Genomic DNA, 144179 nt, shown 5'->3' with positions numbered 1-144179 from the left:
TGAAAATGCATAGCTACATGGCGTAGCTTAGAGGACTCCGTGAAGCCCTCACCTCTATACGCCGCATTGGATTTTTTGGATGAAAGCCAAGACTTTGTTCGTAGCACCAAAGGTGCCATCATAGGTAAGGAAAGAGATGTTATTTCCTCCCTCTTTGAACTTCTTGAGCTTGGACAACCTCTTCCATGCGGCATAGGATTTCCTATGGCCTCTTCTTTTTGGTGGTTCAAAGTTACACCATCACTTTCTTCAGAAGGTGAAGAATTTGAGGAAGATGGAGAAGAGGGTGACCTCTTTCTCGCCTTTTTCTTGCCTTATTTCATCACTTTCTTCATAAGAGGAAGAGGATGAAGAAGATGGAGAAGAGGATGACCTCTTTCCGCCTTTTTCTTCTCTTGTTTTCTGGCATCCCTCTTTGAATTATGGTGTGGAGAAGTGTGTGATGGTCTTCTCCGTTTAGGAGGTGATGGAGAGCGTTTTGCCCGCCGTCTTCATGGAGCCATCTCCGCTGAGGTGATAGGAGACTCACTTCTTTCTCGTTCTTTTAGTCGGGGCTCTTGAGTTCTCCTTTGGGAAGGAGATGCGTCATCAAGAAGTAAATTTTTGAGCCCTTTATACGGATCCTCTTCTTCTTCCCGAACCGGAGAGAGGCCTCTTTTGGAAGTCTCACAAGGAGGCTTCCTAGGTACTCTCTCTTCTTGGTGGGGAGTTTGGAGAATCCCATGAGCACGAAGCTGCTGTTGCACTTCACTTTGGAGGGATGGATTGCCCATGGCTTGTTGAAGCCTAGAAACAAGGTAGGTAACAAGCATAGGGGCATCATTAGTAGCCTGCTCATTAGCAAAATCAAAGCTATCAATATTAATTTCGCTCTCTTTACTATTGTCAGCCATTCTAACAACTTTTAAGTGTACTTTGGCACTTCAAGCCCTAGTTGCTTCTCCTCTTTACCCCTTTAGAAAAGCACTCAAGCTCCTATACCCGTGGCTTGAATATCATTAATTGCAAGGAATAAAAGAGAGGGTCTTTCAACACCAAAACAGTACCGGCTCCTATCAAGCTTCTAATATCTCAATAGTGGTTAAGCCGTAGGCAAGCCCCGTAGGACTCCACTATTAAGACCATAGCTCTTGACGGTGATGACCCATTATCTGCACGAAGCAGGCGCATTGCAAGGATGAAAAATCCCTATTATACTTACTCAATTGCAATTAATAGTACGAACCATTTATAGCTAGCTTGAGGACCTCCCTTCTTGAGCAAGAAAAGAGAAACCTTGTGCTCTGATACCAATGTAACATTTACTGGCCTAGTAACTTGTGTGTAGTGGAAAATAGCATAAACATAGTGAGCATTTCATTAGGATAGATTTCTAATGAGCATAGCAAGAGTGCTTGGATGGAGAGAGCAACAAAAAGCATAACATCTAGTTAGATAGGCATGAACAATAGTTCAAAAGAGAGAGAAACTTAGCTATTGACAATAGTTGAGGACCGGATTTACATGGAGCCGGTCCCCTCTCCAAAAGGATTTGTATTATAAGTTTCCCCCATCAAGAAAGACATTTTACAATACAATTCTTTGCGTTCCTTCAATAACTAGCTAGTGCAATGAAGATGGAAGCTTCAAGCACTAAGCAAACACTTTAAAACAAAACATCAATCCTCGTTGTTCTCAGACCCAAGACCTCACACACCTTCAAAGATGGTGAGAGCTAGCGGGGTATGAGAGTAGATTGAGAGGAAGAAGGAGTAATCTTATGAGAAAGAAGTACATCTCCTTACATAATCACTCATAAAATCTTAGCATAGCTTAGTAATTAGCATGGTAGAGGAGATGAGCATGCATTTAAGCTTGTCTCTTGGTTGGATTTGCATCACAAGGCAAGAGTGTGTCGATGTAGGCCTACCTTCTCACAAGCTTGGAGTGTGTGTGTGGAATAATGCCTCACAAATCATCCCCCTCTCTCATCTTGCTCGACCCCTCTTGCTAATTCCTCTTGCTGGCTTCCCATTGGACCTCTCCAAGCTTAGCCAATAGGGATTAAGTGGTCAAATGAAGAGCCTTGTGACATGTGTCCCTCTTTCCCCTTTAGTGGGAGCTTAATTAATTAGATTAATTCTATTAAATTCCCATTGGACCTTTTCCCCTTTTGGCCAACAAGAGTTAAGCAAGCCATTGGGCTACTTAATTTTTATTGGACCCCTTGGCAGGTTGTCCAATAATCATCCAGGAGACCAAGTAAAATTTGTCACTCTACTTTGAAAGAATGAAATGGACTCAAGGGCAGACATGCTTGCAGCAGCTAAGTTTCCCAAGTGCGAAATGGATTAGTCATCCATCTTGGAATGATGTTGTAGGGTAAAAAGGGATCCTCTACCCGCTAAGAAACATAAACTAATGACTAAGGCTTTATCTCCTCTACCTCATAGTCGAGGACACCTATAATTTCAAGAGATAGGTAATGTCATAAAATCTAATATCTAACTAACCCAAATGATTTAGCTTGAGGTGCTTGCTGACTAAGGTGCTTGAGGTGCTTAATGACTAAGGTGCTAAGGTGCTCCATAACTAAGGTGCTTGAGGGGATTAAGGTGTTCCAAAAGTCAACAAGGATCCCTACACATGGGGGGGCTGTTGGGGTATAAAGCCCAATGTGGTCGCCCAGGTAAGTGGGCGGGCCGCCAGGTATGTACACATATTCTTTTGAAAAACCCTAATAAGAACTCACTATGCTCTACACATTACAGTAGAGCGAGTTCACCATATCGTTGTGCTCTTCTTCTCGCACTCTCTCTCGCGTCGCACTTTCGCTCGTACTCCTTCAACTGGTATCAGAGCTCAAATCGAGGCTCGGGGCAGCACTGCAGGAGGCTAGAGTCACCAACTCAGATTGGAGTGAAATTCGACAGGCGAAGACATGGCCCCAAATCTCGTGGGAAAACCCAAAGGGCTTGGTGTTGTCAGAATTTCATTCTGAGGTCATCTCGGCCACCGTTCGGCTTCGACAAAGGTCTGCGCAGGCCATTTTCGACTACGTGGTCTCAGCGGGTGCAGATCCGACTCTGCAAATTTGGGGTTTTGGGCCTACGACTGCAGGTGCTGAGGATATCGACACTCCCAGAGTGTTGATTTGTGGCTGTCTACACATCGAAGGACGGCTCACAGTTCTTGGAGGCGTGTCACATACGACACGGGCGCATCTACACACATACTATAGGCAACATCCACTAGTTCATCAGGTAGCTTGTGTTTGCTGCTTGATATTCCAGATTTCATCCTGACATTGCAGGTACTTCCACATGGGATGTATTGTCAGAGATGATGTATGTCTGTTGAGGGTTTGCTAGCTGTGAGTCACGCAGCAAACAACCGCCGCAGCGGTTACAACATACAGTGGGAAATTTGTGGATGTATGACTTTGTGGGAAGTCTATGTACTGTCAGATTTACTGCAGCCTTTGTTGAGGGTCGAGTGAGGTTTTATTGAGCTGGGGGATTCTCGAATGTTGAGATCCTTTCGGTGATACAGGTCTTGGAGCGATCCCTCGAGCACCCTTAGATAGGCAGCTAGGATGTATTGATTGTGAGTTAGACAGTTAGGATTGCATCTTTGCTTTACTGCCGTTGAGGCATTGTCGCAGTCTATGCTTACAGGACAGTGACAGGACAGTCAGTGTTGGGGTATAGGCGCCTGTGCCTTGCCCGGCCGCCCAGAGTCTAGGCGCTCACTGACTTGTATACCTTATACATAGCATAAGTGTATAGGGGGCTGCTCACTCTTTGAGTCTCCCCACCCACATTGTGTGTGTGTCTCCTTCTCTCTCTTTCACTCTCCGTCTGTGGTGCTCCCCGATCCCCTTCAATTGGTATCAGAGCTTTGGCTTCGCGACAGATGGAGTGCTACAGAGAAGTGAACTTTCGGCTATGGTGAGCTCGCTTTCGGTGGAATCTTGAGATCGGTGAGCAACCACCAGATCTGTGCTCATGGAAGCTTGAGGGGCATTCCCAAGCTTGAGGGAAGAGTGTATTGCAAGTGTGTATGGTTATTTGCAGCCATACTTGCAGGAAAAATACAGATTTTCATTTCCGCAGGTCATTTTTCGGGTCCCAAAAACAGTGTTTTTTGCATAACTTTTGCATACGAAATGCGATTTATGCAAGGTTAAGGTGTAACCTGGGGTTTTGGCACGCTTCGGACACAATGGTGATGTCTATTTGAGTTGATTTTGACCTCTGAAATTTCTGCAGCAGCAGCAAGTTTTTACTGCGTTTTTGGACCGAAAACATCGTTTTTTGGCATAGCTTTCACACCCAGACTCGGATACATGTGATCCAGGAGTCTACCTTGGGGTTTTGGCACGCTCCGGACACGCTCGTCATATCAGAATTTTAAAATTCTGAATGCTGAATTTTCTGCTGCAGCAGTTGTTTATTGTGTGTCGAGGATTCCACACATGGTTTGCTCTCAAATGTGAGAGTGATATTTGCTGCAAGTTTCCTCACAGGTGGGAGGATACGATGTATGCCTTATGTGGTTTGATGCTCAGGGAGACTAATGTGATTGCATTTTGAGCTTGGCAATGTATGCCTCGAGCATGTTTTTTGGCAGTCATAGGTAGAGAAGATATTTGTGTACTAGATTTGCAGGTGTTTGCAATGATGTATGCAAAGTGTGGAGATTGGTGCATGCATTTGGAGTGCGGTTTGATGCGCTTTGGTTGCTCATGGTTTTGAGCGTGCAGTCAGTTTGGTTACTGGTTTTGTGGCCGTTTTACTGACGAAACTCTTGCGAAATTTTCCCAGGAGTTTTATGCGTATCATTTATGCGATCTAGGTAGAGATTGCGGGTTGCACGCAGCATTTGCGTGCGGTGTTCTCTGCAGGTGGGATATTTGTGCGTATGTATGCATCGATACCGCACAATGTGGGCTTGGTGATTAGCTCACAGATGTATGCTTTATGACGGCGTGTGTGCAGGTGATCTTCAGAACGAACAAGTCATAACTTCTTGGAGAAGTTTTGGGCTGATTCTTTATGCGCTACGGTTGGTAGTGTGGGGCTGAATTACGGACTGTTTTTGGCCATGCAAGAGGGCTGAGAATTTTGTAATTTTGGGCTGAATTTCAGGGCTGATTCGGTGAAGATTATGCACAAGGTTATGGTCGTCATGAATGCGTCTTGTAATTAGTGCGTTTGATTGCAGTGTGATACTAGAGCAGGCGAGGCTTGTATTGACATTGCGGGAGCTCTATTTTGGAGTGTGTCTCACAGGTTTTACATTGTGTTTCTGGCCATATTGGTAGACAGTTTCCAGGTGTTGTTGGTGAGGTGGTTTTGCTATCTAGCTTGCTACTTGTGCTCATGGCAGAGACAGGTGATCGATCAGATTGTGACCTCTCACAGATGCGCGTGTTTGATGGGTCGGACTTTGCGGCATGGAGAGAGTGTATGCTTGACGCATTGACACAGCGAGGGTTGCATGGACCATTGAGTGGTGATGCAGGTAGACCTTCAAACATGTCTGACGATCAGTGGCAGGAGCTAGAGGAGATGGCACTATCTACACTCTCTTTGCACCTTGCAGAATCTGTATATGCTCTTGTTATGTATGAGAGTACTACGAGAGCACTTTGGCGCAGATTACATGATATGTATGATAGATCTGAGTCATCACGGACTTGTGTGAGACATGTACATTCACGAGCACGCCGACAGGTGACATGTTGGTATTGTGGTCATTCTGGACACGTTAGACGGCGTTGTTTTCGTCGTATGCGACATCGTAGGAGACATGGCAGTCTCAGAGATGTATGTAGTGATGCCATGGACTCAGTTGCTTTGACAGTTGAGGCAGATGTAGTGTCGGAGTATACTAGTGACGGGGATGTCACTTTTACCTCGAGCTATGCACGAGATGCTATACATGTGGATAGTGCACTCCCTTCGCAGTGGTTGCTAGATGCAGATGCTATGTTTCATGTGACGCCGCATCGTGAATGGTTTTGTAGCTATTCTAGCGGGATGCTTGGCAGTGTAAATTTGGCCGATGGATCGGTGCATGCGATAGCAGGTGCAGGAGATGTGAGACTGTCATTACCGAGTGGTGCATCTTACCTGTTACGACATGTGCGCTATATACCAGATTTGACAATGAGTTTGATCTCGATTGGTCAGCTTAGAGATTGTGGATGTCAGATTTCGCTACGAGAGCGAGATTTTGTGATGCATTTGGGTTCGCTAGTGATTGCGAGAGGTGCCAGGAGTGGTACAGGTTACCCATTGCATGTGGATCACGGGAGAGACGGTGTTGTCTCTGTGATCACGCAGCCAAGTAGAGAGAGAGAGAGCAGGCGAGTCTCTTTTGCTCATGGGTTGCAAGATGCTTTGCATGGAGTGCAGAGTAGTGAGCTCGTTGTGCACACAGTTGGGGCACGACTTGAGCAGTCACACAGAGAGGTGACAGAGTCAGACATGCATGCTTTGTTAGTGACTGAGCAAAGCAGAGAGTCAGTTGTGCGAGATACTTCTATGCAGGATAGACAGGTAGAGAGGTCTTGCTCTAGTGAGTCACGACAGGAGGACGTTGTGCAAGAGTCTATGCATACGGAGTTAGAGCATGAGAGCTCTAGTGAGTCAGAACAGATTGAGTGGTCATGTTTGCAGTGGATGATTGCAGAGGAGGCTGAGATGTCAGCGATTATGCAGTCATTCCTTTCTATGCTCGACAGTGAGCATGGGGATATAGTTGTGCAGGATATGTCTTCCAGCAGACACCTAGAGCAGCTGGTTTGCTCTGAGGTTGCACGACAGGTTGATGCGTCTTTTGCGGACAGTCAGGAGATGCATGTGGCTGACACGCCTTGTCAGTCAGAGATGCCTATTGCCAGGGATATATATGTTGATGCATGCTCCGTAGAGCTAGCAGGGCCCGCTAGCATTGCATCGGCATTCGGTGGTCTCATGTATGAGATGTTGATCTTGAGACCGGATATCGCAGCTGCAGTGAGAGCATTTGCAGTTGGGGTGGTTGTCAGTCGTTTGTTGACTGATGATGGCATAGTGCACGAGGGAGATATGCAGGTATTGCGTACATACTTGCAGTACGTGTGTGGTACGTCTGGTGGTGTATGGACTTACACTGGAGCAGGACAGCAGGATGCACACGATCACAGCCAACCAGTGGGCATCGGTTGAGAGCGGTTTTCTCTCACCTTTTGTAGTCTTTAGACTAGGTTCTCTTGCTTAAAGGCACAGTCGCCTTTAAGTGGGAGGTTGTTGGGGTATAGGCGCCTGTGCCTTGCCCGGCCGCCCAGAGTCTAGGCGCCCACTGACTTGTATACCTTATACATAGCATAAGTGTATAGGGGGCTGCTCACTCTTTGAGTCTCCCCACCCACATCGTGTGTGTGTCTCCTTCTCTCTCTCTCACTCTCCGTCTGTGGTGCTCCCCGATCCCCTTCAGTCAGAGACAGTACATGTGCAGGACAGGTTTACCCGCAGCTTACAGTGTCAGAGAGATAGTGTTTTTGAGCTGTTTTTTGGTCTGTTTTTTAGTACACCATAGCCATTTTACAAAGGAGACTCTGCCGAAATTTATGCAGAATCTGAAGCTTTCTTGGTTCATTTGACAGGTTGATATTGGTTCAGAGGTCAGTTTACAGGGGAAACTTTGCCGAATTTTTCCCAGGAAAGTAAACCACTGTAAAGCGTAGCTATGGCTGGATCACAGGACACTGCTCTTTACAATATCAAGAAGCTGGATGGAACCAATTTCCCATTGTGTAAGAAGCAGATTTGGCACGTGTTGGTACAAAAGAAGCAGATAAAACCTATAAAGCTCAAGGGGATAAAACCAGAAGATATGGACGAAGATGAATGGAGCGAAATGGATGAGTTGGCACTTTCTACCATTATGCTGACTTTGGCAGAAAGCGTTTACTTCAATGTAGCAGACGAGATGTCGGCTTATCAAGCATGGTTAAAGCTGAGTGATCTTTATGAGAAGCAGAGTGCAGCTTCATAGGTATACTGGCTTAAGAAGCTTGTTGACTTGAAGATGAAAGAAGGGACACCTATGTCCAATCATCTGAATGAATTCAACACAATCTATAGTCAGTTGTCAGCTCAAGGTGTCAAGTTTGATGAACCTGTTAGAGCTATGTTCCTGTTGAACACATTGCCGGAAAGTTGGGACACTTTTCGCACAGCTTTGAGTAATTCTGCACCTCCAGATGGTTTGAACATAGCAGGTGTAGAAGGAAGTATACTTACTGAAGAAACCAATAGAAAGACAATGGACAAAGGCAAAGGAACAGCCTTAGTTGTCAGGGGAAGGACCAAAGAAAAGTACAAAGGTGGAAAGAGGAATCAGTCTCGTAGCAAGTCCCGCAGTGCTAAAGGCAAGAGTGACATAGAATGCTACCATTGTGGCAAGAAGGGTCACATGAAAAGAGACTGCAGAGAATGGAAAGCAGAAAAAGGCAAAGAGAAAGCTGAAGACCATGGTGAGAAGAACAAGTCCTCAGTGAAGATTCAAGAAATAAATGTGACAAACACTGTTGTAGAGGATGACAGTCTAGTGTCAGGAGACATCTACTTCTTGAAGAATACAATGGACTCAGCTCTTCTTACAGCATCTAATGGAAATGCACTGAGTGACTGGATTATAGACTCAGGGGCATCACTTCATGTGTCTCCAAACAAGGAGTGGTTTACCTCTTATGTGACCACTAAAGATCATGTTCGGCTAGGCAATGGGCAGACATGTGAGATCTTAGGTGTTGGAGATGTTCAATTGAAGTTTCAGAATGGCTCTTCTTTCACGCTGAAGAATGTGAGACATGTTCCCGCAATTACAAAGAGCTTGATCAGCACAGGTTTAATTGATGATGCTGGCTACGTCACCACTTTTGGACAGAACATGTGGAAGATATCCAAGGGTTCTATGACAGTAACACATGGAGTAAAGTCTGGAGGACTTTACATGATTTATGTATCAAATGTCTCTAAAAATGTAATCAATGTAACCAAGCAGCCGAACGTTTCTTTGTGGCATTGCCGGTTAGGACATATGTCCAAGAAGGGAGTGGAAATCTTGTCTCGTTCTGGTTATTTGCCTGGCTTTTCATTTAATGATTTTGAATTCTGTGAACATTGTCTGTATGGTAAGCAAACACAGCAACCACATAAGCATAGAAGCAGTAGAAGAGATACATAGTTGGCACTTGTTCATAGTGATTTGTGTGGACCTATGCCTAACCTATCTCTAGGGGGAGCTTCTTACTTTATGACATTTATAGATGATTACTCAAGGAAAGTATGGGTTTACTTTCTCAAGCACAAGGATGAAGCATTTAGTGTTTTCAAAACGTTTGTGACACTTGTGGAGAATCAGTGTGGCAAGAAGCTTAAATGCTTACGCACTGACAATGGTGGAGAGTATGTTTCAAAGGCCTTTCAGGACTTTTGTGAGTCAAAAGGTATAAAACGTGAACTTACTGCTCCTTACAATCCTCCTCAAAATGGTGTTGCTGAGAGGATGAATAGGACCATACAAGAGAAGGTCAGAAGTATGTTGTCTAATGCACAACTGCCAAATGTGTTTTGGGCTGAAGCTGTATCAACAGCTGTTCATCTTGTAAATAGATCTCCTAGCAAGGTTTTGCAGAAGGATTCAGTGCCAGAGATGGTATGGTCAGGCAAAATGCCCTCATACAAGCATCTCAGAGTCTTTGGCTGTGAGGCATATACTCATGTTCCAAAGGAATTTAGGAACAAACTTGAGCCAAAGAGTAGAAAGTGAATCTTTCTAGGCTATGGTAATTCTGGTGAGATGGGGTACAGACTTTGGGATCCCGAATCCAGAAAGGTTGTCCACAGCAATGATGTTCACTTTAATGAATCCAAATATCGTTCTAAACCAGAGAGGGTTAAGGAGATTAGAAGAGTTGTCTTCCAAGAAGATGGACCTGCACGTGCAAGACAAAATGTCAGGGCTCAAGAGGAGTAAGGACAGGATATAGTGGAACCACAGGTTGTGGCTGAGCCTGAGCCACCTATTGTGAGTAGATCTGGACGTATCACGTGACCTCCTAATAGGTTTGTTCCATCTATGAACTATGTCATGTTGACTGATTGCAATGAGCCTTCATGTTACAAGGAAGCAGTGCAAATGAAGGACTCCGGGAATTGGCAATTGGCCATGCAGTCAGAGATGACATCTCTGCATAAAAACAAGACATGGAAGCTAGTTAAATTACCACAGGGCAAAAAGGCTCTACCTTGTAAATGGGTTTACAGGTATAAGATCACCGCTCATGATAGTCAACCAAAGTACAAAGCAAGGCTTGTTGCCAAGGGCTTTAAGCAAGAACAAGGCATTGACTTTGATGAAGTTTTCTCTCCGGTGGTCAAGATGACGACATTGAGATGCTTTCTTGCATTGTTTGCCATATTAGATTTGGTGTTGCACCAAATGGATGTCAAGACAGCGTTCTTGCATGGTGATTTAGATGTCGAAATTTACATGCAGCAGCCAGAAGGGTTTGTTGAGAAAGGCAAGGAAGATTGGGTATGCCCGTTGTTAAAGAGTCTTTATGGCTTAAAACAATCACCGAGGGCATGGTACCATAAATTCCACAAGTTTATGCTTTCTCAAGGCTACAAACGTAGTGAGTTCGATCACTGTCTATATACAAAGAAGGCTAAGGATGGTAGTTGGATGATCCTTATTTTGTATGTGGATGACATGTTGATTGCTGGCAAGCACTTGGAAGAAATTTCAGCTTTGAAGTCAAAGATGGCAAAATCGTTTGACATGAAAGACATGGGTGAGGCAAGTCATATACTTGGTATGCGCATTGAGAGAGACAGATCAAAGAAGTTGATTTGGTTATCTCAAACAAAGTATATTGACAAGGTTTTGCAACGTTTCAATATGGAGAAGGGAAAGGCACTGAGTGTTCCATTGCCACCATATGTGAAACTTAGCAAACAAGATTTTCCTGTGTCTGAGGAAGAACGGGTTGAAATGGATAAGATTCCATATGCGTTTGCAGTGGGTAGTTTGATGTATGCAATGATTGCTACTCACCCAGACATTGCATTTGCAGTGGGAGTAGTAAGTCGATACATGTCAAACCCAGGCAAGAAACATTGGGAGGCACTGAAAGGAATATTGAGATACCTGAAAGCTACAAAGAGTATGCGTATATGCTATGGGAGTCAGGAGCTAAGTGTAAAGGGTTTTACAGACTCAGATTATGCAGGTGACTTAGACAACCGAAGGTCTATGTCAGGGTATGTCTTTACATTGGCTAGTGGAGCAGTATCATGGCTTTCTAGATTACAAGATTGTGTTACTCAGTCTACTACAGAGGCTAAATATGTTGCAGCATCAGAGGCATGCAAAGAATCAATTTGGCTTAATCGACTAGTAACAGATTTGGGAATCAAAGAAGAGATGCCCGTGTTATATTGTGATAGTCAAAGTGCTATACAATTGGCTCGCAATCCAGTCTATCACTCAAAGACAAAGCATGTGGATGTGAAGTATCATTTCATCAGGGAAATGCTCGAGGATAAGCAACTTCAGCTTGTCAAAGTTCACACCACAGAAAATCCTGCTGATCTACTTACAAAAGGACTTCCCTCAGAGAGCTTTGCGCATTTTCGCAAGCAGTTAGGTGTAGGGTAGTACATCACTTCTCTACATCTCTTGTATATTAGCTTGTATAGTAGCTTCTCTCACACTTAAAGTACCAAATTGGACTTTAAGTGGGAGGTTGTTGGGGTATAAAGCCCAATGTGGTCGCCCAGGTAAGTGGGCGGGCCGCCAGGTATGTACACATATTCTTTTGAAAAAACCTAATAAGAACTCACTATGCTCTACACATTACAATAGAGAGAGTTCACCATATCGTCGTGCTCTTCTTCTCGCACTCTCTCTTGCGTCGCACTTCCGCTCGTACTCCTTTAGGGGCGAGCCCTACTTGTAGGAGCATGAGAGAGAATACACACACCCTCACTCAAGGCAAGCCTAGTCTAAAGAGGCAACAAGGGTACATGTGAAGCTCCTCTCCATGTTGCCCTCATAAGGTGCCTTAAGCCTATTGGTTGACCTCTAAAGGGATCCAATGATAATTTAGCTAATTAAATTAATTGTTTAAGCATTTATCAAGTCCTCTCTCTCAAAGGGGAAAGGAGAACACTTGTCCAAAGGCTACCTCTATTGCTAGTTGTGAACAGGGCTTGTGATTGGCTAGGCTTGAGATAGCCAATGAGCCACAAGAATGAGCTAGAAGAGGGGGTCGACCATGCAAGTAGAAGGCTAGCTTGGGGGGTATACCCCCCCCCCCCCCCCCAACTCTCTCTCTCTCTCTCTCTCTCTCTCTCTCATTGTGTGAAGTGCCAAGTGCAAGAACTCCATATCCCTCTCCAAGCTTGTTGAGAAGTTGAGAGCCTACACCAACACTCTTGGCTATGGAATGCAAATCTAACCAAGAGCCATGCTTCAATGCTTAAGCTTGCCATCTTCTCCATCTTCATTACTATGCTATTATGCTATGCTAAGCAAGAAGAGTGATGATAAGTGAGGAACTATTTCTTTCTCATATGAATGTTTCTTCTTCCTCTTCCCTACCCTCATTCCCCGCTAGCTCTCTCCACCTTCGAAGGTGTTTGAGGCCTTGGATCTGAGGCCGGGGATGGTTAATGCTTTACAAAGGTTCTGTTATGCTTGTGATGCATGAAGTTTTCCATCTTCATTGCATCACCTAGGTCTCAAGGAAACCAAAGATTGTATTGTACCAAGTCTCTCTTTATGGGAGAATCTATAATACAAAAGCCTATTGGAGGGGCGACCGGCTCCACATAAATCTGGCCCTCAATTGTTGTCAAGGCTCTCTTGCAAAAGTATTTTTCATGCCAAGTTAATTAAGTATAATGGTTACGTTGGTACTGCTAATTAAGTTTACCCTCTATGTTCTCAAAGTAGTCTCATAAAAATGCTCACTTTAATTCTCTTAATTCCGCTATTGTTAAAGTTCATAGGCCATTTCCATTACAATATTAATAGGAGATGAACAATAGATATTGTCATTCTCAGATTTCAAGGAATCCTCAAAGAGAGATGGGAAGCATAAAGCGATAATTTGCCACATGAAACAATCACCTATACTTGCAACTAGAAGGCATGGCATTATGTAGAACTTGAATATAAACAAGTAATTCTTCTTTACATTTAACTTGAAAGATGTTTAATATTTATTTTGTTTTGTAGTGCTCTATGTATGTCAAGTTTGAAAGCCCAAAAAAAATATTTACTCAACAAACATTGCATACGTTATCTTCTATTAACGTCTCTTCTTCCATCCCGTCTGGAACACGAGTTTACGCACTAGAATATATTGCAGCCCAACATTCTCCACTGCATAACCGTTCTGTAGCATGAAGACAACCCTTTATCCCAACGTTTTCCTCCTCATATACATTTTACACTGGGCTATGTAAACGATATCCAAGACTCCTTGCTCCCTCCGATTGGTCCAACTAATGAACTGCGCTCCAAAATCTATCAGAACATGTACGACAAAGAGCAACGCCCACCCTCGTCACTATCTCACACAGGGTCACACAGGTTTGATCTCAATAGTTCGATTACTCGATGAATTAGGGGTAAACTCGGGGCAAAAATGGCGACTCAAGTTCACCCCTAGTTCACCTGCCTCGCGAGGCCTCATTACTATCTCAACGAGATCAGCCAACGGGGATCTATGGTCCAAATTTGGGGGCGGGAAGCGGCTTTGATCTCAGTCATCTGGTCGCACGGTGAACTCGGGGCAAAAGTGGTGCCCGTGTTCACCCCTAGGTTCACCCGCCTTGCAGGGCTGTGGGTTGAATCCAAGACCTTTCGATTGCCACATGAATGCCCTACCACCACGCTAGCACGCATCTTTGCCCGTGTTGACATGGGACACGATCACACCCTAGTTTACTTGTCCCTAGTTCACCCTAGTTCACTGAATGATCCGATGATTGAGATTAAAGTATGTCACTGTCCATGTTGGCATGGCACATGATCACACCCTAATTTACCCGCCCTTAGTTCACCCCAGTTCACCCATCCCTAATTCACTGCATGATCCGACAATTGAGATTAAGCTGCCTCACCCCCCCAAATTTGAGCTCTAGATCCCCTCTGAACCATTTGGCCGTGCCATCCAGTGACGATGCCCACCCCAAATTTAGGCCATAGATCCCCTCGGAGCCCTACGTCCGAGGAACGCCCACCAAGCAAGACTAGCCTAGTGTTTCAGGACATGTTGGATTTTGTTTTTGCCGGGGCGTTTGCACAGGGAGACGCCCACCAATTAGATCCAAGCATGAAGAAAAAGGTGGGCGATGTTGGAAGTGGGATGGCATCCATGGCTGTGGCGGCAGCAGCAGCAGAGCAGCCCAGCGTGTCGGAGCAAGACGCCACGCCTTCTCTCTCCACTCACACACACCCGGCCGCTCCCGTCTCCTCAGAGTCTTCCCTCCCGAAGGCATAATCCACCCTCTTACGTCTCTATTCCTCTGGTTCAAAGTTGCCCACGTCACCTTTTCTATGTTTTTTGCATCAGAGCCTCCAACAAGTGGAGCTGGAGCTCCGCCTTCTCGAAGCTCTGGAAATGTATCATCCTGCCAAACTACAAGGTCCTCCCTCTCTACCATATACTACTCTTATGTCATGTTTGTGTGCATTTGCATGCATTGCATATGACTGATGTGCCCATCATGGCATCATCATCCATGTTTAGGGTGCACGATGCACTAGCTCTGTGAAAAATGTAAAAGCCAATTGTGCACTAGCTCTGTGAAAAATTCAAAAGCAACTTATTTAGTGTGGAGGTTGTTTTGTTAGAACAACACGTATGCTTATCCGCTCAACTACCATTGCTGCTAATGCCTTGTGCCCTATTAAGCTCTGTACTCTTTTGGAAACAAGAGACCAAACCTCAACTTTCTTTGTGAGCATATGTACTGAATCACACACAATGTTGGTTTCATGTTCTAATACACGCTCCATAGCACTGTTGGGCGAAGCATTGCGCCACTGGGATACTCTCCTTGCGTCTTTTCTCTCAGGGCATCTATGAAGGAAGGTGATCATCGAGATGTAGAGCACCACATGAGGTGTAGGCACGGAGTGAAGGTGTTCCATAGCCTCTAGATGGCACCCATGCCATGGGGCCCCTCCCGATCAATATTTTTGTTTATCGTCTCACGTTTTCTTTTAGTCACATAGTGCTAGCACAACCGTGGCATATGACATAAGTGATTATGTCACTTGTAAGATTCTCATTGCTTGGGTAAGTAATGATATCATCCCACCCCGCCTCTAAAATGAGTTGGCTTAATATGTCGGGATATTGGTGGTCAAAATCTACATTGGCATAGGTCCAACGATTTCTCCTTGTGATTTCTTTTTTTGGGGCTAGAAATGTAGTTCTTTTAGCTTGATAGGGATTTGCTTAGATTTGATTTGCAGCTTCATTTTGGATGGCTACATGGGTTATATTGAATTCTTATATATATACATTTGGCCATTCATGTGAAGTAACAATATATAGAATTTGACGTAGGATAGGGGCACTCAGATTGTTATAGACTTAGACACTCCAAGCAAGAAATCAATAGCAACGCGAAGAGAAACTGCAAAATCACTGAACTTGATGCGAGAGAGAGAGAGAGAGAGAAAGAAAGAAAGAAAGAAAGATTTTTAACGTCTATGTCAGGCCGAAATCGGCCTATGAGACAAATCAAATGTACATGGTGTGTATGTCATCCGTCTATCGGAAAGACAAATGAAACAAAACTGATACAAAACTGAACTGAATGTAGGTAATGGAGTATCTGAGGAGGGATGGAGCTCTATCTCTAGGGGTATATGCATGTCTATATGCTCAAGGTAGTACAATCATGAGAGAGAGAGAGAGAGAGAGAGAGAGAGAGAGAGTCAACACGGCCCGACGGAGTTTCGAGCCAAGATGCACTGGCCCCAAAGACTGGCGCCCTTGCTGGTATGCTCGCAAAGTACAACTCGCGAGGGTCCCTTGTTAGAGTTCAGGCATCTCTCTTGGTTCATCCAGTCGGTCCGAGTTTCTCGCAGGGACAGGTGCTAGGGAGTGAGGGCTGTTTTGTGGCTGTGCCCAGCTAGTGTGAGGTAGGTATCATGTCGGGTTGTGTCTAGCCATGTTCAACTCAGGTTTTGGTTCAGTTCCATAGCCATGCAAGCTCCTTGTGCCTTGGGGCCGGCTGCCCACTTTTGTCCGGGTGTCCACAGATATTTCCATATATCATTTTTTTGTTAGGTCGTTGGGATTTTTATCGGGCCTTGCCCTACCTCCCCTTGGGCACCTGTTTATGGGGCCATTGGGTACCCACTTTCACATCTCATCTCACAGAGATCACACATCTGATTGTATTGGGTCTTCTGCTTTGGTAGTCAGTGGGGGGCTGATCGTCCCCCCCCCCCTCTCTCTCTCTCTCTCTCTCTCTCTCTCTCTCTCTCTCTCTCACGCTTCCGCACACGCGCACTCACACTTGCGAGGGTCCCTTGCTAGAGTTCAGGCACCTCTCTTGGTTCATCCAGTCGGTCTGAGTTTCTCGTAGGGACAGGTGCTAGGGAGTGAGGGCTATTTTGTGGCTGTGTCGGGCTAGTGTGAGGTAGGTGATACGTCTCATGTCGGGTTGTGTCTAGCCATGTTTAGCTCGGGTTTTGGTTCAGTTCCATAGCCATGCAGGCTCCTTGTGCCATAGGGTACATTTCCCCCTTGCAGTCTAGTGACTTCCCAGGGCCGTAGTGGCAGTAGCCACTTTCTCCCTTTGTTTTTCATTTAGGGGATTTATGCAAGGTTGTGGAGTGTCATGGCTGGGTCGGGCAGATTTGTGTGCCAGGGGGTCACTTCCAGAGTTATGTGTGTAGCCCAGGTGGGCGCCCCTGAGGGTAGCCCCTTCCCATGTGCAGCCGGCTAGGAGGCGGCTCATGTGCTAGCATTTTCAGCACGTGCAGCCTAGCGTTTTTTGCAGGCAACAGGTCAGTGTCTTTGGCATTTGTGATGGTCACCACGTGCCAATAGAAAAGAATAGACTGAACAACTTTAAGCACTTAAAATAACAACTGAATTGAAAAAGATGCACGACACAAGATGGGGAGTGGCGAAGTTCCACCCCAAAGAGAGCACTGGCCCAAATGCTGGCGCCTCTTTCGGTATTTCTTTATTATTGTTGATTCGCAAAGTACAACAGCCGAGGAGCACCTCCTCTGCAATCTACAGGTTGAAGAGTGTAAGAGAGGGCCCCCAAGGCTCATATATAAAGGCCCAAAGCCTAAAAGCATCAAATATGAAAAGCTTAACCCAAAAAAACACTTTACTAAAATTTCGGGATTTTCCTAAAAATCCGCCGCGAATTACAAAACATCAATACAGGTGCCACGTCATCATATTTTGTTGCGCAAAGTTTTTAAAGTATGTTTTGCTTTATTTTTAATGCCTTTATGTCACTTGGGCCCCATCGGACGGGGTCCCGTAAGTTGGTGGGAACTCTTCTTTAAAAATAGGCCACTCGTCAAGACTTTGTAAGTCTGTAAAACTTCTTCTTCTTTTGTTGTTGCTTCTTCTTAGGGTTTTGGCCCCCTTGGCCAAGATGTGAAGGTTGGCTCCGTTCTTCAATGGCTTGACACGTCAACGGTTTGTGACATGCATCGCCTGACGATCACCGCTACTGTGCAGTGCTCTCTCATGGCGGCCTCCCGCATGCCTTGTGATCATGCAGTGGCAGGGATTCTTATCCAAGATCCAGATCATTATCTAGATCTTGCCAGAGGAGGGGCACCAGATCTATGCTCTTAGAGCATGTTGGAGGTGATGCACATGTCGAGACCGTGTCACTGGTCTCTGGTCTCGTGTGCTGGAGCAGTTGGCAATGTCAGTAGCAGTCGCAGTTGTGTGTACCTCGGGTCTATCCATTGGGCATGTCAGTTCTATGCCATACCACCCTTGGTCACTGGTATGAGCAGATTGTTATCAACATGGAGAGCCTTTCCCATGGGTGGGGTACCATAACTTATAAGTTGTACCTACCATAAGCTTGAGACTCTTAATTTTAGGCCCCTCGGAAGGTTGTGCAAATTAGTAAAAATTCATCTGCATCTTTCTCTAGGGGTTGGACCTCCTATTGTCCGGAGTCCGTCCATATGGTCATGCCACATCATCACTTTGTGACAAAAACCTTCTCTACTTGTTGCGCTATGGTGCTCTTTGTACTGTAATAGCAATGACAATTCTTTTAGCTTTTTTCATTATCATAATGAACTCTGACAGGGTATTCTAGATTTGAAACGGTTTTATACTTTTCATAAGAATATTGAATGGAAGAGAACACCTTTTCTTCATGAGTGAGAAAGGGTAGGTCTTTTTCAGGAATACCGTCGATACCGATTGCTAGAGATCTCGTCGCTCTTTTTCACTTATTTCTCTTAGTGTTATTGAGACACAATTTTTTGCTTGAGCCTTTTTACCTTTACTGTTTGAAGACTATGAGTGGCCAGTCCGGAGACATACTAGCCGTACAAGTATGCCCTAGACCTGTGAAGCAGCAAAGTGGTGTAAGTCTAACACCCCCTCTTAGTACCTGATGCTGAACTAACCGCATGAAGCTGAATATGTGAGAGCGCGTGTGTGCAGAAGCGTGAGAGAGGAGAGTGAGAGACGATAGACACAAATGCCAGAGATGGTGAAGAGGGGGTGATCAGCCCCCCATGACTACCATGAGCAGAAGATCCTATCTATACAATCAGATGTGTGTAGAAGTGGGTACCCCCCTTGCCCCATAAATAGGTGCCCAAGGGGAGGTAGGGCAAGGCATGATAAAAATCCCCACGACCCAACAGAGAAATGATATATGAAAATATATGAGGGCGCCCGGACAAGGTGGGCGGCCGGCCCCAAACTCGGCCGGCCGGCGGTTCAGGTGGTTTCCATTTGTTGAATAGGTTTCTCCTTTCTTCTCTATCTGAATCTTTGAGGCTAAACCCAAGAAACCTTCTTGCCTTCACTCCGCCTATCCATGCTTTCCTCAGTACCTTGTATCGACTTTGAGACATCTTAGGGTCCTCTTCAATTTTGACATTGCCTCCATGCAAACCAATGTCTGAGAGCACTCCCTCTAATGCTTTGATCACTCTTTTCGACTCACTCTCTGGCTTCAACTTTAACTTCTGTTGCATATCCAAATTCTAAACTGTTGAAGAGATTTTTAGAGGCCTCTGTAACATAGAAAAGCGTCAAAAAGCTTGTTTTTAGAGCTTTTAAGGGCAAAAACGAACTCTTCTCCTTCTCTTGTTGTTTCTTCTTCATCCAACCCCATATCTCCTATGTGTGGGCTCATGTGGGTCCAGTTTTCTCTCGAGAAACGGGTTTTTTTTTTGTTTGGCAAAATTTGGAAGCGCTGTCTTCTCTTGGAGGACCTGTATGCTGTCAGAAAAGCACACGAGTGAAGCTTTGATACCACTATAACGGGAGGACACCACGTGCTAAGGGAAAAGACAGACTTAGACGCTTCAAAAGAATTGAACTAAAAAAGTTACACTTCACATGAGACACGGAGTGGCGGAGTTCTATCCCAAGAGAGCATTGGCCGTCCCAAACTGTGTCGCCCCTTTTGGTATTTCTTTATATTGCTTCAACGACATGGTGGCATTGCTTTGCATCTCCCGCGGGAAGGATGCTAGAGAGTAAGCCCTTGGTTCATATATAAAGGCCTTGGCTATCAAAAGCAATTTACATGAAAAGCTTCAAGTCTAAAAGCATCTTGTCCCAAAAGCGTGCGACCTATGGGTTGTCCGTACAAAGCGCCATGTCAGCACCTGTCAACGCAATTTGGAGAATCGTCCGTATAGTCTGCCACATCAGTGCATATGGGGATAATCTGTACTGCAGCAACGTCTTTAGCTTTTACATAAGTTATTTTGTGGGAGTGTGTGCGCTTGACTTTCAGGCCCATCGGACGAGGGTCCCATAAGTTGTTGGGGGTTAGGATTTTAATCCTAACCCATAGGCCACTCAGCGAGGATCTGTAAGTTGGTGAGGACTTTTTCTTCTTCTACATTCGCTAGGGTTTAAGCCCCTTGGCCGTGATCGCTAGAGTCTTCAGTTACTTGACGCGTCAATTGTTTGTGACACTCTCTCACTCTTAGGGACCAAAAAGCCAGCGCCAGAGTTCAGCCCATGCTGTTGCAGAAGTCAGCAAGGACGAGAAGGTGGTTGGAGCAAGAAAAACAAGGCGCCAGAGCTTCTACCGTGCTGCTGCAGATTTCAGCCACTGCAAGGAACTTGCTGAGGACCCCTATGGCTGCCCCGAGTGCACCAATTGATGCCACGACCCTATAGACAAGTTCCATCGCAAAGAACCTTCGGAGATTGTTTCCATCACAAGAAGCTGCTGTTTTTCTCAGTTTTCAGCCCATAAACATCGTAGATAGGGCTGATTTACAAGAAGGAACCCTAGAACACACCTCTTTTGCGTGTAGGATTGGAAGAGAGGGTTCTTTTCATAAAGATCTCTTCCGAAGAGTTGCTTTTTGAGAACTGAGTTGCAATCCGAGTTTCGAGTCTTTGCAAGTGATGCTTTTCATGTTTTGATCTATGAGTGTTTGTTTGTAGGTGCACTCCTCTTCATGAGGAAGCATGTTACAAGCTTGGACAATCCAAGTGAATAATCAATAGCAACACGAACAAAATTTGCAAATAAGTGAACTTGAATAGAGAGAGAGAGAGAAGGGGAGAGTCGAAACGGCACGGTGAAGTTCCGAGCCAAGGCGCACTGGCCCCAAAGACTGACACCCCTTTTGGTATTTCTTTATTATTGCTTTGCAAAGGTACAACTCTGGAGGGTCCAACTTGCTCAGAGACACTGCGTCCATATGCTCTCTGAGAATGAGACCCCAAGGGTCCTTATAAACAGTACAAGGGATGCCAAAAAGCAGAACCCCAAAAACAGCTGATCCAAAAGCATTCACACGCAAAAGCTCTTGACCCAATAGCCCACGTGAAAATTGTTAAGAATTGCAACTCAAAACACGAAAATCCTTAAAGCCTGCCACGTCATCATGTCAGCGCGGTTTAGTTCCTCTTGTCCACTCGGCCGGTTCTTTCCAGTTGGGCATGCCACATCATCACTTTGTGACATTCCCCCTCTTGAAAGAATTGTAATTGCCCTCGATTACGCGTGCAAAACAGCCAAATGACAGAAACTTTCTCTAGTAGACTCTGGCTCTATGTGCTCAGGCACCAAACTCCACAAATCCAGCACTTTCACAAAGACATCATTCAATTCAATCACAATATTTATCGAGGGTCTCAGATACAAATCATGATCATTGTAACCTATTTAGCAATCACATCTAGACCGCGTTGATCTTTTCACGGATGTCTTGATCTACTAAATCTTGTTATTACCAGATTCATATCCTTTCTTTTCACATTTCAATCAAGCAAACCATGCCTATGACAATCCCTGCAAGACAGTACATCCACATAGCATGTTATTTACAAAAATCACACACTTACTTCATACTGAACACCGTTTTTGAATCATTCAATCTTGCCATCTCATCCCGTCCAGAACTCTTGATGCACCTGGATCACTGTGCAGTCATCTCATCCTTCTTGAACTCTTGATGCACTCACGACATTATCCAGTCATCTCATCCAGATAGAGTTCTTGATGCGCTAGAAACACATTCAGTTCTCATTCGCTATCACAACTAGATCTCGTTGATCTCTAATAGATATCTAGATGCACTAAGTTCAAAACATTCATCAGACAAAATGCTGCAGACATTTCATCTTTCTCTACATGTCTCTAACAATACACGCATGAAAGAGCACACGATTCCATGTACATATGTTCATAAAGTCATTCCGCAAAATACTGTCAACCTGTCTGTATCCCTAAAATCTCAAAGAGAAATTAGTGGCTATATTCAATCTAGGCAATCTGTGATAAAGGAGTGGAGTCGCTCCCCTCTTGTGCAGTCCGCACTGCACTAGATTCAACTTGTTGATTCATCGGTAACTTTTGGCATAGACACTGCTAATAATTCAAAGCTTCAAGGTACAACTCAAAACTGAAGATAATTTGCGATGTTCTCCTCCTTCGTCCACTTATCGAGGGCCAAAAAGTTCCCTTGACCAAAGTATCGGGTGGACCTAGCTTACCTTTCTGTTCTTTTCTTGTACCTTGGGACATGTAGGTTGCCTTGTTGGCTTCCCGTGTCCAGTGGCACCTCAATCTGGATTGTCGGAATTCTTTGGTGAACCATTAGTAGATTCCCTTGCTTCTTTATGACCCTATGCGCTATCAGCTGATTCCCTTACTTCTTCGAAATTCGCTGATGAACTTTCATCCAGTCAATTGTTTCTTTCTCTTCCCTGGAAGACTCTTGTTCTCATGAGGTGGAAATTGGCTTGTCTATAGGATAGGTCAGTGAGCCGGCATGCATACCAAAACCTTGCTTGGCATGTCCCAAGGTTATTAGGCCATAGGTAGGGCAACTGTCCACCAACTTACCCAACAAATCAATCAATAAATTGATTTATTAAAATTGAGCCAAGGGTTGTCAGTTTGGGTGAAACGGTCGCACATCTGCCACCCGGGAATTCGATTGACACGAGGAATGGCTCGTTGGATTCCTCTAACCTAGAACTACATGCATGTCATGCCAGATGTCCACCATAGTATAATAACGTCTGTCAAAACGCGTGTACAAACCATTTATGCAAGTTCCAAAACTGGAAAACCTAATCTAATGGACTTGTTCGGACATGTAGGTCCTGCGAACAGGCTCACAAAATTGCCGGTACTAATCCTCCTAGGATTCTAGACATCCCTATCTAGAAAGAAGGGGAAAACTGGCTCTGGAAGTCGATGAAGCATGTTCACGTGGCACACAGAGCCAGTGCACGTGACATTGCAAGCCATACCAAGTACTCAAGAACCCCAAGTACTCATCCCCATCTATGCCATGGATTGCACCAAGCCCTATGGAGATTTTGGTCAAGTCTATGATGAAGATGATGCTATGACAAGAGGCTCAACATGCCGCCATGGATAGAGACCGTGAAGAACGAAGGGTAGCTATGGAGCTCGAGCGAGAGTAAGCACACGAAGCTCAACGCATAGCGGTTGAAGAAAGAAGCGCAGCTATGGAGCTCGAGCGTGAGGGGGCACGCGAGGCTCAACGCATAGCGGCCGAAGAAAAGCGAGACCAACACGTAGAGGAGTTGATCATACAGGTACTCTCCTCGAAGACCGAGCCACCCAAGGAGGCCGGCGAGTCATCCTGTAGCACAGGTAGAACGACGACTCCAACAATCCCGTCACTGAGAAGTTAACGTTGATTAAGTGTGATGGTAAGATGGATGCTTCTGTGATTCATTCTTGTTTGCATCAATTTAATGCTTACTTTGCGACTAACAAGAAAACTAGCAACAATAAAGTTTTGAATGCTGCCATGTATCTAGCGGGTGATGCCATTAATTTGTATGAAGCTTGGCAAGAATCATAGTTGTTTGAGCATCTTGAGCATGCCGCGGATGGCGTATCCCTCTCTCTCAGTTGGGTCGGCTTCCAAGACAAGCTCAAGGCTCGTTTTATGCCACCACAGTACCTTGATCGGTTAAAAGAAGATTGGCGCGGCCTTTCGCCGTAAGTTTGTTGTTTCTCCTCTCACAGGGCGTGATATGATTTTCGGCAATAAATGGTTTCGTGAGCACGATCCACAAATTAGTTGGAAAGAAAACACGCTCACTCTCTCATCGACAGGTGCCTCTCCCGTGGTTATTCGCGGTGAGCAGGGCCTCCATTCTTTACCTCTCATTTCTCATGTGCAGGCTAAGCGTGAGTTACGACGAGGAGCTCAAGCAGTGTTCATTTATGCCACTCAAGTGACACAGGATCTCAAGACTCTTGAACGGTTGCAGGATGATCTTCCACCCTATCTCCCTCCCAAGCGCCCATGCCTTGCATCCACTATGGCGCCCATGGCAAGCATTCACTATGGGCGCTAGGCTGAGCCTGTGCACACTATATCTCCCAAGGTGCCCTTGCCCTACATAAGTAGCCCTTGAGGTGCTGGTTGGGTAGCTGTCCATCAGCCCCATGACCTCATAAATGGGGAAAAATAGAAAAGAAAGCACCAAAAGCCCTATGGGCTATAGGGGGGAAAATGGCAAGGTTGGGAAAAATACTCCCTAATGGCCATGGAACCAAGCCAAAACCCTGAGCTAAACATGGCTAAACACATCCGACATGAGAGAACATCCTCATGCTTATCGGGCACAGCCACAAAAGAGCCCTCACTCCCTAACATGTGTCCCTGGAAGAACGATTGGACAAATCCTGAGAGATGCCATAACTTTGACATATATAAAGGAGGCCATGTCTCATTGTAAATCATCTCATGCGCAAGCTTGTAAATTTTATGTTCGAGCTCGAATCTCGTTAGTTTACATCTTCAATGTGTGTATCTCTCTAGTGAGTGAGCCTTAGTTTACCTCTCAAAGAGTATAGCTTCTCTCTCAAGCATAGCCTTGCCTCTTGTATACAACTCTATAGGGATCCCCTGCACACTTTTGTATTACATATGTCTATAACATCATAATACATATCTTCCGCTTATCTCTAGTTGTGTGTGCGTACTTTACATATATATGTATATGTAGATATAGATATATATGCTAGCCACTGAGACCATGGAAGATGTGACATGCTAGGTCACCCAAGCGAGAAATCAATAGAAACACACGAGAAACTGCAAAGAGAGAGAGAGAGAGAGAGAGAGAGAGAGAGAGAGAGAGATGAAGCGGTGGAGTTCCTCTCCCAGATGCACTGGCCCCAAAGGCTGACATCCCTTTTGATATTTCTGTCTTTATTGTTGCTTCACAAATTACAACGGCCCAGGGACTCACTTCCGCACACGTTAGAATGTTAGAGTGAGCCCCCAAGGCTCATACTCAAATGCCCTTGGCCCAAAAGCATCTTATGTGAAAAGCTATGCTCACCAAAATCCCTCACACCAAAAGCTAGCCAACTTCCATGTTTTGCGCTGACCATCCGTACGGTGCCACATCAAGAAGACCTTCCGCAATTTGCGGCATGATTTTGTATAGTCGCTACATGCCATTAGTTTTTAGGGATTTTGGTTCCTTGGCCAGTTATTCCAAAGTTGGGGTCTTTTACTCTCTAACCCCTAGAGGGCCTTGCCATGTCACTAACTTGTGACATACCCCCCTCTTGAAAGGAGTTATCTCTCTCGATTACACGCCTACATAGGACAAAAACTAGCTCAGTAGACACTAACTCTATGTACCCATGCACGAGACTTGCACACATTCAACACGTGCACAAAGACGACAATCATTGAACATCACAACAATATCCTTGTCGAGATCTTAGATGAGAATCATGATCATTGTAATCTATCAGACCGTGTTGATCTTTTTACGGATGTCTTGATCTACTAAATCTCGTACTATGACATTCACATTACCCGTTAGGTGAAAGAGAGAAAATGCTGCAGTAATTTCATCTTTTCGACAAGTACTCAAACAACACACACATGAGAGAGCACAAGTAACAAGCTCATTTGTGGATTTCCATTTCAATGCGTTGTTAAGAGTTATGGCATCTCTCTGTATTCATCCAGTCATTGGTTAGTCCCAATTTCTCCAAGGGACAGGAGTGAGGGCTTTTTTGTGGTTGTGTCCAGCTAGAGTGAGGTTGTTCTCTCGTGTGCGGATGTGTCTAGTCATGTTTAGCTCAGGGTTTTGTCTCGGTTCCATGGCCATGTAGGCTCCTGTTGCCTTAGGGTGTTTCCCCCCAGTTGTTCCCCCGCTTTGCTAGGGCCCTATGGGCTAGTAGGCCCTATTTCTAGCCTTTCCCCTATTTATTGGGCCTTTTTCTAGTCGTGAGGGCTGGGAGCTTGGGTTTGGCAGCCTCCATCTAGAGGTGTATATGTGAGCAGCGGGGGACTCTTACGGCATGTAGATCAGCCCCAAAGGGGGGTGCCCTCCTTTGGGTGCGCCAGTAGGGAGCATGCAGAGGGGGCAGCCCTAGCGTCTTTGGGCAGCCTCCCAGATCTGCGTTTTTGGGTAGCCAACCACCAGCAGCAGACAGAGAAGCCCAACAGCAAGAGGTCTTCCAGTCAAATACCTTGAAGTTCTTCCACCTGTGCTGCAGCCTTTTCTAGAGCAGCAGTACTATATTCGATGATCATCAGGGCATGTCTTCTCTTTGCCAGGAGGTGATCTAGATTTGATGTTCCCATGCTTGCTCGGTTGGTTTCCAGATGTTTCCAGAGGTCCAAGGTTGATGTGCACGATGTGTGGTATGTTGTTCCGCTTTGAAAAAATTGTTATGTATGCAAATATATGTACCATTGGGAAAAAACCTAACTATATTGGGCATGTTGAAACAATTTCAAAAGACATTTAGAGAGGGTACTGTTAGAACATCAAACAATTCAAGTAGATTCCAAAAGCCTTACTTTTGCACAACATATCAGACATCTATTATCATGTCTACAAATGAGAGCTACCAATATCACAACAACACTTAAAGCTCAAAATGAAAGTAGCACAGTTTGTCACCTCTAGAAGGCTCATCATAGTGCCTACAAAAAAGAAACATCCAACTGAAGAGCCGTTTGGTATGGTATGATTCAGAATTCACAAAGGAGAAGCTTGAGCACTTTGCATCGGAAGATTCTTTTTGTGACATTCAACTGTAGAGGAAAAAGTTTTGAAACTCAAGGTTGGACACTCATGTATCCCAAAAAACTCACTAGGCCAAATTGCCCATGCACAAATATACATTTTTTAAATTTTCTTTAAAAACCAAAAAAGGTGACGTACATATTGATATGTACATACAGTTCTTGTTCTGTACACTGTTGGGTACAGTATGGATCAGTATGCTGAATATAACCAACCTTGTAGAGGTCTCTTGTGCAGGAGCAATTGGCAATGTCAATAGCAGTATTGTGTGCCAAAAAGATTTCCATGGAGGGCATGTAGCATTTATTCCAAATTTCCCTAGAGCACTTGTATTTGCAGCTCTGTGATCAACATGGAGAGCCCTTCCCAGATTGATCTCTCTCTTTCTCTCTCTTTTATTCTCAGATGTGCTGTCTGTTTCGACCTCAGTGATCTCTCTGCTCCACTGCGCCTTGTTCATTCATGTGGCGTTGCAGGTTTTTCCTTGTGTGAGAGGATCTTATCGGAGTAGAGCGAGATCAAAGTCGAGGTGTTCACCAGATTGGATGCTAGTTCTTGTCTTCATTGCCTCTTCTGCAGCTCATAGTCACAAGGGATGCCCATTTTTGGGCTTCCCGTCTCCACTTGCCGCCCCGCCCTCTTTTTTACACTAAAAATCCATTTGAGCCCTGTCCCCCATTCCCCGTCCCCTGACGTGTCCCTTGTGACTATGCTTCTGCTGCCTATTCTTACATGTTCATCTTTTCATAGTCATTCAATAGAATACTATCAACCTGTCCATATCCCTAAAATCTCATGGAGAAATTAGTGATTTTATTCCATTCTAGGCAATCTGTGACAAAGGAGTGGGGTGGCTCCCTCTTGTGCAGCATGCACTGCATCGGATTCAACCCGTCAATTCGTCGTGCACTTTCGGAATAGTCGATGTTAAACCAAAAGCCTCAAGGTACAACTCTAGTATCCAAGGAGAATCTGCTAAGTCCTACTCCATCCACTTTGCGGACCGGCTCTAGCCAGATAATTTCTGAACTAGACCAAATATTAGCGGACTAGCTTACCCTTCTCTTTCCTTGTGCGCTAGGACCTGTTTTGGAACAAACATTTCTCTCATCTCTTCCACGTCTTGTTGCTCCTTTGGTTCCCTGTTCTTTGGCACATCACCTTTGTCTCAAGGGACCAACATGGAAGTCATTGTGATTCTTCCAAGTATGTGGAAAGTTTAGTCAATAGAAAGGCCCATAGTATCGCATACTAAGCTTTGAGAAAAGCTTCTCCTTACCCTCCCCTCCCTTTTTTGTAGACGTGCTTTCTCAAACCGAAGTAGCACCCACTCATTCTTGTTCAACTGCAAGTTGCGACGGTGCTTGCCTACTGCCTTCTTATGCCGCGCTTAGACTTCTGCAAAGCCTTTTTTACCTTAGCGAGAGCAGTCTCCAAATCGTGTGCGTTATTATCTCCTTAAAGAATCTTGTCCTTGGTGCTCAAAATCGAAAGAACCTTTCTGACACCCCTCAAAAATCTCAAATGGCCCCCTCCCGTAGATGTGTGACAATGTTGTTGTAAGCAAACTCCAACAAAGGCAAATACTTTTTCCATTAATTCTTGTTGTCAAAGATACAAGACTTCAACTAGTCCGAAGCCATTGATGTCACAAAGTGATGATGTGGCATAACCTAAAGGACAGAGGCCAGACATAAAGGGCCAACCCTAGTGAAAGAAGTAGCAAAAGAAGTTTGTCCAACTTATGGAACCTAGGCGAGTGGCCTAAGCTTAAAAGAAATTGACTTAATAAGTTGTTCCAACTTAATGGTACCACGACGGAGGGCCCAAACCCTTAAAAATAAAGTTAGAACCAAAAATTGCGAATCATGTGCATGGTTTGCAGCGAGATTCGTGGAAGCCTGTTGACATTGCAGCTGCGTACAGACAATTCCTAGGGCGCTAGCTTTTGGACATCAGAAGCTTTTGGGTCTGGAGCTTTTCATTGTAACTGCTTTTGAGTTTGGCCAAGGGCCTTTATAGATGTGCCCCTTTGGCAAATTTGCTTGGGAGCACTGCAAAGAGAGAGGACCCTTGTACTTGTTGAAGCATAATAATAAAGAAATACCGAGAAGGGATGCCGGTCTTTGGGGCCGGTACTTCTAGGCGTGGAACTCCGCCGTGTCATGTCCTCTCTCTCTCTCTCTCTCTCTCTCTCTCTCTCTCTCTCTCTCTCAGCTTTGTTCAATTCTTTCAGTTTCTCTCGCGCGTGTTGCATTAGATCTTTGGCTTAGGGGTGCCCAATGCCCAAGTCTATTACAGTCTAGGCGATTCTTCTTCTGCGGAGGATCCAATCCCTTTATTTGTAGCGGTTTTGTAGGAGGAAGATTCCAATGAGATTAACGATTACAACAACAACCCATCTACAAAGGACGAGTTTGATGATTGTCTTGACAATTTTCTTGAGGAGGATCAGCAATCTACAAATCTGCACCGGTAATTGCAAGTGAGCACTTGTACGAAGAGGTTGATGAGGTTTGCACGGGATCCGGTCTATACTCAATATATGAAGAACCAACCAATCCTTGAATCATGTGAAATATGGTGGAAGACTACCTGACAACCTCTCAAGTCGGCCATTGAAACCAAGGCAAGGACCAAGGCCGAAGGCAGATAGGACATAGTTACTCAGAAAGGAAACAGGGAACGGCAACGGGCACGAAATACCATTCCTTGTTACGGTTACTCATGTTTGAAACACGGAACAGGGATTCGGAACGGGGAGCGGAGATTTTAAAATGGCCATTCCATGTAACTAAGAGATAAGAAGCACTGCTTGTGACAAAAGAGGATATTGAATGCTCTATGGAACAAAAAATCAGTGAGATGATGAAGTATTAGAAGCAATCGAGAAAGGGATGGAAGTCCGAGTCTTTTCCAGGATACTTAGGCAGACAATCTACTTTTGAAGAACTCGCAGAGAAGGCTCGACGTTGCTGAGTGTTCAAGTATGACACTAGCCCTTCTTCTTCCTCTTCTTCCTCTCCTACCAACGAAGATTGATGGGAGTCAAGAAACATAAATATGAGAAGAGCAGATCCTAACAAGGCAGAAAGAGCTATCGAAGCTCGATTTTGACATTACCTCTGCTGATGATTCGGACTCCAAACGAGGGAGAAAAAGCTATGACGCTCATGGCTTTTCCATATCACATGTCGTTGTGCAATTCCACATTTATGCCCTATTTTAGTTATCGAAGATTAAACTCCACTTGTGGTAGCCTTTTATTGAGGATATTTTCCATTATGCAACCCCACCACAACTAGTGCGCATAGTTGCATGCATTATATTTCATGTGACACAATGTATCAGTATCCAATTCACTACATTTGCGTTTCCTCTTTGTTGATAGATGGCACGCTCTTACATCTATTAATTTGTTACATCTATTAATTTGAAACATGCAGGGATGCACAGGCATTTTGTGTTGTTTGGCCTTATGGAGTATCTTGAGAAAAGGTGCTATTAATAAACCTTTGTACTCGCATGTTGGATGACTTGTATGTGCTAATGGACTTTTTAATGAGCAGGCTACACCAGCATTTCACCGCCGATGAGATCTTGCAGCATTTGGATCGATTTTACAACATTGAAATGCTTGTAAGTTAGTGTATGATATCTTGTTTTCTTGATAGTTGATGTAGAGCTGTTATGATTTTTAAAGCAGAGCGATCTTGTTCAGAAGCCCGATGAAGAAGAAGAAATCCAAAATCAGGAGGAAGAATTCAGCTTGCCATCCAGTTTTTTCAGCCAAAAAGAGGAGACGAGGGATGCTTGATTAAGTCAGATAACTCATACCTAACACCCTTCTTGCTGAGTAGTGTACATACACAACGTGTGCCAATATGTAGAAATTCAAGAGTCGATAACATGATTGATTTATGTACTTCTCACCATCTCATTCCTGAGTGGTTGTATTAGGCCTCATGCATTAACATGTATACCATTACCAATTAGGATATTGATTCAGATAGTTTAGGTCCAATCATACTTGTATTTCATGAGAAAGCTTTGTATACAAGGAGTTGCTCAAAGATGTGCTAATTCAATACTGTAATATTTCACCTGAAGTGGGTTATAAAGTTGGAGCCTGGTTATTTTGGATTGATCTAATTAGTGGCTCGAAGATGTGCTAATTTTAATGCTCTAATATTTACTTGGGAGCGGATGGGCATGGTTCTATCTATAACTATTTGTTGTTTTGAATCCTTTGAACACTTTGTTTAATGGTTGAGATCATGGGCTCTTTAAAGGAGCCAACACCTATGGAGGAAGCGCTAGTTCATCCAAAGTGGAAAGAAGCAGTGCAGTTTGAATATGACAACATCATGAAGGACCATATTCTATCTTGTGAAGACTTGTATTTATAGATGTGTCTCGTACAATATTCTTCTGCAACCCTTGGAAGTTGTTTATAATTTGTTGCAAACACACTACACAAGCCTACTGTATAAGATGTGTGCATGCACAAAATGAACATCCAAACCTATGTAAGTTTTAAATATCTTTTTCTCTAGAAGTGTATAAAAAGCACTATGTACATGCAGAGAAGATAAACATGGCAACTTGTCATCCCTTTGCTTCATAACCAATGCTACCACAAGAAATTATCACAGTGTTATAAGGAGCATGGGATTAAGCTTCAACTTAACTCGTACACCTTGCACCACAAGAAAACATTGAATAAAAAAATTCTAGACATCGCCGAGTTGTTATGATGGATGCAAAAGTAAAAACGTCTACTAGATAGCAGGAGGGTTCAAGGAATTTTGTGTACATCTTGAATCTTTGCTACCCAAAGCTTGTGTGGTAAGTGGCTACTTTCTAGCAAGTGAACTTCTTTTTCTCTCTTCACAATTTGTGGTTGATTGTTGTGTAAGTGGTATGGAAATGGTTTGTTAGTTGACTCATGATGCCTTATAGGGTGTGTAACCTTTATACCTTCATTATACCCATATTATTCGATCATTCTATTTGATGACACATCAGGTTTTTTTGTTAATCTTCATATATTTACTTATATTAATCGATACAAAAATAGTATGAAAGTGAGTTTTTGCTTTCGGAGTACAACTCACCTTCACACAAACTGCAAGGCTAATCCTAAGCAATGCAAGATAGAGAAAAAAGAACAAAAAATGTCTTTATTTAATCTACTTTTGGTTCCTTGAAAATATCAAGAGTAGTAATTAAATGCTTGGCTTTAACACCAGTTTGGTAACCTAACACGACATAAAATGGCCTTTTTAGGTTTTGGAAAAAAAATCAAACATATCATAGTATGTGTTTGTAGAAGTCCTTACTTTGACTCAAAAGCTACCACCACATTTTATGTGGGAAAAATAAGAAACACTCAACTCCTAATTGTATGGTCATGAGGAGCTCTCAAATCCACAAGAGTGCTCAATCTGACCAAAAACAACATGTTTGCTCGATGAACCCCACTTTATATAAGGTTAAAAAAATTCTAGACAACAAGCCTATGTTTTTTGTATATATCAATGAGTCCTTGGCCAAAGTCTATGGTTGTTGCAAGTCCAAAAAAAATCTTTTGAACATAGAGTTTAGTACAAAAAAGATGTATTTTTAGCATTTTGTTGATTTGTCATCAATATTTCTATGTGTACACCAATCATTGCCTTTATAAATGCTTCCACTTTACCCACATTGGTTCTTTAATTTCATGTTCAAGCATAGAAAGCATCCAAAGCATCAAAACATGTCTTTTTAAGACAATTTGGGACACACAAAATTTTTAGCTTCAAAGTAGCCAAAGGACCAATCTATGTTGGGGTATAGGCGTATGTGCCTTGCCCGGCCGCCCAGAGTCTGCGCGCCCACTGACTTGTATACCTTATACATAGCATAAGTGTATAGGGGGCTGCTCACTCTTTGAGTCTCCCCACCCACATCGTGTTGTGTGTCTCCTTATCTCTCTCTCTCACTCTTCGTCTGTGGTGCTCCCTGATCCCCTTCAATTGGTATCAGAGCTATGGTGACCACGGAGAGCACGACGGCTTTGACAGCTTCGAGACGATAGCTCGCTCGCTCTCGACGGTGGAGTTCGATCGTGGAGTTTCACGGAGAGAGATTTTAGCTTGAGGAGCATTGTCTTTGGAGCAATAGGAGCTTGGTGTGGTCAAGCTTGGTCGAGGAGGCGGTTGCGGCTTCCTTGGTGAGAGGAGCTTTTGAGCTCAGTGGAGCTCGTTAGAGAAGTGCTCGGCGGAGGAGAGCTTGACATTCGAGTACTTGGATGCTGTTGTGGCAGAGCTCTTGCATTGGAGCTTGCATTGAGAGGACATTGCATCACGCAGAGTGGAGCAGGAGCAGGAGCAGGTTCAAGACTCGTTTTTGCCATTTTCGTGCTCTAAAACGCAGTTTTTTGCGTAGCTCCGTCATACAGAGTCAAATCTACATGATCCAGGAGTCTAGGTTAGGGTTTTGGCACGCTCCGGACGCGATGGTGATGTCTATTTGCTGAAATTATTCTTTGAATTACAACAGGTACAGCAACAGGTTTATTTGTGCACTTTCGGATCCCAAAAATACTGTTTTTGGTATATCTCACACACACGAAGTATTTTCTGCAGCAACCAGCAAATTCATAGGTGTACACAGGTTTTTGGATATGCATTTGTCCAGAGAGCCACTCATGCGAGAGTGAGTTATGTTGCCATGGTCTTGGCGGTTTATGTATGCCATATATGGATTTGTGTATTTGTTTGTGGCTGAGATTATTTGAGATTTGACTCAATTTACGTATTGCCTCTACGTATCCGTAGGTTGCTCTTTGACAGTTTAGTGATTGAGTTTACTCCCACTTTGACAGGTGATTTTCAGTCATCATTTGGTTGGAGTTTGGAGTCACTTGTGTATACCCTTGTGTGCTGTATTTCGCATTGCGCATAGCGACAGATCTTGCAAGGTTTTGCGAAATGTTGCTATAGTTATCTGGCAGACATTTGGTCATCGATTGAAAGTTATTTTGGCAGCAATCATCACTCACATGTATGTCATTTGCGGTGTCGTTGAGTGGTACTCCGGCAAGAGCGGGTATGCTCATATGTATGACTTTGTGAGGTGATTCCGGTCAAGTTTATTCCCGGATTGGCCATCGTGGCATATATTATTGTCTCTTTGAGGTTTACTGTTGAGATTTTGCTCCAGTTACAAAGAAGACTCTGCCAAAATTTTGTCAGATATTTATGCGCGATTGAGTCATATTGACATGTGATTTTGTGCAAGGCTTTGCACGGTTATTGGTGCAACTTTGCATCAGACTTTACAGCCATATTTGCAAACTTTTGTTGATGCGATTCGAGTCAGTTTAGGGCTGAGAATTTTGTAATTTTGGGCTGAATTTCAGGGCTGATTCGGTGAAGATTATGCACAAGGTTATGGTCGTCATGAATGCATCTTGTAAGTAGTGCGTTTGATTGTAGTGTGATACTAGAGCAGGCGAGGCTTGTATTGACATTGCGGGAGCTCTATTTTGGAGTGTGTCTCACAGGTTTTACATTGTGTTTCTGGCCATAGTGGTAGACAGTTTCAAGGTGCTGTTGGTCAGGTGGTTTTGCTTTCTAGTTTGCTACATTGTGCTCATGGCAGAGACAGGTGATCGATCAGATTGTGACCTCTCACAGATGCGCGTGTTTGATGGGGACAGACTTTGCGGCATGGAGAGAGTGTATGCTTGACGCATTGACACAGCGAGGGTTGCATGGACCATTGAGTGGTGATGCAAGTAGACCTTCATGCTTGTCTGACGATCAGTGGCAGGAGCTAGAGGAGATGGCACTATCTACACTCTCTTTGCACCTTGCGGAATCTGTATATGCTCTTGTTATGTATGAGACTACTTCGAGAGCACTTTGGCGCAGATTACATGATATGTATGATAGATCTGAGTCATCAAGGACTCGTGTGAGACATGTACATTCACGAGTACGCTGACAGGTGACATGTTGGTATTGTGATCATTCTGGACACGTTAGACGACAATGTTTTCGTCGTATGCGACATCGTAGGAGACACGGCAGTCTCAGAGATGTATGTACTGATGCAATGGACTCAGTTGCTTTGACAGTTGAGGCAGATGTAGTGTCGGAGTATACTAGTGACGGGGATGTCACTTTTACCTCGAGCTATGCACGAGATGCTATACATGTGGATAGTGCACTCCCTTCGCAGTGGTTGGTAGACGCAGATTCTATGTTTCATGTCACGCCGCATCGTGAATGGTTTTGTAGCTATTCTAGCGGGATGCTTGGCAATGTACATTTGACCGATGGATCGGTGCATGTGATAGCAGGTGCAGGAGATGTGAGACTGTCATTACCGAGTGGTGCATCTTACTTGTTACGACATGTGCGCTATGTACCAGATTTGACAGTGAGTTTGATCTTGATTGGTCAGCTTAGAGATTGTGGATGTCAGATTTTGCTACGAGAGCGAGATTTTGTGATGCATTTGGGTTCCCTAGAGATTGCGAGAGGTGCCAGGAGTGGTACAGGTTACCCATTGCATGTGGATCACGGGAGAGACGGTGTTGTCTCTGTGATCATGCAGACAGGTAGACAGCGAGAGAGCACGCGAGTCTCTTTTGCTTGTGGGTTGCAGGATGCTTTGCATGGAGTACAGAGTAGTGAGCTCGTTGTGCACACAGTTGGGGCACGACTTGAGCAGTCACACAGAGAGGTGACAAAGTCTGACATGCATGCTTTGCTAGTGACTGAGCAAAGCAGAGAGTCAGTTGTGCGAGATACTTCTATGCAGGATAGACAGGTAGAGCGGTCTGGCTCTAGTGAGTCACGACAGGAGGACGTTGTGCAAGAGTCTATGCATACGGAGTTAGAGCATGAGAGCTCTAGTGAGTCACAGCAGATTGAGTGGTCATGTTTGCAGTGGATGATTGCAGAGGAGACTGAGATGTCAGCGATTATGCAGTCATTCCTTTCTATGCTCGACACTGAGCATGGGGATATAGTTGTGCAGAATATGTCTTCCAGCAGACACCTAGAGCAACTAGTTTGCTCTGAGGTTGCACGACAGGTTGATGCATCTTTTGCGGACAGTCAGGAGATGCATGTGGCTGACACGCCTTGTCAGTCAGAGATACCTATTGCCAGGGATATATATGTTGATGCATGCTCCGTAGAGCTAGCAGGGCCCGCTAGCATTGCATCGGCATTCGGTGGTCTCATGTATGAGATGTTGATCTTGAGACCGGATATCGCAGCTGCAGTGGGAGCATTTGCAATTGGGGTTGTCAGTCGTTTGTTGACTGATGATGGCATAGTGCACGAGGGAGATATGCAGGTATTGCGTGCATACTTGCAGTACGTGTGCGGTACGTTTGGTGGTGTATGGACTTACACGGGAGCAGGACAGCCGGATGCACACGATCACAGCCAACCAGTGGGCATCGGTTGAGAGCGGTTTTCTCTCACCTTTTGTAGTCTTTAGACTAGGTTCCCTTGCTTAAAGGCACAGTCGCCTTTAAGTGGGAGGTTGTTGGGGTATAGGCGTCTGGGCACCCACTGACTTGTATACCTTATACATAGCATAAGTGTATAGGGGGCTACTCACTCTTTGAATCTCCCCACCCACATCGTGTTGTGTGTCTCCTTCTCTCTCTCTCTCTCTCTCTCTCTCTCTCTCACTCTTCGTCTGTGGTGCTCCCCGATCCCCTTCAATCTACAACCTTCAATTCCGAAAACCTCAATTTCAAGTAACAATAGTCTCCAAATGACTTCATTCCAAAATTGGAAAAACACTATCGCTAACATCTTCTTCTTTCACATAAGGTATTTGCCACTTGAAAAGCTGGACACATGTATACAAAGATGCAAAAGACATCGTAACCAATTCCTCATTGTGCCAGCCTACCCCGAAACTCACTAACGGCCAATCAAGATGTTTGTAGATAAACGGATAGAGCCCAACCATATGCTAAATCACTATTTTTGTGTAGTGGCTATACTAACGTACTAAGTATCTTTATCACATGGTGATTAAAGATATATTTTAGTACATAAGAGTTAATTTTTAAATGGTAGATTTTTTTAAAAAAGTACGTATGCTCTTACTTTTGGAGTTAGAGTTATTTGATTGTTTAGTGCATAGAGTTTGTTAAAAAAAAAAAACACTTCTTAATAGACAAAATTGTATCGATCAATATACACTAATATTATTCAAAAATTTGTGAATAATTTGAGTAGTGAATAATACCATATTATTTTCATTATTCAAAATATTTTATGCAACACGGTCTATATACTTTTAGATAGAAAGCAACCACGAATTATTCGTAATGTACATAGATAACCTAGTCAATCCAAGAGAGGAGAGAAGCCAAGGTGGCTCAACACACGAGTTAAATATATCACATTATGGAGATTTTAAAAGTGCAAGAGCATGGTAGAATTGAAGAGGAAAAAGAGAGCCCAAAATGGATGGACCCATGCAAACAAACTAGGATACTATCATGAGTAAACATCCTTGGGACCTTGTGATCATCCAAACAAGCACAAGGTTATTGGCACCGAGAGGTTATATTGGACAAGCACAAGCCAATAATTGGCTTTTACCGTAGATTTTTCACAAGAAAGTACAAAACTAATGGATCATATGGGGATAATTACAAAGATTGACTTGTCGCAAGGGCCTGTGTATAGAAAGAAGACTTGATTACAAAGATACTTTGCTCCCAAGGTTTGGTTGACCGTTGTCGAGGAGAGTCTTGACGAAGGGGATACATTGTCGAAGAGGCACCGAGCCTCGTTCACTATGGATATGCAACGATACAGAAATAAATGGGAATATAAAATATGTAAAAATTTTGCCTTGCACTTAGAGATTTTGGCTCTCAAAGCTCGATCATTTGATACTTCTTACAGGATGTTTTGTGTAAAGTCGTGATACCCGTTGCACAAGACTTGAAGCTTGATGTTCAAAGCTTTGTAGACAATATGAAACCTTCCTAATCATTGGATGAAACACCACCCTGGAAGCTTGGCTCTCGCTTTTTGAACCCATGAACTCGCTTCTCAAACCTTGAACCCTTGGATTCTTGCACCCTTGTAATTGATGGTTGCAAAATAAGCAACAATTACTTGTAAGCACCAATTACTTGCTTTTATAGCCTCCAAACCCTCCTAATTTTGTTGAGTTGATGCCCTATTTTTAATGCCATTTCCTCTAAATGAGCTTTTTTTTTTAAATAATTTGTTCGTGCGGGGTCCTCCTCACTAATTGACACCCTCATTCTTTTAGAGGGGATCTACGACTGAAAATCCACGTTGCTTTTAGGCGAAGATCATAGTCGTTCATCCCGAATGTGAACTTGATGTAAACTCGAACAAATGTGAACTCGTTGTGAATTTGCATGTAAACTAGATGTAAACTCAAAGTAAACTTAGTGTGAACTAAGATCGTGACGGGCATCTAGGACTACACAATATAATGCTATCATTCTCCATGCCTTTCAAAACGCGCACAATAGTGTAGTGGTAAAGCAATGGCATTAGGAGGGGGAGGTTCCTAGGTCGAATCCCATCACCACCTACCCTTGTTTTTTCCTCCATATGAATCGAACGGCCCACAATAAACAATCATCTGGGATCGTAGATCCCCTCTTAAAAATGAGGGTGTCAAATAGAGACGTGGGGGATACGTGGCAGTCGTGCGGACCCGAAATCCTTGTCGGAAGGCTACATCTAGGCATGCTTTCTTCTTATCATTTCTTCAATCGCGCAAGCCAAAATCACGTGCTCTTCGTGCGCTTTTGCTGCTCACGCTGCTTGTTATTTTTTTTCATTGCTTTGTTCTCAATAGCTATATCCCATGGGCAACAATTTTAAAGGCCCAAGTGCACATTTGAAATTCCTAAACGTTTTGAAATGCGCAAGCCTTGGTGTGGCCATAGGGGTGCCCAAATGCTCGGTCGTTTTTAATCATTCTTGTTTCCACACTACCTCAAGGTGGGCAACCAATAAGATATCATTGAAACGAAGCTTATAGTAATGTGCTATGCTCTCAAAAGAACTTTTGTTATGCCCTCCAAGAAATAACATGCTATGAACAGGAAGCAATTGAACATACAATGTAATTGGCATACATACTAACCAATGTGCTCCCTGATCATGAACCCACACTCTACATTCATCAAATGCATCTTTCTTGTCGTGCCTTATCACATGTGGAGCACATGATGTCCTAAGCCCAATGACCAAGTTTGAACAAATTTGGAGCTCAACATCTTAAAATTCCCTTATATCTATTGTTTCAAAGACGGAAAGCCTAAATCTGGCACCATTCTCACCTTGTGCACTTAAATGAGCCTACACTTCACTCAGAGTATCTAATTGATATATATTTACCAAAGCAGTAATATGATCATGGATATTTTCATAAAGCATGAAAAATTAGATAGGGGCCCTCCCTCTGCATCAACCCATAGGCTCTTTCAATCTTCCACTTTTGCAGCAGCAAATATGTGTTGATGGTCGATCTCTGACATGTTTGAGAAAATTGAAGCTCTACCCGCATATTTTGTAAGAGTTTGGCAATCTTGAATGGTAGCTAATGAAACCAAGGATCATACACAGATGGTGATGCATGGGAGAATTCTTCAGCTTGAGGATTCCTACTCTAACCTAGCCTCTCCCCCTCATAAACTCATTGACATTAGAGAGACTCACATAGGAAGAAATGCTACCTCCAATAGTGCCCTTGTTTGTACTAGAGATTTTTGGGCAAGCAAGATAGAGGACAGTAAGAATATGGTTGACTGGTCAAGAAAAAGAAAAGTAATGGTTTTGTGCTCTCCGTTAGAAATAAAGATGGCACTGAAGAGTTAAATCATCTGATTTTTTTGAAGATATCAATTAGACAAGAATGTCCAATTGCTCCAATGTTATTTTGTATAACCTCTTACTCTTTGGATTGGCTTGTCAAAGCATGTAAGTAGGCAAGCTCTAGATCTTTTACTTCAGCTCTATTAGGACGTTCTAGATCCTTTACTTCACAAGTCATTCTGTTTGGCATAAGATGTACTACTCACACTTTGTCCCTAATGTCTTATGTCTTTGAAGGGTGTCTTTCCTTGATTCAAAAAACTGAAAGATAGCAAAAGTCGTCTGCCATTGTGTCTAGGTGCTATTGTAAGCGTCGGCTCGGAATGCGAGAAGATTGTACGCTTCTTTGAATCCCCCCCCCTAGAGGCCTAAGTTGTATTTCCTTTTTCTCTATTTCTCAAAAAAAAAAAAGTTCAGTTGTGTGTGTGTGTGTGTGTGTGAGTCAGAGAGAGAGAGAGAGAGAGAGAGAGAGAGAATTTGACAAGCACTGGTTATCACATCATCAGATCGTCACCAACATTGGGCACTCATTCATAACATGCAAAGGTGCTAGAGGTTGGCACGATTTGGTTGATCCATGAATCCTTCCAAAATGACAAGATATTGATAGCTTCCTACAATTTAAATGGTACTTGAAATGTTCGGTCGTGCGGTTTATCTCATCTCATTAGGATTACTTGGTCAAAACAGGGCTGATGTAACTACTCCGTGTCAGAAGGTTGCCTCCGTTGAACTCCTTCCTCAAAAATAATTCGACAACCTCCTAATGCCAATGCAAATAACTCATTGGCAAATAACTCGAGTGTTGGAAGGTATATTTGGGAGCTGTAATTTGCAATGGCATTTTGCAGCAATCACATCATAAACCAAAACCAGTTCAAGTGCTTGATAACACCAAGATCATAATCACGAAGAATACAGTATCGCTGTCTGAAACTTCCTTCTTTAAAACAATGATGCACAAGGGTTACATCCAATGGATCACTGACAGCCTCTTTTTTTCCTCTTCCAACAGAAAAACAATAAAGTCAAGAAAAGCGCAGGGGCCTTGGGTTTCAGCCTTCCAAGAAGGTGCAAAAGTTATACACTCGTGTTAATCATCCCCAAGACAATCTAACCATTAATCACACCATGCACTGTAATGCCTGTACATCATACGCCTAGCTATTCAACATCCCAACTAACATCATCAAAATGCCCCACAGAGTTTAAAGCAGTTCGTACACCGGAGTAAGGCATGGGTCAAGAGCTGCAAATGCCTACCACTAACTGATGCATATAAAATATACACTAATGTATACTCATCCACAAAAAAAACATAACCATGAACTCCCATCATTCACAATAGTGAGCTTTACACATTCACACCAACTTCATGAATACCCAATACAGCATGCACTTAATTAATCAAGGCTGCCAAGAGCAAATGCAAACAGACTGCAAATATTCATTATATTATTTTTTATTTTTTGGGGGGGGGGGGGGGGGGGGGGGGGGGGGGGGTTTGGGGATCGTGCACACCATCTACATTTTTTTAAACCTGCTTTCAACCACACCCTGTTCACGTTCAACCATATTCTTACTGTCCTCTATCTTGCTTGCCCAAAAATCTCTAATACAAACAAGGGCACTATTGGAGGTAGCATTTCTTCCTATGTGAGTCTCTCTAATGTCAATGAGTTTATGAGGGGGAGAGGCTAGGTTAGAGTAGGAATCCTCAAGCTGAAGAATTCTCCCATGCATCACCATCTGTGTATGATCCTTGGTTTCATTAGCTACCATTCAAGATTGCCAACTCCACCTCATAAAAGCCTACCACTAACTGATGCATATAAAATATAAGGAACAAAGACTGCAGTAGATGTCGATATGGTATATGCACCACCAAAACAGAACGAAATAACACTATCAAATGGATGTGACTTGAAGGAAAACATCACAATTTGAATAAGATGTCTGTACTCTACTCGACAACATTGAGCGCGATGAATGTTGGAGAAGTCAAGATTCAGCAAGTTATACACTAATGTATACTCATCCACAAAAAAACATCGAGCGCGATGAATGTTGGAGATGTCAAGATTCAGCAAGTTATACACTTATGTATACTCATCCACAAAAAAAACATAACCATGAACTCCCATCGTTCACAATAGTGAGCTTTACACATTCACACCAACTTCATGAATACCCAATACAGCATGCACTTAATTAATCAAGGCTGCCAAGAGCAAATGCAAACAGACTGCAAATATTCATTATATTATTTTTTATTTTTTCGGGGGCGGGGGGGGGGGGGGGGGGGGGGGTTTGGGGATCGTGCACACCATCTACATTTTTTTAAACCTGCTTTCAACCACACCCTGTTCACGTTCAGAAAGAACGCACGGTGTCTATTTATTTAGGCCTTATACGCTTGTTCGAAGATGCTAAATGTTAGTAGCAAGAATCAGGTCAAAGTGTACAACGTAAGCTTTAATACAATAGTCTTCACTATTCTTTTTATGTAAGCTGTCACCATATCTTTAGGATGACAGACATTGTTGAACAGGGGTGTATCCTTGGAAGAGGGGCTTCCAAGCATAAAAGAATTGCTAAAAAAATAGTTTCCAATTGTGGATACTGGAATGAATGACTTGTTTTTACAGGCCAGTTTGTAGTCGTCAGGCCCCTCTTGTATATTAATGAGGCAAAATGCCTAAAATATTCCTTCCCCAGTGGCATATACCCACCCACTCTGCGAGGCATTTTTCAAGGTCCATAGCCAGCCTGTTTTCAACTATATACCACCTCAGTGGCTTTGGCTTTCCAAAGCATAGGACCTGAACCTTAAGAATATTGAAGATTTTCCCATTTGTTGGACGAAAGCTACCTTGCAGTCCGAACCAGCCCAAATGAAGTAAAGCCCCACAAAGAGGCCTGTCACATGTTGTTGCCCAAAGCTTCATCCAGGCAAAAGAATTCTTAATAAGCTTGGCTCGCCCCATTTGAAGCTGCCGCAATTTTGTGGCCAACGCCAATACCAGCAAATTGCGTCTTCGGTTGCATCACCCCCTCCACCGACAAGAGTTCTCTCTTTTCTTTCTTCTCAGGCACCCCTGTCACATTCCTGCTTGGATAGGAATACATGGGAAGCCATTTTTGAGCAGAATTTGATGAGATTCCATTCCGAGCAAACCTTTGAGGATCATACCCATTGTCAACAGGTAAACCCGGACCAACAACTTTACCTGGCTTTGCTGGATGACCTGCAAAGAAAACAGCCATGTCAAGGGGCTGTGCATGATTCTCATAAAAACACCAAGGCATACATCAGAATTCGAAATGTACCTGACAGCACCCTTGAGCTAGCATGTGATGAAGACTTGTAATAACCTGTGGGTAAGTTCCCTGTTTGCAACTTCTCAGCCTCACGTACATGCTTTACACTTTCGTCACGTATGTCAAGCACGTGATCTTTTGCCTCTGCTCGTTCCTGTGTCTTGTCAGAATAATACAAGCAAGGCCTGCAACCAAGATGACACGACTCTCTCTCTCTCTCTCTCTCTCTCTCTCTCTCTCTCTCTCTCTCTCTCTCTCTCTCTGCTCATGCATGGTGGCTCATGCATGGCACATCCAAAGCAGGTGGACACTTGTAGAAGCATGCACGTCAGGTGGCAGTTCTTGCATGGCAAGTACCAGGTGAACCCAATCAGTACCAATTCTTGCATGGCAGGTGCATGGCGACCCCAAAGCTGCCATTTTCAGCCAAGGCCACCACACCCAGGCATCTGCAGTTAAGTAACTAGCCACTTGTCCAAAACAGCCCATTACAAGCTCAATTAGAAAGAGAAGATGTGCACAAGTGGCACATCTGCCAATTGGAACACACACACAAACTCATTTAAAGGGCTGAATAACCAATTGTACAGGGCTTCTGGCACACTCTCTCCCTCTCAGTCTGCCCTCACAGAAGCAGGGTGCCATCTCTCTCATGAGCATTGTACTATAATAAAACAATAAAACAAATACTGGAAGGGGCGCCTACTAAGGGGCCAGTACCGTGCCAGCATAGGGAAGGAACTCTGCATCTCCACTTCTCTTGATCCCATCTCTACCTCTCAGCCCCTCTCTCTCTCTCTCTTACTCTGTCTTATAATTCCATCATCAAAGTGCTGAATTTCTAGTTTTTATGAGCTGAAAATTCCCCACCCCATAGGTAGTAGGCCAGCCAGTTACACATCTACATTGATCTAATGATATCCATTTTTTAGATCAATTTTGCTATAAGGAAGTAGAACCTTGTAAAATCTCAAGTATATCATCTATCCTGAGTATGGGATACCTGTTCTTGATGATGATCTTATTGATCCATGATCAGTCTTTCTTCTGAACTAGCAAAACCAGAGAACAAAAAGGTAACGTACTGTGCTAGATCAATCACTCCTCTCATTTTGTTCAGTTCTTTCAGTTTTCTCGCGTGTGTTGAACTAGATCTTCGGCTTGGAGTGTCCAAGTCTATTACAGTGGTATCGGAGCTCAGACGATTCTTCTTCTACAAAGGATCCGATCCCTTTACTTGCAACACACATGGACTCAGTTGACGAATCCCACCATGAGGGAACTGTGGCACCTGATCACTTAAGTTCGGGAGAGAACAAAGGGAGTTTGAAAACACAACCACCCTCTGAAGATTCGGAAGGAGAGTATGTTGCGTCTCCAATACGCGAAATTTTCGATCAGGCACCCAACTTTACGAGATGCATCCTCGATGGCGTACAGCCATCCGTTTACCTCCTAAGCCAGCTTTCAAGGACAACACTACAATACCAAAGCAGAGGGTGTACTCAAGAGAATGAATTTGATGAGGCGGTAGCGCGACAAGTCAGCAGACTCATGAAGACAAAGAGGCAACCATGAAAGAAGAGTCAAGCATCAGACTATCCCGCCTACTTGGGTCGGAAATCTACTTTTGAGAATGACCAAAAGACAAAGAAACGTGTGCAATTCGAGGGTGTTTCCAGTTCATCCTCGTCCTCTTCTGACAGTTCAAAGAGTTCTTCTTCCTCGGATTCTAGTGACGAGGATAGAAAGAACAAGAAGAGGAGAAAGACTCAGAGACAAAGTAAAGGTAAGAAGAAGGCAAAGAAGAGTAGATTCCGCAGAAGATCTTCACAGTTCCGGATGAGGACTCTTCGTCCTCCAAGAGCTCCGATTCTAATGAGCCGATGTATGCAACGCAAAGAAAGTACCTATACAGAGCCAACAGTTCAAAGAGTTCTTCTTCCTCGGATTCTAGTGACGAGGATAGAAAGAACAAGAAGAGGAGAAAGACTCAGAGACAAAGTAAAGGTAAGAAGAAGGCAAAGAAGAGTAGATTCCGCAGAAGATCTTCACAGTTCCGGATGAGGACTCTTCGTCCTCCAAGAGCTCCGATTCTGATGAGCCGATGTATGCAACGCAAAGAAAGTACCTATACAGAGCCAACAGTTCAAAGAGTTCTTCTTCCTCGGATTCTAGTGACGAGGATAGAAAGAACAAGAAGAGGAGAAAGACTCAGAGACAAAGTAAAGGTAAGAAGAAGGCAAAGAAGAGTAGATTCCGCAGAAGATCTTCACAGTTCCGGATGAGGACTCTTCGTCCTCCAAGAGCTCCGATTCTGATGAGCCGATGTATGCAACACAAAGAAAGTACCTATACAGAGCCAACAGTTCAAAGAGTTCTTCTTCCTCGGATTCTAGTGACGAGGATAGACAGAACAAGAAGAGGAGAAAGACTCAGAGACAAAGTAAAGGTAAGAAGAAGGCAAAGAAGAGTAGATTCCGCAGAAGATCTTCACAGTTCCGGATGAGGACTCTTCGTCCTCCAAGAGCTCCGATTCTGATGAGCCGATGTATGCAACGCAAAGAAAGTACCTATACAGAGCCAACTAGTACGACCACCTCGAGGATAGGGGCAAGAAGCTCAAGGATTTCGAGGGTGGAGGGTGGGCAAGCATTAAAGTTTGATAGGTTTTCCGGATTTAGGGATACCCACAAGGCCCTCACTTTTATCCAACACTTTGACATCGCTTACTCTAGAGGATGCTACTGAGAGCATTGCAAGGTAGGCATCCTACCTTAAGGGAAACGCACACACCTGGTGGTCTACCCTACTTCTACGGAGGGAAGCACCAACAAAGTGGCTACAGTTCATGGCTCACCCAAGAATACAAACGCAATGTAATCACAACTTGGAATCATCTAAGGATGACCAAGGAGGACACACTGGATGTCTATTGTCAGAGATTTTGGGATACTTTTCTACCGGTCTCTTCTTTCAACCTTCAAGCAAAATATTGAGCGATTCTGTTGTGGGCTACCTAAAGAGATACAGGATTATCGTCTGCAGCAGAAGTCCAAGTCCATGCAACGACTAATGGGCATGCCAAACAAGGGTTTGCAATGCACAAGGGCACTCTTATGTACCCTACAGACAAGCTTGTAGCAGTTCAGACCGGACAAGAACACACAACGGTAACAAGAGAAATGGAAAGCAACAGAAAAAGAAACCTTCAAGCCCTCGATTGTCAGCAAAGCAGCGCGCCGAATACTACAAAGGGGGTGAATGTTACGGATGCGGGGAACAAGGGCATGTGCTTGCCAAGTGCCCCGCTAAATCAGTCACAAGACAAGCCAGAGAGTTTCGAAGCAACAGAGGAGCGAACAAAGAAGGAAAGACAAAAGCATGACTGGTAGCAAATTTTGTGGGGATTGACCTTGAACAAATGGACGAAAGTACGGAGCTCTGCATAGCACGGGGCAAAGTACCAGATCAAGAAGCCCTCATCTTCTTCGACGAAGGAGCCAAGGCCAACTTCATCTCGACTAAATTGGCGGCTTGACTTGGAATTACGCCAGAGGAAATTGGACCACCAACTGAGGCAATTCTAGCGGCACCCAGACAGGATGCTGCTATTATACTTGTCATAGGCAAACTTCGGTAGCACTATCGGGGGTATTTAGGTCACGAGGACTTTTAAATCATGCCTTTAGAGGGGTGTAAAATCCTTTTGGGAATCCCCTGGTTCCATAAGAACAGTGCAGTGATCGACTACAAAGCAACTTTGAAGAATGAAAAGGGTAGAGATCTATTACTTGATGTAAAACTAAAGGGCAAGTTCGTCCCACTTGTATCGGCTTCAGCCATTTCAAAATTAATGAAATCCAATCAATTTGTTTACTCGATCTACTTACATGAGTTAGATGACAAGAAAACGTAAAATTTGTATGACCTTGAGAAGGAACGACAAGAATTTTTGCAAGCTCAAGCTAATTGTTTCTCTGAAGGCTTACCAGGAGAGTTACCTCCTCAACATTCTGAAGATCACACCATTGATTTGATTCACGCCACCAAACCGGCCACCTTACCGAGTTAGCAGAGCCCAAAACGAGGAAATTATGCACCAAGTGAAAGAGCTTCTAGAGAAGGGTCTCCTTCAGCCCAATACATCACCTTCCTGTTTGCCAATGTTGTTAGTCGTGAAGAAAGATGGCTCTTGGAGAATGTGCATTGACTACAGAGCTCTCAACAAAATTACCATCAAGAAAAGGTTTCCAATACCCAAGAGCGATGATATAGTCGACAAGATACAAGATTCTAAATGTTTCATTAGAATTGACTTGAAAAAAGACTATCATCAAATCAAGATCGCTCCTGGAGATATATACAAGACCGCATTCAAGACGTCCTTTGGATTGTACAAGTATTTGATGATGCCTACAATGACTAGCATGGCCCCAAACGACTGTGCTTTCCTTGAAAAGATGAAGGAAAAAATTTGTAATGACCCATATGCTCGGGAGTCGCGACATCAATCTCAAACTCCAACAAGGAGAAAGAAGCACTTTACGGGACTTTGAAGAAGTTAATGGGTTGTTGTACTATAGGGAACTTTTGTATATACCATCACCAGAGCTAAGATTGCAGATACTTCAAGAGAGACATGATTCCCCAATAGCAGGCCCTTTTGGAGTAAACAAGCTTATCACACTGGATTTTTGGTGGCCTCAAACGTGGAAGCACACACACATGTGACGATTGCAATAGGGCCAAGGCTCCACGGCATGCCCAAATGGATCACTTCAACCCTTACCCATCCCTAGCAAATTGTGGTTTTCTCTTTCCATGGATTTCATTACAACTCTATCCCCTCTAAGGGCTATAATTCAATTCTGGTGGTTGTCAATAGGCTCACAATGATGGTAAATTTCATTCCAGCAACCAAGTCAATCGCCAGAGAAGAAACGGCAAAGCTCTTCCTTGAGAATATCTATCGCTATCATAGACTTCCATATGACATTGTCTCATATCGACGGCCACAATTCATATCAAGCTTTTAGAGAAGATTGTTCAAATTTCTAAGAGTAAAGATTGACCTCCCTTCAGCCAACCATCCACACAGTGATGGACAAACACACAGGGTGAATCAAGTTCTAGAGAAATATCTCCAATGCACAATCAACTACCATCAAGACAATTGGGTAGAATTGCTAGCCCTATCTGAGTTTGCCTACAACAACACCATTCATGCTTCCAATCGACACATCCCATTCTTTGCTAATTATGATCAGCCCCAAGGATGAATGTCCACATGAACTATCGAGTTAAGAATCCGGCTGCCACAAATTTAGCCACACATCTACAAAACATTTATAAAGAATTAATGACGAATATAAGAAAAGCTCAACAAAGCCAACACGGACGAACACCGAATGCAACATCTACCATACGAGATTGGGGATTGAGTGTGGCTTCTCCGTCACGACCTACGTTCATCTCGCCCTTCGCAAAAGCTGGACTATCAAAGACTTGGGTCATTCAAGATAATGGCCATGTGAATCCAATCACATACCGTCTCCAGTTACCACATTCTATGAAAATTCATCTAGTCTTCCATGTTTCATTGTTAGAGCCTTGTCATCAATGCGAGATCCTTGGCAGATGCTCACACCCACCACCGCCCTTAGAGCTTGATGGTCATGCAGAATATGAAGTCAAGCAAATCCTTGACTCTAGAATCTCTCGTGGAAGACTTCAATACCTTGTACATTGGAAACGTTATGATGTGAGTGAATGAACATGGGAGCCTGCAATTAACCTCCATCGCGCTCCAGCCAAGTTCGTGAGTTTCATCAACAATATCCATCAAAGCTTGCCCCTACATCAAGAAGAACAACCGCTCCTCGTGGAACTCGTCGCTAGAGAAGGGGGTACTGTCACAGATGCAAGCTCTTAGAAGAGTTCTAGTTAGTTCTAGAAGAATGTAGAAGGTTCTAAAAAGTTCTAGAAGCTTGAAGAGGCCCTAGAAAGTTCTAGAAGCTAGAAGAAGAACCTAGAAGGTTCTTAATCTCCTTAAGCTTGAGTAAGAACCTAAACCTCCTTAAGCTTCAGGAAGAACGAAGGTTCTTAACCTCCTTAAGCTTCAGGAAGAACCTAGAAGGTTCCTAACCTCCTTAAGCTCTAGTATAAATAGAGGTCTTGGGCTACAAGCCCCTAAGTCTTACCAATGAGTGAGGTCATTGCACGCATTGTGTAATGGATATATGATTGATATACATGTAAAAATGTAGAATTTATGTTTTTTTAAAGAAGGTACATATTGTTACGTACCTTAGAATTTTATCAGTATAAAGGCATGTACCTTGCGTATTGAATTCGAACCGTATCTTACCTATTGATTTGGATCCTAGCTTTATTTTAAAAGGGTTTGGGCCCCTTGGCCGGGTTAAGTAAGTTGGGTAGGGTTAGGTTTTTAACCCTAAACCCCTATGGACCTCTCGGCCATAATCTGCAAGTTGTTTGGGGCTAGGTTTTTAATCCTAACCCCCAAGTGTCCTCTCGGCCAATATCTGCAAGTTTGGGTGTACCACGTCATCAGTTTGTGACAAAACCCCAAATTCACAAGCTTGTTTTGGAGAACCGTGTGGGAGAATATAGGCACTGGGCTTAAATTCTCGTCCTCGTTTCATCCACATACAAATGGGCAATCAAAGATATCCAACTCGTTGGTTTTATCAATGGGAGAAGTATTTGCCTCTGGGGAGTTTGCTTACAACAACACTATTCACACATCTAGGCACCAATTGAGATTGACAATCGACGCCAATATGACATGAAATGTTTCGTGGTTTTGACCATTTCGGGGGTTTCAAGGTTTTGAAATGTTTCGTTTCAGAGCAAGAAAAAAGCGAAATGGGTTTCATAATAATATATATTTATTTATAATTATTAATTATATATGCACACATATACCTATATACGTGTGTGTACATATGTGCACACTTCACTGACATCTATATCTGTAAGCACAGACATATTAGGTGTGTCATAGTTAAGGGAATGGCCATTTTTAGGTCTTTGTTCCACGTTCTCGTTCCAACTTCCCGTTCCAAATCCCCGTTCCGTGTTTCAGGTGTAAGTATCCATAACAGGGATTGACATTCCATGCCCGTTGTCGTTCCCCGTTCCAGGTAACTACAAGGTGTGTGCATGCATGTATAAGCAAGTATAGGTACACATACAATGGGAGACAAAGGAAGGTAGAGGCAAAGAGATTCAGTGCCCAGTGTGTTGGAAGCTTGAAGAATACAAAAACACAAATATTAATTTTCTTTCGTGAGAAAAACCCAAATCTATTCTTTCGTTGTGTCTTCACTCTCTATTTTTGCATCATTATGTCACTAAACAATGCCCAAAACTAGTCGAATACAAGCTCTTGTTACAAAGATTTAATCCTCAAAACTTCGGTTGTTTCAACAAGTTTCATGCTTCAGCTATCTCACCAAAATGTTTCAAGGTTTCTAGTTTTCAGAGCTACGAAACCTGTGACTTGAAACAAATTTCATGTTTCGTCTATTTCGCCAAAACGTTTCGCACATTTCAAGGTTTCAAGATTTCACAGTTGCAAAACGTATTTTTATGTCACACTCGATCATTGTCGAGTGTAATCACTTCCGGTGAGGAATCAGACAAAAACACAGAAATAACCACAATCTACATACTTGGTAACACTTTAGCACTTCAAAACAACTTGAACCACCATGAGAGAGAGAGAGAGAGAGAGAGAGAGAGAGAGAGAGAGAGAGAATCCACGCAAGAGACGTGGAGTAGCGGAGTTCCACTCCCAGACAGCACTAACCCATGTCACAAACTACTGACGTGTCAAGCCATTGAAGACCAAGAGGGTTAGGACTCCCTAAGCACTTTACCTTTGAAAGGTCTCAATAGACGCATGAAATGCATCGTCAATCTTCCATGTATCTAGCAACTTCAATCGAAAGGATACATCATTCATCTTTTCTTGTATCTGAAGGGCACATAGGAATGCATAGCTTTGGGTACAGTCTCTTCTTACCCTTCCTCTTTTGGAGGCATGCTTTCTCAAACCGAAGTAGCACCTAATCATCTTCCTTTTATTGTGGTCACGCCAATGCTTGTTTGCTGCCTTCTTATGTTGTGCTTAAGACTTCTGCAAAGCCTCCTTTACCTTGGCAAAAGGAGTCTCCAAATCTTGAATGTACTAATCTGCTTCAAAAATCTTGTCCTCAGTGCACACAATCGGTGGAACGTTTCTCTCACCATCAACAATTTGAAATAGCACCTTTCCCATGGATGTGTGAACAGTGTTGTTGTAAGCAAATTCGAACAAAGGTAAATACTTTTCCTACTAATTCTTGTTGTCAGAGATATAAGACTTCAACAAGTCCAAAACCATTGAATTGGATATTTTCAATTGCCCATCTGTTTGTCGTTTGAGAATTTGAGTTGAGTACCTATATTCTCCCACACAGCTCTCCAAAACAAACTCGTGAATCTAGGGTCTCTATTTGAAACTATAGAAGTTTGAAAATCTATGAGAAAAACAGTTCGGCCAACTAATCGGCTTTAACTATCTTCTTTACCGGTATGAAGTAAGCCTGCTTGCTGAATCTATCAATGGCTGTCCAAATACCACCATGCCCAATCTTAGTCTTTGAAAGATCGAAGATGCAATCCATTGCTATACTCTCCCAAGGTCAATCAGGGATAGGTAAAGGCTAGGGGTAGTTAAAGTCTATAGTCGTCCTACCATTTTGTGACTGTCAAATTTTAGCTTGTGACTTGTTTACACCAAACAAGTGCGCACAGACTCATCCACGTCCTTCTTGAGTTGAGGCCTTACACCTACGACTTCCGAGACGTGTACCAAAAAGTCTTTTTTCATGTACTGTGAACAATTTGGAAATGGAACTAGCACAAAATGTTTATGCATCTCATTTCCTTATCCGAAAGCTGCTTCAGGGACAAGATGTATCTCAAACTCTGATGATCTATAAATTTGCTACAAGCAAGTAATGTCTCTACTAAGTTAGAGCCTGTATCACTGCTAACACCTCCTTCTCATAGATCTATGCAACCCTCATAGGTCTAGACAACATTCTCCTCTCATAAGCTATGACATGGCCCTCTTGCATTAAGACCGCTCCCAAACTACGACCACAAGCTTCACAGTGAACCTCAAAACGCTTCTGCATTTTTGCTTATATCAAAACAAGATCAATAGTCACCTTCTCTTTTGAGTGTATTGATTGTTGCAATTTTTGAGGATACCAAGAAAACGAAACACCTTTCTCAATCAAGGTATGCAAAGGCAAAGCAATCTCCACAAACTTTTTAATGAACAACCTCTAATACGAGTACAATCCAAAAAGCTTCAAAAACTTCATGCACATTCTTTAGTTTTGGCCAATTCTGAATGGTTCCTACCTTGGTCGAGTTCATTTGTACACCCCTTTTTGAGATGATGTGTCCCAAAAAGTGTATCTCTCGCCAGAAAAACTCACTCTTTTTCCCATCGATCACCAACGTGTATTGCCGCAATGCCTTGAAAACCTGTAATAGATGTTTCGTGTGTTCTTCGTCGTTCTTGGCAAATACAATGATATCGTCAAAGAAGGTGCCCACAAACTGCCTGTTGTCACAAAGTGATGACGTGGCATGCCCAACTGGAAGAGAAATGGCTGAGCGGACAAGAGAAATTCAGCCAACCAACTCAAAGAACTTATGGAGCACCGGCCGAGGGACCTAAAACCCTAAAGACCAAAAGCTTGAACTCTAAGGAGGATTTCCCTAAAATGCACTGACATGCTAACGTGGCAGTCCGTACGCACGATGATGTGGCAAGACATTACGGAATTTCCGTTGTAACAGTGGTAACAAAGCCCAAAAAGATTCTTCTTCTACGGAGGATCCTATCCCTTTTGCACCACACACAGGTTCTTGAGGAGAATCTGACAAGGCCGTCAAGATTTTGTTGTCAAAGAATCCTGGTGTCCCTACCACGGACTTATTAGCGACTCCCACCCTTAGTCCAACCATCCCGCATCCAGTGCGCTCCCGACTTCATCGCTCTGTCTTAAAGGGCATAAAAGCCATAAAGAACCCAAGACCACCATGGGTTCTCTGGGAGAATTTGACAAAGATAATGCCTCTTAGTAGGAAGGCGACGAAAAGTTGAAATTTGACGAGGGAACTAAAGAAAAGAATGAAGAATTGGGTAAATATTTGACAGGGAAGTTTCCCAGAGCAGATAGAAATGTCAACTACAGGTTGACACGTGTGAAAAGATTTAATGAAGTACTTACTCCCAGAACCCGAAATATGTGAAGCATCTGAAGACTTACCTAATGGATGACATTCACGCGAGATGGCGAGAGGCCATTGATTCTCCTCTCAGATTGGGAAGAAAGCTGAAAGAACAGAGGAGTGCAAAAAAGTGGAAATTGTACTTGCAGAAGAGCTAGACAGAGCTCTTGACAAGAAGATGAACCAAATAAAAAAAGTCTCGAAAGAAGAGGAAATCGGTGGATTTTCTCGGTTACTTGGGCCGAAAGTCGAGTTTCGAGGTGGCAAGCAAATCCAAGAAGCGTGCTCGTTTCGAGGATGACTCAAATTTTTCATTGTCTTCAAAGAGTTCCGACAGTTTGTCGTCCTCTAGTTCTAGCAAGGATGAGAAAAGGCGAAAGAGGCGGAGAATAAGCAAGAAAAATAAGGAAAGAAGATTTCTGAAAAAGTCTAGAAGGCATGGGAGGCCATCTAGCAATTCAAAAGGAGGAGAGCTCGTCCTCTTCTGACAGTGAACAAATCAGCAAAAGAAGACCAAGGACTTCAAGGACGGGGGTCAAGCCGTCAGGTTTGAGACGTTTTCAAGCTACCAGGACATCCATCGAGTCCTTGAGTTCTACAGCAGTTTGACGTCGCCCTCTCTAGAGGTTGGTTCACAGAGCACTCCAAGGTGTGAAGGGCGGCATCTTACTTGAAAGAAACTGCACACACATGGTGGTCTACTCTATTGTTACGCAGAGATGCAACCGCGACGTAGGTAAAATTCAAAAAAAATTCACGTTGACTTGGAAATCAAACGAATACGAAAGAGATGTTATCATGGCTTGGCATCATTTGAGAATGACTATGGACGATTCATTGGATGACTACTATCAGAGGTTTTGGGATACTTATTTGCCAATGTCTTCATTTCGGAAAATTACGTTTGAGGGGCCAGATTGAGCGGTTTTGCTGTGGTTTGCCAAAAGAGATTCGAGTGTTGTCTGGAGTAGAAGTCTGACTCTATTCAAAGACTTATGGACATGCTAAGGAAGGATTTGGGATGCATGCCAGCTCATTGATCTATTCTATGGACACGATAGTATCCATCTCAACAAGACAAGAGTTTTCCAGTTAAGAGAATGAATCAGGGGAACCGGATGACAACTCATCACCCGATTCCGGAGCAATAAGAGAATCAGATCGTAGCGCAACTAAGTAATCCACATGCAAGTTCATCAGAGGATTCCGGAGAAGAACGAGAATCAGATGATAGTGTGTCTCGAGGTTCCGAATGTCTGCAGAATCACGTAAGTCTCTCTCTCTCTCTCTCTCTCTCTCTCTCTCTCTCTCTCTCTGCCTCAACGAACCCTAAGAGAACTCCACAAACCCCCCCTCGGCTAAGGGCAGCCTGGTGGGGAGGTGTCAGGCTTCAACACCACCGTCCCAAGCTCAACCCTCATCCTCCCCCTTTGGCTACTCGCCCTCTGTTTTGAGCCCAGATCATCTTGCAGCGGGTCAGTTTCTCCCTCTGTCTGTCCAGCGCTCTGTAGCACGCTATCACCTCACCGTTGGCGATACGCTCCCCTACAGGAGACAATAAATGAAACCTTTTAATTTTCTTTAGCTTTGGCTAAGGACAGTGGCCTGTTCTCGCCTCATGCCATTTTAATTTTTCTTTAGCTTAGGCTAAGGACAGTGGCATGTTCTTGCCACATGCCATTTTAATTTTTCTTTAGCTTTGGCTAAGGACAGTGGCATGTTCTCCTCAGTGTGGTCTATTCTCGCCGCTTGTGGCACCAAGGGACAGCTTTGTTTCAATAGGTTTGTTTTCAGCAATTTTGGACAAAGTTACAGTAGGGCCTTGAGCCCTCAAGATTTTGGAAGAGTCATTCCATATGACTTCCTCCAATACCCCCATCACCCGCACACGCAAGAGCTTTCTTGCGGTGGCAATTGCACCAAGGAAAGACCCCATTGCCCACCAAGAAGGAAGGAATCTCATAGCAGCTAAAATACGCGTATTTTATTTAGAATACAAGACGTCCCGTGTCTCTACCGTTTTCTATTCTACGATTTTTTGCTCAAAACATATGTCTTTTTCTAATTGATCAATTCCGTTTTAAAGCTTCATGGTGCTTGTTTATGTATTGTATAGCTAAATATTGAAGAGTCATTGAGGAGGTCCATGAACCGCTTCATTTGTTCTTACTAAAGTATCATATCTAAAAAAGTTGACGTATTTTATTTTTGATTCTCCAAAATACGTCTAGTACACGTATTGTACACCGCGTATTAAACGTCCCGTCCCGTACCGTAGCTGCTATGGCAAGGATAGTAGCCCTATAGGCTCAGATTCAAGAACTTATCAAGGAGAATGAAAACCTCAAACAACGCTTGCGTAAGTTCGAGGATGCGAAAGAAGTCGAGAGCAAAATCACATGAAGTAGAAGCCTCCCTCACCAAGACTGTCACGATGGTCAAGAAAGAAGCCCATGAAGCAACACACAAGATTGACACCAAAATACAGGCAGCCCTACAAGAAAGCCGACTACAAGAATCTCTCAACCTCAAGGTCAGGATTGGGGGGCTACCCTCACCATGGTGTTGCCACGAGGACACCCTCGAAGAAGCAATCATCAAGCTCAATGAAATTCTCCAGCCAATTAGCATCCAGCCTGAAACCGTCTCTTGGATCAATGACACACATAGGCATGTGCCACCTGAGCATTGTATTCTCACTTTCAAGGACGAAGAAGAACAGATGAAGCTGCGACAACAATTCCGCTTCCTCAAGGGGAAAAAGCTTTGGATCGCCGAAGAATTGACCACGAATCAACTCAAGGTTAAAGCAAGCGAGCTCAAAAAATGCACAAAGCACGTAAGCAAGGTAAATGGGCAGTCTATCGAGGTGGTAAAGCCATCATTCAATAGTTTCGAGCTCCCAAATCGGCTCCCTCCTCATATAAACCCCCTTAAGTTTGTTCTCCCCTTCTCTTTTCACCCTTTTGATGGACCCTCAGTCCTTAATTGATATGTATCTAATGGCTCACTTAGAAGCAAACGTTGTAATGTTTTGTAGTGGTCCCATGGGTCATATTTGACCTCTGCAGACGATAATTTAATCAATCTCTCTCTCTCTCTCTCTCTCTCTCTCTCTCTCTCTCTCTCTCTCTCTCTCTCTCTCTCTCTCTCTCTCTCTCTCTCTCTCTCCAAATATTCCTCAACGTAGGCACGCAATGGAAGAAGGACAAAGAGGACCTGCACGTAGAGATACAAGCACTTAAGGCGGGTTCACAAGCACTCAAAGAAGGGGTCTCAACCCTCAAGCGAGAGCTTGCTGATAAAGCAAGCAACGAACTAGAGGAAGGTGAATTCCAACCCTTGGTGATCGAGGAAATCAAGCTCATCAAGGAACAGGTACGGATAATCAAAGAGGAAGAGAAACAGAATGGGGCAAAGATGTCTTCGTGGGTGGATGTAATCACGAAGAGGCCGAGAAATGGATAGAAGTCACTAAGAAAGGCAAAGGGAAAGAAACCACATCTATCCCCACTCCTACAATCATCAACATGAGTTTAGAAGAAGAGCAGCGAAGGAAGACTAGAGCTCTGCACATATGAATAACTGGTCTAAACGATCGAAATGATGTGGAAGGGGAAGTCAAAGAACTTCTGCGCATGATGGGTAATGAGGCTACTCATACCAAAGGAAATGGGGAGACTTCAAAGGAAAGAGCTCTAATCATGCGCTTCCCATCCATGGAGGCAAAGGACTTCTTGAAGAAGCATCTTACACTAAAGAAAACGGGAATATTTTTTGGAGATGATCTCACACTCACACAGCTTGCACATATGAAAGAAGTTATGCTCGAGATAATGACAGCTCGAGAGAAGGGGAAAGTGGCCTTCTATTGGGATGGACGAGTGGTTATTCTGGAGAAGCCTCCCGCATGACAATGCGAGACTTGTGGGACCGCATCAGAGTGGCTACATGGAATTGTAATGGATCTTTGCGCCTTGATGGAAGGGCCTTTGAGGATAGTTTCATAGGGAGAGACATCATTTTCTACTCTGAGCCGCATCACGCCCCGGGCCCCATGTGAGCAGATACAGATGGGAGAACTTGCAGACAGGAGACTCGATCAGAGCACAGAGGACGAGGTTCAGGAGGAGTGGCAGTCTTATTCAGGGAGGAGCTACAGTCTCTGATACATATAGCTCGGAGGGATGAGCATGCAAGGTACATGTGGGTGAGACTGAAGGCAGAGACAAGCAGATATCTCTACATCGCTATTTGCTATTTCCCTCCTAGTACGTCAGTATATGCATCACCTAGAGGACAGTCCCCCTTCTCAATTTTGGATGATGATATATGGGAGTTTTCCAGAGATGGCAACATTATTATCTTGGGGGATTTCAATGCTAGGACTGCCCATCACCAGACAGTATTTTATGATACCTCGGAGGAGTTTGATGCGAGAGCTTGATATTACAGAAATGGGCCTCTCTAGATCATCATAGGATGAGGAGCACATTGAGTATAGCGAATACTTGATCGATATGGGGACTGCACATGGATTGGCCATTTTGAATGGCCTACAAAGATTCCCTGCAGCAGGTGGTTTTACATGCTTTCCACATCAGCATGGCGCTAGTACAGTGGATTATGTTATGGCTCCGCTCGGGCTCCGCCAGGACTCATTCCTTCCTTTTTCAAGATTTCATGGTGGGAACTAGGCTAGTTGGGGTAGCAGTCGATCATGCTATCTTGTCTTTCACTCTATCGTTCCAGTTCAACACAGCTCCATTGGGAGAGGCCTCCACACGTACACGGTATACCTTCACGAGGGAGACGGATCTCGTGTCCACTGATGAGATATATAGGAAGCTATGCACTTAGGAGCCAAGACGACCACTAGGTGAGCTCACCCAGATTCTGACAGAGACGCTCCACGATGCAGCATCAGAGGCATATCCCCATAGCTAGCCTACACGCATACGATCTGGAAGCATGCCTCATAACGGTTGGTATGATGAGGAGTGTAGAGAGACGAGGATCAGATTACAAAGAGAGGTGCTCATGGATACTACTACACAGACAGTCACAAATTATTTTTCGCCACCTAGAGCGACGAAAGAAGAGGGCTTACCTATCTCAACTAGAGCGTGATCTGTATCAGTTGTTTATGAGTCAGGACTCTAGTGAGGCATGGAGGCTTTTCAATGAGCACTCTCCACCGCCAGCCATCACTTCCAAAGACATGGGGGAATATGCTACATCTCTCTATATAGCATCGGGGCAGCCACCTTTGCCTGACCCTCCAAAGGTATGCCCAAAAACATGTACTTTCTTTACTTCTGGGAGGGTAAGAAAATCCATTGACAAGATGAAGACAGGAAGAGCACGGGATCATGATGGTCTGGTAGCAGAGCACTTTATCCATGCCCGAGATATGCTTGCAGAGCCTCTTGCTATGATGTTTAATGATGTTTAATAGAGCTATGAACGAGGGTTTCCTTGAGACTTGGAGTATATCCACTATTGTGCCTATCTTCAAGTCGGGAAATCCTCTGCTTCCCGGAAATTACTGAACCATCATGGTTGGTCGCACTCTGGCTAGGCTATATGCATCAATGCTTGAGCATGAGTTGAGTGGATGGGCAAAGAGAGAGGGCATCCGGGCAGCAGGACAGGTAGGGTTCAAGAGAGGTTTCTCCACTCTTGACCAAATTTTGATTCTCGGAGCCATTATTGAGGAGGATAGACACCATGGCAAGACGATATATTGTAGCTTTGTGGATTTCCGCAAAGCCTTTGATACGGTGCCACGAGCCAAACTCATACGCAGATTGCAAGACATGGGGGTGCCCACAGAGCTGATTTGGGGGATCTTAGCTTTATACAGGACAGTGGTAGGACAGGTACGCACTACTCACGGCATGTCCGACATGGTTCACTCTACCATTGGGGTGAAGTAGGGTTGTCCCCTATCTCCGACTCTCTTTGGGTTATATGTAGATGAGTTTTCAGATTATGTACAGGCAGAGGGTGATAGAGGTGCTCAGCTTGCAGGGACATTGATTCCGTTGCTATTATAAGTTGATGATATTGTGTTGATCTCAGATTCTCCAGAGGGGATGCAGCGTCATTTGAATGCAGTGCATGTATTTGCACGGGACAGTGGATTGCCTCTGAACCTTGGTAAGACCAAGGTAATGGTGTTTAACGCCACGGCGCAATGGGTAAGGAGGTCCGCCCCCACTTTTACATATGGTCGAGAACTGTGGAGTATGCAGATACATACACTTATCTTGGGGCGGTTTTCAATGGTCCAGTATTTTCCCTGAGGTGTGAAGCAGATACACGATTGACCAGAGCCTATGCAGCATTGGGGAGACTTGAGAGGATATGTTCACAAGTTCAATTCCAGGAACCTCGGACAAAGCTTTGGCTCTTTGACACTTTGGTCACTTCGGCCATGCTGTACGGAGTGGAGATTTGGGGCCCCTCAGTTGATCATCATACCAAAGCTAGTAGTATTGATGGATGGAGATGTATGGAGAAGCCCTTGGTGTCTATGATTTCTCGGATGATTAGGGCCAAGGCCTCAGTACCACATGACATTATTAGGGCGGAGCTCGCTGCTCCTCCATTGGTAGTGGAGGCACTCACTCGATCAGTTTCATTTATGCATAGCACTTGGGCTCTCCCTACAGACGGATATGCTCGATTAACACTAGAGTCTTCGCGACGGCTAGCATTGCAGGGAGATAGATCATGTTGGTATGCAGAGATGGCATCTTTGGTTTTGATTACATGGCTTTAGTATGGATCGGCTACCCCCATTTCAGTACTCTTTGGATGCACTCTCCATCTCCCTCACTAGGGCAGAGATTACCAAGCTCATCAGACAGCAGCTGGATATGAAGAGGACATGGATACAACCTACACATGAGCTAGGTACAAGATGACTTCCTATAGAGAGCATCTTCTCCAACTCACGAAGGATGATGTTGTGATCAGACCAGGATACATTGACACTCATCTATCCCACGGGATACGATGTGCTATTGGTCAGATACGCACATCCTCACATCAGCTAGAGATCGAGACAGGCAAATTTAGAGGAGTACCCGCTGAGTCAAGGATTTGTCAGGTGTGCCAGATAGAGCCAGAGACAGAGCTACATTACATGTCACTGCCCAGTATACTATGAGATACGAGGCCGCTTTCACTGTTTATTCAGAGAGGGTTTTGGGCCACTTTCTAGAGTCATGAGATACCAGGATCAGAGATGCCTTGGATTATACTCACTCGAGATTCGCAAACACAGAGAGGACCTCTTGAAGAGGGGCACAATGAGAGAGATCCAACAACAATGGAAGATTACAAATTTCTTTCAGTCACAAACAGAGGAGTCCGAGCAGCCCCAACAGCATAACAACACCAGAGGCATACTGCTTGATCGGGCGATAGAGTTGGGGCGGTCCCATCGCCCACGGATGAGGGGGCCCTCTCGACATCGACACAGACTGCGACAGAGGATCCATACCATACTGGCACGACATAGGAGCCGTCCTGACATAGTGCCTACCTTGGAGGACATTGAATCTATATAGCCTTCTGGATACTGATATATATGTATATGATGCCTCAACTGTCAGAGAGCTCCATTGTATCAGCTCACCCTTTGTATTCCCCTGTATCAGCTTTCACCCCACCCCTACCCACTATTTTCTTTTCAGTTCTTTGTACTTTTTGTACCCAGACCTGGTATTAGATTCACCACATGTAACCTTTTGGTCTCATAGGTCATTTTGGCCTTTTGAAGACATTAATATTACATTACATTTCATTTCATCTCTCTCTCTCTCTCTCTCTCTCTCTCTCTCTCTCTCTCTCTCTCTATATATATATATATATATATATATATATAAAACAAAAATAGGGCTGGATTTCTCTTGCTAGAAGCCCACCCCCTCTCTCTCTCTCTCTCATATTCTACAACACATGAAACAGCAGAAATTTAAAACCTTGGTAGAGATGCGTGTTGTCTTTCCAAAGGCATTATTCCACCACCCTCAAGATGAGAAAACTGCTTCCGAAACTGATCTACGGCACTATCACGTCCAAACAAGAACATCATATAAGAAAAAAATTTAATGTAATGCAGAAAGTCAGACAGGTACATATTAACCACTCAAACCTGGGATATAAAAAATTGGGCCTATCTGCTCCATTCAGGTACTCCTTTAGGACTTGTGGATGATACTCTAGGATCTGTCGTAACAAAATAAGCTTCATTAGCAAAAGGTATCTTGACAAAGACAATTGTAACCCCATATGTTCATTTCTACTTTCATTAGTGCAAAACTAGCCCTGTAGAGTCTAATATGTCACAATAGCAGCTTAATAACCAGCCTACCATATGGTCACTCAACATCATAAATCCCAGTATGAGTACAAAACATTTACCTCTCTATATATAAGCTCTCTGACATCCTCTTTTGATACTCGACGCCGTTCAAATTCAAACTCCATCTTGCTGATCGGCTGCGCTGATGGCTCGCGTTCAACTTTAGCCAAACCCTTGAAGTACGGATCTGCTAAAGCCTAGACACAATGTAGGAAGAAGAATGCCAAGTCAGATAATGGCAGCTAACATACATGTAATAAAAAATTATCATTAAATGAAGCTTGAACTACAATGTTGCCTCCTTTCAAGTCAAATTTGAGCAGTCCATTGAACATCTAGATACCAAGACTTCCAACGACACAGGAAGAGGAACGAAAAAAATGGCATAAAAAGAAGCTGCTGTAACAAGCCCCATAAAAATAACGCAGCACCAACATCCAATGCATATTTGGACATGCACATCCATAGCCCACCCCTCCAAGAATTGGGTTTCCCGGTGGTGGCAGTGGTGGTGGTGTGTGTGTGTGTGTGTGTGTGTGTGTGAGGGGGTGTTTGGCGACAAGCTGCCAGGTGGGCATGACCACAGGAAAGACATATACATAACCACAGAAAGAGAAAACAGTTGCATTAACGTCCACATGAAATATATATGTTTCACAAAATGGCTGGAATCAAAAAGGCAAGAGTCATCAGTTGACCATCCATGGAAAAAACAGGATTAAAATCGTCTGCAAACATATCAACATTATGCCATCTGCAAAGTGTTTATCGACGTGCATTGCACGCAAAATTCTTACCTATTCAAAAACTCTGTATTGCCCATCAGAATGCAAGCCCGCTTCGCACAGACACTACTCTACAAGATAGTGAAGTTGATACGTACCTGTTCTGCCGAAGGGCGATCTTTTGGATCAAACGCAAGAAGCCTCTCAAGGAGGCGCAAGGCCGACGGGTCTGCATTAGGGAATTTTTGCGAAAAAAGCATAAAAGGCTTTTTTTGCATAGTTATCAGATATCTCCTTGCCTTCTCGTTTCGCACCTGGCAAATCAATTGACCATAATCACACTTTGTAAAAGAATTACAAGAGAGAAACCTTTTTATCTACACCATAAATATGACTGCAAAAAACCAACCCTTCCGATTACGTCAGGCGGTGGAGTTCCCAGTAAGTCAGTGATCAGCTCCAGCTGATGAACAACATTTTTGCCTGGAAAAAGAGGTTTCCCTGATAAAATTTCCGCAAAGATGCATCCAATGCTCCAAATGTCAATGGCAGGAGTATACTGCAAACAGAAAACATCAAAAACAGACAAAGTTTAGAGCATGCCTCAGCAACAACAGAAAACTAGAACAGCTATTGGCATTCATTAAAGGGGCTGACATTAACAAGAAAAGCTGCAATGAACCCAACAATCAACTGTATTTGAAAATCAAAACCTAGCCAGCAAACATAAATCAGAACAAAAAGACATTTGCAGAAATCAGTCAAAGAAAATATTTGAATGAACTGAAACGTGAATCAGTAAGAGCACATACCTCTTTATGAAGAGCGACTAGAAAGAGTCATACCCCATCACATGCAGATGGGGATTCATGTGCCATGTCAACTAACTGCACCTATTCAAAGCCCAAGTAGGTCTGGAAAAGCCTGTGGCAACTAACTATCGTCGTGTTGTCTCCTCTCCATTGTTGAGATCACTTGCCTATTCTTATGGTTCTTCATCACCCTCTTCTTCTTTGTCAGCCAAGTCCTCTAATGTCCTTAGAATAGTAAAATGTTCTCATCTTTGTGAATAGTTCTCATCTAGAGTGCCATTTCCCCTTACCACCACCCTATGGACTGGGGAAACGCCACGTCACAGCATTTCCACCATGTAGAAACGGTTCCCAAGGGTAAACCAGTTTCCCCATTCTTGGTGTTTCCTTGGGGCCCTCTCCTCTAGGAGACATTACCCACTACTACAGATTTGGAGACTTCCATAAAATATTCTAATTGTGACAGGTTTTAGGGTTAGGGTTTCTACGTCGAGGATATAGACGCATCTGATCACTGCATTCGTTTGCCAGTCACTCTCTCTCTCTCTCTCTCTCTCTCTCTCTCTCTAGAAAGGTGGCCCGTGCCAATCTCTTTGTCAGAGCCAAAATCCTCCATGCCGTGCACTGATTTTCTCTCTTTCGAATTTGCTAATTTTGTCACGTGACACATCCAACCCCATGTGTCCGTGGACAAGCTACAACATGACCAAGGTACAGTTCAGTCAAGTCAGTCTAGAATAGGAAGTGATATGGCACCTTTGTGAGTGTTCGCAGACCGTGCATGTCTAGACACTTAGATTAGATGCATATCCTCTTGTTGCACAGAGCATGATCATCAGATTTCCATCAAAACCCATCAGGAGCATTTTTACAGTGCATAGACCTATTTTCCCTATTTTTGACATTTTTCACTTATTATTTATAAGTGACTTTTGTTGGAAACTAGGTAGGGCAATTTTGCTAAGTTTGTATATATAGAAACCTAGCACTAGCACTTTCTGGCAGAAGAGGCAGCAGGAGCACTTGCTCAACAGGCAACTTCTCAGCAAGACCAACCCCCGCAGCTGACCTAGAGTTTTTGCAAGACAGATCAGCCCTGGCGTTTTTGCACGGCAAATCAGCCCCGGCGACAGCAGAAGACAGCAGATTCCCTAGCGTTAGCAAATTCCACAGCAGGTACCATTTTCAGCCCTAGTGTTTTTGCATCAGCCTAGTACCTCAACGTTTTTGCAGATCTTCGCGACATAGACTCATGGAAGCCACCCCCAAGAGGAGATAACCATCAGCCCCATCATGCATAGTAATGACTAAATACCACAACATCCCCACTTACGTCGTCAACACCCCATAGTGGGTGTAGGTACTAACATATGCTCCCAAACGCAACACACACCACACGCACACGCACACGCACATGATCATACAGCAACATAAAGTTCAGCGTATTGAGTCTCTAACAAGACTAGCACTAAAAGAAGCATTAACTCATAAAAATTAGCACAAAATGAGGTAGTTGATAGGGCATACGTAAGATTAAAGATAGAAAGAATTAGCACAATATCAACTGGTCGTAACTCAGACGAAAATGTCCGCTATACAAGTAAAAAGTTTACCTAGATGAATTGAGGATAAGCCCAGTTTCACCTTTAAAAAGGAAAGTGCAAGGTATAGACCCATGGAAGTCACCCACAAGACGATATAACCATCGGCTCCATCATGCATAGCATTGACTAAATACCACAGCATCCCCACTATCTTCGTCAACACGCAATAGTGGGTGTAGAATTGGGTAATAACATATGCTCCCAAACACAACACAACACACGTGTCACAAGACGGGCACCACATGCCAATAAAAAAGAACAGACTGAACAGATTTTTAGCACTTCAATAACAATTGAACTGAGAGAGAGAGAGAGAGAGAGAGAGAGAGACGACACGCGACATGGAGTGGCGGAATTCCACCCAGAGAGTATTGGCCCCAAACCTTGGCGCCCCTTTCGGTATTTCTTTATATTGCATCAACACAATACAAGCCGGTACTCCAAACTCTGCATCTTCTCCAAGAAGCATGCCAGAGAATGAGCCCACGGCCTCATATTTAAAGGCCCTAGGCCCAAAAGCAATTACAGTGAAAAGCTTCAAACTAAAAAGCAACTGGCCCAAAAAGTACTAGCGCCAGAATCTGCCAGCACATTTTGAGGAGATCCGTACAACTGCCACGTCAGCACTGTCAGCGCGTTTTGCGAAAATCTGCCACGTCAACACTGTCAACAGAATTTTGATCAAGGAGTTGGCTTCTCCTTTCGTCCAAATCGAAACTCTTGATATTCCGACGTAGTCAAATTAGCCATCACACCCATACCGCATTGATATTCCACAGGTGTCTTGATGCACTAAAATTACATACCCATGAAATCTCATCCACTTAGGTATATATATATTCAGTGGTTGGCACATCACAATGCAACACAAATGCTCACATACGCATGTTACACACACAACAAACAGCACCGCTGAGCACTCCCCCGAGACAAACGGTCTACAGTATGAAGCTACTCAATGACTACCTCGTCACTCCCCTCGCAAATAACCTAAAAAGGTCCTGGCCATGAGCTCAGAGGACTAAGCAACCAACCGCTTCCCAAACCGCAGTCTGAGTCGCTTGGAGGTTCAAGCATACAACAAAAATGCTTCCCAGACATCCCGTCTACGTCGTTCGAAGGTTTTCTAGCATACAACGAAATGCTCCCCAGACACCCCCGTCTACGTCGTTTCGAGTTTCAAACAATACCAAAACAGCATTTCTCACTGCTCCACCCGGGAAAATCAGCAATCATTGAAACCAGTATTCAAACCAGAGTCAAACAATTCAAATCGGCACCAAGATAGGTTTAAAACAGATAGCATACATTTCAAACAAATTTCAAATAATACTTTCTCAAACAATGTTCAAAAGTATCTAACTATGAAACAATTAGAGAGCTCATTCAGGGCTTTGTTCGGACAACCAAACTTTGAGAATGACTAGCTTGCCCTTCTGTGTCATGGTGATGGTTCGATCCCGGACCTGGAGAGTCATATCATTCTTGTCGAGCCGAGCATGCCCAAGAGAACGTCGCAATTGCCCAACTTCATAATGTGGAAATCGGCTTTCCATGATTATCTTGGATAGTCACTGGAAGAGCACCAATGAGCACTACCACTTTCTGAGTTTGCCCCGTGGCTAGCTCAGCTTCAATTTCTCCACTCTCTGCATCATAATCAAAGGGCATCTGCTTCAAGAATTCTGGATGGATGAAGTTCTCCGTAGCTCCGGGGTCAAAGAAACTAAGGACTTTCAAGCCGTTGACTTTACCATATACTCGACACAATTCATTTGTACTTTCAAGGCGTATGCCATAGATATCAGGGTCTAGTCCAAAGCGGGTCTAGCTCTTTTGGTTGGTAGTGGCCCTGAGGATTGTTCTGTCGTGGGAGCAGAAGGTTGCTCTGAAGACGTCGAGGCTCGCTCAAGACATGTAGTAAATGTATGTCCTGTTTGAAAACATCCAAAACATCGGCCTTCTTGCAAAAGGGTTTCTCGTTGACGTTGTGTATGACAAGGCCTTTGAGGTTGGGTGTCACGAGACTCCCGAGCATTTGTTCGTTGTTGTCGAGAGTTGTGGTTAGTGGCCGGAGGTTCTTCTATGGTAAACTCTAGCTTTCCCTTCATCAGTTTGTAGCCGACCGCGGCATGGTCCGTAAGCTCTTGCATGGTAGAGACTTGCTTGGAAAGACAATAATCCTACAACGGTGATGGTAGTCCAATGGTGTAGAGCTCGCACCGGTCCTCCAAGGAAATGAACTTAAAGAAGGACACCGGGAGGTACACGTCGAGAAACCTTTGGTTATAGTCGTCCATGGTTTCAGTGGCAAGCATTTTCAAGTTGCCCCACTCTGCCAAAATCAAGACTTCAAACATAGAAGCCATGTAACTGCGTGCAAAAACTGTCTTGAAAGCTTGCGAGGTCCTTGGAGCATGCGGTTGTGTCGCGATTGAACTCCACCACTGCATAGCATTATCTTTAAGAAATCCTGCTGCTCGAAAAATCTTGGATTCTTCTGTATAGTTATAGATGTTGTCAAATTGTTGTAGGAACTGCAATGCTTCCTTCCGATCTTTCACCCCGAAAAAAGTGAAAAATTTGGGTATCCATATGGGCTCCAACCATTGTAGCCTGGTGACGGTGGTGGTGGTGGTGGTGGTGAGGGCAATGGCGGTGGCAAAGGCGGTTGCACTAGATCAGGGTCAAATCGCTACACCATATTCCTAAAGATTCCCACGATCAAAACAGACGGCTGAGAAGGTTGCCGGTTGGAAGCTCTCGTACTTTCTGCTGCCGAAGGCAGAGGCCTCCTGGGGCATCAGAGGGGGTAACATGTAGTTCAAAAATTGTTGAAAACTTTGCAGCATCGGAAGATTCTGTTGAGGATGCCGCGAAAGAATGTCATGAAGCTCGTCGAGCAGAAACTGCAAATATTCTTATGAATCCATGAACGCCATGTTTTGGGTTCTTTATAGCTTATGCCCTGTAAGACAGAGCGATGAAGACGGGAGCGCGCCCGATGCGCGATGTATGAAGGGTGGCAGTGGCTAATAAGTCCGGGGTCACGACCCGAAGATACTTCAAATAAAATTCCAATAGTCTCTGATTTGCTCTGTCTGCTCTTTCGTAGGACCGGTATGCTTTCAGAAAAGCACACGCCTGATGCTCTAATACAACTGTCACAAGACGGACACCACGTGCCAATAGAAAAGAACAGACTGAACAGACTTTTAGCACTTCAATAACAACTGAACTGAGAGAGAGAGAGAGAGAGAGACGACACGCAACACGGAGTGGCAGAATTCCACCCCAACGAGTATTGGCCCCAAACCTTGGCGCCCCTTTCGGTATTTCTTTATATTGCATCGACACAGTACAAGCCGGTACTCCAGACTCTGCACCTTTTCCAGGAAGCATGCTAGAGAATGAGCCCATGGCCTCATTTAAAGGCCCTAGGCCCAAAAGCAGTTACAGTAAAAAGCTTCAAAAGCAACTGGCCCAAAAAGTACTAGCGCCAAAATCTGTCAGCGCGTTTTGTAGAAATCCGTACAACTGCCACATCATCGCTTTCAAACGTTTTGCGGAAATCTGCCACGTCAACACTATCAACGAAATTTCAGGGTAGTCCACGCGTGTGCGTGTGCGTGTGCGTGTGCGTGTGCGTGTGCGTGTGCGTGTGCGTGTGCGTGTGCGTGTGCGTGTGTGTGGATCCTACTTTATTTTAATGTCTTTATGTCACTTGGGCCCCATCGGACGAGGTCCCCCTAAGTTGGTAGGACTTCTTCTTCTGTTGTTGCTTGTTCTTCTTAGGGTTTACGCCCCTCGGCCATGATCTGAAAGTTGGCTATGTTCTTCAATGACTGGACACGTCAACAGTTTGTGACAACACGCGCACACACATGAGCATACATCAACACAAAGTTCAATATATTGAGGTTCTGTCAAGACTCAGGAGATCAAGGACCGACTCATCCATAATGAAGATTGGCACTAAGAGAAGCATTAAAGCGTAAAAGAAGCATTAGAGCTAAAAAGAAAGCCCTCAGCCCCAACGAGAAGAGCCGACCCGGGCCAAAGGCCCGACCCGAGCCGAAGGCCAAATCAAAGTCTAGCCGCTTGAAATTCATGACGGAAATCAGAAGTGTCACCTTTTGGACGCTTAAATGGTAATTGTGGTCCAAATATTATGCTTGCATTGAGGAAAATAGATGATATTATGTAATGTGCAGCGGAAATGAATGATGGTGTATGGCTCAGGATGAGTGAACGGTAAGTGCTCAAGGTTCCTTTTACTGACAACCTTCCTTGACTTAATGAGAGAATGTGCAATGACCAAAAATGAGAGTGGAATGCAAACTGAGTGAGAGTGAAAGAGAGTGCTAGAGAGAGAGAGAGAGAGAGAGAGAGAGACGACACTAGATGGGGTCCCAAACCCCCTCCAAGGACCCCCCTCTCTATTGCTAGAGAGGTATTTGCTTTAGATTGCACAAAGTCTGGTACAATGCTTCTAGGTGCCGTGGTACTTGATGACAACTATGTCGACGACGACGATGACGGTGTCGACGACGACGATGATGACGCTAGGTAATCTGATGTGGATCTGCTACTATGGCAGTACTCCGGGGCTGATCTACAACCGCCAAGTCCAGCTAGGGCTAAAATGCAAAAACGCTGGCTGATCTGGGCTGAAGCTGTAAAACACTGGCTGAGGTCTGCTGAATCTGAAAACGCTAGGCTGATCTGGGTGTTGATGGGAAATCCGGCAAGGATCTGCAACCACATGGTGCGGGTCCTTGTGAGACTAATGGCTGACCTGAAAATGCTGCTGTCCAAGGCTGAAAGCACTGTTGCTGGTCTGCAAAAACGCTGGCCTTGCTGAAAACGCTTGGGCTGAACTGCTTGAGAAACGCTGGGAGGGCCTGTGCACCTGATGCCTGTGCTCTCCTTCTGTCTTTTGCTTCTCTCTAGCGCCAAGGCTGTCCTTTTATATGTGTTGAGAACTAGGTCGAGCAGTTGCTCCCTTAGCCCCCACGATTTGGTAAATTAAGTCACTTAATAGATTGACTTCATTTAAGAGGTAGTTCACATGCCTTGCAACTTTGGGTTCATGCGATGGTAAACCATGCTCATGCTAGGTACTAGCTACTGACGCTAATGATCCTGGGTTGTGCAAATAGAGGGTATGCAGCTACTCTAAGTGCCTGGACTTGCACACCCGCGTACAGGCTCACAAGGTTGCCAGAACACTTCCTAGGCTACCTACACCCTAGAAATAGGAACAACTTGTCCACATGCACATAGGGTTAGATGTGCATGTGACATATTACCTCATGGGTTCACACCTCTTTATTTGGTGTTCTCAAATCTTAAGTTCCGTTGGGTCTTGAACTTTGAGTTCATGCACGAAACGGTGGACTCGGCTTTCCGTCGTGACTTGTGTTCACATGCACATGCTCGGATATGCCTTGTGCACGAACTTTCCGCAAGGTCTAGCACTATCGTGTTGTCACGTGCACAATGCTCTGTGTGCCACGTGGACATGCTTCATCGACTTCTAGAGCCAGTTTTCCCCTCTTCCTAGATAGGGATGTCTAGAATCCTGGCAATTTTGTGAGTCTGTTCGTAGGACCTACATGACCGAACAAGTCCATTAGATTAGGTTTTCCAGTTTTGGAACCCTCTTACATCATGGTTTGTATACGCGTTTTGACAGATGTTATTACACTACGTTGGGCATCTGGCATGACGTGCATGTAGTTCTAGGTTAGAGGAATCCAACGAGCAATTCCCCGTGTCGATCAAATTCTTGGGTGGCCATATGTGCGACAATTGCTCCCAAATTTGGACCCCTGGACCAATTTTTAAATAAATCATTTTATTATCTATTTGTTGGGAAAGTTGGTGGACAATTGCCCTACCTAGGCCTTAATAATTACTCAAGGCCCATTCCTCACCTATAAAGGGAGTGAGTGAGCTCTCAGTTGAGACAAGTTGCAGATTGTGAAAATGCCAGGAGGAGGAGCAGATCAGCCAGCATTTTCCGCCGTTAGCCTTCAAGCCCTAGCGTTTTCACTTTTCAGCTTTGGCATTTGTGGAAAGCAGCAGAGCACCCAGCATTCTCTGTTTGCAGCCCTCGCGCCAGGTGAAGGTTGCAGATCTGGCCAACGTTTTCTGGTTTCAGCCCTAGTGCCAGCAAAATCTGCAGATCAGCCATCCTCCACACGACGGAATAACTTGGATTTGCATTCGCTTGCTTCCTGTTGTGGTCCGGTACTTAGGAAACCCATCAAGGCCCCCCTCGGCCATTCCCTCGCAAGCATCGAGTACTCCATTGCTGTCCATCATCGGCATCGTCAAGATCTACGTTTTCAGCAAATCAGCCCCTTGACGGCCATCTGCAATCCCACATCGAGAAGGATACAAGGTGCATCAAATCAGCCCCGGAGGTGCCTCTTCTTGAGGAGTTACCGCGGTGATTTGTCGTCATCGAGTCAATAGAGTCTGCATTGAGGTATTGCATTGTGTATACATTCCATATACGCAATCTAAAGCAAATACCACATCGGTAACGGTGTGGGGGGCCCTTGAAAGGGTTGGTTAGGACCCCATCGGGTGTTGCTCTCTTCTTCTCTCTCTCTCTCTCTCTCTAAAAGACCGAGATGATGTGGAAGGGGAAGTTGACGAACTTCTCCGCATGATGGGTAGTGAGGCTACTCATACAAAGGCATGGAGGGTGGGGAAGAAGACACAAGGCAATGGGGAAACTTCAAAAGGGAGAGCTCTAATCATCCGTTTCCCATCCATGGAGGCAAAGAAGGACTTCTTGAAGAAGCGTCCTACACTAAAGAAAACGGGCATATTCCTTGGAGATGACCTCACACTCACAAAGCTTGCGCATATGAGAGAGGTAATGCCAGAGATTCAAGCGGCAAGGGAGAAGGGAAAGACGGCCTTCTACAGAGATGGCTGGGTTGTGATTGTAGAGCGGCGCTCCACATGACGGTGCGAGACCCGTGGGACCACCCTCAAAGTTGCCACGTGGAATTGTAATGGATCTATGCGACTTGATGTGGGCGCCTTTGAGGATAGTTTCAGGGGAAGAGACATCGTCTTCTACTCTGAGACACATCAGGCCCATGGGCAGTCTATGCCTCACATCAGTCGATATAGATGGGAGGCTGCCTATAGACAGGAGACACGATCAGAGCGCAGAGGGCGGGGATCAGGAGGAGTGGCAGTGTTATTCAGGGAGGCAGCCATTGATACATATAGCCCGCAGAGATGAGCAAGCTAGGTACATGTGGGTGAGGCTGAGAGCAGAGACAAACAGATATCTTTACATTGCTATTTGCTACTTTCCCCCGAGCACGTCAGTGTATGCACCACCCAGAGGACAGTCCCCTTTCTCTATTTTGGATGATGACATATGGGAGTTCTCTAGAGATGGTGACATCATCATTCTAGGGGATTTCAATGCTAGGACTGCCCATCATCAGACAGTATTTTATGATACTTCAGAGGAGATGCTGAGAGAGCTCGATGCTGCAGAGACAGGCCTATCCAGACTATCACAAGATGGAGAACACACTAAGTATGGACGACACTTGATAGACATGGGGACTGCACATGGATTGGCCATCTTGAATGGCCTAGAGAGATTTCCCGCCTCAAGGGGTTTTACATGCTTTCCACACAGACATGGAGCCAGCACAGTGGACTATGTCATGGCACAGTCGAGCCTCATCTCTAGTATTCAGGATCTCACGATTGGACCCAGACCTGTTGGTGTGGCAGTGGATCATGCTCTTGTGTCAATGACCATCTCCTTTCAGTTTAGTGTAGCACACAAGCTACGGACAGCAGCCCCTACTCGCTACACCTTCACGCGGGAGACAGACTCTGTATACATAGATGGGATCTACAGACGCCTATGCACAGGGGAGCCAGGGCGACCTCTGGAGGAGCTTACTACTATATTGACACAGACACTACATGATGCAGCAGCAGAGGCATACCCACATACCCAGCCTGAGCAGAGACGCCGTTCATGGAGCATGCCCCATAACAGTTGGTATGATGAGGAATGCCGGGACACTAGAGCTAGACTTCAGAGGGAGGTGCTTTTGGGGGACATCACTCACAGACAGTCACAGATTGACTTCCGACGCCTAGTGCGGCGGAAGAAGAGGGCATTTTTGGCTCGGTTAGAGTAGGATCTATATCAGCTGTTCTTGAGTCAGGATTCACGTGAGGCATGGCGGCTCTTTCAGGAGCACCCCCCCCCCCCCGCCATCACTTCTACAGAGGATTGGGGCCAGTACGCATCATCTCTGTACACAGTTCCTGAGGAGTCTCCCCTTCCCGACCCCCCCGATCCATGCCCACACATAGGTGCTTTTTTCACCGCAGAGATGGTGAGGAAGGCCATTGACAGGATGAGGACTGGGAGAGCTTACGATCATGATGGTTTAGTGGCTGAGCATTTCACACATGCCAGAGATCTACTAGCAGAGCTTCTAGCAGTGATGTTTAACCGTGCCATGTGTGAGGGCTTGCCTGATACTTGGAGCCTATCTACTATTGTACCTATCTTCAAGTCAGGAGACCCTATGGAGACTGGGAATTATCGCACTATCATGATTGGACACACATTGGCACGGTTGTACGCATCCATTCTTGAGCAGCAGCTGAGTAGATGGGCAGAGAGGGAGGGGATACGCGCAGCCGGGCAGGCAAGGTTCAGGAGGGGTTTTTCTACTCTTAACCATATCTTGACACTCAGAGCCATCATTGAGGAGGGTAGATCGCGTGGGAAACGGATCTATTGTAGCTTTGTGGATTTCCGCAAAGCTTTTGACACAGTGCCTAGAGCTAGATTGAAGCGCAGATTACAACAGATGGGAGTACCCACGGAGCTCATTTGGGGGGTCATGGCATTATACAGGTCAGTAGTGGGGCAGGTACGCACCTCAGAGGGTCTATCCACCCCGATTCACTCCACTATTGGGGTGAAGCAGGGCTGCCTGCTCTCTCCTACTCTATTTGGTATGTATGTGGATGAGGTTTCTGACTACATTGAGAGAGATGGTGATAGAGGTGCACAGATGGCAGGGACATGGATTCCATTATTGTTATATGCTGATGATATTGTGTTGATCTCCGACTCTCCGGAGGGGATGCAACGTCACTTGGATGCTTTGAATAGGTTTGCTCAGGAAAGTGGTTTGTCCGTCAACCTTGGTAAAACCAAGGTCATGGTATTTAATACCACCCCACAGTGGATCAGGAGGTCAGCACCAGCATTCACATACGGCCAGGCGACTGTGGAGTATACAGATGCGTACACTTACCTCGGAGTGGTTTTTAGTGGGCCAACATTTTCATTGAGGAGGGCAGCAGAGACTAGACTGACCAGAGCCCATGCAGCATTGGGGAGATTGGAAAGGATGTGTTCACAGGTTCAGTTTCAGGAGCCTAGGACGAAGCTCTGGCTCTTTTGACACTCTGGTGGCTTCTGCATTACTTTATGGAGCTGAGATCTGGGGACCTTCATTAGATCATCACGGGAGGACAGGCCGCAGTGATGGATGGGGGGACATGGAGAAGCCTCTTGTCTCTATGATCTCGCGGCTCATTAGAGCCAAGGCCTCAGTACCACGTGCTATTGTTCGAGCAGAGCTAGCTACCCCCCCACTAGTGGTTGAGGCGCTCACCAGATCGGTCTCCTTCATACACCGCATGTGGGAACTTCCCAGAGACAGATATGCTCGCCTTGCACTTGAGTCCTCTCGACAGTTAGCCATGCAGGGAGATACAGCATACTGGTATGGGGAGATGACATCATGGTTTCATGCGCATGGGTTCAGCATAGACAGATTGCCTCCCTTCCAGTACTCATTGGATGCACCCTCTCTGACTCTTACATAGTCCGAGATCACCAGGCTCATCCGCCAGGACTTGACTCAGCTAGACACCAGGAGGACATGGATACAGCCAGCATAGGAGCTGGGCACGAAGATGGCTTTCTACAGAGAGCATCTCCTCCAGCTTACGGTTGATGGCTTTGTGACGAGGCCGAGATACATGGACACCCACTTGTCTCATGGGATACGATGTGCTATCGGCCAGATACGTACATCTTCACACCAGCTGCGGATCGAGACTAGGAGATACAGCGGAGTACCAGCAGAGGCTAGGACATGCCCCCTGTGTGACATCGAGCCTGAGACAGAGTTGCACTACACATGCCACTGCCCCGTCTACTACGAGATACGAGGCCGCTTCCATTGCTTGTTCAGAGAGGGCTTTGGACCATTCTCCAGAGTCATGCAGTACGAGGATCAGAGATGCCTGGGTTTGTTTTTGCTCGAGCTGCGCAGACACAGAGAGAGCCTGATGAGAGGAGAGGCTAGCCAGTCCCAAAGACAGATCACAGATTTCTTTAGAGCTGCCACTGGACACCGGAGGAGTTACTACCACAGCAGAGCTCGTCGTCTCACACCAGAGGCACACTGATCGACCGAGCGACTGAGCTTGGAAGATCCAGACGCCCACGACTGCGGAGGACTACACAGCATCGACGGAGGCTGCATCAGAGGATTTGGATCACTTTGGCTCGACATGCATGACGCTCGGTCAGACTACTGACCATGGAGGAGATTGATGAGATCCGCCAGCGACCGATGTTGGATCTCTTCTGATCTAGCTATCCCAGCTAGCTGCTGTTCACACCTAGTAGTTTAGGATTCCATAGTATTTTATTGTGACATTTGTCATTTCATTTTTGTCATTGTTGTCATCTTGTTACTCTGACTCTGACTTTGTATCAGATCCACCACATTGTAACTTTCTGGTCTCATAGGTCACTTTGGCCTTTTGAAGACGTTAATATAACATTTCAATTTCAATCTCTCTCTCTCTCTCTCTCTCTCTCTCTCTCTCTCTCTCTCTCTCTCTCTCTCTCTCTCTCTCTCTCTCTCTCTCTCTCTCTCTCTCTGCCCTAGCCGTTTCTCTCTTCCTTCCTAGCCTCCCCCTGGGCGAGGGGCTGCCCTGTGGAGGGGCATCAAGCCTTAGCTCGCCCCCACCCGACTCAAGAGAACCCCTGCTCTGCTGGTCTCGGCTCATCCTGCACGTCGACCTGGTCCTGCGTTGCTCGGTGGTGCCCTGCCCAATTTTGCAAAGGTTACCACTCTAAAGGCCCACAGTCGGAGAAGGCGCACAGAACAGCAGCACTCAGCAGGTGAAGGACGCGAGAGGCTGCATCAGACTCAGCGTGCAGGGCTCTCTCTCTCTCTCTCTCTCTCTCTCTCTCTCTCTCTCTCTCTCTCTCTCTCTCTCTCTCTCTCTCTCTCTCTCTCTCTCTCACACACACACACACACACTCATCAACCTGCTCGGTGGTGGTTTTACCTTACGACCTCAATCAGCAGCAAGAATGCCTTAACTTTGACAAGATTCAGATTCGTCTTTTGCTCTCAACAAACCCAATTGACTGGCTTTTCTTTTCCCACCACAGAAAAAAAACACAAGCATGGCTACAAGGGCTTCGTCCCGCGGAAAACTCACTTTCGCCGGGGTCGTGGCAACACCCCCAAAGATGGACAGCACTGCCCGCCTCCAAAATGAAGTCGAAAGGCTTCGCAAAGAGAACGACGAGCTGAAACAGAGAATCGTCGCCATCGAGACTCGACTCAACACCATCGAAAACGGCAAGAAAGAGGAGAAGGAGCAAATGGAAGCCAGACTCAACAAAACAACGGCAGAGGTAGAAACCACCCTCACAAAGGCGATCAAGAATCAAGTGCAAGAGGTTATCTCCAACAAGGTCGAAGACCATGTGGCATCCACGTTACGCGAGCGACAACGACAAGAGGACATCTCCCTCAATGTTCGTATCGGCGGGCTCCCAAGTGACTGGAAAGGGGAGGGAGATCACAAGTTTCACGAGTGCTTTGCCCATATCCAAGCAGTAACCCCCTTGGTACAATGGGATCCAGCAACAATCACCTTTCTTACACATGAGCATCGCACCAATCACGCAATCCTCACTTTCAAGACCAAGGCGGATCGAATCAAACTCCTTGAGCAATCAAGGCTTCTCAGGGATACTAAAATTTGGTTTGCAGTAGATCTCACACCCACCCAACTCAAACAAAAAAAGGTAGAACTCCAGAAGATGCAAGAAGCACGCACAGCAGGGAAATGGGCAGTCTATCGAGGAGGTAAAGCCATCATCCAGGAGTTTCGAACTCCCAAGCCGGCTCCCTCCTCACTTTCCCCTTCTTAGTTTTGTTTATTTTAACTTTTCTTTTGACACCTCTTTGGACCCTCAGTCCTTAACTGAGATGTATCTCACGATCCCCTTGTTTAGAAGAACTCCTTTGTAATGCTTTTCTTTCGGTCCCATGGGTCATATCTAACCTCCGCGGACGATAATTCTCTCTCTCTCTCTCTCTCTCTCTCTCTCTCTCTCTCTCTCTCTCTACGCATCTCTATTGCATTCTCTCAGCCCCTCTCTTCAAGGGAAAGTAAAGGAACAATCATTGGAGCTATAAGGAATCGCTAACGCAAGGAAAGAAGTTGAAGGATTTGTGGAAGTGCAAAACTAGATCTTCACCATTTCAAGTCCGTTGCACCTCACACGTGTACTTGCACGGGAATGTCGGCTAGTCATAGGCTCATAAGCGGAGACCATCCATACTGACGTTGCATTCCATAGCATATTTATGTGCTTGTGTGCTTAATTTTTGCATGCTCGTTTTGCATCAATGCCCTGCATAGTTTTGGGAAATGAAAACGCACACCCGAAACTTTTTGTGGCTTGTGAAGGGGTGGTAAGTATAATTCTCTTTTCACGATGAGAAATCCTAGGATTAGAGCCTTTGGGCAACCTAAAAATCACTTAGAACATTAATAAATGTGTTCTCACACACATTTTTAAATTTTAAATGGATATAAAGCACTTAAATTGAAGCCCTTTGACCAATTTGAGAATTTTGACAAGTGGCAAGTCTAAAAAAACTTACTTATAAGAGAATTTGCAACATTGAGCTTCTAAGGTATTTTTGGGGACTAAAAACTCTATTTTTGCAACATTTTTTTGCACTTCGAAGCTTTCCATAGCCATATCTGTTGGGTTTTGCAAGCCCAAGGTTAATCTGGACCCTGGTAAAGTTGTGCCCGTGGGAACATTGTCTTGGAGCATGCAGATGAACTCCAATTCTCTTTTAGAAGTTTGCATGGCAAGGCTTCTTTATATGTTAAGGCCTTTTTTTTATTGATACAATATACATAGCGTGTCCTTTTTTTAAGTTTGTGAATCGACCTGCTCTCTCTCTCTCTCTCTCTCTCTCTCTCTCTCTCTCTCTCTCTCTCTCTCTCTCATCTCCTCTCTTGCTTCTCCACTCTCTCTCACAGCCATGAAACGAAGTATAATGCATGTACAGGCCCAAAATGGTGGGCTAAAGATATATTGAAAATATATCTATGAAGCTCTCAATCATAGCTACACGGTGGAAACAGTCCACAGCCTGGAGGTGACGTTTGAGCATTTATCCCAACAAAGAGGCCAGAAAAAAGCCGAGTATTAAAAAAAACCTATGGCACGTGATAAAATAGCATGTCAACGCAAAATGCATCGCAAATCGCACGCTGTCAAGTGGCCAGCTGTATGGACTTTTACGATTAGCTTTTTAGCAACTAAAAGCATAGCTAGGGCACCCAAAATAGAAGCCTTTTGTAAGACGCCTTGGGGGTGGGCTCTATTGGAAGCAGACACAGAGCTTACCTCTCGACAGGTGTACTTTGTGATCATCAATCAAGAAAGAAATACCATGTCATGTCCACATCTAACCCTACGTGCATATGGACGAGCTAACTCCTATGTCTAGGGTTTAGGACAGCCTAGGAAGTATTTTAACACCCTTGTGAGCCTGTACACAGGACGCGCATGTCCACGCACTTTAGAGTGGTTGCATACCCTCAGATTGCACATGAGCAAAGCCAATGTCTGTGTCTGCTAGGTGTAGCCACTAGGGAGTGTTCCCATACAATAGCATTAGTAATTGGTTGAGTAGTTCAGCACGAAGCACCTCTTATTATGAGTTCTACAACTTATTAATAAGTAACATACTGGCATTAATTTACCAAGTCGTGGGCTTTTTGTAACGGGGACGAGCACCACGGCCAACAGAAAAAGAACAGACTGAACAACTTTAAGCACTTCAAATAACAATTGAACTGAAAGAGATGCACCACACGAGACGGAGTGGCGGAGTTCCACCCCAAGAGAGCACTGGCCCCAAACCTTGGCGCCCCTTTCGGTATTTCTTTATATGGCTTGAACTTGGTACATTGTCGGTGGAGAATGAGCCCTTGGCTCATATTTAAAGGCCCTTGGCCTATGAAAAGCAATTACATGAAAAGCTTCAAGTTCTCAAAGCATCAGGCCCAAGAGTAGCCTAGCACTAATCATGGAAATCCGTACAACTGCCACGTCAGCATGCAGCAACGCAAAACGCGGATATCCGAACAGGCTGCCACGTAGCACTGTCAACGCAAATTGCAGACGCCCGTACAGCTACCACATCACCATCTTCTACGCAAGAGAGTTGGAGAGTGTCTCTCTAGGTCACTTCGGCCCCATCGGACAGGGTCCCGCAAGTTGGTGGGAACACCTCTTGATAAATAGGCCACTCGGCAAGACTTTGCAAGTTGGTAAAGCTTCTTCTGCTTCTTTTAGGGTTTAGGCCCCTCGGCCGAGATCTGCAGGTTGGGTCTTTAGTGGCTTGACATGTCAACAGTTTGTGACATCCTCCCTTCTTGAAAGAAAGTAATCGTCCGCGATTACAGCATATATGCAAAACAACTCAAGTTAGCTCAAAAATTTCCAAGGGTCATTCCGAGGGACATTCGGAGGGACATTGGATTTTCTCATTCCAAATTGGAGCTCTTCATATCCTGGGTCGTTGGCCTCCCAGAAAAATATCATCCAATAATGAATCTCGATTATCATTCCAGATCGGAGCTCTTGATATCCTGGGTGGTCGTTGGTTTCCCAGAAAAATCTCATCCAATAAGGAGTATTCAGTGGTTGGCACATCACAATGCAACACAAATGCTCACATATGCATGTTACAAGAGAGAGAAACATAAAGCCGTCGATGAACACTCCCCCCGCAAATAATCATCCAAATCCAAGCCATGAGTTATTCAACGACTCATCACTCCTCCCACAAATAACCTAAAAAGGTCCGGGCCATGAGATAGAGGCCTTTTACAACCAAACGCCCCCATACGGCAACCTACGTCGTTTGGAGGTGCTGAGAGTAACCACTTCTCAGACTTCTTAATACTCCCCCAATAAATAACCATTCCTCGAAGGTGCTTTCGCAGGGCTTGAGAACAACTTTTGGAGCGGCCTTGGGAAGGCAACTTGCAAGAGCCCATAAAGGGGCCGTGTTGGCCTCAAAGAGCGTCTTGAAAGGTGGGATTATGGAGCCCTCTATGCAGTGTCTGGAGCGGCTTGGTGCAAACCTTTCGGCCACCTTGGAAGCCACTTTTGTGCAAGGACTTAGAAAGTTTTGGAGTGGCTAGGACAGAGAGGACCTCAAACAGTACCAATACTCAAGTTAGTTGCCTCGGTACCCACAAGGTACGACCATAGTTGTTATGAATGTGACTCGACGCTTTGTTTGGCTCGGGGGTTTGAAACCAAAGACAAAAGCAAGAACTCACACGAAGACAAAGACAAAGGCAAGCTGGACAAAGATTACGGTAATAAAGATTTGACAGAGGAGATCGGCATGGCACACATGGCGAAAGCCACAGTGGCCTCGACACATTTCTAGTCAAAGTACAAGTGTCACCACTAGCTTCAGCCAGAGAGAGGCTTGTGAGTGGCACATAGGGGTAAACAATGCTTTGTATAATTAATTCGGACCCTTGTGTTGGAGTTCAAGTTATCGGTGTTTGAACCCGTAGGTCGGAGTTCAATGCACATGCATCTCCCAGGGAACCAATCAGACCTCTAAAACACTATGGATGTGCGCACAAGTTCATGTTGTTGGTCGGATTATGGACAGGATGCGTTTCAAAGTTCATTATCTAGAAAGTATTTTAAGACATGATGTGTTCACAGTTCATGAATGGGGATTCTTAGACGTAGTGTGGTCTACAATTCAATTTTCTAAAAGGCAATTGATGCTCAAGATGGCATTCTTCTAAGGCACAAAGTTGAGGGTAGCATAATCGAGGTGTATCTAGTGGAAAGGATCCTCTGCTGGGGTGTCCATAGTAGCTTCATCATCAACTTGGTCTCACTATTTATGTCCACTATGAGCTGCAAAGAGGGTGTTAAATTTTTGGCATCTCAAGTGAATTGTCTAATGTGGTCCCATTATTTAGTTTTACTTATAGGTAATTTATTTTACTTATTTGTTGAAGTCTGGGTAGGGTAATTTACCGAGGTTACTATATAAGCAACCCTCAGCTCCCATTGTATTAACATCAGTTCATTGCCAAGGTTGGTTGGTTCTCTCTCTCTCTCTCTCTCTCTCTCTCTCTCTCTCTCTCTCTCTCTCTCTCTCTCTCTCTCTCTCTCTCTCTCTCTCTCTCTCTCTCTCTCTCATGCTTTCTCCCCTTGGTCTATACGCTTCCGCATTGTCGACTTTGACACCATAAGCTCTTGAATAGTCGAAAGTTGAAACAAGCCTCGACAGACAGTAATCCTGTGGCGGTGATGGCATAGTAACAGGGGACGCCCTTTTTCGGGCTTCCCGTCCCCACTTGCCGTCCCACCCTCTTTTTTACACTAAAAATCCATTTGAGCCCCGTCCCCCGTTCTCCATCCCGGAATGCGTCCTTGTGACTATGGGTGATGGTAGTCCCAAGACATCAATCACAGTGGACCTCCAATGTTATCAGCTCGAGAAGAGACCTGTTGAAAGATGTTGAGAAATTTCAAGTTATAATCTGCTAGGGTTGCCGTGGCAAGCATTCAGGATACCCCGCTCTGCCAAAAGCTGCACTCCAAAGGAAGATGTCTAAAGACATGTAACTTCGCGCAAAAATTTTATTGAAAGCTTGCTCAGTCCTTGGAGTGTGCGGCTTGGTAGCTATAGACATCCACCGCTGCATGGCACTGCCTCTAAGAAAAACATTGGCTCGAAAATTCTTTGATCCTTCTCTTGCAAGTGATCTTTAAGGCTTATGCCCTGTAAGACGGAGTGATGGAGACGGGAGCGCGCCCGATGCGCGATGAAGGGTGGGAGTGGCTAATAAGTCCGGGGTCGAGACACGAAGATTCTTTTATAAAGTTCTATGTGAAACTTGGAAGCACCATCTGGTTCTTTGGTAGGACCGGTGTACTTTCAAAAAGGCAAACGCCTAAAGCTCTAATACCAATGTAATGGGGACGGGCGGGGATGGGGACGGGGACGGGGACGGGCACCACGTGCCAACGGAAAAGAACACACTGAACAACTTTAAGCACTTCAAATAACAACTGAATTGAAAGAGATGCACGACACACGAGATGGGGTGGTGGAGTTCCATCCCAAGAGAACACTGGCCCCAAACCTCGACACCCCTTTCAGTATTTCTTTATATTGCTTGAACTCGGTACATTGCCAGTACTCCATCCTCTGCACCTACACCAAGAAGCGTACCAGAGAATGAGTCCTTGGCTCATATTTAAAGGACCTTGGCCTATGAAAAGCAATTACATGAAAAGCTTCAAGTTCTAAAAGCATCAGGGCTCCCAAAAGCAATCTAGCACTAATCATGGAAATCTATACAACTGCCACGTCAGCATGCAGAAGCGCAAAACGTGAAAATCCGTACAAGCTGCCACGTAGCACTGCCGATGCAAATCGCGGGCGTCCGTACAGCTGCAACATCATCATCTTCTACGCAAGAGAGTTGGAGAGTGTGTGTTGGTCCTGCTTTATTTGATCTCTTTAGGTCACTTGGGCCCCATCGGAAGGGGCCCCGCAAGTTGGTGGGCACTCGTCTTTAAAAATAGGCCACTCGACAAGACTTTGTAAGTTGGTAAAACTTCTTCTGCTGCTTTTGCTTCTTCCAATGCTGCTTCTAGGGTTTAGGCCCCTCGGCCGGGATCTGCAGATTGGCTCCCTTCTTAAGTGGCTTGACACATAGCAGTTCGTGACAGTTTTTTCTGAAGCCTTGCCCAACCCAGCATTAATTACATATATAAGTGACCCTAGGTCACCCTTGGAGCATCAGAAGTCAGTGCAACGCCCTATGGGCAGCCAGCCCATCAGTACCATCACCATCCATGCATTTTTGCACCTGCACTGTGTAGCTTCTGGTGTTTCAATATCCCCAGATCAACTCAGCGTTTCTGTATTTGCCAGCCACCCAGTACCAGATCAGCCCGGTAGCCCTAGTGTTATGGGTGGGCAGGTAACATGTAGTTTGGGGACAATACACAGAAGGCTTTCGCTTGAACTCTATCCATGGACTACTTATATAGCCTAGCATACTGCGAGCAAAAGAAATGTCAAGACAATGAGGAGCAATCTTTGATCTAAAGTGACCCTCATAACTGCTCAGAACGAATTCATAAGAAACTGCTACACAAAACTGCTGCCGTAGACTGTCCCTCAGGGATCCTAAAACACGGTTTGTTTGATGGACAAAAGTGCCATTAACAAACACAACAAACTACAGGAGATGGAGGGAAATGGTTACAGTATACTAAGACCAGACTAGAATCACTTCAGGCTCAATATTCACTTCTATGACTTAGGGTTATACGCACAAGTTCACCAAGAAAACTAGCCACAGCACAGATAAAACTCTGTAAAAACGAGATAGTTCAGTGCAACTGGGATTGGCAATAAAGGTTTTGATGTTTAGCTCCCAAGGCTACTTTTGAATATGCAGCTGCCAATGTTGTTGCCCATTAACCACTTTGCTCACTTGTACAATACCTTTATTAATGCTTGTCTGGGCAATGACTGAAAAGCTGTTCTACATGGCTGCAACTTGCTATGACGATAAGAAACACTTACCTTAGAGAAGAAGGAACCACAGAGTTCAGGGGCACGATACCACCTAGTAGCAACATAATCCTGAAAATCAATAATCATGAATATTACCCGAAGCCACAAAAACCACCTACACAGACTGCGAAAGAAACTGTAAGAACCAATCCTGCCTTACCGTCCAAAATATTGCAGTCGGTGTGTCATGGAAAGCCACTCTTGCCAATCCAAAGTCACAAATTTTGAGCTTGCAGTCAGCATTTGCCAAAACATTTTTCGGTTTTAAGTCCCGATGAAACACATTGGCTGCAGACAGCAAAGGTAAATATTTCATTTAAAGCGAAATAAGTCTGACCGCACTGCCTGGGACATAATTGCACAGAACAATGGCACACACAACTGACAGCATGCTGGTTTTCAGGGTTTTCCCTTTTTTCCTTTTTTATTTGGGGAAGGGAAGGGGCGAGGAGGGGTGTTTTGCTTGTGGACCTTCAGTTTGTCCCCTTTCATAGAGAACCAGGTAGAGGCACACAAAAAAATGTGCAAACATGGATCTCAATCTAGCACTTATAGCCCAAGATGAAAATTACTAAATAGTTTACTCTTTGTGGATTGTACCTACAACGTTAAAACTTCTCTTCTTCTTCTTCTTCTTCTTCTTCCAAATGGAGCTCAATCTAGTACGTATGGCCCAAGATGAAAATCCCTAAATAGTACCCTTTATGAATTGTTCCTACAGCATTAAAACTTCTCTTCTTCTTCTTCTGTTGCAGACAATATATATGCTTGACCTGTTACTGCTTTCAATCCAGACTGTCCAATATAAACTTCGAATGTACCTGTGTGTATATATTTCAAAGCTCGTAAAAGTTGATAGAGGAAAAACTGATAATGTTCAGGAGTTAGATCATCGTTTGCTTTTATGACTTGGTGCAGGTCTGATTCCATCAACTCAAACACCACATAGATGTCCTTAAAATCACGTCCAGATGGTGGAAGCATGATGTGCTTTATTTCCACAATATCAGGATGCCGCAAAATTCGCAGCAACTTGATTTCTCTGAGAATTCGGGTTGCATCAGACACATGTTCGAAGATGTCATTGATCTTTTTGATTGCCACCCTTTCCCCAGTATGTGTGTCCATAGCCGAGCATACTACTCCATAGCTGCCCTTGCCTATAATCTCCTGAATTTTGTACCGACTGGCATCCCCATACTCAGAAAAGAAATCTAATTCTGGGTTCTGGCATGCAAAACATCAAATTATCATCAGCAATCTCGGAAACCCCATACGTCGAGAACGTTCAATTGACGACTAGTGAGTACAGCTTCCCCTACTTATGTGTGTCAACATAACCTGGCTGGTGTTTGCTTACCTTGCGACGCTGATCAGCTGATTGCATTGTGGCTCTATAGTAGAGCAATACACAGAATGTGGTAGAATCATACGCTTGAGGGTGTGAAACCTCCTTTGTATACAAGAAATCCTTGAAAATGGAAAAATGTCAAGGATCCCCGGCGCGGGCTGTTGATTGAAGAGAGAATGCCTGACGCATTTACAATGGAAAGTGTACACAGAGTTTGCTGTAAGACTCAGCTTGCGCTGCTAAGGGAAAATTATTCACAATGATGGCTAGTCCTGCGTCTTTGGATCTGACCATCGATCTGCTGTAACTGCGAGAGGGCGAGGAAGGCAAGGTGAAGGTCACAGAATGTGCTTTAGGGTCGGGACCAACGACGGTCCCTTTGATCCGCCGTCTGAGTGAATGGGCGATGGCAGGATGGAAGGATCCGATCGAGGTAAAAAGAAGATTAGGCTGCTAGCCTCTAGGTGAGAGGGGCTGGTAGCTGTAAATGCGTGTGTGGGAGGGAGGGAGTGTGTGTGTGTTCAAGCTAGGAATGTAGCTTTTGGGGAGAGGTTGTCCACACCACATCCGCGCTCAGAAGACATGTGGACCGTGGTTGAAGGCGAAAGCCCCACCACTCGGAACCCAAACTCCCATGTTTGTCACTAAGCGCTTGTTCACTCCACCCAAGTACATTCAAGTCACGTTTCATAAAGTGCACAGGTTTGAAGCAAATTGTGCATCGTAGATATTGTTGATCAATGTTTACATCTAATTGGTCTCAATTTATTTGCGGATCCAAGTTGGCTCAAGTTGGCTTTTGCTCGCCACATGAAGAGCAAAAATTTGCATTAGTACATCGTGACGATCATTGATACATTGTGACGACACATAAGTATAGAGGTAGTATGTGTCTCTGGGGGATTTCGATAAAACTAAGTTTATAAATCCATAGATTAATGCTTCAATTAATGAGATTTGAAGGCTCGATAATGTAATCCTCGATCCTTGATCAGCCTATCAAGGTTTGTCGCTCTCCATCCCTTTGTTGGGTCTAAGTGCCATTCTACTTGGTCGTCTTATGTCTAGCCACCTCTTAGGACCCCGCCCAACCAATATGAATTACGGGGTGCCTTTGATAAGTCTCCAACCCCATGTAGCTTTAGGCATGAATCACTAGTGAAGGGTTGATTTCATCTCTCTTCTCAAAAACTAAGAGAAAAACATAACCCAATAGAGTTGTTCTACTTTCTAAACTCTACACAAACACCGTAGGTTTGTAAGTCTGAACTTTGCAAGTCCTCATAGTAGGAGGCATTGACTATTGAGCTTCATTATTCCCTCCAGTATTACACATCTAAACAAAGATCAACTTGAAAAGTGAGGTAGCGGACCTTAGGGCTTTTTACCCCATAGTTTTCAACGGCACAGCCATCAAGTTTCGCTAATCCCTAAGGCCTAACATCGATTGAGCTAACAAAAAGAGAGAGAAAACTTTGGAAAGCTACCCGAATTATTGAGTCCATGTATCCATAGAATGTAATTGTCATGGCTTCGATCTGCCACTTTCCACACCATACTCACATCACTTTGCCTTTTGTCTTCTAATTACTACCAGGTTGAGGAATACATCCAAGTTTTTTATTAGTTTATACCACATATTTGTTCCAACAATCTTTCAAACATTATTGAAAACTTTCTTTGAAAAACAAAGGAGTTAAACCAGTTTTCTCCAATAAATTTTGGGAATAGGTTTCTCTTAGAAATTCTACTTGCACAATCACGATAGATCTCTATATCCATTATGCAAAAATCATGTTTCTAGTCTAAGCATCCCATTCCTTTTGGGGCAAGTAACTCGCTAAGCCAACTTGGGCATACTCTCACCACAACAACAGTGGTGCCAACGTGGACGTTGTCTCACATCTCGGCAAAACATGAAGTCTGTGGTATTTCTTTAGGCAAACTTGGATGTACTCCCATCACAGTGACAACGATGCACCCGGGCGTCATCTCACCATGGCAAATGCCACTTAATATCAATGCTAGTAAGTAAAAAGTTTAAGAGAAACCATACCAAAAGGTTCGGCAAACATTCTTTCTATCCCATTCTTTCCTAGTTTATGAATGAATATTGTGTTCTGAGGGAAAAATCCTATGTTGCGGTTTGTGCATTTCTTAAGATAAGTTACTTATTGACTTTCTATGGTCATGTATGCAATATATGTATAACCTAAATGACATTGCTAATGTGTGCAACATTTGCAATAGGTATATTCAATATCGTCTCCTCGTTCTTCACTATCGCCGCCTGGTTACTGGGACCGAGCTCATGGTCGTTCACCACCTAATATTGAGCTCTTTTGCTAAGTGCCATAGCGTATGTAAATGGTAGCACGTAAATCCACTCGAAGTATTGATCTCTAAGTGGTTTGTCAATGCCCTTCTCTTGGGAGAAGTAAATGTCTTGAGTGTGATAGAGTATGTCCAACACAATTGTGTGTATGAATGAGGTCTTAGGGACTTTTTATAACTTTAGCCAACCAAAGGGCTTGCTAGAATCTGCTACAAGGAGCAAACCCCTAGCTTCACAGCTCATCCTAGCATGCTATTTAAGCCTAGTGAGGTTTTGGAACCCACCTCTTCTACACTACCCATTTGGTCAAGTTATAGGGTTCTAGCCCTTGCAGTTGCTTCCATGCTTGATCCGAGTGCCACGTTGTCCCTATGTGACTCCATTGTACAACCCATATTATTTCTTATCCATTCTAGCTAATAGGATTGCATATTTTTTCATCTTTATAATTTCCAAAAGATTTGCAAAGTCTAAGGTTCTTTTAAAAGATTTATTTAGGTTTCAAGGATCTAGAATTGTCCTTTTTCAGAGAAAAATATTTCTATGTGAAATAATTCTCAACTTAAGATTCATAAATTATCATAGTTTATTTAATTTGGAGTTTCCATTGGCCATTTGTAATAAAAGAATGCTAACTTAGAGGAGAGAAAGGTGGGTTCCTTATAACCTTACCAACTTAAAAATTGAGATGTCCTCATCTCAACAGTAGATTGAGATTAAGACAAAGACGTCTAGGAATTCTCAAAAATACTTTTGCATCAAGCAGTTAAAAGTTGCCAGAGCATTCGTTAGACCAAAAGCCATGACTGTGAATTCATCGTGGCCACAACAAGTACTAATGTGGTTTTGGGGATTTCAATGTCCTAAATTGGGATTTGATGATAGCTTGAGCAAACATCAATCTTTGTGAAAATCTTTGGTTCTTGCAGCCGATCAAGCATCTCACCTATACGGAGAATAGGATACTTATTCTTCACTTTTTGTTTGCTAGTTCTACGCTCATTTTTCTTACCTTGGTTGATCAAATTGTAATCTCCTTAAACATCTCAGTGACACAAATGAATGAGTACCACCATAGTCAATAACAATCTCAAAAGATTCACCTTGGTGATTTGTAGGTGCCTGAATGACAACATATAATTGATGTGCCCCAAGGTTGTCGATGGCAGTATGTAGGGTTGTTATTTCCTCTTGCTCTTCTCCCAAGGTTGGTTCCCCTATGGCAACATGAACTCTTGTAGTAGCTCATTCATGTCCTCATCCTTGTCCACCATTTCTTCCCCCACGATTAATCGGTTGTCTTCTTCCTTGAACTTGCGTATTTGTGGCTAAAGTTCACTTAGGACAAGTGTTTCTAAAATTTCATAGATCATTGCATTCAAAACATCGGAGATCAAAATTTGGAGTTTCATAACTGCAAGTACAAGCTGGGTTAGTCAACCTTTGATTCCAATTCAAGGGTCTTACTTTATCAACACCATTTCTAGGATTCACATTGTTTCCCCTTTGAGAGTTAGCCATTTCTTTAGCTAAAGGTTTGGCTCTTAGAAGAGCATCTTGCAGATTGGCTAGCCTCATTTCTTCAAGGCGAGTGTTCATAGGAGCATCTAGACCTCGACAAAAATGGGTTACTTGTTGTTTTATAGACATCTAAGCATCATAGCGCCTAAGGGTTACATATTTTGAACAGTAATTCTCTAAGTGAGTTGATATTGGTGTAGATTGAAGAGCTGGCTCATCTTAAGGGACTCTAAGCAAGTGGGAGATAACATTCCTTTACAACAACCTTAATGTTTTCCAAGTTTGGGTGCCTTGTGCCACACCACTATCCTTGCAATGCTACCTCCACCAAAGCTTAGCATAACTAGTAAGACGGAACATACCTAACATAGATTTATTCTTTGTGGACATTCCAACATCAATAAAGTAATCATCCATTTCTTCAAGCCGTTTGCTGTTATTGTGTTTGATCTGTGTTCCTTCCCCTTTAAAAGTGGGTGGTCAAATTTGTTGAAGAAATTTCTTCTCTTGAAGATGTATAGATCGCAGCTTATATAGCACGGACTAGCTTAGCCTTATACACTTAGCTAGCTTTTCAACTTACTTAAGAGAAACTTTCAAATAGCATTGCAAACAAGAGAGCTCATTGAACTTATCTTTATTCATATGTAAAATTCTTTCACATGATTTTCCCTAGAGCCAATTTCATATAAACAAGTAACATATCCCATGATCATTATACGTTGTGTGTAAAATATTGACGGTTCTGCTATAGAAACAATAAATACAAATTTAGTGATCCTCAACAACTAGGAGACACACAAATAGGCGTGATTCTACCACCGGGAATGCTAATAGTGATTTGATCATAAACCCATTGGGTTTGAGAAATTTCTTTGCCTTCAATGTGATAGTTGCATCAGAAGTAGACCTCAATGATTTTCAGCTTTTCAACCCAATGAAGCTTCTTCAAATTATTAGCCATGCATCCTAGTAATCTGCTCCATGCATTAGATGCCACCAGACGATATACAATTAGCCCTCATCCTCTTTGAATCCTCGAGGCAAGTGGTACATACAACTTGTCAAGAGTCTTCATCATTGTCTTTTTAAATATATGTTTTGATGATTGACAAACTGCCTCATACATGATGGAGAATACTGCAAACTTTTGGTAAGCCATACAAATATCTCCCTGCATTGGGCAAATCCTATTGTAAGCCTATGTACATAGAAAAAACAGTATTCAAAGCTAACTAAATATCAAACATTTATTCCCTACTATAAGAGCATATTTTATTCTCCTAGGATTACTAAAGCGCACTCTGATACCAGTGTAAGGTCCTTCCTCGACCAATATGAATTACGGGGCATCTTTGATAAGTCTCCAACCCTATATTCCATAGACTGGGAGAGAACTAATGGACATTGCCCTTACTACACTTATAGCTTCAAGCATGAATCACTAGTGAAGGGTTGGTTTCATCTCTCATTGCAGAAACCAAGGGAAAAACATAACCCAACAGTGTTGTCCTACTATCTAGACTTTACATAGACATGATAGGGTTGTGAACACCACATGTCATAGTGGGAGGCTGTGGAGTTGCGATGGGTGCAGAAGTGGTGTGCAGTGCGTGCGGAGCACGAGGGTGGAGAGGAGCATACACATGATGTAGGGTGAAGCTACTCACCATAATATACAAGAGAGCCCCTTATTCTTTCTTTTGGTAAAGAATAGGGTGTGTAAAAATGATGGCCAGCTGGATGGCTTTGGCGCATCCGACCGGGGTAAGAGACACACCGCCTTTACCCCAAAAATCTCCCAGTTAAAGGCGAATGTGCCAATAAGTGGTACTATTATAGGACCTAGTAGTATGTACATGAGGTATACGGAGGAATCTTGTGTCAACCTATGCCCACTAATTCTCTCAAAGTTGATGCATTCTAGTGTATATACTCTAGCTATGTGCGAGATTATATATCCCTACTAGAATCGATATGCATATCCTGGAGGTATCATGTAATGACCTGCATTGCTCCACAATGCATCATGCTAGTGTTAGTCATCACTCGACTGACAACCTCAACTACAAACGATCCCATTGTAGCTAGTATCTCGGGTTTCAATACTAGAAGGTCGTACATGAGACTCCCGTAGGCTGATGAAATCTATGCATATCCTGGAGGTATCCTATAACGACCTGCAAGCATTGCTCCACAATGCATCATGCTAGTGTTAGTCATCACTTGAATGACAACCTCAACTACTACAAACGATCCCACTGTAGTTGCTATCTCAGGTCTCAATACTAGAAGGTCGTACATGAGACTCTCGAAGGCTGATGAAATCTATGCAACCATGTCTATCCTAGCCACCTCAACACTAGCTGCATCAAATTCATCATCACCATCAAGTCTAGTCACATATGGAGTTGTCGACTCTGGCTTCTAGAGGACCAACTCCCCCACTCCATAAGTTTTGGATCCCCATGTAGGAACATAACCATATCAACCTCTAGCATGAGCACACAAAAAAACTCCATATCATCCATCTCCGTAGTAGGAGGCATCTCTGTCCTAAGAGGGTAAAACAATTGTGTCTCGCACGGCTGCTCTAACTCTGTAGCAACAGACACATGATGCACATTAATCTATAGATTCATAAAAGAGACTCGTCTCGTCTCTCATTGACATGTTTGCAACACAATCAAGACCAAATCGTCGCATACCTCATTTACATGCATAGGGTAGACCAAGCCACTCTAGGCTCCCCGCACAATCACTAGTGACTTGTAATGCATCTGAAATGATTGCTTTCTAAGCAGTCCTTAACATCCACTGTCTCTCAATTGTCTCACGAACATCAAACTCTGTCTCAATTGAGGAATGTATCGCACATGACGAAGTGTGTATGATGCACCATTGGGCAATGAAAAACATACGTCTCATGCGTCCTCTGTGTCACACGTTGAGCCATCGATGAGTCACACACAACCAAGTCTCCCACTAGAAAAACTACTACACCACTTCCCCCGGCATGCTGTGATGTGGAAAGCAGCATCACCATCTAGTAACCACTGTGGAGAAAGTGTGCTATCCATAGACATATCTACAAGAGATATACTTGTTACCATATACATGTGTTAGTGATGTGTGTGAACACACTAGGACCGTCGCGGCATTTTTTCCCTCTTTAGGAGGTTTTTCCCCTTGAGCATTGTATATACGCCCATCACTCTAGGGCTACCTATCTTTCCATTGCACACTAAGTAACACACTCTCTATTGTGTGCCTTGAGCTTCCTTCGTCTTCTCCAAGCTGTGTGCGTTTCTCTGCAACCCTAATTCCAACAATTGGTATTAGAGCAGGTTGCGTCCTCCCGGGCTTAGTCGCCAATTGCTCCAGCACACGCTTGCTCACTTTCTCCGATTTCAGTGAGCTTTGGCAAGCATTCGCAGGTCGACAAAAATTTCGGGAAAACTCGTAGAGCTTAGTTTGCTCAGATTTTTAATTCGGGCTCATTTCGGCCTCCTTTTCCACTACATGCAGTACTGCACAGGCTATTTCGTCATTTTGTGCAAATTTTTGTTAGTGCCGTATCTGCATAACAGGTGCCTCATAGTCTTCTACGGTTTGTGCTATATAGCACGTGTTGTTCCTGCTCCATTTCTCCTATTTTCGAGCAGTTTTCACATCAGGTGCAACATTTACCATGGTTGACAACAACACAGATGTCTTCAAGATGTTTGCTGCTGAGGACAGGTTGGATGGGGACAATTACCCTATGTGGGCTTATATGATGCAACACGTTCTTGTGTCAAAGGGCGTCTAGAATATTGTGCAGGGCATTGATGTACGTCCTGGTTATGAGGATGTAGGCGATGTTGAGGATGTTCCAAGTCTTGCTACAAGGATTGTTGCTATTAGAGTTGTTTTGCCTATGGCAAAACAAGCTCGTTGGGATGTAAAGGATGCAAAGGCTCATGCATTGATTGTGTTGTTTGTGAAGAGCACCATTGTTCCTCACATTCGTTCAGCAAAATATGCAAAACAGGCTTGGGATATTTTGGTTGGTCTTTATGCAAGTCACAATGAGGCTAAAATTGCTTTGCTGCGTAAAGAGTTGGAGTCGAAGATTATGCACGAGGAAGATGATATGGACACTTTCCTTGCCGGTGTCAAGGACACTTGTCTGATATGGTTGCTTCTTTGCCGCCTCTTGAAGCACCTGTCAAACATGTTTGTGAAGGCTGTATTTTGGGTAAGATGCAGCGTTCTATGTTTCCAAAGGATGGTTCAGTTCGGGCCACCCAGCTTGTGCATAGTGATGTTTGTGGTCCCATGCAAACTCCGTCCTTGGGAAATTACCTTTACTTCATGACTTTCATTGATGATTACTCCAAGCATGCATGGGTATTTCCGCTTAAAGCAAATTCTGAAGTTTTTATGTGCTTCAAACAATTTCTGGCTATGGCTGAAAAATGTATCGAAATTTTCTATGGGCACCCTCCGTTCCGATTGAGGGGGGGAGTATATGTCTCATGAATATAATGCATTTCTAGCTAGTCGTGGGATAAAACACCAATGTACAGTGCCTTATACACCTAAGCAAAATGGAGTTGCTGAGAGGAAAAACAAGTCACCTACGAAAATGGCACGATGTATGGTCAAAAGTCAAGCTTTGCCCCATTATTTTTGGCTTGAGGCCATCATGTGTGCCACTTATGTACTAAACAGGTGTCCTACGAAAGCTTTGCGGTCTATTACTCCATATGAAGCATGGCATGATAGAAAGCCTTCTATTGAGCACATGAGTGTTTTTGGCTGTTTGGCATATGCTTTGGTGCCACAAACACAGCGCAGAAAATTGGATGATAAGGCTGTCAAATGTATTTTTGTTGGTTATAGTGCTGAAAGCAAAGGTTACAGGTTATATCATCTGCAAACAAACCGTATTCTGGTTTCATGGGATGTAGTGTTTGTGGAAGATTCTGTTCAACCCTTGCTGTCATGTACTAGAGACAGTAATGTAAGCTCACAGGACATTTATGACACTTTGTTGCCTCTTTTCAGTGGTGGAAATACGAATGTAAGTTCCAATGAGGCAAATGTACAGCCTATGGGGGTTTCTGAAAATGTTACAGATCAGCCTATTACTGATGCAGATGTACATGATGTACTTGATGAGGAAAGGGCTGAAAATGAGCAGGCTAGAGGTATGCCAAAATGGCTGGTGCACACTTTGCATGACAGTAAATTGGATGCACCTTTGTCTAGTCGTACTCGTTCAGGCTCTCACCATGCATCTTATGCATCAGATTGTTATGCTTTGGCTATGTCTAGCTTACATAATGTTGAGGAGCCTTTGTCTTTTGATGAAGCACAAAATTCAGAAAATTGGATGGCTGCCATGCAATCAGAATATGATGCACTTATAGAAAATGACACATGGACTTTATGTGATTTGCCTCCTGGCAAAAAGGCCATTGGTACGAAGTGGGTTTACAAGATGAAACGCAAGCTGGATGGTGAGATCGATCGCCATAAGGCTCGACTTGTTGCAAAGGGTTATGCACATCAAAAAGGCATAGATTATGAAGAGACCTTTGCTCCTACTTGTCGTATGACTACTGTGCATTTTCTATGTGCATTGGCAACTCATTTTGGTTGGGATGTACATCAATCAAACATTGTTACTGCTTTCTTGAATGGTGACATATTTGAGGAAGTTTATGTAACGCAGCCTCGCGGTTTTGTCATAAAAGGACAAGAGGACAAAGTGTGCAGATGTAAGAAGGTTTTGTATGGGTTGAAGCAATCTCCTCGTGCTTGGTATGAGAAAACCGACACTCATTTGGTTAAACGAGGCTTTCGTAAACAGTCCAACAGAAAGCACATTTTATGTAAAGCGTGAGGGTGATGTACTTCTCATTATGGTTCTTTATGTCAATGATTTCCTTATCACTGGACCAAATGAGAGACATATTGTTGAATTTAAGGCTGATTTGAATGCTACTTTCAAGATGAAAGATTTGCAGCTGTTGCATCATTACTTGGGTATACAGTTTAAGCAGTGTGATGGTGGTATTGCCTTGTGTCAGAAACGTTACATAGAGACATTGCTATGTAAGTTTTGGACTTGAGGATTGCAAACCTATTGCCACTCCCATGGAAACAGGTTTGAAGTTGAGTCTAGATGATGCTGGCGATCCTGCTGATGTCACTCTTTATCAAAATGATGTTGGCTGCCTCATTTATGTATGCAACACGAGGCTGGATATTCAGTTTGTAGTCTCACAGGTTAGCAGATTTATGCATACCCCAGGGTCTAAGCATTGGCAGGCTGTCAAGAGGATTTTCCGCTACCTTAGTGGCACTGTACATCTTGGCGTGTTTTATCCCAAGGGAGGATCATTGCCGCCAGACTTACATGCTTTTTCGGACTCGGATTGGGCTGGTTGTGTTGACACGCGAGTGTCCACAAGTGGTTTTTTGTTTCATGCTTGGCAATTCATGTATATCATGGTTGAGCAAGAAGCAACCTACTGTGGCCACTTCAAGTTGTGAGGCTGAGTACAGGGCAGTCTTCACAGCTATGGTTGAGTGTGTATGGCTCAGACGCCTTAGGGCTGATTTGGGTGTAGGACAGGACACTGCCAACACTATCTATATTGATAGTCAGAGTGCATTGGCAGTTGCGAGGAACCTAGTTTTTCATGCTCGCACAAAGCACATTGAGGTGCATTACCACTATGTCAGGGAGAGGCTCTCAGCAGGAGAGATCAGCTTGGCTTATGTGCCAACACAGGAAAACCTTGCAGTTCTTTTCACAAAGGCATTGTCTCGTGAGAAGCTTGAAGCTTTCCGCAAAGCTTTAGGCTTACTCCCCTTTGTGGACTGATTATGTCCTCAAGGCATGGCACTTCCCTTTACTCATGTGCCAGCTCTCGTTCACTGCATCACTCCATGGGGTATTCGTTACCATATACATGCGGTAGTGATGTGTGTGAACACACTAGGACCGCCGGGGCATTTTTTCCCTCTTTAGGAGGTTTTTTCCCTCGAGCATTGTATATACGCCCATCACTCTAGGGTTACCTATCTTTCCATTGCACACTAAGTAACACACTCTCTATTGTGTGCCTTGAGATTCCTTCGTCTCCTCCAAGCTGCGTTTCTCTGCAACCCTAATTCCAACAATACTCAAGGCAAGTGTGACATCATTGTCATTAGCATATACCACCACTGCAACTGCCTCTCTAACATGTGTTAAAGCCACATCTGCATCTTGCATACATCTTCTTTGCTGCCTCATGTGTCTGAAGCAACATTGTCTAATGTGGCTTGTATGACCACAATGCCAACATCGTTATCTCACACGAGTCCTCGTCGTGGACTCAGATCTGTCACAGATAACTGCCTCTCTAACATGTGTTAAAGCCACATATGCATCTTGCATAAATCTTCTTTGTTGCCTCGTGCATAGGAAGCAACATTGTCTAATGTGCCTTGTGTGACCACAATGCCAATGTCGTTGTCTCACATGATCCCTCGTCGTTGACTCAGAATTGTCACACATAAAACTGCCATAAGTGAATGTCAAAGCGGAAGATCCACTCAACCGCTATCACCAAGAAAAATGTCAAAGAGGAAGGTCCACTCAACCGCTATCACCAAGAAAAATGTCAAAGTGGGATAAACAAGAGCTATGGCTCTCCAACATGTACAAGGTCAATGTGCACAAACCAAGAAGTGCACCGAACTTGGACCGAAAGGAGCTCCCTATGGGGAGAAAAATGCTCTCAAAAGAGCTCACCAACACTCATAGTGCTCAAGCACTTTAATGCATCAAATCTCTCGTAGTAGTGTAACCACATTATGATCTACAATCATCACAAGGATAAGTCCCAGCTGCCAAATGTATTGGGAACCTGTGCCTGGAACTTGTAAAGTGAGTGGGAGAACAACTCAACCATTGCTAAAGCTCAAGTCCAGTTACCTGTAACTCGTAGCCACATGATCATACATCAATGTGTGTTAACCCTCACGGCTCACGGACACCCCATCACCTACGACGGACGTGTATTATGTATTTGGTAGAGTCAGGTACCGGGCTTGTCGGACCAATAGGAAAAGGGTAAGAGTGATCGCCGATGAGAGGCGCACTCTAACTGGGACATTCAAGGGATTAGCTGGCTAAGCATGGGCACCCAAGTGTGAATGGGGTGAGCTCATATAAAAGCCAACTAAACCTAAAATTCACTCATTATCTCATTTGTGCAATAGAAGAGTGCTCTTGCTCCATCTTCTTCTTCTTCACCTCCTTGTGTGTGTGTGTATGTGTGAGAGAGAGAGAGAGAGGGAGAGTGTGTGTGCGATCGAGCATTACGAAGGCACGACGGCGGCGAAGCGGTTGAGCGCGGCACGACTGCAGCTTCTTCTTCATCACGGTGAGGAATCCACCACGAAGGTGAGCGTAGAGCGGTGAGTGACACACCCTTTGCTCTCTTGAGCTTGCTAGTTTAGGCTTGTTGTGTGCTTAGAGCCATTTGTGGCTCGCACACGGTGTATCGGCAAGTCCCTTGCTTCGACAGTGCGGCAAGGAGCGCACATTTTTGGCGCCGTGCCCGGGGAAATGCCCTACACTAAGCTCGGTTAAGCACTTTACGCTTTCTTGTGATGCAATTTCAATTGAAGGATTTGTGAAGAAGGAAGGTGTGGTTTGTGTGGAGAAGATTTTTGTTACACTGTACTGTCTTTTTTGTTTTCTGTAAAGAAGGAGTTACAATTTTTTTGCAATGTACTGTTAGAATTAAGGTATTAGCTATGGAATGTTAGTTCTGTAAGGTTAGTTTTGTAGATCTGTTAGCTACTGTAGTACTGTGTAAACAGTGTTATAGTGTGTGTGGCAGTATCTCTATTAGCTGTAAGTAGATAAGTTAGGCATAGGTTAAGTGTATGTGCGCGCGTGCGCGACGACCAAAAATAAAATAAAAAACCAAAAATATTTAAGCGTGAGTGACTGGGGGGCTACACTAAAATTTTGATTGGGATCGGGATCATTTCCCCGAGCCTAAGCCCAGGCCCAGGCCCCAGTCCTTAGTCTTATGATATATACTAGACTCACTCTTATATATATACCCTACCCCCTCAAGAGGGAATGAGAGCATGTGGGGCAAGTCCTCCACTCTCCTCCCTTCTCTTCCCACTTGCACCCTTAGACTTTCTAATTTGGGCCTAGTTCCCTACTAGAAATTGACGGTTTTAGGGATTCCGAGGGTATAAAGTGACCAAACGGAGGGCTGTAAAGCACGGCACGTCCCTCTGACCGAGACGCTCGTTTTGAGCTATCATACGTTCTATTCTATAGCTGGGTCAGAAAAAAAGGACCAAAAAATCAAAAAAAAAATAAATAAGAAAAGACTTAGGTTGCAAAACACCCAAAATTACTAGGTGAGCAGCCTTCATGGGCACTCACTGACACTTCTAGGGGATCCAAGTCATATGAACCTACGCTCTGGACGAGTGTTAGAGCACGAGCATATTGGTAGTGCCTCCATTTACGCGGGCACCCATTATTCCTCCACCCTAGGTTCTGGACCTTCGGCCGGGACTCAAGGTAGCGCGACCCAAGATCCTCATATCGCGTCTAGTGATTCTTCCTCTGACTACGAAGTCATGGAGGGGTATCCTACACCAAACCCTGATAGTTCAAGTCAAGACATGCATGCCATGGGCCCACGGCCCGGGTCCAGCGTGTTTAGCCGCTTTAAAAGAGACCCTTAGTAGAGCTACTCGCTCCGAACATGCGGTTAATGAAATAAATGAAGGGACTGGGGAAGTAAATTTGTCATTCATGCCTAAAATAGACCCTATGATTCTTGAGAGTGTGCATGTGAATGTTCCATCCACTGCACCTCCTAATCCTTTAGGAATATCTCCCTCTGAGGTTTTACTACCCGATGGTAGGAGTCTTGCCGAAGTACAAGAGATCGAACGCTATATGCAAGCAACAAGGGAGAGGGAAATTGAGAACCTACGAAGGATAGAACAAAGTCGATCCCTGAAAGCAAAGGCTCCTATGACAACAATCATGCCAGCCGAGCAACCGAGTGCTCCCAAGGTAGCAGTCACGGAGGGGCAAGCGATGGGGAGCAATAATGCTTCCACTTCGAGGGAAACCTCCAGCACGCCAGGCCTAGATGGGATATTCCTAAACGAAAATTGGGAGTATGACCTACAAGCAGAAGCTTTAACTGATCAGTACACAGGACACACCTATCATGTGGGTTGGTTAGATGTTCTACAATCCACATCGGGTGCTACTAGCATAGATGAGCAACAACAGAAAGTCTGTGATGTCCTCCATAGGATTGTCGAGTTAGAAAGACAGAACACAGGGATCAACATGCCTTCAACAAGCCTAATGAGATTCTTGGATACGGGAAAGGCCAACCAACCAACCCTATCACAAATGGAGACTCCCTCAGTGAGCCCCATTGATCCTCCATATGTTGTTTCGCCAGGAGCCTCAGTACAATCTGAGCCCACAAGTGGCAGCTTTACCTTCCCAGATCTAGCTCATCTTTCTCTTAATGACACTACGGCTACCATGCATATCCCAGTGGTGAGCATGACAAGAAGTACACCATGGAGTTCATTTGTTAACACTGCGCCGATGCCTAGTAGCACAGTGCCCCCAACTATACCTACATGTATGTATCAATCGTGTGCACCTGTCGTACCTCAGCCTCATGTAGCTCCTACACCTCCGATTATTCCAAGAGCTTACAATCCACAATGGAATTATCCAAGATCTTATACAAGTGGAGCCATGCCATTTAATAATAGCATGCCATATCAGGCACCCCCTATGCCTAGGGCCACGCCTGTAAACTTTGGACCACCGTCTGGTACACCACCATACGAAATATGGGACCCAAGAGCCGCGCGTATGCCAAGGCCAAGGCCAACTCCCATCTCACATGTGGTTCCAGGAGCACATACACCCATTATACCTGCTCAAATAGGAGATTTGGCAGCATTTGCTCAAACTATCGGTCGCTCTATTGCGGAAAACATGCGTAGTGCACCTGATAGAGAGCCTAGGAGCAAGGCAGTTCAAGTAGCTAAGCTCACACAGAAATTCAGTGGAGACGGAGATGCTAGAAAGCATATGGAAGTCTTTGAACATGTGTGCGATTCCTTGGAAGAGCACAATGAGCTACATAAGTGTAAGGCTTTGAGTTTGACCCTAAGCGGAAAGGCTTGAGATTGGTATAGAACCTTAAGAGTAGAAGAGAAAACGATCTACTCTACTCTTAGGAGACTGTTCTTAAAAGAATACATACGAGAGGGACTACTTTGGGGTGTAGCCTCTCAGCTCCAGAAAGCCCAACGAGAAGAAGGTGAATCCGTGAGAGACTTCATTAGTCGCCTAAAGAATTTGAATTCTTGATGCAATCCAAACGAGCGATTCAACAACAACCAATTGCTCTAGTGGCTCGCAAGCGTCAGGGCATGAGCCAATGAAGATAAAGCCAATCGTGAAAGAGCAAACGATATCTGAGATGACTTTGGCAGATCTCACCAAGGCCATCCAAGAAAGCCTTAGGGGTAATCGTGCTCCACAAAACACTCATATGTATCCAAGAAGGGAGCAACAATGGTGCTCAATTTCCTTGGGCCCACATACTACGAGTGAATGCCCTACTTTCAGAGTAAAGTTTAACGGGACTTGTAATGCGTGTGGTAGGTATGGCCATCAAGCGAAGGATTGCCTAATGCTTAAACGCATCATTGGAAATAGACCGCCTATAGCTTGGGCAGACTCACCTCGAGTTCCTGCATTGATGCCTACCCCACCCATGGAGCAACAGTTGCCATTACAGCACATGGTCCCTAGAACCGAAAATGTGGTCCAAACCATACCGTTGCCACCTCCAGTGCTAGGACCGCAACCCCCTCATCCAAGAGTTACACCTATGAACCAAATAGGTTGCGAGTCATCTAGTACTTATGTAGATTGCGAAGAGGACATAGACTCTAGTATCACCTATGGAGTCGACATGCTTGAGGAGTGTCCCATGTACTATATGGAAGACCATTGGGGAAAAATCGAACCGGTACATCAAGCTACTGGGCTAGCAACAAGAGGCCAAAACATTAATAGTTTTGCCCGGAGACCACCTCTTCAGTGCTACGAATGTGGTGGACCACATCGAGTAGCTGAGTGCCCCATTAGAATGCAAAAGAATGCCGCACTAATGCAAACAAGTCAAGGGAGTGCATTGGCAATGCCAATACTCACTTGTAATCATTGTGGCATAGATCATTTGATCGCACAGTGTCCTAACAATCCAAACACACCGAAAATCACACCATTGAACATAATAGAGATTGTTGATGGGACACTACCAACTATAAACATAGCACCAGTGAATGCACTCACACGGTCGATGCTCCAAAAGCAAAATTACATCCCCGAAGAGAGAGATGCTGCATCCATTGGCTGAGCGAGAAAGAAGAAAACACGAAGAAAGAAATCCCTTAATGCTTCTAGCTCAAAACCTAGTTCAAAGACTAACATAGGGACAGGAGAGGATCCCATGTATATGAATGACCCTGAGGATGACTCAGATTCGATAGAGACCACGGAGACCAAAACTAATACTACAAAGGAAAAAGCCAGTGAGGAGGATCACGAGAGGGAATTACGACGAACACCAAAAGAGTATTCAAAGTTAAACCACCCAGTTGCGAACCCCTAAGATAAGCCACGAGAGACAAAAAAATGAGGATTGCAAGAGAAAGATTGGAACCTATCCAAACCCAACAGTGGAAATTGAACGAGTCCAACAACTGAGGGGTTTGGTGGAAGAAACTCAACGAAAATCAAAACCTGAACCCAAACATATCCAGATGTCGGACACAGTGTTTCCCACACAAGTTCAACCTCACAAGAACTACAGGCCGTTAGCTCTACCCAGTATCATTCGGGAAGAGAGTGAGGGTGGACATCTGAAAGTGGACACACACCTTTCCTACTAGAGAGAATGTTCAATGAGGGAATGCCCAACCCCCTTGAGGAAGTGGAGATTCCATCTTCACCATTCTCTTGTCAGGGTCCTACGTCCCACAAGATGCCATTAAATGTTGCCAAATTGATGGATTTCATGTCTTCAGAAGTTAGAACCACCATCATGTCCAAACCATATAAAGACCCCGAACTAGTCTCAGCTCTTCGAGCCTTCCTCAATGGAGAATTACAGGCCGGATTACCACAGTTTGCACATATGAACAAACCTGACTCGGTAATGAATGATGAGGAACATTTAGCACCACCATCTGACCTAGCGGGACATGAATCTGTAATTGAAGTACCCGTTAACAAGTTGGGGCAATACTTTGAAGGTGATGAATCTAATGCTACTCTACCAATCACTACTAAAGGATTAACTGTAAAGGGGGTCCTTGACGGTGGTGCGGGAGTCAGCATGGTGACAAAGAGTTGTTGGGAGTCTATGGGATGACCTCACCTTGAAGCCACAAGCGTAGTGGTAAAAATGGCTAATGGATCTATTGTTACGCCTATTGGAATGCTAAAGGATATCAGGATCAAGGTCTTGGGACACAAGGTAAGGCAAACTTTCATTGTTATGGATTTTTCCAAGCATCCTATGTCATTTGAGATGATCTTAGGGCGTCCATTCATGAGGGAAGCAAAAATGGTGCATGACTGGTCCAAAAACCACATCTACTTACAGTTCCAAGACTCTGTCATTCGAGTTGATCTTTTAAGTGGTCGAACGCATCCTCCAGGAAATAAATTCATCATTGATAATCGATCAGACACAACAATTCACTCAGCTCCATTACAGTATTGTTACACGTGTAACGAAGACACGGATATTGGGGAGAACTCTCCTTATATGGATATCCTACCCGGAATGGCTGAGTTAGACAATGTCGATTGGGTGCACCTAGCGGCAACTATAGATACATGGGGAGCTAGAGGAACAACTTGGGTAACACCAGATGGGGAAGAGATACCACACATTGCACCAGTAAACATGTTAGGTGTAGCGCATGTAACATCCGATGATAGGAAAGAGGCACACCTACCTGAGAGTGAAACCGATGATTCCTCAAAGGCTTCAGGCCAATACACAACATAAATGGAATCTCAGGGAGAAATGGATTCAGAACCTGAAGAAACATCGAGTGAACCAAGTATAGAAACTGAACACTCAAGGCCTAGTACAACCATCTATGGTAATTTATATGAGAGTGAAGAAGATACAAGCGAAGACCTATTAGGCGAGTCAAGTTCAAACATTTACCAAAATCAAAACCTTAACAAGAAACAAAGGTCATATAAGAGACGACGATATCGAGCAAATGTGAGAGCTAGGATAAACAAGGAAAGATCTACTGCAGAATGGCTTAGCTATCTAGGGGCATGTGATGCTCATTGAAAGCTAGTAGACAATTGGGGTGAACATCTCCAGAGTGTCATGTGGTGCAGCCCGCGACCCATTGACCTCGCTCAATTGGAGGTTACAGAGCCGAAATTGAGTCGAACTATAAGAAGACGTCAAAACCGAGAGTTAGCACAACAACAAAAGGAGGTAGAACTAAAAGAAAGGTCTCCGTCAAGACAAGAGCCTACTGACTTACATACGGCTCCTGAACATTTTAAATCTTATACCACGAGGGAGCGAAAGGTTGTGTATGCCAAAGCCCAACGAATACCTACCAATGGAAGCAGCGGAGTCTATGATGGTCCAGCGGTAGTTAAAGAGATAGAATTAGCAGAACCAGGTGAGGAGTCTAAACCAGTCTTTATTGCTCAAGACCTTACCGAAACTGAAAAGGCTGTACTTAAGGAGCTCCTCAAGGAATACAAGGATATCTTTGCTTGGACATATCATGACATGAAGGGCGTTCCACCTTCTGTGGTGCAACATACGATTCCCATGATCAACACTGCTAAACCCGTCCAGCAACGACCCTATCCAATGAATCCTAAGTACGCCAAAATTGTACAAGAGGAGATTGAAAAACTTATCCAATGTGGATTCATATACCCTATTGAGCACCCAGAATGGGTTTCACCAATAGTCATTGTGCCAAAAAACAATGGGAAACTAAGAGTGTGTGTGGACCTCAAGAAAGTTAATGTAGCTACTAGGAGAGATCATTATCCCTTGCCATATTCAGAACATGTGCTTGAGAGAGTTGCGTGCAAGGAAGCTTATAGCTTTTTAGATGGGTACTCTGGTTACAATCAAATCACAATTGCATTAGAGGACCAAGCTAAAACTGCTTTTATCACAAAGTTTGGAGTGTTTGCATTTCGTGTTATTTCTAAGGGAGTTTTGTGAAGCTTTCCTAGATGACCTTTGTGTTTATTCTTCTTGGGAGAAGCATTTGTTATATCTATGAAAAATATTTGAAAGGTGCAGATTTTATCGCATCTCATTGAACCCTTTCAAATGCCAATTTTGGGTTAAGCATGGAGTCATTCTAGGGCATATAGTGTCCAAGAACGGGATATCCACAGATGAGAGTAAGATTAAATCCATTGCCGATTTGCCACCACCTACTAACTATAAAGGGTTCAAAGATTTATGGGCCATGTTGGTTATTATGGAAGGTTTATTTTAAACTTTGCCGAGATAGCACGTCCATTGTACAAGCTTCTTATCGAGTTTCACTGGATGGAAGAATGTCATCAATCTTATGAGTTATTAAAGAAGGCCCTAACAAGTGCTCCAATCCTGCAAACACCTGATTGGAATGTACCTTTTCATGTGCATATTGATGCATCAAATTTTGCTATTGGGTGTGTTCTAACTCAACCAGGAGAACATAAATTGGACTACCCTATTAGCTTTGCAAGTCGCCAATTAAATGATGCCGAGATGAACTACACTACTACAGAGCGCGAAGGTCTAGCTATGATTTACGCAGTAAAGAAATTTCGCTATTACCTTCTTGCTACCAAGTTTGTGTTTTATGTTGATCATCAAGCATTGCTATATTTGGTAAACAAGCCGTGTTCCATAGGTCGAATTACACGATGGTTGTTAATTCTTCTTGAGTTTGACTTCACCGTTGTTGTGAGGCCTGGGAGGAAACATGTCATGGCGGATCATTTATCTCGTATCCCTAATGGCGAAGCTCCTACGGGGGTTGATGATAAATTGCCTGATACTCCTTTGTTCATTGTTGAGACAATGCCTAAATGGAGTGAAAAGATTGTTAACTTCTTAGTTAATGGTTTTCCACCCAAAGAGCTGCGAAAAGATATAGCTCGAAAATTAATCAAGGAATGCGAACCCAATTGCTTACTGGCTGGAACTCTCTATAAGAGAGGAAAAGATGATGTTCTTAGACGTTGTGCCCGCGAGGATGAGTATTTATATATTCTACAAGAGGCACACATGGGCGTAGCTGGTGGTCACTTTTCAGGAAAGTTGACTGCCCGAAAGATCTTACAGTCAAGCTATTGGTGGCCCACTCTGTTTAAGGATGCATCACTTTTTGCAAAGGGATGTGATGAATGCCAACGCTTCAAGAAGCCACAAAGAAGTGATAGGATGTCTCTACATCCCATCAAGGTAACCCAACCATTTGAAAAGTGGGGCTTAGACTTTGTAGGACCGATTAGTCCGGCTTCACGTAACACGCAATCACGATATATCATTGTGGCTACCGACTATGTAACCAAATGGGCTGAAGCAAAAGCAACACGGAAGGCGAATGCAAAAACAACAGCTAAGTTCCTCTTTGAGAACATTATCACACGTTTTGGATGCCCCTTTGAACTTGTGAGTGACAATGGAACTTATTTTATAAATAAAGTAATAAAAGAACTCACATCAAACTTCATGATATCTCACCACAAGTCTACACCCTATTATCCCCAAGCAAATGGCCAAGCTGAGAGTACCAACAAAACTCTCATCTCCATTTTGACAAAGACAGTTGAGGTTAATCGCACTGATTGGGACCTAAAGCTTACATCAGCTTTATGGGCTTATCGTACTGCGTATAAAGTTGCTATTAATTGCACACCGTTTAAGATGGTGTATGGTCAAGAAGCAGTTATGCCATGGGAGTTTGTCATTCCTAGTCTTCGAGTAGCTTCTCAAGAAGGTAGGGATGGTAACCCCTTAGTTGAGCGATTATATATCCTGGAAAGGCTAGATGAAGAGAGGCAATTAGCTGTGCGAAATGCTCTAGTGGAGAAGGATAGGAGAAAGAAGTGGTTCGATAGCCATTTAAAGGATAAAGACATCAAGGTTGGTGATAAAGTTCTTATGTACGGGGTACGTAATGAAAAGAAGAAATTGAAATACGCTGGTAAGGGACCATATCGAGTGTGTGAAATTACCCCACAAGGTACCATTCGTGTGGAGACTCTAGATGGAGTTGAAACCACTGGATTCCTTAATGGGAGTAAATTCAAAAGATATTATGATCCTCTAAGCCAGGAAGAGTTGCAAGCCATCCATCAAAAGAAGGCTGCCAAGGAACAAGCAGAGCTTAAAAAAATCCAAGCAAGAGTTGAGGCTCGAGAACGACAACAACGTCTTAGACGCCAACGAGAGGCTAATCTGGGAATCACGCAAGCATTTTTCGAGGACACAGATGACGACTCATTAGAATCTGAGCCACCCCTACGATACCCAATTGAGCTAAATAGCCCCTATGGGAAAGTACTATACAATGCCTTATTAGATACGGGAGCTAAACACAATTTGTTATACTATGGATTTTGGTGTCAATTAGGGAAACCGACCCTATCCCCGAGTACGATGCAAGTCAAGGGCATTAATAAAAAGAAAACTGCTATTCTTGGAGTCCTTCAGACCCCTGTTGTCTATGACAATGGAAGCATAGTGCAGAGGTTTCTAGTCATGCCCGCGGGAGCTATGGAAGGCGTAAACCTGGGACGCACGTGGATGTTGGCAACCAAATGCACTATTGATTGGGATACTGGTAGTGTCACGACGCGACCACCGACTCTTACCCCTATCATTCAAGAAAAGTCACCTATGTTGCAAACTCTAGCAAAGTTGAAGGATAGCCAACATTCACAAGCCAAGGTGGTTAACTCGTCTTTGCCGGCTACCCATGAACCTAGCACTTCAACACTTGTAGTTGCAGCAAGCAGTAATATTGCAAGTACTCAACCTGCACGACCTAAGAGTACATATCAATGGGTCCCCAAGGCCTTACTTCCAACTACCTCAACCCTCCCATCCATTCCAAGAAAAAATTTCCCCGAAAAACCAAGAGCGCGCCCTAGGAGAGTCAAGACCAAATCACGATGGATTCCAAAACGACTATTAGAAGCCCAAGGCTACTATGATGGAAATGAGCAAATCTGGGTACCTAAACGTAAAATGTGTCCTTCCCTATCGACAACAAACCCATATGAGTCAAACAGTGTAACGCTAAAGCCAATGGCAGACCATGGGAAGGGAAAGATCACAGAATGCTACACACCTAGTCCAGAGCTAGTTTGGGCTCCAAGGCAAAACCAATTTATTCCACCTAGCTCAGGAAGGGGGGAGTTCCATGAAGCTTCTAGCTCCTCATGTAATACATCCATAGAGGTGAAAGCTTCTACACAGCCTCCACCTACAATAGTGGACCTCCATGAAGCTACAAAGGAATCCACACCTTCCAGTGTTCAAGAATCACCTAATGAACCACTTCAAGTTCGATCCTGGGAGAGTACCTTACCACCCTTGCAACTCGATGAGGCACCTAAGGTAATAGAAAACTACTGGCAAAAATCTTCACCTATAACAACTTGGAACAACTGGTTTCAAAGGGTGACGACATCATTTGAAACGATATGATCTACTCAAGGAAGGGGGGAGTGTTTGTGGACATCCATTATTCACTTGCTTCCCTCTCAACCTTTCTCCCTGACCTCTTAATCTCCAATCTTAGGGAATGTATATATAAAGCCTTATACTCACAAAAACAAGATAAAAAAGTAAAAGAGCAAGAGCCATAACACAAATCATAAAAGCAAATTATGCACAAGAACACGACCCCTGTAATATTTGCACTCTAACCATCATCTATTTGCGTGTACAGATATGGCTAGTACGCTAGAGTCATCCACTCCTGCCTTGGGTGAGAGGTACCCTTGTTACTTTTCACAAATATTTCACATGGTCTTTCCAGTGCTTGTATGTGAATGGGATTTGATAGGTACGCTAGCATGTGAGAGGAATTTTGAGGAGTTAGAATGGCTGATACGTCTCTTGAACACGTCTGATCCATACTTAGTAGAGAGCGTTTCTCCCATTGCACAAGCCTACCCTTTTGACCAAGATGACTATAGGCGTCTAGTGACCTTCTTAGTAAACATGGGCACCTATGATGAAGAAGAAAATTTACAGGACTACACGGATGGCACATATGGTCTCATGGATGATGACTTTGTTTATCTCGACGACGAGGATAGGGGTTTAGCCTTAGGGTTTCCCCCCAACCTCTACAATATCCTATTCCCTTGACTCTCTAGGGGGAGTGCAAATAATTAGGTTAGGGTTCCTTATGTTTTTTGTTGTGTTCAATAAGTGTTGGTACCTTTTCCCACTAATGTGCCTCCTGGAGGTATTCCTTTTGTTTCCTAGTGTGTACAGGAGCGTGTTGCTATTGATAGGATTTGGACCTTCATAGAATCTTTATCTCGACTCACTCTTCAAATCAAGTGCGACCATCGACACAAACAGGTGTTTCTTTTCCATTAGCATTGCCCCTTATCTTTTTTGCATCTATGATTGTCTGCTTTAATTGTGATTGGTAGCCTAATATTCACCGCATTTGCTTAGTATCAAACATTTAATTCAATGTAATTTTTTGTCATAATCACTTGTCTAGGTTTAAAAATCAAGTAGTCCGACTAAGCTAGTTTGACCAAGTTAGGTGTTAGAGATCTTCTCTTAATACCATGGGGAATGCCTTCCTAATAATCAATGGTTACTTAGGTTCTTAATCCGATTTAGGCAGCATTGTGTGAAATGTACTAGGGCTTTCTAGTGGGCTTGACCCTATTGACCTTTCGCTGAAGTATTATAAAGGGAGTTTACTAGTGTGATGAGCCTGAGGAGGTGTATCAGTGTTATATGACCCCCCAAAGTTACAAAATTAAAATGCTAAAAATGAACAAACAAAAAATCAAAGTGCCACACTGTAAAATCTTAAGCTGGAAGAGAAATCTCAGCTTGATTTGGTACTTCACTCACATGTATTGCCTATGGTACTAGAGCCCTAGAGGTTCCCAGTGTGGGCGCTTTTCCTTGAAAAGCAAAAAACCCAAGGCATACAAAATAAGCACACACATAAAATTGAATCACTGTGAAAAGACTTTGGGGGGTCAAAGAAAAAGTAATCAGTCAGGCGATGATTTCATGAGAACTTCCTTTTATGGTAGCTTAACTACAAGGTCTTCTAGATATAGCCTCTAGTCAGCCCTCGAACATGAATACTTGGCTCTCGCGATTAAACAACTTAATTGACCACAGAAAATTAAGAAGCTTACCCATGGTCTTAATATTCGATCTCTAGTGCCTTTCGACCGTCAAATTAGCGACCCCAGACTTGTTTAATTTTTTACCTTTACATCTGTTTATGCATTTGATTACATTGCAATTTAATGTTCATTGCTGACAAATTGTTTGAAATTCTTTTACCAATCAATTTGTCTACCTAAAAATGCATATGCTTTTTAATCACTTATGAGAATGCAATTACTGTGCCAATGTTGTTTGGTTTTGCAGTGACTGAAGAAGGCTAAGGACATTCATCTCAAATGCTCTTCCACCTCGACGAACGAGCTTCAACTCAATAGCTTTCGAGGACGGAATCTACATCAGGAAGGGGGGCGTGTTAACCCTCACGGCTCACGGACACCCCATCACCTACGACGGACGTGTATTATGTATTTGGTAGAGTTAGGTACCGGGCTTGTCGGACCAATTGGAAAAGGGTAAGAGTGATCGCCGATGAGAGGCGCACTCTAACTGGGACATTCAAGGGATTAGCTGGCTAAGCATGGGCGCCCAAGTGTGAATGGGGTGAGCTCATATAAAAGCCAACTAAACCTAAAATTCACTCATTCTCTCATTTGTGCAATAGAAGCGTGCTCTTGCTCCATCTCCATCTCCATCTCCATCTCCATCTTCTTCTTCTTCACCTCCTTGTGTGTGTGTGTGTGTGTGTGTGTGTGTATGTGAGAGAGAGAGAGAGAGAGAGAAAGAGAGAGAAAGAGAAAGAGGGAGAGTGTGTGTGCGATCGAGCATTATGAAGGCACGACGGCGGCGAAGCGGTTGAGCGCGGCATGATTGCAGCTTCTTCTTCATCGCGGCGAGGAATCCACCACGAAGGCGAGCGTAGAGCGGTGAGTGACACACCCTTTGCTCTCTTGAGCTTGCTAGTTTAGGCTTGTTGTGTGCTTAGAGCCATTTGTGGCTCGCACACGGTGTATCGGCAAGTCCCTTGCTTCGACAGTGCGGCAAGGAGTGCACAATGTGAGAGTAAAGTTGACCGCTACATTAGGGATATAAGAAACCTCGGGAAATTTTGCAGAGTTTCCCCTGTACAAGGATCATAAACTCAACTCAAAACGACATAACCATGCAACAGTATCACAACAAAATCCATGTGCATAAACTAATCATAAACATATCAAAAAAATTGACTACCATTTCTCAGTATAGATCGACTACCGTAAAGTGCCAACAATGGCTCCATAGAAACGTACAATGGTTGTAACTACATACAATATACATATGTTGCAAAGTTGCTACTAAATATAATAAGACATGAGCTCAAGTTGGCGTTATGTGATGAAAACAATACTTACAGGGAAATACGCTCTCGATGGAGATCAAACCACAATCCTCAATGCCATAACTGCTAAGAAGACATCGCACAGAGCAACTTATGCTCTAATACCATTTGCAGAGTTGTGATGGGTGCAGAAGCATTGTGTAGTGCATGTAGAGTCCAAGGGAAGAAAGGAGCAGACACACGGTGTAGAGTGGAGCTACTCACCACAATATGTGAGAGAGTCCCTTATTCTTCTATTTTGTAAAGAATAAGGTGTGTACAAACGATGGGCAGTCGGATGCCTCTAGCACATTCGACCGAAGTAAGACGCACACTGTCTTTATTGAAATAGAGGCACTAATTGTTGAACTTCATTATTCCCCATAACATTACACATCTAAATAGAGATTAGCCTAAAACTTGCATACTCCAAGGCAGCTAACCTTGGTGCTTTTTACCCCATAGCTTTCAAAGGCACAACCGTCAAGTTTTGCTAGTCCCTAAGGCATAACCTATAGGGCTAACAAAAAGGAAAAAAACCTTTGGAAAGCTACTCGAATTATCGAGTCCACCCATCCATAGAATGTTGCCCTTGTGGCTTCATTCTCCCACTTTCCACAACATACTCACACCACTTTGTTTTTTGTCTTCTAATTATTACCACGTTGTGGAATACATCCAAGTTCTTTATTAGTTTATACCACATGCTCGTTCCAACAATATTGAAAATTTTCTTTGAAAAAAAAGGAGTTCAATCAGTTTTTCCAAGAAACTCTTGGAATAGGTTTCTCTTTAAAATTATACTTTTATTATCAAGATGGATCTGCATATACAATATCCAAAAAACCTTGCAAGTTTGAGCGTCACATGCCTCTCTTCGAGTAACTCGCTGAGCCAACTTGGGCATATTCCCACCATAGCAACAATGATGCCAACCTGGATGTCATCTCACGCAACAACAAAATAATATCCAATCAAGGGAGTGGAAAAGATTGTGCTAACTACTATGAATGGCAGTTCTTTTACACTTGCTAATGCACTTTACATACCAAGGCTAAAAAAGAACCTTTTGTCTTTATCTACATTTGCAACACTTGGTCATATTGTCAAAGTTGTAGATGATAAATGTACAATTCATGATGTCAATTTTGGTGATGAAATAGTCGCATCTAGAATTTTGTGTCATAGATTGTATAAGCTCACTTTCTATAACAAGTGTGGGCAAAAATTTTGCAAATGCAATTGTGGATCCAAAGGTTATTTTAGATGCAAAAAATTTGCATGCACATTTTGGCCATCTAAATTTTGTTAGTTTGCTGCATTTGTAGAAATCCAATATAGTTGCTTCTTTGTCACCTCTTTGTGAGGTCCCCAACCCACGAAGATTGGGGCGACTTGATAGATGGCCTTCATTTATTCGCATGTTCGGTTGATGACACCCTACTCCGTTTCCATGAAGTAGAGATATGAGCAACAAAAGAGAGGAAGTCCTCCATCCATCATGATCGTGGTTGTAAGGGTCATACACCACAAGCCAGGTTGATAAACAAGGGATTTCAATGGGACCTAATTGCTTCATAAAGATAAAATCCCATTGACATATTTAGAATCCATAAACAACGTCTTTTTTTCCACGTTTAAGAGGCACGACTGCCATTCATAAACCCTAAATATGATACGAGACTTAGACTAAATTAGCTAGTAATCTTGTGAAAAGTACTTGACTAATCGGGTCCACCCGTTCATAGACATAGAACCATTTAGGTACCGATCTGCCATTTTTCACACCACAGTCACCCATTCTTCTTGTTTTCTAATTACTACCACATTGTTTTAAATATACAAACAATGTTCCTTTATTAATTCCGGGCATAGGTTCTTTCATACATCTCTTTAAATATCACCAAAATAGTACTTTCTCAAACATAGTCTAATGAAGACAATCCTATAATTCAACAAAAAATGAATCTTTCAATTATCCTTAAGAGTTTTCTGCTACCCGCGGACTTTCTTTGTCTAACCAACGGAGCCTTTGCAAAGGATTTACTTATCCGCTAAGTGTGAAATGGGTAGACTTTCCTAGTCGCTAACCGCAAGGGACAAAAAGAGAGCTGATAACCTCAACTTATTCTTTGCTAACCGTGGAATCACCTCGCTAACTGCTGTGAGTTCCATCTGGAAATAAGATATTCTTTCAGCAATTGTTTTCTTTAAATGATTCCTCAAACATGATTAACTAACTCCTAATATCAAACAGAGACAGTTTATCAAACAGTAACCATTAATCAAATAATTATTTCACTACTCTACAAAATCATATGCTTGTTTCTTGTGATATAATCACGTTTTTTGGATAGTTTAAGAAAACTCCTAGGCTTGACTTACTGGTCATCATGTATAACAATGCCCAATTATAATTCATCTCAGCAACATGTTCGACTACCTCCAGGGCAAAATAGTGCACACATGCTTAAAGTTAAGCATACACACACACACTCAATTAGAATGCACACACACTTGATTTTAGTGCACACGTTTGTAATTGACCATTCAAGCATGAAATTAGGAAAATTAACATTTCACATTAGCCATGGAACCATCAATTTGCACATTTAATTCTATGTCACTTTCTTCAATTTAAGTGAGCTTTGGCAAGTGTTCGCAAGTCGATTTATATTATGGGAAAGCTCGTAGAGCCAAATCTGCTCAAATATTTGATTTGGACTCATTTTGGCCTCCATTTCCACTTTAAGCAGTACTGTGCAGGCTATTTTGTCATTTTGTGCAAAATTTTGTCAATGCCATTTTCTACATAACATGTCTCTTACAGTCTTCCATGGTTTGTGTTATATAGCACCTGTTGTTCCCGCTTTGTTTCTCCTCTTTTCGAGTAGTTTTCACATAAGGTGTGCAGGCATTCACCAACAACATGGATGCATTCAAGATGTTTGCTGTTGAGGACGGATTGGATGGGGACAATTACCCTATGTGGGCTTACATGATGCAACAAACACCCATCCTGATGTTTGGGATGTAATAGTTAATGTGGCTTGGCTATACAGATTTATGATGTGGTAGTCAGTGACGTGGCAAATCTACACTTGATGTGGCACATGTCCCTATGCAAGATTTTCTTGAAATCCGAGCGGGGATTATTGGCTCTATTGCTTTCATTGCTAGTTTGTAAATAGTGGATGCTTTTAGTAGATTTTGGGTCACCTGGGTCTATAAATTGAAGGCCGTGCCTTCAATCCAATTATACACAGATGTTGTAAGTGGGCTTACAGAACCATTCTAACTGTAATATTTCACTAGTATAAGAAGAAATACCGCAATACCCTCCATAGTCAGAGACCAAAAAATAGTCTAACCCTAACTTAAAATGCTTAGGGGTATGAGAGACACGTGTATATCTCCTCACTGCCTGACTGCTAGACTTTGCTCTTTCCTAGAGCACTACTAGTGGTAGGTGCATTGCTAGTAGACTGAGTTGTTTGTGTAACTTGACTCAAGGCTACATCCTCAAATCTCACTTTTTGATACTCAACCTCTTTCATAGGTTGTCTATGCATCTTTGATTCATTAAAGATCGCCTATGAGCTGCAAATAACTTTGCAAGATTTTGGGTGCCAGAAATGATAACCCATATCTCCATATGCACCATAACCAATAAAGATGCATTTGTGTGACTTGGGGCCTAGCTTGTTTCTAAGCTCTCTAGACATATGTGAGAATGCCTCACACCCAAACACACATAATCTATCATGATTGGGCTTCTTGCTTGTCCACATCTCCTACAAAATCTTCTGGTTCAATGGTGTACTAGGTGACCTATTTATTATATGCACTGTTGGTCATAACAGCCTCTCCCCAAAACTCTTGAGGTAAATTTACCATAGATAGCATGAAAATGACTCTCTCTTAAATAGTTCTATTCATGCTCTCAAAAACTCCATTTTGATCAAGCGTGTACGGCATAGTAAATTGTCTTTTAATGCCTCGTTTGCTACATAAGTCCTTAAACTCAATGGAGACATCCTCTCCCCCATTGTCAGTGTGCAAGGCCTTCAATCTCTTGCCTGACTGGTTCTCGACCATAGCTAGGACCTGCTAGAAGACACTAAAGACTTCATCTATCCTCTTTAAGAGGTAGACCCACACCTTTTGAGTAGAGTCATCTATGAAAGTCAAGAAACATAATGCTCTCCCTATAGACTTATGTGGCATAGGCCCACATAGATCACTATGAACCAAATCTAGAGGATTGTAACTTTCTATCCAATGGCAAAGTGGTAAACCTAGTCAGTTTCCTGTATATGCAATGCTCACACAAAGTGAAATCGGAATAGTTTAACATAGGGATATTGCCAAAATGTTGCAACTGCTTCATTCCCTTCTGACTCATATGTCCAAGCCGGCTATGCCACAACTCAGTAGAAGGCAGCTTGGCTACATAGATGGAGTTCTCTTTCACACTAGAGACATACACAAAGTAACGAGCCAAACTTTTGGCCTTTGAGCATGACCAAGTTACCTTTTTGGATTATCCAATAACCATTGCCAAGTAGTGTAGTGTATCCAAGATTATCAAGGTGTCCTATTGAAACCAAGCTCTTGGTTAGCTCTGGCACATGTCTAACACCTCGAAGCATGAACTCAGTACCATTGCCAAGTAGTGTAGTGTATCCAAGATCATCAAGGTGTCCTATTGAAACCAAGCTCTTGGTTAGCTCTGGCACATGTCTAACACCTCAAAGCATGAACTCAGTACCATTACACATACACAACTTTACATCTCCAATGCCACATATCTCAAGCGCACATAGCATTCACCAAGAGCTAACAATGCCTCTAGACTCAAATCAAAAGTGAAAAATAGTACATCCGCCCACGATTCTAGTTGCGTGCATTCTTGCGATCTTGAGAACAACCTCGACTGCGATTGCGATTACGGCCTCTTTGCCATTGATGGTTTTTCTAATTACTTGCACTAGCCATTTATGCATCACCAGGCCCACTAGTATCAAGAGACTGATGTCTAATCTCTTTAATGAGCAAAGCACTGGTAACATCACTAAAAACAAGCTTGCCTTGAGGGATAGGGTTACTAATGGCATTGTTAAATGTATCCCATGATGCATGCAAAGAGCATAGCAAGAAATGGCTTTCATTTCATCATCAAAATTTATCCCTTTAGAAGTCAATTGTATAAACAAACTATTGAACTCATTCAAGTGGGAACTGACATTGCTACCTTCTTTCATGTTCAAACGCATAAGCTTTTTCATGAGAAAAGCCTTTTTCATGGCACTCTTACCATCCCAAGTCGAGCATAATGACTCCCAAAATTTCTTTGCAGTAGTTCTATCCATAATCGTAAAGAAAACGGACTCACGAAGGTATAGGCGAATGGTTACCATAACATGAGCATCAAGCTCCTCCCTCTCATCATCAGTGTAAACACCCTCTTTACGCTCTTTTAATGGCGTTGCAAGGCCCTTCTTAACCAATACATCAAACATATGGTGATTCCATATTGTGAAGTTTGTGCCATCAAACTTCTTGATGTAATACTATTCTTTCTCATAAGGTCCAGCCGTGACTGACAAGAGCAAACGCAAGAAAGTGAGACTAGGAATTTGTGGCAAAATTTTTGTAAATTTTTTGGCAGAGGCTCCTTTATTTAGATCTCAGAATCTCAACCAGAGACTTAGCAAAATCACAACAATGTCAATGCAAAAGAGTGTGATAGGCAAACTAGAGGACTCATGGGAAGAATCCGACAGAGTCTCCTCTGTACAAAGAGCAAAATCTCAACCCAAATCAAGACAGAATCAACGCATAAAATATCAAAAGTTCTCTTTGGGCATAAACCAACATAATATACTCGAAGAAACTATTTAGTGATTGCCAACTTAGCGTCAAAGCACTTGTACCCATCTATACATATCCTATGATGAGGCCATGAATGGGCATCTCTAGCAACCTAATCCACCTCACACTGGGTAACCTAGCCCTCAGTGCTCGGCTTCAAAAAACCTCACGCAATGAACCTCACAAAAGTTTATGCAAACACGACTAGCCACAGTCTTAGAAAGGGCTCTTCCAGATCGAATCTCGAAAATGGCCATGACTACTAAAACAAGCCAAAATCTGCTCCACAATGATGTATAATGGTAGTATCTGCAACACAACATACACGTGGAATAGTCACTGCAAAATCGCACGACACGCGCTCAAACAGGTGACAATGAATACGCGAGCAAAAGCACAACACTAGCTCCCTGTTGAGAGTTAAATGGTCTCAATAGAGCATAATTACTCTAAAGTGCTAGTCACATATAAACCATATGCATCCAAACTCACACTCAAATTGTAATGGATCACATTGCCATGTTGGGGTAAGCCGTTTAGCTTACACTCGATGTGTGACCCACCCTTATATCCAAGCATATCAACCATGCACCACTATGTGCGTGTATGCATCCCACTACATATAATTCCCTACTTATATGCTTCTTTATAGTCACATGCTATTCATTTTAGCCACGTCCCACATGTGATGGAAATCACTTTCTAACATTAAATGCCAACTTTCACTCTGAGCCTATAAAAGACCATATTGCTTAGCTTGTATTTTCAGTCTTTTCATCCTAATCAATCAAGCAAGTCTATTTTTATTGAGTGCTCTCTCTCTAATTTGTTTGCTCCTAATTTTTGTGAAACTCTCACTACCATGAATGCAACTAATCTTTTTCCATGTTAATCAAACCTTAAAAGTGGTATCAGAGCTTGTAAGTAATTAGTATCCCTTAATTATGTTAATTAGATCCCTAGGCTAGGTTTAGTGCTCTCTCTCCCTAAGCACTAAATCAATTCATAACTCTTTTAGGATTAGATTAGTATAACTTAATTCTAGTTATCCCCATCGTTGGTTTTGGGCAAGTCTACATAGCCACTACCCTCGCTGATGATTACCGATAATTGAATTGAGTTCTAGTTGTGTGTTTTCTTTTGTTTTACTCGTCGTTTGACTTGTTTGATAACGATCGGTACTTATATATACACATGTGCATGTGAAGCCCTCATCAAGAGCTTTCAAATGAATGTACTCATGCTCTGTTTAACGCAACCACCAAGCAATGGTGCCTTGATTAATCTTGCATGATTTTGTGCTTTATTTTTGCTCATTGCCAAATTACTTTGGTAAGACTGCCCTATGCACAATGTCTACCAAAAACATCAGTAAGTTCAATGGTGTTAAATTTCACACGTGGCAGACAGAGGTGGAAGGAGGGCTCATGAAGATCTTTGGAGCATCGTAAAACCGCCATCCGGTTCGAGGGAAGCCTTGACATGAACCTTGAATGCTTAACAACAAGCCAAAGATGAGCAATTACTTGGAATCATCATCACGACACTCAAAGATGACTTCATCCATCACATAGATGATACTACATCTGCTATTCACGCTTGGCAAAACCTAGAGTTTCTTTTTGGTGCTCGAGGTAAGCATTTTAAAATGAGCCTCAAAATTCAACTTTAACCAAAAGAATCCTATAGATTTCAAAGGTAAAGTACACATAGTGGAAGAAGAAGAAGAAGAAGAACAAAAAAGGGGAAGTCAACACTATCTATTATGACGATGTATTGTAATGGGTTTTAGACAGTAAGACGTACCCTCTCTTGCATCATATTCCACCTTATGAGCCATATGCAGTTACCCTAAGTAGCCCATATTAACCTTAACTAGAATCCATGCACTTTGTGTAAGCTTTAGCTTACGGGAGCGTCTGTGTTAAAGTTAAGGCATCTTAAGTGAACTGCCCAATGTGATCCCAACTACCCAATTTAAAATGATGTTTCCAACGGGCATGGGTGGTTTTCCTTGGGCGATCGATTGTGCGGCGAGGCAAGATGACAAGGCAAAGGTGAAGAGAGGGTGTTAGAGTTTTGACACTGTCTCGGTGGCCTATGAAAGGCGGATTGAGGTGTGGCTTGGGAGAACAAAGAGGCGGGAACTTGGATTGCAGAGAGTGCGGAGCAACTTGACAGTAACAGAAGAGAGGGACAGCTTGGAGTTCTTGTGGCCTATTGGAGTGCGAGAAGGTACGAAATACCAAGTTTTTCAACTTCAACAAGGCACCCCCTTGCTCGAGCACGCACGACGACAACGACCAAAATCGACCAAAAGCTATGGATAACGGATCGTCAACCATCCGTTTGTAACAATTACTGGTCTATAAATCTTGTAAATAGCGGAAAATAACATTAACATAGTGAGCATTTCATTAAGAGCAAATTCCTAATGAGCATACAAGAGTGCTTGGTTGGAGATAACAACATTAACATAACACCTAATTAGTTTGGCATAAAAATACTTGAAAGAGGGAGAGAAATAGAACAATTGACAACTATTGAGGACCGGATTTACATGGACCGGTCCCCCCTCCATTAGGCATTTGTATTATAACTTCTCCCATTAAGAGAGACTTTGTACAATACAATTCTTTGTGTTCCTTGGTAAAAACTCGTCGGTGCTATGAAGATGGAAGCTTCATGCGCCTTACATGTGATAACACATAACATCAATTACTCGTTGGTTTCAGACCCAAGACCTCACACACCTTCGAAGATGGTGAGAGCTAGGAGAGCTAGCGGGGTATGAGAGTAGATCTAGAGGAAGAAGGACTATTCTTACGAGAAAGAAGTATTTCATCACTTAATTACTCTTGTAGCTTAGATAATAGAGGAGAGAAGCATGGCATTGAAGCTTAGCTCTTGGTTGGATTTGCATTCCATATCCAAGAGTTGTTGGTGTAGGCCTCCATTCTCAAACTTGGAGAAGAAGATGAGCTTTCCATTAAAGCTTGGAGAAGGAGATGATTTTCTTGCTCTACCCATGAGTTGTGTGAGTGTGTGTGGAATAATACTCTTCAAAACAGTCCCCTCTCTCCTCTTGGTTGACCCCCCTTGCAGATTACTCATGATGTATTCCTATTGGCCTTTGAAAAGCCTAGCCAATAGTATTTGAGTATGAGTTTTACTCTTGGTGGCTTCCTATTGGCCCGTAAATAATTTGGCCAATAGCCTTTGAGAGGCCCAGTCAAGAGCCTTGTGACAAGTGTCCATCCTTTTTTCCATTTCGTAAATGCCAAATAATTAATTTAATTATCTGCTTTGCTATTGGACCTTTTAGTCTTTTGGCCAATAGGAATTAAGCAATTTTAGGAACTGCTTAATTATCATTGGACCTTTTGATTGTCCAATAGTCTTTTAGGGAGACTATTTCTTATTAGTTATTTTTTTGAGCATTTATAAAATAAAATTTTAGTTTGCACTAGCTAACTTCTCATTGGTCCACCTCTGTGCCCATTCAATAGGATTCAGGCAAGAATTGGGGGTTTCTTTGCATGCCTGACATGTGTCCTCTTTACTTTGTGGAAAGGGTAAGCTTAGGTGTATAGTGTGTGTGTGTGTGTGTGTGTCTAGTCACTTCTCAAGCTTTGTCATCTTCCCTACTCGCCCTCTAACTTGTCCTTTAGCTATTTGGATTTTTGTACACACACAAAGCATCCAATTCCATTAACATTTGACAATTGGACTTACACTTTGAAATTTTGGAACTTAACCTTTTGGAAGTCTTAATGGGCTGAACCCTAAGATCTTTGGAGCCCATTCATTGCACATTGCACATTGCTCTTCTGCAGATGGTACCCCTTTGGATCCCTAGTGTGCCCCCCCGTACTGTGACCAGTCTGCTAGCCTTACTAATAATCTAGTTTTTTCTCCCCTGGTACTTCCCCATATTAAATGATCAGTTTAACATGAGAAAATCATTTAGGAGAATTAGATATTAGTTATTATGACATTACCTCTCTCTTGAAATCATAGTCGTCCTCGACTATGAGGTAGAGATGATAAAGCATAGTTATTAGTCTTTTGCTTAGCGGGTATAGGATCCCTATTTTACCCTACGACACCATTCCACAATGGATGACTAATCCATTTGGCGCTTGAGAGCCGAAGCTGCCGCAAGAATGTCTGCGCATTAGTCCTATCAATCTTCCATAGTAGAGTGACAAGCTCTACTTGGTGTTTGGGAGACGTCGTCTCCGCAAACTTGATCTTAAGCATGCATACTTCTTAACATTTGTGCACAATAAAGAAAGAAGAAAGAGTCTTATAAGACAAAAACATTGATCATTTAAAACATATTTATACCTGGTAGTTCACCTCCTATTAAGCTTCCTTATCAGGTGAACGAGCTTGTGGGGATGGTCAGGCTTAGTTCATCTCCATTTTGCTCACCAGCTCTACTAGTACAAAATAAAGATGGTGCTTATAGAATGTGTGTGGACTATCGAGCGCTTAATCATATAGCCATAAAGATAGATTTATTGTTCCCAAGATAGAAGATCTATTTTTCAAGATACAAGGGTCTACCTAGCTTAATAGAATAGATCTCAAAAGTGGTTATCACCGAATAAGGATTGCGACTGAAGATATTCATAAAACGGCCTTTTGAACAACTTTTGACCTATATGTGTTAACCCTCACGAACACCCTATCACCTTCGAGGATGGACGCCTTATTATTTATTTGATTGAGTCATTGATCGGGCTTGTCGGTGCAATAGGTGTGTAGGTGATCGCCGATGAGAGGCGCACCACTGATCTTATTTTTACAGCAGTTTTGCAACGACCGGCCACTGTGGGCACCCATGTGTGAATGGGTCAAACTCTTATAAAAGGTCCATTTGACCTAAAAATCCTCATTCTTTGAGGTTCAAGCTAAGACATTCTCTTGCTCCATCTATGTCTCCTCCTCCTTTGTGTGCTCACGTGTGTATGTGTGTGTATGCTTGAGAGAGAGAGAGAGAGAGAGAGAGAGAGAGAGAGAGAGAGAGAGAGAGTGATCGAGCATTGTGGCAGCATTGGCGGTGACGAGGCGATTGAGCGCGACATCGACGTCGGCACCTTCTTCTTCGCAGCACAGGATCTTCACGACGGAAGCATTGACCAATGAGTGACACACCATTGTTTCTTTGAGCTTGCTAGGATCTTCTAGTTATGTGCTTGCAGCCTCTTGAGGCTCGCACACATTGCACATACAAGTTCCCAGCCTTCCACACGTGCGGCAAAGCGCACATTTTTGGCGCCGTTGCTCGGGACTGCCTTGCACTAAGCTTGAGGAGCACTCAATGCTACCTCAAGAAGCCTTCACTTCAACCATTTTTGGTCTCTTGATGAGTTGTGTGAGAACTATTAAGTGGCGGTAATGTGTAATTTTAGCAGGTTTTGTTAGCTTCTGTTAGTGACTGTACGGTGCAATTCTAGCTGGTTTTTGTAAGCTCTGTTAATTGCTGCAGTGTACTTGTTTTTGTTAGATCTATAATGTGCAGGTGTTAACATATCTGTTAGTAAGTGAAGACAGTGTTCAGTAGTTATTGTAAACAGTGTGTAGCTTATTGTGTTAGACAGTGTGTGAGTTGAGATAATTAGTGTTAATTAGTTGTGTTAGCTGCAAGGAGGTTAGATAGAGCTGCTAGGAGCTACTGTCTGCACGTGTGAGCTCGGCCCCTATGCGGCAACATTATCCAATGAAAAAATATTTTTTTTAAAAGTTTTTGTTAAAAATAATAATAAAAAGTTAAAAAAACGCTCGGAATATATGAGACCAAAAAGAAAATTCAAAATTTAAAAATCTTATCTTAAAAGGACGGGATCGGGATCTTCCCCCAAGCCGAAGCCCAAGCCCAGGCCTCAGTATTGAGTCCTTTGATATAGTATACACACTACTTTATATATAAAGACTAGGACCTCAAGTAAGGGAGGGCATGTGGGACAAGTTCGTCAAGTCCTCCACCATCCCCTTCACACTCACCCCTTGAACTTACTAGTTCTAGCTCTCTCCCCACCTACGAGAAGACTATTTTTAGGATTCCTAGGGCTTTACATAATGGGACTGTAAAGCATGACACGTCCCTCTAGCCAAAACGCTCGTTTTGAGCTATCACACGCCATATTTTGTGGCTTGGTTAGAAAAAAGGACCAAAAAATAACAAAGATTTGGGTTGTAAACACCTAAAAATAGGTGAGTGGCGTTTATGGGCACTTACCAACTCTTCTAGAGTGTTGAGGTCACATGCACCTACGATCTGGTCATGTGCTAGAGGACAAGCATAGAGAGTTTCTCCGTTTACGTGAGCACTCATTATTCCTCCACCTTAGGCTCTAGGCCCTGAGCCGGTAACACTCAGGATCCACATATTGCATCTAGTGACTCTTCATCTAACTATGACGTCATGGAAGGTTACCCAATGCCTAATCTCGATAGTTCAAGTCAAGACATGCATGCCATGGGTCCACGGTCCGGGCCGAGCGTGCTTAGCCTCTTAAAGGAGACTTTTAGTAGAGCCACTCGCTCCGAACATGGAGCTAATGATGTGAATGAAGGATGTGGGCAAGTAAATTCACCATTCATGACCAATGTAGACCCCATGCTCCTGGAGAGTGTGCACATGAATACTCCATTCAGAGCACTCCCGGACTCTTCCGAGCTATTCCCCTCCGAGGTTATATTACCTGATGGTAGAAGCCTTGCCGAAGTGCAAGAGGTTGAGTGATATATCATCACGGCTAGGGAAAAGGAAATCGAGAGCCTACGCAAGGCAGAGCAAAGGAGAGAGTTAAAAGCGAAAGATCCTATGTCAACATCCATGCTAGGCGAGCAATCAAGTGCTCCTGAATTAGCAACCACTAAGGGTCGACCCACAATCCACATTGCATCTAGTTCAAAGGACACCCCTAGCACCTCAATCCTAGATGGAGCATTTCTAAACGAAAACTAGGAGTATGAGCTACAAACAGAGACTCTAACCGACCTATACACAGGTCAGACCTATCACCTGGGTTGGTTAGATGTCCTACAATCCACAATGGGAGCTGCTAGCGTAGAGGAGCAACAACAAAGAGTTTGCGATGTCATCCATAGGATTATTGAGCTAGAGAGGCAGAACAAGGGGATCCACATGCCTTCAATGGGTCTCATGAGATTCTTGGATACAGGGAAGGCTAGGCAAACAACCTTATTGCAAATGGAGACTCCCTTGGTAAGCCCAATGGATCCTCCCTATGTTGTTTCGCCAGGGGTCTAAGTACAATCTGAGCCCACAAGTGATAGCTTTACATTTGCAAGTTTAGCTCATCTCTCTCTTGATGACAACACGGCTACCATGCCTACCCCAACGATGGGCATGGCAAAAAACATGCCATGTACCTCATTTGTTAGTAAAGCACCACTACTTGGTAGCCCAATGCTTGCAATAGTACCTACAAGTGTGTATCAATCATATGCACCTATGGGTCCTCATACTGATGTAGCTCCTACCCCTCCCATTGTTTAAACAACTTATGCTCCACAACCACAACATCCAAGCTCTTATTTCAATGGGACCATACCAGCTAGCATTAGCATGTCACATTCGACGTCTGCCTATGCTTAGGGATGGACATATGAACTTTGGGCCACCACAGGGCACAACATCATACCCAACTTGGAACCCAAGGGCTATACATATGCCAAACACAATGCCAACCCCCATTCCACATGCAATTCCGAGAGCTCTTGTCCCCACTATACCTGCTCACTTAGCTGACTTGGCAACCTTTGCTGAATCTATTGGTTGGTCCATTGCTGAAAATATGCATAACACGCCTGATAGAGAGCCTAGAAGTAAGGTGGTACAAATAGCCAAGCTCACACAAAAATTTAGTGGAGACGGGGATCTGAGAAAGCATATCGAAGTATTTGAACAAATATGCGATTCCCTACTAGGAGAACATAATGACCTGCATAAGAGTAATGCTTTAAGCCTGACCTTAAGTGGAAAGGCTGGGGATTGGTATAGATACCTAAGGGTGGAAGAGAAAACAATTTACCCTACTCTTAGGAGACTGTTCTTGAAAGAGTACATATGAGAGCGAGTCCTTTGGGGTGTAGCATCTCAGCTCTAGAAAGCCCAACGAGAGGAAGGAGAGTCCGCGAGGGACTTTATTAGTCGCTTGAAGCATTTGAATTCTCATTGTAATCCAAATGAGCGCTTCAATAATAACCAATTGCTTGATAGATTCATTAGGGTACTACGACATGAGGATATCTACAATGGACTAGTCATTAGAGGTATCACCACTTGGGAAGCAGCCACCACCAATGCGATCCAATTGGAGGATAATTTAATTATTCAAGGAGAAAGAGTGTGTGTTGAGCCTAAGTCTACTAGCTCACAAGCGTCGGGGCATGAGCTAATGACCACAAAGCCTGTTGCTAAAGAGCCAAAGATATCTGAGAGGACTTTAGCAGATCTCATCAAAGCTATTCAAGAAATTCTTAGAGACAATCGTGCTCCACAAAACAATCATATGTATCCAAGAAGGGAGAAACAATGGTGCTCAGTTTGCTATGGTCTGCATAGTACCAGTGAATGCCCTACTTTTAAGTAAAATTTAATGGGAATTGCAATGCCTATGGGAGGTATGGTCACCAAGCCAAGGATTGCATAGTATTTAAATGCGTGATGGTCAATAGACCAACCTTAGCATGGACGGATACACCTCGAGTGCCAGCATTGATGCCGGCCCCACCTCTTGAACAAACGTCACAACACATGGTCCCTAGGGCCCAAAATGTTGTTCAAACAACACGCTTACCACCTCTAGTGCTAGGACCGTAACCACTACATCCAAAAACCACTTTTGTGAATCAAGTGGGTTGTGAGTCATCTATTGCTTGTTTGGAAGGCTGTGAGGAAGATATAGACCCTAATATTGCCTTTGGAATTGATGCAATTGAAGAAAGTTCACAATACTACATGGAGAACTATTGGGGACAAGTCAAACCTATCTATCAAGTAGCTGCTCTTGTGGCAAGAGGCCAAAATATCAATTACACTGCTAAGAGACCACCTCTTCAATGCTACGAGTGTGGAGGTCCACATAGTGTAGCCGAGTGTCCTATAGGCTACAAAAGAATGCCATACTAATGCAAACCAATCAAGAGAGCACGTTTACAATGCTGATACTCATGTGTAATCGATGTGGCATAGATAACTTGATTGCCCTATGTCCTAATAATCCAAATGCACAAAAGATAAAGCCATTGAATTTAATTGAGATTATTGAGGAGTCAACACAAAGTATGCCTGTGGTACCAGTAAATATACTCACACATCGATGCTCCAAAACCAAAATTATATTCTTGAAGAAAGAGACACATCATCAATTGGCCAATCTGAGAAGAAGAAGAAAACACAAAGGAAGAGATCGCGAAAAGCAGCGAAGTCAGACCCCAGTTCAAAGACCAACATAGGGACTGGTGACGACCCCATATATATGAACGACGTTGAAGAGGATTCTGATTTAGGTGAAACCATGGAGACCAAAACAACCATTAGAAAAGAAAAGAACAAGGAAGATCGTCATGAGCCACAATGGCTAGGACCCAAGAAGAAGATAAGAACTTACCCAAATCCTACAGTGGAGCTTCAGCGAGTCGAGCAATTAATGGGTTTGGTAGAAGAGACCCAAAGGGATCTAGAGCCAGCACCTAGGCAGATCCAGATTACTGACACAGTGTTCCCTACGCAAAAGCAACCTCACAAAGTCCATAGACCACTAGCCATACCTAGTGTCATCCAAGAAGAAAGTGACTTTAAGTCATGGGAAAGTGGACATACTCCCTTCTTGTTGGAGAGAATGTTTTTAGAGGGACTACCTGACCCTATCGAATAAATGGAGATCCCATCTTCCCCACGTCAAGGGACTGACGCCCAAAAGGTGCGGTTAAGTATTTCCAAATTGATGGATTTCATTGCTTTAGAAGTTAGAACAACCATCATGTCCAAACTATATGGAGACTGAGCTATTCTTAGCTCTTTGAGATTTCCTCAATGGAGAACTGAAAGTTGGGCTACCACAATTTGCACAGATGGATGGAGCGAGGGAAGTGCTAATAGAGGAGGAACACTTAGATCCACAACCCAACCTAGATGACAACTCTGTTGTTGAAATACCTGTTAACAAGTTGGGACAATACTTTGAAGGGATGAATCCAATGCGACCATACCAGTCACTACCAAGGGATTAACTGTGAAGGGAATCCTTGATGGTGGCACTGGGGCTAGCATTGTAACTAATTTTTTTTGGGAAACTATGGAAGACCTCACTTGGGACTACAAACATAGTGTAAAAGATGCCCAATGGGACTATTGTTAAGCCTATTGGGATGCTAGAAGATCTCAAGATCAAGGTCTTTGGACACAAAATAAGGTATACCTTCATTGTTATGGATTTTTCCAAGCACACTATGTCATTTGAGATGATCTTAGGACATCCTTTCATGAGGGAAGCAAAAATGGTGCATGACTGGCCTAAAAACCATGTCTACTTGCAGTTCCAAGATTTGAGTTGATCTTGTAACTGGTCGGGCACATTCTCTAGGAAACATATTTATAATTGATCATAGATCTGACACCACAATTCACCCATCTTCGTTGCGGTATTGTTACACGTGTAAAATGGACACTGATGTCGGGGAAGATTTCCCTTATATGGATGTTATACCTGGGATGATTGAGCCTGACACTGTGGATTGGGTCCACCTAGCAGCAACCATAGACACTTGGGGAAATAGGAGGATGATTTGGGTAACACGTGAGGGGAATGAAGCCAGAACTCGTACCTTTAAATATGATAGGAGTAATGCATAAAGCTTGTGATGACCTACAAGATGGAGGCTTGACTAACGTTGGAACCAGTAGCATCTCAAAAGACTATAGCCCACACAATTTGGAGTCATAATCATCAATTGTATTTGACTCTGAAGACGAAGAATCTGAGTTAAAGCTTGGTGCAAATGTGGGGACAAACCATTCAAGGCCCAATGGTACCCTAGATGACAATCTATCCGGAAGAGAAGAAGACACGAGTAGCGATTCATCTAGTGACTCTTCACTACAGATTGGCCGTAATAAAAAACTAGATAAGAAGAGTAATAGATATAAGAGGTGACGATATCTAGCAAATGTGCGTGCTAGCATAAATGAAAAGAAATCAATCAGAGAATGGATTAATTATATAGGGGCATGTGATGCTCATCAAAAGCTGCTAGATAACTGGGGTGAATACCTTCAAAGTGTTATGTTGTGTAGTCCACAACCCATTCTATCATGTTTACAAAAGGTGTTTGTTGAGAAGTGTAGATTGTATCGCATCTCCTTAAACCCTTTCAAATGCCAATTTTGGGTTAAACATGGAGTCATTTTAGGGCATATAGTGTCCAAAAATGGGATTTCCACACATGAGAGCAAAATTAGAGCCATTTCCAATTTGTCACCACCTACAAATTATAAAGTAGTTCACAGGTTCATGGGCCATGTTGGTTATTATAGGAGGTTTATTTTAAACTTTGCCAAGATAGGTCGTCCTTTTTACAAGCTTCTTATTGAGTTCCACTGCACCGCAGAGTGTGACCATGCTTATGAGTCATTAAAAAAGACCTTAACTAGTGCTCCCATTCTACGAGTGCCAGATTGGAGTGTAATTTTCCATGTGCATATTGATGCATAGAACTTTTCTATTGGGTGTGTTCTAGCTCAACCATGAGAACATAAATTGGACTACCCCATTACCTTTGCAAGTAGTCAATTAAATGATGCTGAGAGGAACTACACCACTATAGAGCGGTAAGGTTTAACTATGATTTATGTTGATTGAGCAAAAGACGCGGTGCGCACACTAACACACCCAAACAACTCAACACCACACAAGGAATTTACGTAAATTGCAACCCACACACACCACCACTCAAGAGCTCAATATAAATGCTACCCACAAGCTCAATTCAAACTCCAAACGCCTCGACCTACAAGCCCTTGCCTGCCCGCAAACACTACAAGGTTAGTCGAGTAGATCAACACTTGAAATCACACTTAATGGTGACCAAAATATACAAGAAAAACCATCAAAAACTCAAAAAATCCAGCCACAAAAGGCGTCTCTCAAACCATTGCAAAGTCTTCACCAAACTCCACTCTGTTGGACTCTTTGGAGTAGCGCCAACCCTAATGGCCACGACACAGAGTCACATAATCTTGCAGAAAGTCGCACCTTCTTCCCTCAATTCCTTGCACACACATCCATGGAAACCTCAGAACTTCCATAGACTCTCCCAAGTGCCAAATTGAAGAGAGAAAGCTCTCATTCACTCCTCCACACACTCGAAAACAGGACGTGAACGCGACGGGACTGCACTAGACCACCTATAGGAACCCTGCTTCTTCCCACACAAAGAGAGGTGAAAATACAAAACCTTGGCTTCAAAAACACTCCCTCAACTGGAACACTCACGGCACCATGAGTGATGTGGAAAATTGAAGCCTTTTCTCACCATTTTTGGTCATTTTTGACATTTTTTGACCCAGTTTTGCTCAGTTTTGACCCTCGGCGGGCATTTTCGCGGGAAAAACCCCAAACGGACTCCACAATTTACCTAATTTCATACGCTTGATCCTCGATACCCAAAGCACTTTGCCACATCCCCACATTCCATTTTTGACCACTTCTAGGGCGGTGCACGCATCGGAAGCACCGTAAATAGATAGTTACTGCATGTCCCAAACTTTTCGAGCAGGATGAGAGTACCCACATTTTTCACTTGCATCATTTACATTCTAGAAAGCTCAAACACATTCTCTAGAGCCAAAATAAGCCACATAGAACCATATCCAAGGTCCCAAAACCCTATCCAGGCATGTACACGTGCCCGCGAACCTGACTATTCACAATGTGTACACCCTGGATCTTTTTTAAAACTTGAAACCACTTTCAAAGCTCCTAAATGCATGTATTTACATCCCTTTGTACACATGATCATGCATATACACACTACGTTATACAGACCAAAAGCAGTCTATAATCATTGCCCACCCTCTAGGTAGAGCATTTATGCTCAACCAAGAGACTATTTGCATCTGGAACCACATCCCTCACGAAATATTTCTTCAATCTATAACAATTTATTCTATAGCACAAACGTTCACCTGAAATTTTTCCAACTCATATGTGCCATTAGGAAATTCATGCTTCACGCTGTATGGACCCAACCATTTGTCCCTCAGCTTCTTTTGAAAAGTAAAATCCAAGCAAGAATCATAATTCATCACCAGATCTCCCTCTTTGATCTCTTTCTTTGGCAGCCTCTTATTCATTTTCTCCATCCTTGTCTCTGCTTGTTGAAGAGAATAGTCACCGACTTTCTCTCTATTCATTCGCAACAACTCTAGAGAAAGAATTCTTTCCTGCAGCTTGTCATTATGCGCACCTTGCATTCTGCACAACAACTTCAAGGTATCCAACTGCACCTGTATGGGCATAAGAGCTTCCTTTCCATAAACAAGCTCATATGGTGTAAATTGTGTCGACACTCTATACGCAGTTCTATAAGCCCACAAACACTTTTCCAAGTCCAAGTCCCACTCTTTAGGATGCTCTCTAGCATACTTTGATAACATCCTCACAATTTGAACATTGTAGTTTTCAACTGTTAACCCTCACACACATTCCTATCACCTACGACGGACATTGTATTATTTATTTGGTAGAATCAGGTACCGCGCTTTTCGGTCCAATAGGAAAAGGATAAGAGTGATCGCCGATGAGAGGCACACACTAACTGGAACATTCAAGGGATTAGTTGGCTAAGCATGGGCGCCCAAGTGTGAATGGGGCGAGGTCATATAAAAGTCAACTAAACCTAAAATTCACTCATTCTCTCATTTGTGCAATTGAAGAGTGCTCTTGCTCCATCTCCATTTTCTTCTTCTTCGTCTCCTTGTGTGTGTGTGTGTGTGTGTGTATGCGAGAGAGAGAGAGAGAGAGAGAGAGAGAGAGAGAGAGAGAGAGAGAGAGAGAGAGAGAGAGAGAGAGAGAGATGTTAGGAAATAAGACGTAGCTAAATAGATAATTGAGTAGATTACTTAATGGAGAGAGACAGATTTACATACATGAGATTATAGAGTAGAGAGAGAGAGAGAGAGAGAGAGAGAGAGAGAGAGAGAGAGTACACACGATATACGTGGTTCACCCAATGTGGGCTACGTCCACGGGAAAGCAGCTACTCAATGGCTTTAGTATTTCAAAACAAGAAGTAATTTACAAAGGGATTATACCCTTAATGGATTCCCGCCTTGCTTCACTCTCACCACCTCACACTCACCTTGTTGCATCAACTTCACACTATGAAATGTGTGAAGAAATGGCCTCCTTTTATAGGCCAAAAGGGCTGCCCTCTCTTATGAGAGACAGCCATGTGTAGCCGCCCTTGTGCGAATAAGTCCAAATCGGACCCTCCAATCCGCCCATGTGTGGCCGCCCTTGAGAAGACAAGTCCGCTTTTGAATTCGGCCACCGGCCATTGACTACTGGCCACCGGCCAACCGACCGGTTGTTTTCCGACCACTTTCCGGCCGCCGTACGGCCATAATATTCCGGTGAAAAAGAATATTCCGGCGAAAAAAAAAGTCTCGAGGGCCTTCGCCCCCGAGGCCTTTAAAGTTGCCCTTGATTCTTGTCCGTGAAAATTTTGGTTTCCGGTGAGTGATTTTCCTTCACGCATGATGGCTTCTCCTCATAATGGGGGCCTTACAAATGTGCGCTTTTACCACAGAAAATTACAAGGGTAAATCAGGCTCCATACTTAACAAGAGAGAGTGCGATCGAGCATTGCGGTGGCACGATGGCGGCGAGGCGGTTGAGCACAGCGTAGCGGAGTCTCTCTCTTCTTCATGGCGAGGAATCCTCCACGACAGCAAGCATAGAGCGGTGACCAACACACCATCTCCATCTTTGAGCTTACTAGTTTAGGCTTGTTGTGTGTTGGGAGCCCTTTGTGGTTCGCACACAGTGTATCGGCAAGTTCCTTGAATTGACACGTGTGACATATGCACACATTTTTGGCGCCGTTGCTGGGGAATGCCATACACTAAGCTTGAATGGCACTCTGTGCTTCTTTTGTGGTGCAATTTTGATTGTAGGAAAGGTAGGGAAGGAAGGTGTGTGTGTTGACAAGAAGGATTTTGTGTTGCTACTGTGTATTTCTTTGTTAATGAAGTTTTGAAAGGTTACTGTGTTTTTTTTGTGTAAGGTGTTAGTATTAAGGTTGTTAGTTCTGTGTAATGTAATGTACAGTAAGTAGGAAGTAGATCTGTGAGAGCTAATGAAGTGTGTTAGTGTGTAACAGTAGGTGTATTAGTTGTAAGTACGTAGGTAGATTGTGTGTGTGCTCTCACGCGGGCCGCGGCGATCTTATCCTTAAAAAAAAGAAAAAAGAAACTAAAAATATATTTTTAAAATAAAATAAAATACTTTTTTTTTAAAAATAAAAATAAAATTTAAAGGTAGGACCGAGATCGGGAATATCTCCCAGACCCAAGCCCAGACCCAAGCCCAAGCTCACACTCAGGCTCAGGCCTCAGTCGCCCTTTAAAATTACATATTTTAGCTTCACACGTAGCTAAAAATCGACTTTTTTGAGGACCAACGGAGCTTCAGGTGACCGAACATTGTGCTGTAAAGCACACCATAACCCTTTGAGTGATTAGCTCGTTTCAAGCTATCACACACTTTAATAAAAGAAATCGATCATTAAAAAACATTAAAAACGTAAAAAACACGAGTGAAAACGGACGCTTAAAAATGTAAGCGGTTAACATTCGAGGTTATTTGCCTACGCTTGTAGGGTGCCAAAGGCACATGTATCTGTGATCTGGTCATGTGCTAGAGACGGAGCAACTAGAGAGAATTTCGACTTACGTGAGTTCTCAATATCCACCTACCTTAGGTTCCGGGCCCGCGGCGGGGACCCAAGGTAGTACAAACCAAGACCCGAACATAGCAGCTAGTGACCCTTCCTCTGACTACGACGTCATGGAGGATTTCCTAACGCCTAATCCCGATACCTCAAGACAAAACATGCATGCCATGGGCCCACGGTCCGGGCCGAGCGTGCTTAGCCGCTTGAAGGAAACCTTTAGTAGAGCCACTCGCTTCGAACATGGAGCTAATGATGTAAATGAGGGGGGTGGGGAAGTAAATTCTCCATTCATGACCAACATAGACCCTATGCCCTTAGATAATGTGCATGTGAATACTTCATTCACTGCACCCCCTGACTCTTCAGAGTTATTTCCCTCCGAGGTCATATTACCCGATGGTAGAAGCCTTGCCGAAGTGCAAGAGGTTGAGCGATATATCCTTGCAGCAAGGGAAAAGAAAATCGAGAGCTTACGCAAGGCGGAGCAACGAAGAGAGTTAAAAGCGAAAGCCCCTATGTCACTATCCTTGATAAGAGAGAAATCGAGTGCTCCTGACTTAGCGACCACTAAGGGCCAACCGCTAGAAAGCAACATTGCATCTAGCTCAAAGGACACCCCTAGCACCTCAATCCTAGATGGAGCGTTCTTAAATGAGAACTGGGAGTACGAACTACAAATCGAAACTCTGACCGACCTATACACAGGTCACACCTATCACGTGGGTTGGTTAGGTGTCCTACATTCCACAATGGGTGCTACTAGTGTGGAGGATCAACAACAAAGAGTTTGTGAGGTCATCCATAGGGTCATTGAGTTAGAGAGACAGAACAAGGGGATCAACATGCCTTCAACGGGTCTAATGAGATTCTTGGATACAGGAAAGGTTAAACAACCGACCTTATCGCAAATGGAGACTCCCTCGGTAAGTCCGATGGATCCCCCATATGTTGTTTCGCCAGGGGTCTCAGTGAAATCTGAGCCCAGAAGTGATAGCTTTACCTTTCTAAGTCTAGCTCATCTTTCCCTTGATGACACCACGGCTACCATGCCTACCCCAATGATGGGCATGCCAAGAAACACGCCATGGACCTCATTTGTTAGTAAAGCACCACTACATGGTAGCTCAATGCCTGCAACAGTATCTACAAGTGTGTACCAATCGTATGCACCTATGGGTCATCGCACTAATGTAGTCCCTATCCCTCCCATTGTTTCAACAACCTATGCTCCACAACCACAACACCCAAGTTCTTATTTCCATGGGACTATACTGGCTAGCATTAGCATGTCACATCCAACGTCTGCTATGCCTAGGGCCACACATATGAACTTTGGGCCACCACATGGCACAACATCATACCCAACGTGGAACCCAAGGGCTTCCTATGCGCCAAGCCCAAGCCCAATGCCAATACCTACTCCACACATAGTCTTTGGAGCGCCTTCACCCACGGTGCCTGCTCACTTAGGTGACTTGGCAACATTTGCTCAAGCTATTGGTCAATCTATCGCTGAGAATATGCGTAACACACCTGATAAAGAACCTAGAAGGAAGGCAGTACAAATAGCCAAGCTCACACAAAAATTTAGTGGAGACGGAGATGTGAGAAAGCATATCGAAGTGTTTGAACAAATATGCGATTCTCTAAGAGAACACAATGACCTACGTAAGAGTAATGCTTTAAGCCTAACCTTAAGTGGGAAAGCAGGGGATTGGTATAGAACTCTAAGGGTGGAAGAAAAAATGATTTACCCTACTCTTAGGAGACTATTCTTGAAAGAATACATACGAGAGGGAGTGCTTTGGGGTGTAGCCTTTCAACTCCAAAAAGACCAACGAGAGGAAGGAGAGTTGGTGAGAGACTTTATTAGTCGCTTGAAGCATTTGAATTCTTGTTGTAATCCAAATGAACGCTTCAACAATAATCAATTGCTCGATAGATTCATTCGGGGATTACAACATGAGGATATCTACAATGGCCTAGTCATTAGAGGTATCACCACTTGGGAAGTAGTCACCACCAATGCGATCCAATTGGAGGATAATTTAATGATTCAAGGAGAAAGAGTGTTTGTTGAGTCTAAATCTATTAGCTCACAAGCATCGGGGCATCAACCAATGACCCTTAAGCCTATTGCTAAGGAGCCAAAGATATCTTAGATGACTTTAGCAGATCTCACCAAGGCTATTCAAGAGAGTCTTAGAGACAATCGTGCTCCAAAACAATCATATGTATCCAAGAAGGGAGCAACAATGGTGCTCTGTATGCTATGGACCGCATAGTACTAGTTAGTGCCCTACTTTTAGAGTAAAATTCAATGGGAATTGCCATGCCTGTGGAAGGTATGGTCATCAAGCTAAGTATTGCATAGTATTTAAGCGCGCGATGGCCAATAGACCAACCTTAGTATGGACAGATACACCTCGAGTGCCTGCATTGATGCCGGCCCCACCACTTGAACAAACAGCACAACACATGGTCCCTAGGGCCCAAAATGTTGTTCAAACAATACACTTACCACCTCCAGTGCTAGGATCGCAACCACCACATCCGAGAATCACTTCTGTGAATCAAGTGGGTTGTGAGTCATCTATTGCTTGTTTGGAAGGTTGTGAGGAAGATATAGATCCTAATATTGCCTATGGGATGGATGTGCTTGAAGAAAGTCCACAATACTACATGGAGGACTATTGGGGACAAGTCAAACCTGTATATCAAGTAGCTGCTCTTGTGGCAAGAGGCCAAAATATCAATTACACTACTAAGAGACCACCTCTTCAATGCTATGAGTGTGGAGGTCCACATCGTGTAGCCGAGTGTCCTATTAGGCTACAAAAGAACGCCACCTAATGCAAACCAATCAAGCGAGCACGTCTAGAATGCCAATACTCATGTGTAATCGATGTGGCATAGATCATTTGATTGCCCAATGTCCAAATAATCAAAATGCACCAAAGATCACGCCATTAAACTTGATTAAGTTACCGAGGAGCCATCACAAAGTACACCTGTGGTACCAGTAAACGTACTCACACAATCGATGCTCCAAAAACAAAATTATATTCTTGAAGAAAGAGACACGACATCAATTTCCCAATCTCAGAAAAAGAAGAAAACATGAAGGAAGAGATCGCAAAAAGCAGCGAAGTCAGACCCCAGTTCAAAGACCAACATAGGGACTGGTGACGACCCCGTATATATGAACGACGCTGAAGAAGATTCTGATTCAAGTGAAACCATGGAGACCAAAACGACCACTAAGATAGAAACCAACAAGGAAGATCTTTATGAGCCACAATGGCCAGGATCCAATAAGAAGATAGGAACTTATCCAAACCCTACAGAGGAGATTGAGCGAGTCAAGCAGTTAAGGAGTTTGGTAGAAGATACCCAAAGGGATCTAGAATCAGCACCTAGGCAAATCCAGATTACAGACACCGTGTTCCCTATGCAACAACAACCTCACCAAGTCCATAGACCCTTAGCCATACCTAGTGTCATCCAAGAAGAAAGTAACTTAAAGTCATGGGAAAGTGGGCGTGCTCACTTCTTGATGGAAAGAATGTTTACAGAGGGACTACTTGATCCTATCGAAGAAATGGACATCCATCTTCCCCACATCAAGGGACTGAAGTCCAAAAGGTGCCGTTGAACATTGCCAAATTGATGGATTTCATGTCTTCAGAAGTTAGAACCACCATCATGTCCAAACTATATAAAGACCCTGAGCTAGTCTCAGCTCTTCGAGCCTTCCTCAATGAAGAACTACAGTTTGGGCTACCACAATTTTCACAGATGGATGGAGCTGGGGAGATGCCAATAGAGGAGGAACACTTGGATCCACAACCCAACGTAGATGAGAACGTTGTTATAGAAATACCCGTTAACAAGTTGGGACAATACTTTGAGGGTGATGAATCCAATGCGACCATACCAATCACTACTAAGGGATTAACTATGAAGGGAATCCTTGATGGTGGCACTGGGGTTAGCATTGTGACTAAAAATTGCTGGGAAACTATGGGAAGACCTCATGTTGCGACCACAACCATAGTAGTGGAGATGGCCAATGGGTCTATTGTTAAACCTATTGGGATGCTAGAAGATCTTAAGATCAAGGTCACCTATTACCAACTAGAGCAATTGGTTTCAAAGGGTGACGAGCACATTTCAAACATTATGATCTACCCAAGGAAGGGGGGAGTATTTGCTAGCAGTCATCATTCACTCACTCCTTTCTCAACCTTTCTCCCTGACCTCTCAATCACCAATCTTAGGGAATGTATCTATAAAGCCTTATACTCACAAAAAACAAAAATAATAAAGAGCAAGAGCAATTAGCAAACGAGTGTGCACAATAAAAGTCAAAACATTGACCAGACCTACACATTCACATCCCGTACACTAAAATAGAAACCTATGTCATAAAACACCTTTGATCCTCATTACTCGAGTGATGGAGGGTAGGTAGGATTAGTACGATAGGAGTGTTTTTGTTTTACAGTTGAGTGATTAGAAAAGTTCTTTTTTCCCACTGATGTGCCTCCTAGAGGTATTCTTTGTGTTTCCTCGTGTGTACAGGAACGTGTTGCTGTTGTTAGGATTTGGACCTTCATGGAATCTTTATCCCGACTCACTCTTCAAATCAAGTGCAATTATAAACACAAATAGGTGTTTCTTGTCCATTAGCATTGCCCCATATCTTTTTGCATCTATGTTTGTCTGCTTTAATTGTGATTGATAGCAGATTTGCTTAGTATCAAACATTTAATTCAATGTAATTTTTTGTCATAATCACTTGTCTAGGTTTAAAAATCAAGTAGTCCGACTAATCTAGTTTGACCAAGCTAGGTGTTAGAGATCTTCTCTTAATACCATGGGGAATGCCTTCCTAATAATCAATGGTTACTTAGGTTCTTAATCCGATTTAGGCAGCATTGTGTGAAATGTACTAGGGCTTTCTAGTGGGCTTAATCCCTATTGACCTTTAGCTTGAGTATTATAAAGAAAGTTTACTAGTGTGATGAGCCTGAGGAGGGTAACAATGTTATATGACCCCCCAAAGTTACAAAATTAAAATGCTGAAAACAAACAAACAAAAAAATCAAAGTGCCACAAAGTAAATCTTAAGTTGGAAGAGAAATCTCAGCTTGATTTGGTACTTCACTCACATGTATTGCCTATGGTACTAGAGCCCTAGAGGTTCCCAGTGTGGGCGCTTTTCCTTGAAAAGCAAAAAATCCAAGGCATACAAAATAAGCACACACATAAAAAATGAATCATTGTGAAAAGACTTTGGGGGGTCAAAGAAAAAGTAATCAGTCAGGCGATGATTTCATGAGAAATTCCTTTTATTGTAGCTTAACTACAAGGTCTTCTAGGTATAGCCTCTAGTTAGCCCTCGGACATGAAATACTTGGCTCTCGCGATTAAACAACTTAATTGACCAGAGAAAATTAAAAAGCTTGCCCATGGTATTAATAGTCGGCCTTTAGTGCCTTTCGACCGTTGAATTAGGGACCCCGAACTTCTTTAGTTTTTTACCTTCCCAACTGTTTATGCGTTTGATTATATTGCAATTTAATGTTTATTGCTGACAAATGGTTTAAAATTCTGTTACCAATCAAATTGTCTGCCTACAACTGCATATGCTTTTTAATTGCTTATGAGAATGCAATTACTATGCCAATGTTGTTTGATTTTGCAGTGATTGAAGGAGGCTAAGGAAATTCCTCTCAAAAGCTCTTCCATCTCGATGAACAAGCTTCAACTCAATAGATTCCGAGGACGAAATCTACATCAGGAAGGGGGGCATGTTAACCCTCACACACATTCCTATCACCTAAGACGGACATTGTATTATTTATTTGGTAGAGTCAGGTATCGGGCTTGTCGGTCCAATAGGAAAAGGGTAAGAGTGATCGCCAATGAGAGGCGCACTCTAACTGGAACATGCAAGGGATTAGTTGGCTAAGCATGGGCACCCAAGTGTGAATGGGGCAAGCTCATATAAAAGTTAACTAAACCTAAAATTCACTCATTCTCTCATTTCTGCAATTGAAGAGTGCTCTTGCTCCATCTCCATCTTCTTCTTCTTCATCTCCTTGTGTGTGTGTATGAGAGAGAGAGAGAGAGAGAGACAGAGAGAGAGAGAGAGAGAGAGAGAGAGCGATCGATCATTGTGGCGGCACGATGGCGGCGAGGCAGTTGAGCGCGGCGTAGCGGCGTCTCCCTCTTCTTCGCGGCGAGGAATCCTCCACGACAGCAAGCGTAGAGCTGTGAGTGACACACCATCGCCATCTTTGAGCTTACTAGTTTAGGCTTGTTGTGTGCTTGGAGCCATTTGTGGCTCGCACACAGTGTATCGGCAAGTTGGTTGCATTGACACGTGCGACATACGTGCACATCAACCAACCCATTGCATTGTGGGTAGTAAGGAGAAGAATGCCTATACCAAATTTTCAATTTCTCCATGAGAGCAACAACAAGTTTTCCCCTAAACCCTGGTCCACGATCATAAATGATAACCATAGGAGCTCCAAACCTGCAACACACCTGTTCATACAAAAAGAGGCCACTCTTCCTGTTGTTACATCTTTTACCGCTCTTGCCTCCACCCATTTTGTCAAATAGTCCATAGCCACAAGGATATACCTTTTGCCATTGTTGGTTCTTGGCATTGGACCTACAACATCCACTCCCCATTTTGCAAATGCATCAAAAGACATTTGCTTTTTGAGGCTCAGCCAAAATCTTTTGATTTGCAAAAACTTGGGATTCATGGCATGTTTTGCACCAAAAATAAGCATCTCTCATCATAGAGGGCGAACAATAACCTGCTCCAAAATACGAAAGACAACCTGATCCTTGCCTTGATGGCCTGTTTCTTCATGGCAGTGCTCCAAAATCAAGCCTATTTCTTCTTTGTACGGCACTTTTCTCAAAATGCTATCCTTGCCATAAAGCATGAGATCCTCACCTACCAATGTGTAGTTTCTTGCTTTTGCAACTATTCTGAACCTTTGACATGCCCTTTGGACATTGCCCTTACCAAGAAATACTTCAACTTCTTGCAATGATTCCCTTCCTGCATACAAGGCTTCCTTGACCTCTAAAGGAGCTACCAAGGCATCTAACTTGTGCCTAGCCAACTCATCAGCTTCTTTATTCTGCTCACGAGGAACATGCTTAAACTGTTTCTTCTCAAACTCATGCAAAAGCTTCTTGATGCCATAGAACCATTTCTTCAAATTTTCTTTCTTAACATTCCACAAACCAAGCAACTGATTCATGACTAGCAATGCATCCCCTTTTGCAATGACTCTTTTCAATCCAAACTCAACACACTGCTTCAACCCAACGAAAAGCGTGAGATACTCGGCCTCATTGTCGCTTTTAGCTTCATCAAGATCGTAAGCTCTAGAAAAGATTACAGTGCCTTTTGGGTCCTTAATGACTACCCCACCACTTGCCTTTTGAAGAACTTTCCTGCATGCACCATCAAACATCATTGTATACGCATCTGTAATATCTACTTCCTCTTCATGATCATCCTTGTCAACCCTTGGGTAAGATGGAAGCTCCCCTCCCTTATGTACCACTATGTCCGCCAAGTGAGATTTAACATAATGATCCACTTTAAACTCAAACTCATACTCTTGAAGCTCCAAAGTCCACTTTAAGATGCACTTGCTAGGCTTCAAATGTTGTACTACATCTGGCAAAAGATTCGATGTGGTAAGCACATAGAACTTTTGGGGCAACAGATATGTTCTGAACCTACGACAAGCAAGAACCAAGGCAAAGACCCACTGTTCCATTTATGTGTAGGAGAACTTGCTTGCATTATTCATCTTGCTCTCAAAGTAAACTGGCTTGAAGTTCCTTCCCTACTTTTGTAGAGAACCGACCCAAAATCTACTGACCCCACACTAATAGATACATAGAAAATCGATTGCAAGTCGGGAGAACTCACTATTGGTAAAGCACACAATACCTCCTTGATACCATTAAAAGCCTCTTGCATATCATCATTCCACTCAAACCCTTGAACCCTTTGACTCAATTTCTGGAGAGGATACACATACTGGCATATCATCCAAAAAACATGACAAGTACATGAGATTATGCACAAATGATGCCAAATCCTTTGTGTTGGTGGGCGGGTCCATAAGCAACAAAGCCTTAACTTTCTTTGGGTCGGCTTCTATTCCATTTTGGGAAACCACATGTCCTAGCAAATGGATTCTGGCATGAGGAAACTTACGCTTCTTTGGGTTGAGTTGCCCACCCTCTTGTTGAAGCCTTTCCAAACTCAACCTCAGCTTCTCCAAACGTCTGACCCTTGAGCTATAACACCCAATGTCATCCATGAAAACGGAATGAGGACCAAACACTCTATTCATCCATCCTTGGAAGGTAGCATCTACATTAACTAGCTTAAAAGGCATTCTTTTGTACGCAAAACAACCCCAAGGAGTAATGAAGGTCGTCTTCAATCGATCTTCAATCGCTATCAAGATCTGAAAGTAGCCAAAAATTCCATCCATGATTGAGTAACGTTCATGACCTGCAAGCTGATCGAGGATTTCATTTAGGAAGGGTAGCACATAATGATTCCTTTTTGTGGCAGCATTTAAAGGTTTGAAATCGACACTTATCCTAAATCTTCCGTTCTTCTTGGGCACAATAACTAATGGAGAGATCGATTCGCACTCCTCCACTCGAAAGATGAAATCTGCTTCCAAAAGCTTCGTCACCTCTTCATGAAGTGCCTTCTCATGAATGACCCCCAACCTCCTAAGCTTTTGAACCTTTGGCTTGGCACCTTCTTTCAAATTGATTCTATGCTCGACCCCTTTAGCTCCTTGCAACTCTGTATATTCAATGGCAAATAGCTTTGGAAACTCTGTAAACATGTCTTCATACTCCTTCTTTTCTTTTCCTGTCAAGTCCTCTCCTAGCATGCTCCTTGCGGTCACTTTGGCAGGATCTACAATTGCTTTTGGACTATCCTCCTCCTCCTTGATCTTCACATCATGCATCAATGCTTCCTTTTCAACACTTATCCCAAAAAGATCAGGACATAATTGCATCAAGCCTTCCTCTACACTTTCTTCTGATGATGTAGACAAAGCATCACTATCGTATGACGTGGTTTTTGTCAAATCTGTATCTTGCATCTCCAATAGGGGCCGTGTACGACTCTCGTGTGTCTTCATGTTGTAGACAATGGTCCTTCCTTTCTCTTGGTCGGGGATGGTGATCAAGCCCATGCCCCAATCTTGCTTAGCACCAAGGGTTATAAGCCATGACCTCCCTAAAATGATCGGATAAGCATTCTCACCCGCTTGCATTGTGTAGCAATCAACCAAGCACTCAATCACCAAGACTTTTATCTTCACATCTTCAGCTATTCCAAGACACCTTACCTTTTTGTGGTTGGCCATATTCATACGGATTGAAGCATTCACTGACATCTTGATGCCTCCTTATTTCATGATAGCCTCGGTCATGAAACACACCTGGGCACCACCATCCACATATGCTTGCACTTCCGTCTTCTTTCCCTGCATAGCTTCAACTATTGGCACCATATCCACAAGGTGACCAACCCTCAAGGAAGACACCATGCTTTGATGCTTTTCCTTTTTGGAAGGAAGCCGCGTACTCACACACTTGGTACTGCCTCCTCAATTTAGCATTTAAAGCCACCAACTAACCAAAAGATATATTTTTGGCTTTTGATTTCGTATGTTATCAACAATATCATAGTCTTCAACACCTTGGCCAAGGGGGTAGTCCTTTGGACCTATTTTCCTTCTTCGTCACCTCTTGCTACTCTCTAGTATGTCTTCTACCTTAGCATTTCCTTTCCTTGCTCTTGTTTCCCTCTCTTCTTCTGTCTCTTTCTCCCTATCATGCCTAGCTCTCTTATTGGCCAAAACATTCACATCTTGATGTTGAAGGGTAATGATGTTAATAGCCCAACCTTCTCCATTTGCAGGCAACGGTTGTGGTTGTTGTTGCGGAGGTGGTGCTTCTAGTGCCCACTCTTGATGATTTTCTTTATTCTCCCTTGACCACGTCCATATAAGGGCTATATCCCTCCTCTCTCTCTTGGTGGTTCAGAACAATCAGGGCTGTAGTGACCCTCTTCATCACAATTGTAGCATCTGCCTTGTAGCCTCTGTCCCCTACCTCTCCTAGCTGGTCGCTCTTCTCTTTGGTTCCTATTCATTATGTTAATTCTTAATTCTTGCAACAATTGACTGGCAAGATCATGCAAAACCCTAGCCGTAACGGGATCTGGACCTTGAACCGCTCGCACCACTCTATCATCCGCTACCACAGGGACCATTGGTTGCACCACAGCTTGCTCAGCGTGTGTCATGCCTTGCTCCCACCTTCTCTTGATCTTCTTGCTCTTGGCCTCGTCAATTTCCACAGCTCTTTCAAATGTAGCAGGCTCCTCTTGATCGACCTTCTCCCTTACACTTGGATGGAGACAATCCATAAACTGACGCACTTTAAAGAAATCCCCTAGAGGTACTTGGGATGCCGCCTCCAATTGCACCCAAAGTCCTTTGTTGCAAAAACTCTTTAAAGTTAGCATGAACATCTTGTTGCAAACCTCTCAATTTTGTTGTTGCTTTTGTTGCGGTTAGTTTCTTTCCGAACCTGTCAAAAATTACTTGCTTTACCTGCTCCCATGTTTGCTTTTTGTCTTCCTCTAAACCTTCAAACCACTCGCAGGCTTCTCCTTTGAGTGCAAGAGGACATACATGAATTTTTGCTTTGTCATTCGCAATGTGCATACCAAGCGTATGCCACTTGAAGTCCACAATCCAGTCCTTTACATCCTCCTTCCCTGTGAACAATGGCTAACTATATGCCATCTCTTTGAAGGCGCTTCTCCCTTGCGTGAGTAATTCTACAAAAGTTGAAGTCTTGCACCTCAACCAAACCACCACCCCTTTTCTTCAATGAAGCTCAAACTTCATAGCAAAACTGCTTCTCCTGGGTGCTCAACCGGCAAATTTCCTCTCCCCAGCGGGATCGCCAAAGGGTGATGGAGCAAAAGACGCCGTGCGCACACTCACACACCCAAACAACTCAACACCACACAAGGAATTTACTTAAGTTCCAACCCACACACACCACCTCTCAAGAGCTCAATATAAATGATACCCACAAGGTCAATTCAAACTCCAAACGCCTCGACCTACAAGCCCTTGCCTTTCCGCAGACACTACAAGCTGAGTCAAGTCGATCAACACTTGAAATCACACTTAATGGTGACCAAAATATACAAGAAAAAACATCAAAAAATCAAAAAATCCAGCCACAAAAGGCATCTCTCAACCC

General features: G+C 43.6%; 2 protein-coding genes across 4 annotated transcripts; one reads left to right on the top strand and one right to left on the bottom strand.

Moving 5' to 3' along the window:
* The first annotated feature begins 14305 nt into the window (after positions 1-14305).
* On the top strand, positions 14306-30968 carry LOC147444107 (uncharacterized). 3 transcript variants are annotated; one of them, XM_086526839.1, is made up of 5 exons: positions 14306-14545; positions 14624-14696; positions 30268-30319; positions 30391-30460; positions 30546-30968. In XM_086526839.1, the coding sequence occupies exons 1-5, from the start codon at positions 14321-14323 to the stop codon at positions 30636-30638; spliced, it is 513 nt and encodes a 170-aa protein (XP_086382965.1). In that variant the 5' UTR covers positions 14306-14320; the 3' UTR covers positions 30639-30968. The 3 variants fall into 3 exon arrangements, with proteins under 3 accessions (XP_086382965.1, XP_086382964.1, XP_086382963.1); XM_086526838.1 differs by having other exon boundaries at positions 30543-30968; XM_086526837.1 differs by having other exon boundaries at positions 30528-30968.
* Positions 30969-42093: 11125 nt separating this feature from the next.
* LOC147444106 (mitogen-activated protein kinase 15-like) lies at positions 42094-85772 on the bottom strand. Its single transcript, XM_086526836.1, has 11 exons — positions 85250-85772; positions 84711-85116; positions 84050-84177; positions 83899-83958; positions 62873-63022; positions 62622-62777; positions 61798-61935; positions 61529-61602; positions 61356-61442; positions 43048-43223; positions 42094-42965 (listed from the first exon to the last, which is right to left on the bottom strand). Exons 1-11 carry the CDS (start codon positions 85274-85276, stop codon positions 42682-42684), a joined length of 1686 nt encoding a protein of 561 aa, XP_086382962.1. The 5' UTR covers positions 85277-85772; the 3' UTR covers positions 42094-42681.
* Positions 85773-144179: the final 58407 nt, after the last annotated feature.

This window comes from Adiantum capillus-veneris, chromosome 13 (genome assembly GCF_014529385.1).
Source record: "Adiantum capillus-veneris isolate H3 chromosome 13, ASM1452938v2, whole genome shotgun sequence".
Taxonomy (NCBI): Eukaryota; Viridiplantae; Streptophyta; class Polypodiopsida; order Polypodiales; family Pteridaceae; genus Adiantum; species Adiantum capillus-veneris.
Note: the sequence above shows the minus strand (reverse complement) of the source record. Positions and strands in the feature narration are given on the sequence as shown.

Excerpts from the sequence above, each read along its gene's own strand:
- LOC147444107 (XM_086526837.1), top strand. The coding sequence starts at position 14,321 with ATGTTGGATTTTGTTTTTGCCGGGGCGTTTGCACAGGGAGACGCCCAC. Across the intron at positions 14,546-14,623 it reads CAGAGTCTTCCCTCCCGAAG|AGCCTCCAACAAGTGGAGCT; the intron begins GCATAATCCACC and ends TTTTTGCATCAG. Across the intron at positions 30,320-30,390 it reads ATGGAGTATCTTGAGAAAAG|GCTACACCAGCATTTCACCG; the intron begins GTGCTATTAATA and ends TTTAATGAGCAG.
- LOC147444106 (XM_086526836.1), bottom strand. The coding sequence starts at position 85,276 with ATGCAATCAGCTGATCAGCGTCGCAAG. Across the intron at positions 61,443-61,528 it reads CCCAATTTTTTATATCCCAG|TGCCGTAGATCAGTTTCGGA; the intron begins GTTTGAGTGGTT and ends TGGACGTGATAG. Across the intron at positions 43,224-61,355 it reads CAACACGCATCTCTACCAAG|GCCTTGCTTGTATTATTCTG; the intron begins GTTTTAAATTTC and ends TCTTGGTTGCAG.